Here is a 144,179-nt window from a genome sequence, read left to right as displayed (position 1 = left end):
TACTTCAAAAAAGGGAAAGATAACTAAAAGGGGATTTATATGGAAGAAAGTTTTGTTATTAGGTCAGAAGGAATTTTGTATATTTTATATTTACTCGGATAGCAGGAACCAAAGGGGATGGTTAATAATTTTAGGGACCATGGGCGTCCAGAGCTATATGACTCACGAGAACATAGCAGAGTGCCTTTAATAGAGATATGTAATAGTGTTAATATAGAACACACCAAACGGGGCTCTCTCGCTTGTTTCTCCTAAATAAATTGCCATTACCCAACGAAGTGTCCGAAGGTAAAGAAAGCCGTGCCGAGATTCTAAAGAAAGTTATGCTTGATTTCTTCTTGACCTCAGGCATAAATAAAGCATTAGGTAAAGAAACGACGTAAAGTAAATAGTACTATTAGTTATTGTGAGAAACTTATTAGTAATGTATATTTTGGAAAGAATAACTCTAGTAAATGAATAAAACTGAAACTAACCTATCACAATTTATACGCTCTGTCCTAATGTAACAACGTTAAAGAACGTACTAAATTATTATTTACTAGCAACTATCAGATGAAAAGGAGTAATCTCCATATATTCGGTTGTGAATTACCATAATAGTCATAACAACATTGTCATAAAAGGATTAAATCTATCTAAGAGCAAGGACTTTAGATTACGGAAAATGTGAGACAAATGTATAATATTAACAGTTAAAAATTGTATACAGAAGAAGTTTTATTTTCGGTTAAAACCTGACAAACTGAGCTTGGGGGTGGGGTATGTAGTGGGACGCGAAATTGAATCGTCACCCATCCACCAGTGTCAGCCCAGTTTGCAGGTGAATATAACTTTAATTTAGTGTTTTTTCTTATGTATTTTTGTAATATTTGTAATTGTTGTGAATTGTCTAAAGTTTTGTATTTATTTTTTATGATTCATGTACGGAGAGGGCGGCGCAACGAACGGAGACAGCATCTTCACTGCCGGGGCCAGAGAGAAAATTGCTGGCCACTATACGTCGCGGGTCGACAGCCAAAGAGCAACAGAAGATCCCGAAACCGAATTGTTGCGACGTGCTTCTAAAAAATGGAAAAAAATAAGAATTTGTAATGTTTGTACAACAATGAAGTCATAGAAAGTTAATCATGTTGAAAATGTTCAGTTCTGTCTTGTCAAGGCTCAGGTTCACGTCTATATGTAGTAAGATAATAAATTAGTGGATGCTACTAAAGTTGAAATACGTGTTCCGAGAATTTATTTATGAAGAATTATGTGAATGAATTAATAATATATTTGACAAGATTATTAATTTTTGACAACGTTCATCGCGAATTTGAATCTCGAACGTTTATTCAATGTGGTTCTAATATTTATTAAATCAGATAAAGTGCATTAATATAATTTCTGAGGAGAAACAAACGACATCTAAATTGAAAAAAGTTTGAGCAAACCAATTGGACTGAGTGACGCAATCCTGCGCATACGACTCAAATGATGTTTTACAGTTTCGTTCAAGAACCATTCTGAGACAATTTAAAAAGAATATAAACAATTTTGAAGTGTGTTGTAACTGACGTAGGTGACGAAGTCTACACATGGTCATATGACAAAAGAAAATCATTTATAAAAACTTACACCGTTACACTACAGTCTGTGGACATACTAGAGCATTTTGTGTAACCTCAGATACAAGACGTGCAACCCAACATCATTTTTCAACAAGATTGAGGTCCGTCGCATTGGTCAACGGCTGTTCGCAATTTCCTGGATAGGAAATTTCCCAGTCGTTGAATCGAACGCGAAAGACCCATCGCCTGGCAGCCACATTCACCCGGCATTACGCCGTTTGATTTCTTCATGTGACGATTCGTGAAGGACCGCGTGTATACGATCAAGGAGTACGATATTCTTACGTTGCAATATCGTATCACTAACGCGATTGCAACAATAGCAGAGGATTTTTACAAAGAACTTGGCTAGAAATTGAATATAGACTCGATATTCTTAGTGCTACAAATGGTTCACATGTATAGGTGTATTGATGATAAATAAATAAATTCTTTTAGATGCTCTAAAATGTGGTGCATTTTTCATTGTCGTACCTACTGTGGGTTTTTTCCTGCGTCTTTGAAATCAGGGAGGTCTGAGGGTGTGAGTGGCACATCCCGTAGTATAGTACGGTAATTTATATAGAAAAAGAGGGTGAAATTTCACATGTAGTAAATGTAGGCGATTTAGGCATATGGCACAGAACTGTTCTAAGTCTCTGTGAGGGATGATACACCAGAAAGAATAGCGTGTCGTTATTGTTTATGTGTTGGAGTTAAAGTTCTTCTATTTTTATTTGTTGTTGTTGTAAAACACAGTAGTAAACTATGTACAATGCCAGACACACATTCTGTTGCTACACGCGGGATTGTTCCCAATTTGATGCAACATGTACAAATATTGTCAGAGTTAAATTTCAAACAACAGCAGGAGAAGCATGAGTTACATGGTCAGGAAAAAGTTGGAAAAGCCCTGGTTCAGCAGTCAGAACCTGGTTCTAGGCAAGTCAACCCAATAGTGTGTGTAACCTCCCGTTCCTCTTTCGTTCCTTCAGCAGCTACGTTAACAACATATATCTTTCCTAGCAAGTCAACATAGGACGTAACTGCATTCATTGCCAATGTTGGAGCTAACGTCGCAATGAGCTGTTGGTCCGACGAGATTACTAACTCTGTGGCTAATTTACGATTGATAGCCGAAGAAAGAACATAGGTATTGTACCACAAAGTTCTCTGTAAGACCTAGACAATTCAGGAGACAGCTGATGGGTCATAACAACGTTATCAAAAACAGAACAGCACCTCTGTCTTTCCGGAAAAAATCGAATTTCTTAACACAGAAAAGTAATGAGCCAGTGAAAATATTCTCCTATTGGAGCACAAAAAAGGCGAATGTACTTCTGTTTAATGAGAGACTCTGACTGAATAGTGGGGTGCCAGGAGTCTCATTCTACCTTCTTCTGCACCTTAAAAAATTGCCTCAAAAATTTTGGCATGCGACCATATTCGTCATCTTTTTAAAATGTAATTCTTCTCTCACACCAAAAACCTCCCCTAACTGTAACCCGCTCGCATCCACTAATCCATCACTGTAAGTCGCTCATATCCATCCGCTCACACTTGCCCATTCTCACTCACTCAGCCATTCTCATTGTCATTGTCTCTTTGAGTCATTTGTTTCTGTCTCACAAGCACAGTTTCCTTCAGTCTGCCATACTACCACTGTCTCCTTTCCCTGTCACTGTCTCCCTCTTGCTCTCTCTCTTTGCTACCACCCCATTCATTTCTTCCACTGCTGCTGTCTCTTCTCACTGTTACCATCTGTCTCTTTCTAGCTGTCATTCTCATGGACTCTCACCCATTTCCACTACCTTCCTCTCCCACTGCAACTGTCTGCTGAATTCGTTTCCTATCCAGTTCTGTCACTGTCAACTATGTTCCACAGCCACTGTGTCCCTCTTTTTCTGTCATGCTGCCATTGTCTTCTTCTCTCTTTCTATATTGCAACCACTGTTAACTATCTTCTAGTATTTATTACTGTTCTGTCTCTTTTCCACCGCCACTGTTTTATTCTCTCTCAGAATATAGAAGGGCGAGTATGCTCACATACCGTTACTGTTGGTAAAATTTTTGAAGGTGCTGAGGAAGGTAGAGTGAAGCAACTGGTACTTTTTTGTGCTCTGATAGGATCATTTATACTCTGATCCCCTGTGCAGTCGGCGACTCTGCCGGTTGTGAGACAGGGTCAAGCAACCCTAAGTCACACCCACGCCGCTTATCTTACAGATTCGCCAACTGCAGCCTGGTGAGCGGGGAAGAAGCACGAGAGAAAACCGGCGGTTACGCAGCGCCAGAACACTCCAGTCTGCAGTGTACTGGAGAAGTAATGATTTTAATGCGCTACTGTTAAATGATTCACCACACTGTTCGAAATGTTGCATGATAGATTAGCATGGAGGGCTGCATCAAACCAGTCTCAGGACTGAAGACCACAACAACAACAACAACTTGTAAGTGATTCACCACACTGTTTGGCCTGCCAAGGTACCGTACAGGACAACCTGCATCACTCGCCTTTATACTGAATCGAACTCGTGAACGTATTCTGACATCAAAAATACTTACTTGTCAGATGAAGAAACCACTTTCCCCATGGCAGCCAGATTTCGTTCCGAAGCAACTGTCACATAAAATGACACTCGTGCTTGCGTCCTAAGATGCACCGAGGAGAATAAAAAATGTTATACCATTAAGCACCAGTCCGATATTTATCAAATTTGAAATGTTAATCAAATAACTAGTATTAAACGATTACACTTTCATTCATTTCGGAAAAGGACGTCCGTCTTAAATATCCGTATGAAGTGTGATCCCAACGGACACAATACACGTTTTTTTCGCTGTGCTACGAAAACAAATATCCTCAGAATGTCATCTTAAGGGATTTGTCGTCATGCCTGATATTCATGCTGTATCATTTTGTTATGATTGCTTCCTGGAGGCTGGTATGATAGTATATCTGCGTTATCCTGCTAGAATATGCCATTTGATCCAATGCTCAGGAAGAGTATTACAACAGGGTTGCTTTTCTTGCCACACACTGACTATTATTCAGACTCTATTGAACATAAACATAAACCAAAACAATCCGGATGTCATTTCCTATAACCCTCCATATACATTGTTGTTGGAATTGGAGAGGTATGGGTATGGAGAACAGCCGGTACCTGTAACCTTACACCTTACACCAGGTGCACCAGGACATACTTGCGTCGATCTGACCGCCACAGGCAGATGGGGAGCACAACGCCAAACACACAGAGTGCCATTCAGTTCACAGTTGACTCTGCCTCCACGTGATCTAAGTGTCAGTGATAAACAGTGAATGGACGATTGATGTCTCAGCCTCCAACTTGTTATCTATTCCCAGCGATTCATGGTGACAGTCTTCCAGTAACCGCTGCTATTCCAACAATTTTGTGATGATATCTCTCTGGAAGGACCCGTGCTTATTTTTATTGTTACCCTGTTGTCCCCAACACATTCATTCATCATCATTAAGGTAGTTATTCACTATAGATAAATGGAGAAAAATTAATTTTACAAGTTACAACAGATTATTGTTTTACATTGGACTATATTTTTTCCATTTGGGCCACAAATGTGAGTTGTTAAATTTCAGGTATTTTACAAGCGCTTGCAGCAGGAACACAACGTCTACTCTTCACAAGAGTCTAGTTACGCATTTTAAATATCTAGACGTATTTACTATGGACTAGATACGGCTCGACCCTATATCTTTCTGCTAACAATTATACCCATCATCACCCCAGCAGTTGCTGGAAGGGCACCCTCTTGCCCTGGAAATGAGAAATCATTTCCAAAGGCGGAATAACCAGCTGATGGCCAACGGCATAGGATGTGGAAGGTAACGGCAAACCACTACATCAAAGAACTACGATTATCCGAAGCATCAGCAGTAAACCATGTCAGTATCTTCTGTAAAATTTTCCGAGGATTAAATAGTCCCCCATTCCAGCTCCGGGTGGGGACTGCAAAAGATATAGACAACGTGAAGGAAAAGAATCCCAATTTTAACAAAAGATATAGACAACGTGAAGGAAAAGAATCCCAGTCTTAACCCAACGGCATAGGATGTGGAAGGCAACGGCAAACCACCACATCAAAGAACTACGATTATCCGAAGCATCAGCAGTAAACCATGTCAGTAACTTCTGTAAAATTTTCCGAGGATTAAATAATCCCCCATTCCAACTCCGGGTGGGGACTGCAAAAGATATAGACAACGTGAAGGAAAATAATCCCAATTTTAACATAGCTACTTGTAATGTGAGAATACTGCTTCAGTGTAGCAATCCAGAAATTGTAAAACTTGAAATGGAACGACTGGAAATCGATATCGTAGGCATATCGGAGATGAGATGGCCCCAACCAGGTGCTTTCTGGTCTGCAGTATACAGAGTCATTCACACCGGAACTGACCAAGAAAGACCTGGAATGGGAGGAGTCGGAATAATTTTGAGGAAAAACTATGGCTCACGTGTCAAGGGATATGTGCATTATAGCTCTTTAGTAACACTAGTCAAACTTGAAACTCAACAAAAGGACATTGTGATAACACAAATATACATGCCAACATCCAAAGAAGAAGATGCAGTTATTGACGAAATGTACGAAGAAATAAACAATGTGATGAGAAATGTTAAGGGAGATGAAACCCTGATTGCCATGGAGGACTGGAACGCGATTGTGGATGAAGAACCAGAGGAAGGAATTGTTGGCAAATATGGACTTGGAAGAAGAAATGAAAGAGGAGATCGACTAATCGAGCTCTGCTTGAGGCACCAATTAGTTGTTGTAAACACACATTTCCGACATCACAAACAAAGAAGATACACATGGAAGGCCTCTGAAAGATTGATTACATTCTAGTGAAAGCACGTTTTAGGAACCAGATGTAAGATTGCAGGAGCTATCCATCTGCAGACATAGGCAGTGATCATAACCTGGTCCTGATGAAAAGTTCACTGAGATTAAAACGTTTGAAGAAGAAGCCAGTAAAACTTAAATGGGAACTGGAAAAACTGAAAACTGAGGGACTGGGAAAGCGCTACGCTCATGAAACAGACAAACTAGCTAAAAATTTACAACATGGTGGAGTAAATGAAGACTGGGGTCAAACAAAATCTGGTATATGCAAAGCAGCAGAAAAGATAGTTAGAAGAACTGAACCCAAAAACAAGAGGAAATGGATTACAGCAGATATTATTGAGCTTATAGAAATCGGGAGATTATACAAAAATGCAACTGATGAACAAGAAAAAGGTGAATACAGAAGACTAAGGAATTTAGTTAATAGAGAAGATAGGAAAGCAAAAGAAAATTTTCTAGACGAAATTTGCAGGGAATTGGAAGAAAATATGCAACACGGAAGAACTGATTTAGCCTACAGAACAGCAAATCAGTTTAAAAAAAACTAAAACAGCACTCTCAGGCACAATAGAAAATAAAGAGGGGAAAATTGCTGTTTCGTGAAGCCATGGTGAAAAGATGGAAAGAATACATAGAGGAGTTGTATGCCGGAACACCTCTTTCGGAGGAAGTAATAGGAAGAGAAGAGCAAGTAGACGAAGATGACAAGGGAGATGACATTCTGCAAAAAGAATTTGACAGAGCTCTAAAAAAACTACGGGACAACAAAACAACGGGTATTGATGACATCCCTGCATAACTAATAAAGAACGCTGGTGACAGCATGAAAATTATGCTGCTTAAACTTATTAGATCCATCTGTAACACAGGAGAGATACCGACAGATTTCCAGAAATGTACCATTGTTCCTATACTAAAGAAGGCAGCAGCTACAAAATGTGAACAGTGCCGAACTCTAAGCCTAATATCATATGCATCAAAAATTCTCATAAAAATAGTTCTGAAGAGAACTGAAGAGAAGGTGGAGGATATGCTGAGTGAAGATCAGTTTGGTTTCAGAAGGGGATTAGGAACGAGAGAGGCGATTCTGGCGCTGAGACTCATAATCGAAAAACAATTACAGAAAAATAAGCTAACTTACATTGACTTTGTAGACATGGAAAAGGCATTTGATAACGTTATCTGGCAAGAGATGTTCAGAGTGCTGAGGAAATGTGGAATAAAGTACAACGATATCCGTGTGATACTCAGTTTCTATAAGAACGAGGTGGCAGTGATTAGAAACTGTCAACAGGAACAAGAAGCAAATATCAGAAAAGGGGTAAGACAAGGATGTGCTCTCTCTCCTCTTATAATCAATGCTTACATCAGGAAGCTATAGACCAAGTTTGAGAAACTACTGAGGTGGGGTTCAAAATTAATGGGCAGGAGATATACATACTACGTTATGCAGATGATATTGCTATAGTCACAGAAAGTCCACAGAACAATGGAAAAAATTTATGCAGTCAGTATGGAATGAGAATAAACAAGGAAAAGACTAAAGTGACGGAAGGCAGCACAGGAGCAAAATATGAACTTCTGAGAATGAGAATTGGAAGAGAGGAGCTGGAAGTGATAGAGGAATTTTCTTACATGGAAAGCAAAATCACATGGGATGGTAGAGGCCAGAGAGAAATTGCGTGCAAAATACAAAAGGCCAAAACTGCATTTAATCGGAGAAGGAACTTACTCACTAACAACAACATCAGTCTGAAAATAAGGAAACGTATCGTCAAAGGTTTCGTTTGGAGTGTGGCCCTCTATGGATGCGAAACTTTAACAATTGGAAGATAAGAGAGAAGACGGCTAGAGGCAGTGGAGATGTGGTGCAATAGAAGAATGATCAAGATCAGCTGGAGAGACAAAGCACAAATGAAGAGGTGCTTAGAAAGGTACAGGAAACCAGATCTCTGTGGAGGCACATCCAAACAAGAAGAGACAAACTTGTAGGGCACATTCTACGACACAACAACATCATTGGAACGATAGCAGAAGGAGCTGTTGAGGCAAGCAATCGGCGGGGGCGACCAACGATGTCATACATGCAACACATCATGAATTACGTTGGATGTAACACATAAGTGGAAATGAAGAGGCGGAAGACAGAAGAGAGGAATGGCGCTCTGCTGCAAACCAATCTCAGGGTTGAACACTAAAAGAAAAGAAGAACAATTATACTTGGAGACTCATGTACTAAAACAACTTACGTTGCCTCAACGATACGCAAACAGCTACAGTATTATTTGATGTCATGAAAGCATTAAAGTGAAAATTCGTGTTCAAGCTCCACCTTTTTCGAAAATGCTGAAGACACCGGAGCTTAGTGGCTACTGATATATTTGACAGGGCAAACGAATATAGAAAGTTATCAGTCGGAGCACTTTGGAATAGCTCAAAATCTCCAATGGACACACAGGTAAAAATGAAAAATGGCGAAACTGTGAAGCTGTGATGGCTGTTCGTGGGCTGTGCTTTATCGGATATGAGCACTGCCCGAAAAAACGAAGTTTCGAGTCTGACTACCACCCTGCCATAGAGCTTTTAATCTTCCAGAAAATCAAGAAGAACGTATACTCCGCTGCAGAGTGAAAGATTTAGTCTGAACTAAAGAGCTAATTTCACAACGATTAGCTACACAAGACGGGCTGCATTGTGAAATGATGATCAGGCTGTTTCACATCCGGCCACGCCTTAAACTTAACATGATAAAACAGATTAACCATGGCCGACCCTGCGTAACCGAGGGACGAGGCGCGAGCGATAGATAAATAGATGAAAAGCCTGATTCAGTCAGTAAAAACAAGGTAGAACAACCACATACTGAAAAACATATAACTTATGGTTGCTATTTATTGAGACTGTTGCATAAATCGTGTGCCTGATAGGGAATTCAACAAGCGAAATAAATTTCAAGAGGAAAATGAATGCTTGAAGCGAACAGGTGCCACGTTTTAAGGCTCGTAGATGAGATAGCCCTGCCAGGTAAGAAACAGGATGTTCTACAGTTAATCTGCAGTTCAGATACAGAAGATTCACAGCGTAGAACACTGGTTAATCAACTTTCGGAGTAGTAAAACTGGTGAGAGCAAAGTGGAAGACGCTAATGGGGTGTGCTCGCGAGGTAAACAGTTAACATGAAACAACCCAACTTTCTTCGAGAAAGAAGATCTGCTTGTGCAAAATACCACCTTAGTAATGAGAAACACGACCTTAGCAGATAGTACGTCACGAGCACAGTGTTGTGCAAATGCAGAACTCGGAGAGCCAGGAATTAATCAAGTGGGTAAATAATGTATGGAATGAGTAGTTAGCATGAAGGAAATTCAGGATAAGACAACTGATTAGAAAACTTACTATTAGAAATGAGAGATTATTGGATTGTTCGCGAAGACATGCAGGAATTTTTAACTTACTACTGCAAATGTAAGTAAAGAGAAAGCATTGCAGGGGTACATTAAGAAAGGAATAGCCAGGGACTGGGAAGTCGGACAGTACTCAAGTACTAAATCTGTGGTTAAGTCAACTGTGATAATCCATATAAACAGCCACAGGATACAAAATATCGACAAGCTGCTAATAATACTGTGATGTAACAAAATAAAAGTGATGTTGTTATTCCATGGAAAAGTTGGAATTTGAGATTTCACTTACTGTTTTATCAATCACAATTGGCGTAAGAATCGTGGATTGACCATTGTCATAAAATATTGCATTACGAAATGTGAATAGTTTTTACTTGCAGTTTCGCGTGGCTTGAAGCAGTCACAGCTAGCGTGCTATTGATTAAGAAATTGCATTATCGTCTTTCTAATTACTTCATGATCGTAGGTACGATGTTATTGTTATGACAAAACATTTTCCTAAGGGACCAAAAAGTTCTTAAGGGCGCAAAAACAGCTGTAACATCACACAAAAGGGAAATTCAATATTAAATCTGATGCAAGAAGATAAAACAGTTTTCCTTTTATCAATGTAACACGCACATTGGACTGCTGATCTTGGTGTCTGTAATTTTAGCAAAATGTATAATTAAAATGAAAATACCACTGAGGTGATGGTAGGAATGAGCACTGCTAAATGATTCAGTATTCCCAGAACAAATATTTATTATAAATAAAACATATATCGTTCCTTAAGCTTAGTACTACAATGACAGTAGATTTTTATGTCCGTTTCATGTCCATTGAGCGAACGGTTATATAGCCATTGTCCTCTTGAGTCGCTCGTGCGTCGTCACGATAAGTTATAAAAGTTCTTCTTTTTACACTTCACTCAAACTTAGACGGAACACGTTTTTATTTATTTTGTAAAAAAAATTAGATCAGACCGCCACAAATCTGCGTCCGTCTTACTTAAGCAAAACAGTACAAGTCTTTAACGCTCAAGGCTTCATTTGTTCTCCAGCGAACAAAACAGTGAAGGATCGCATATCTATCCGTATTTTTCTGTTTACATTGCCGCCCAAAGACGACGAATTACATTATTTACGAAATTCCACCGTCACTATGCGACGCCTTATTATACATTAATCATGCTTTATAAACAAGTATTTGCCTTCTGGCTGGAAGTATTATTTTTTGCTGTTTTAATGAAGCCGAAAATAGCGAATATCACACTACCTCGCTAGATGTACAATTATAGTATGTAGTCATATGGTGCTCTGGTTTCGCAACAGGCGTCACATTTGTAGCCTTGGATGGGTTCTTACTAGAAAGCTGGTCATAACAACACAAAAACTTGGCCAAAGGGTTCTCGACTAATATTAGCTGACACAACAGAATTTGAATTAAATAAAATTCACTCCTGTGGAAGATGGTGTTCAGCAATAAACACTCCTCCACTTCCCCCTAATGTGCGTACTTCGTGGAACACAGAGAGGAAAATATCATCAGCAAAACGCGGGAAATCGAGCCGAATAATTTTTAATCTAGATTTCATCTCTGTCAGCGAATAATTCAGCGAAGTGATGCGATGACGTAAATTGTACAGTCTGTATTGTTGACGGATTGCGCTAACATCAACTATGGTCGTATTTGCAGCTGCTGCAATTTTCATGTTTCAGCTGAGGTAAAACTATATGCCATCCTTGCCTCACATCACGAGGCACGACTCCCTACTAACTTGTGAGATGGAAGACTGCCTTTTATGTTCAACCATCCTGTTAGAACGCCGATACAATCATTGGTATATTCACCACTTGTTGCCCGTTAGAGATTGCATTTTCGAAACGTCTGTACACAAACTCTGTTCGATACAACAGATATACTCACCGCTACATTGAAAATGAAGGCCCTGGCTCGTGACAAGAGTGATTGTCGGATGTCATTGAAAAGAATATCTTCCTATGGGCATCCTTGAAGACGTTGGTGTATTAATCCCAAATATGAACTGACGAGAAACTGATTCGTAGAATCTGCTTGTCGTATCAGAGACATTAGAGTGAGGGTGACAAACCGCTGTACTCAATTGTTATAAAAGCATTCAGATTGGGATGTAGTCACTTTCTACACTTGCGACGAGCTTAGGCTGTTGCTGTAAGGTGTAACTTGTTGTAATATCCTCTCACATGTGTATAATTGCGATCCTTAAAAGTTGTCTACTATGCGGTCAACTACCATCATTTAATGGGTACAACGAAAAACAACCATAGAGGAATTTGCCACTTCAGCTTGTTTTTCGTTGTACTGATTGGGAGGAGTTGATGACCTGCGATTGTTTCACTATGCTGGAGGTTCGGTCCATGATTCAAGGTTCACGGAAATGTTACTTACGAGCTGCTGCAATATTTGTGCACACTATTCGATTATGTGTGTAGTCACTCCTGTTCTGTCAGGTATTCTGCGACACTGGTTTATACTACTTATGGTCGTTGAGTCTACCGGGGCTCAATCAATGACACTCCAAGAAGGCTGTGGAAACAGTATAGCCTGCAAGTTTGAAACACACAATGCTTTCCTTGTTCATTGTTGATGGTTCTGTTCTTTGGTCTGTTAAGAAAGAAGCCTGCCACGAAAATACTGAGAAGAAAATAATGATCTATAACTGCAGTCTGGGTTTGTGCCAGTCATGACCATAAGAGAATTCCGAACTGCATTCTCTCTACGGATGCGTGCCTTATAGCAGGTAATCTTGCAGTATCTTGCAGGCTTGGCGAAATACATTTAAAATGTATATTTCGTGTTTTAATCGAGCCACGACGATTGTGCTGTGGAGCTTGCAGTTTTGATTCACTTGGGACAGACTCGTGTTTTCTATTTGGTATAAAGATTCGTAACCGAAATTAGTAGAAAAATTCTCATCCATCCGGAATTTTCTTACTTGCAAGAAGAATCTGAAACGATTGGTCTGGTTAACAGTGGCGTAAGATCCATGTTTTCTGGAAACACTGATTTTGATGTTCTATGTAAAGAATTCGTACCCTTTTCACTGTAATAATATGAGATTATTTTCATATCATCAATCATTCTTTACATTTCATTACTTAAACAAATTAAATTAAATTGTTCTTGCACTGATGCCTCGTATATCAAACATCGTGCCTGCAGCGTAATACTTACTTCGATGAGAGCCATTTCTCATTTCCTTTACAAACTTACAATACTTTATTAAGAGTTTTTACAGCAAAGTATTCTGATTTATAGTGGAGAGCCCAATCATAACACCTTTTTTTTATTAGCAGTAATCTAGAAATTGTTCATAGGAAAAGGAGTAGAGTCAGTGGTGAGAAGTTCACTCACTAAACACTAGTGAATTATTTAAGATGTGAAAATATATCCATTGCATGTAGTATGATTGTAAGTAGAAAGTTGTCCTTCATGGGAAGTATAGATCATGACATTACTTTTTGAGGGCACTACTCATGTTCCAAATTGAGCATCGTTCTTCAGAGCCATCGTGTGTGGAACTGTTATGTCCACTTGTAAGTTTTAACATTCTGACAGCATATACGCCTAAGGTCTGGGACACCCTGTATGTGACATCTCTGATGGCCTCTGGCTTATAATGTGAATTAGGAGAGTGACGTTCTCTACGACAAGTGTGCGGCCAGTAGGTGCACCGCCGGACTTGGCTCTCCAGGGTCCACTGCAAGAACCAAGGCCGGGCGGACGGTCGGCGGGCGTGGCTCTGCAGGTATATAAACCCGGACCCTCCTCTGGTCAGCACAGTCTGCACCGCCGACACAACACACGCAACATGTACAAGCTGGTGAGTCGCCGGGGAGAGTCGTCTCCAGCTGGCTTCATTCGCTTTACTTCACTTCCATGCTACACTTAGACGTATCGGAAGGCGTACATATCATTCGTAGCAAAACTTTCTTACCGAGTAGTGAAATCTTCGTTACCTATTTTGGTCACCGATTATAAAATGTGTTGCTTAAGTTCGCTATCTGCATCTTATTTATGTCGATACAGCCCTTGCAAAGGTGTCAAATAGATAAATGAAAATGAAGAATTTCATCTTGTTTTTTTCTGCTTCAGGAACATAGTTTCTGAGCGATCGTGGGTCCCAACATTCGTTTCGTGTACAATCTAACTTTTACGAGCATGTGTCATAGTTGCCACGTTGTTTTATAACTTAACGCCTCTCCAAATGTTGCTAACTAGGTGCAACAGTTGACTGACGACGTTGTCACACACAGACAAAACATAGACTGAAAATACATCTTGTTCACCCAGAAAAATTCTAACGTACAATCTTTAAATTTACTGATTGCAGAATGCATAAGAACACATCTTGAAGGAACCGCTAAGTAGTCTCACTCTTCATTTTGCAATACTTCTAGGAAATGATAAGAAATGTCTAACAGTAAAGAGCACTGTTAAGTTGATATTGATTCACATTTTTTTCCTTCAAATTCACTGGATCTCTGAATTATTTGTGCATTATTATGTTTCAGTGCTAAAAGTTAACGCCTGCAATGAGAAAAGTGTACACATTGATACAAATCTCTCGGATCAATGAGACAACTGTTTCATTTGCGTTTGCTCATTAGGGTCCTACTTGTCTGTATCATTCCTATAGCAAAATGACTCCTTTGTGTATCACAGACGCGTTAAGCGCCGGCCGGTGTGGCCGAGCGGTTCTAGGCGCTTCAGTCTGGAACCGTGCGACCGCTACGGTCGCAGGTTCGAATCCTGCCTTTTGCATGGATGTGTGTGATGCCCTTGGGTTAGTTAGGTTTAAGTATTTTTAAGTTCTAGGGGACTGATGACCTCAGAAGTTAAGTCCTATACTGCTCAGAGCCATTTGAACACTTTAAGTGATTATATTCCTTGGAGCTAATTTTCGTCGACTCGCCATTATTCTAATAATAGGATCGGTGCCGTCTACAAATAACCATACACTACCCACTACAACTCGATTTTTGTTATTTCCACGGGATTTTCTTTTTGATTTTATTCTTTTTGTCATGGTAGTTGTAAGACTGGAATGAAGCTAGATGCAAATGTTGCTGTAGTTCTTTCTGAATCAGAGCATAGTATTAAGGTTGGTGGCGACTTTTCGAAATTGAGATTCGATGTAGTATGCTTATGTGATGGCGTCAATGTTATAGTTGTATACTGCAGTGCATAATCGTTACTTAGATAGATATTGAGGCTCTTGGTAGTTGTATTAAATACAGTCGATGAAACTTCGTGAATTTTTCACCTAAATAACAGCTGGATGATTTAACCTTCTGGCAGCTTCGAGAAGGCATTATTGTCCAGCATTGGTCTTTGAATACAACGTACTGTGTTGCGAGACGCAAATAGGTTGCCGAATGTGAAGGTACTAAATTTGTTTCACGGGCACGATAACTATACTTGGACAGATGCCACCGCCAAGAAGTTACAAATCAACGCACTCTCCACTGCAGAAATAAGATTCGGTCTTTGGATACGACATAAACTCATTAAAGTTTTCTGCCTGATTCTTGCATTGTCGCTCATATTCGCTCAAGACAAAACATTTGCCCATACAGGACAAGGATTGGAAAGGAAATCTGGCGTGTCCACATCAGGGGAACGATCACCTCTTATGCTTTACACTATTTAGGGAACAGAGGAAATCATAAATCTCACGCATACGAGAGGTGTCTGAATCCACGAGAACGGTGTTGGAACACAGTGACGTGAGACGCGTGCTGTGTGCTTACAGGTGATCCTGCCCCTGCTGTTCGCCGCCGTGTCGGCCGGCTACCTGGGAGGCGTGGCCGTGGCGCCAGCGGCCGTCGCCGCCCCCGTCGCCTACGCCGCCCCCGTGGCCTACGCCGCCGCCCCCGCCTTGGCCGTGGCCCCCGCTCTGCGCGCCGCCCCTCTGGCTGTCGCCGCCCCCGCCATCGCCGCTCCTCTGCCCTACGCAGCTGCGGCTCCGATCCTCAAGATCCACTGATCGACAGGATTACTGCAGACGCAGAACCATTTGTAAATACGTAAATAATACGAAATACATAACCAAACAAATGTAATTTATTTTGTGTTCTTTTTTCTCAATTTCTCCTAAATATCGTCCTTCTGGGACTCAGGAAAATATACACACTCTAATATAATTTTACAACAACAAGATCAGAGCCATCACTTTGAAAACTAATTAACTCTGAAGCTGATTCGCTGACTCAACCCATTTCTCACATTGTAGACGAATGAGTGATAATCATTCAAAAAGCCAGATTAATCCTCTAGCAATATTATTCACACTGGATGTTTACAAATCTGCCTCAGATTACATGACAATCATTACCAAAACTGTAGACTTGCTAAATCACTATCGCACGATGTATCATATACATTCCACAGCTATTACCTTATAGTTCAGTGTGATTTGGTACAGCATATGGAGTTTGCAGTATGGAAATATTTAATCTGTTGAAGCCCCAGTATCATCTAGTACTATAGAAGTGCTGTATAGATGCTATTTTTAAATGATTGTCGCCACTCATAGCCCAACACAAGCGCGGTTCAGAGTGGAAACATACAACACTCGTATATGTAATGCGATTTACCTTCCAGTGCTCTCACCTAAATCTCTAAAAAGCTGTTGCAAATAATAGGAATTCGACTATTACAATAATATCAGAAGCATTTTGCGTCCTAATAATCTAATTAGAGAGTTCGATTGCAGGTCTAGATGCCCTTTTCGTTTTCTAAATTTAACCAGTATCTGGCTCCTTAATCCTTATACATCAATTACTAGAGGTCTTAGACAAAACTCGTATAATTATTTAACACCAACACAAAAACGAATATACTGTATTTTTCACTTTTACAAAGGTATTCTGCCTTTTCAAGTTCGCTCTGTTACCAACCACACACTACGCCCCACCCTTCTTCACCGTCCATTGTCGCTTTTCATCCAGTTTCTTCAGTTATACTTCTTCCCCCACTCCTCCACCCCAACCCCCTCCCCTTACAAGGAGATAAATCACGACACTTCTTCGTTTTCTGTCCCTGTTTCTTTTATTATAGGTAGTTCGCATGCGACAGTGCAAATCACACAGTCAAATCATCCAAGTGTACTGTCGAAACTACATGCTAACACTCCTGTTCTTAGATCCCCCTGCCATTGGTTCTGGTGATTACTACCAAGAATCAGTCTTACCGGTATCCCTGTCATGTGCATTACATTTCTGTACGACACCTCGAAACCTGTAGCCGGCCAGGGTGGCCGAGCGGTTCTAGGCGCTACAGTCTGGAACCGCGCACCGCTACGGTCGCAGGTTCGAATCCTGCCTCGGGCATGGATGTGTGTGATGTCCTTAGGTTAGTTAAGTTTAAGTAGTTCTAAGTTCTAGGGGACTGATGACCTCAGATGTTAAGTGCCATAGTGCTCAGAGCCATTTTTTTTAAACCTGTAGGGATAGCATCCCTACTCACAGGCAATTAGCGCTCTCAGTTACGCTTATTCTACTCTATCGATGACTGTGGATGAACTAAGTACATCCATCTTACTCTCGTAACTCCGGAAACAGCTATGCTGCGAGAAGCATAAATTAGTGAGTCGCAAAATGTTTGCAGATAAAGGGAGGTGTGTTTGACCATCTACTATGAATGTTTTCTGGGAGACTTATTGTCTCTGATAGTCTATTCGAAATATAACAACTAGCTGCTCTTTCTGAATGTATATGAGGTACTGGCTGTGTTTTTTATGAATGATAGCATGGAGTGACCTGATCATCAGCTAGTGATCTTAATCCGTGTCTCTGGTTGAAAATAGGCAAAAGATGGGACGGTAATACGTCGAACTTCTGATCCAGATTATCCTTTTATCACATCCATTGATGCTGGTGTCGTCCCCATACGTTAATGGCCACAATATGGTTAATTAAAGTTAATTAAAGTAGGAGGAATTTCCGCTTTCAAAACAAGTGAAGTAACTTCTTCATCCTAACGCAACGGAAACAATCAGCACCCTGTGGCTTTAAGGAGATGTACATAATGTTTTACTACACTTGTCATACTATTCTTAATCTATTGCCTTATACATCTGAATAAGAAACCTGTATATACACTCCAGCTTTCTAGGCTAGCCCCTTCGCTAAAAACATTTTCACACACCAGATTACACTTACTATTCATCTTTTTATCTATCGCAACATGCAATTTAGAACTAGCATCACCACGTCATGAATTACAAACTTGATTTGTCATTTCTTCCATGACTAGAACTACATCATGATTAACGTCGACAGATTTTTATTATATACTTCTTTATCTCCTTTCTCTACTATCATCTCCAGGCTAACAGTTTTATCTACATGGCCACATGCACTATTTGTCTCTTTCTACTACTACTACTGCTACTACTACTAATTCACAACTATCGTCATCATATGATGAGTTACCCGCATTACTGACTTCTTCTCGTTTTTGTTTTACCACCTCTAGGTCATTTTAAGGTAATTATTATTACCATAATCACTTTTCTCTTCTGATGCTTATCACTAAAACTAAGAATTTCGCACCATCTTCAGCTTACCAGTTAAGGTAGCTGCCTCTTTTCTGGGGAAACCCTCCTAATAAATCACTTGCTTCATTCCATATACAAGGTGATCTTTACCTATTTGTTTGACGTGCTTACTTCATACATGTTTACATTTACACTAATTCTTTTCCTTTGTCTCTTATTTCCCACTCTCCGTCCCCCCCTCCCCCCCGCCCCCCAAACACCAACCCTGCATCCTATGTCTGTGTGTCTTTCGATTTCAGGATTTAACTACCTGAATGATTTACGTGCTTAGGCTGAGGATGACTTGCCCTTAGGTGAACACATACTTGTTCCTTTTGAATGTGTAACATCTCATTGGCTGAGTCTAGCACAATTCCATAGTTCACCAGCATTCCGTTCCTTGTAATATGCAAAAATTAATGTCAGCAGCTACTAACGTGAAATGTATCAGTGGGATATTTTCAGTTGTGAACGTAAAGCAAATCTCCTCTTCAACAGCTCTATTTTTGGTTCCCATGAAACCCACGACCGGCTTATTACACACCGGGAAAGGTGAAGCCTCCGCTTACTTCTATTTCGTTCCCAAATTTCTTTCGATAACGAGCTTACTTGATCACCCGTGTAGAAAATAAATAATTGGTTCCCAGATTACTCTTTTTCAACTGCCTTTGAGATAATTCTTTCCCGTTCTTCTTTCTCCATAAACACTTTGTCCTGTATTGACTGCCACCATTGGTGTTTAAGAAATGCGTTTTTAAAATCATTATAAATTTGAGACATTCTTGGCACAGGCATCGTTTGAGCATTCTATGCGATCTCTATAATACAGCTATGTCTCTTATTGGATTTATAACCTCCTGACTAACACGATCCTGATCCTTGTTTTTCCTCGTCCTGTTATTCCCATCAGTATGGTTCGCTTTATGATAATTATTATGGTTAAAAGTGTTATTATTAATGTTATCATTATTATTAACATTGTGACTATGATATTGGTGATCATTCCATCCAAGTCTTTTTCTCATCTTGGAATAATTTGGATTAATCTACACATTGTAATCTTTCCCATCATCCCTTTATACAGTCTTCCTCCTTTACTGGATTTATTTCCATTCGCGTTATCTTCCATTCAGTTAGAGGTTCTGTTTTCGGGTTTATCTTTGTCTCTAATCAAATAATCTATCTGGACTAACAACTCAAACAGGAGCTGGACCTGCATCCACGCCTCGTAATACTCGTGAGACTCCAACAAAGTTTAAAGATTTTAACTTTGTCACGTTACCAAGTAGCTGGGTGAAATTACCGTATGTATGCAAGGAACCAAACTATGGCGTCTGCTTCACCCTGCGCAGTAACACCTTAGTGGACAGAATTACTTGTAGCCGTCGGTTTTTCAGAGATAATGCTGTTGTCTGAGAACGTTTCAGGAAATCCAAATTGTAGTGAAAATTTGAAGAGCGAAGTCGTTTCCATCTAGTTATGTTAAATCACTTCATATTATAATATCACTAGTTAATTTCAAGCACGTAGTCATTCTCAAGTGCATCATTCCTGTTAAAGAAATACAAAATAAAAAAAAAAACAGAAATCACGATCATGTTCTATCACATACAACTTGCACACGGTCGAAACCAATCAGCAGTGCTTAATAAACTACTCATTTAAAATTACAGGCCACCTGGTAGAAATGAACCGTTCTTCAAATTTATCGACGCTGTGGCACCTGCCAAGGAGTAGTCAATCCAAGCAGAACTTGATAAAGTACCAGCGTACTCGTTGAAACTTCTGCGACTTCCTATTAGTAGAGAGAATTTTAATGGTGGACACATAACGAAATGTCATCATTGTGTGTTTCACGAACAGATTAATGAAGCAAATCACATTAACTGTTGGGTAACAGTATCGGGATATGAAGTGCAAGGATCAAAAAGCCACTGGCGCAGGTGAGGAAAGAGGCGCATGGTACATACGTTCGCCAATGAAAATGATTGTTCGTGGAAAAAAAGGCATCGAGAGTGTACAAAGAAGGGCAGTAGAAATGGTCCCAACTTTGCTTTCAAGAAGTCGCTTTCGGGAATTTTGAATGATCTCGGCTAGTAGATAAACGAACAAAGACGTTCAACACGTTAAACCATTATAACATACACCACTAACTGGTTATCGGGGGAAGCCATACGAATACTATTCTCTATCTCTCACTACATGCCCGTCCAAGGCGTTTGGTGCAACGTTGAAGCCTAATTTAATCTGGGAAGTTGGTCTTGTTGACGTCAAAATGTCTTACTGCTATTAATTTGTCTACTGACATTCATGAGTTAGTGATGAAATAACGACATTATTGTACCTTAGTCCCATCTCTAAGTCAAACGGAAAGTTCTGGCTCTCTTGTGACGTTGAGATTCAAAACACGAGACATTAAGCACTAAATCTTCGTACAACGACTCTTCAATGTACTTATGGGAATTTGACGATGCACAATGGCTCCTGTCACTCACCCAAGCGAAATGATACAGAGAAGTACTCGGTAGAGAATGTGTGAGAGACGCGTGCGAGCGCGTGGCAGCAGCCGACTGGTGCATAGAAATGTCCGTTACAGCACTTTTTGGGTTGGGCAGCTCTCCAGTTCAGGAACGAGGGTCATCTGTGCGTCAGTTTGTGAATATTTTCCCAGACAGTTTAATTTTGACCACACTGCGTCTTTCATTTGTAGCAGCAGTTATCCAAGTAGGCATTCTGTTTTAGATAGGAATCAAGGAGTCAACCAATACATGTCCGCTGATACAGTGAAATTCTTCGATATTGTACGTTTAACATTTATACTCTCTATCATCGTCTGCTTATTCTCAATTAAATAAAAAAAGTTCATTACAGCAGATACACAACTTCACGTTGTAATTTACACCCATCTCCATCAACACCAGTTAAACCATTCTAGGTTAATGGAGAAAATCTCGTTTTACACGCTGCAATTGATTATTAATTTATATATTTCTGACAGTTTCAGTGTGGGGGCCATCTGCAGTGTATGGTAACTGAAGAAAACTTCACAAGCTAATATCGCTACAGAACCTTTTTATTGAATGACTCATTTCGACAGACATACTGTCTGTTGGTGTAGTAAGTCATACCATATCACATAAACATTTCCAGTAACATGACGATCACCCCAGACCGGCATGTCAAATGTAATATTACTATGAACAAACAGAAACATAACTGCTTTACACCGATTACAAGTATTCATGCTCGTCACTATCTGACGACTGACAAAGAAGAGCTGTAAACACAACGACCACCTCGTACGTTCACCAGATGGCACTGTGGCAATTGACTCGTTCATCATCTTGCAGATAGCTCAAAATATGGATATATAATTCGATACAATTATTAATATATTAGTAGCGAACATTTTTATTTGCTTTAATATATAATCCAAATCAGAGAAGTATAGAAATTTTATGAATAATTTGTTGTTGTGGTCTTCAGTCCTGAGACTGGTTTGATGCAGCTCTCCATGCTACTCTATCCTGTGCAAGCTTCTTCATCTCCCAGTACCTACTGCAACCTACATCCTTCTGTATCTGTTTAGTGTATTCATCTCTTGGTCTCCCTCTACGATTTTTACCCTCCACGCTGCCCTCCAATACTAAATTGGTGATCCCTTGATGCCTCAGAACATGTCCCACCAACCGATCCCTTCTTCTGGTCAAGTTGTGCCACAACCTTCTCTTCTCCCCAATCCTATTCAATACTTCCTCATTAGTTATGTGATCTACCCATCTAATCTTCAGCATTCTTTTATAGCACCACATTTCGAAAGCTTCTATTCTCTTCTTGTCTAAGCAATTTATTGTCCATGTTTCACTTCCATACATGGCTACACACCATACAAATACTCTCAGAAACGACTTCCTGACACTGAAATCAACACTCGATGTTAACAAATTTCTCTTCTTCAGAAACGCTTTCCTTGCCATTGCCAGTCTACATTTTATATCCTCTCTACTTCGACCATCATCAGTTATTTTGCTCCCCAAGTAGCAAAACTCCTTGACTACTTTAAGCGTCTCATTTCCTAATCTAATACCCTCAGCATCACCCGACTTAATTCGACTACATTCCATTATCCTTGTTTTGCTTTTGTTGATGTTCATCTTATATCCTCCTTTCATGACACTATACATTCCATTCAACTGCTCTTCCAAGTCCTATGCTGTCTCTGAGAGAATTACAATGTCATCGGCGAACCTCAAAGTTTTTATTTCTTCTCCATGGATTTTAATATCTATTCCGAATTTTTCTTTTGTTTCCTTTACTGATTGCTCAATATACAGATTAAACAACATCGAGGAGAGGCTACAACCCTGTCTCACCCCTTCCCAACCACTGCTTCCCTTTCATGTCCCTCGACTCTTATAACGGCCATCTGGTTTCTGTACAAATTGAAAATAGCTTTTCGCTCCCTGTATTTTACCTCTGCCACCTTCATAATTTGAAAGAGAGTATTCCAGTCAAAAGCTTTCTCTAAGTCTACAAATAGTAGGAACGTAGGTTTGTCTTTCCTTAATCTACATTCTAAGATAAGTCGTAGGGTCAGTATTGCCTCACGTGTTCCGATATTTCTACGGAATCCAAACTGATCTTTCCCAAGTTCGGCTTCTACCAGTTTTTCCATTCGTCTGTAAAGAATTCGTATTAGTATTTTGCAGCTGTGACTTATTAAACTGATAGTTCAGTAATTTTCACATCTGTCAACACCTGCTTTCTTTGGGACTGGAATTATTATATTCTTCTTGAAGTCTGAGGGTATTTCGCCTGTCTCATACATCTTGCTCACCAGATGGTAGAGTTTTGTCAGGACTGGCTCTCCCAAGACTGTCAGTAGTTCTAATGGAATGTTGTCTACTCCCGGAGCTTTTTTGCGACTCAGGTCTTTCAGTGCTCTGTCAAACTCTTCACGCAGTATCATATCTCCCATTTCATCTTCATCTACATTCTCTTCCATTTCCACAATATTGTCCTCAAGAACATCGCCCTTGTATAGACCCTCTATATACTCCTTCCACCTTTCTGCTTTCCCTTCTTTGCTTAGAACTGGGTTTCCATCTGAGCTCTTGATATTCATACAAGTGGCTCTCTTTTCTCCAAAGGTCTCTTTAATTTTCCTGTAGGCAGTATCTATCTTACCCCTAGTGAGATAAGCCTCTACATCCTTACATTTGTCCTCTAGCCATCCCCGCTTAGCCATTTTGCACTTCCTGTCGATCTCATTTTTGAGACGTTTGTATTCATTTTTGCCTGCTTCACTTACTGCATTTTTGTATTTTCTCCTTTCATCAATTAAATTCAGTATCTCTTCTGTTACCTAAGGATTTCTATTAGCCCTCGTCTTTTTACCTACTTGCTCCTCTGCTGCCTTCACCACTTCATCTCTCAAAGTTACCCATTCTTCTTCTACTGTATTTCTTTCCCCCATTCCTGTCAATTGTTCCCTTATTCTCTTCCTGAAACTCTGTACAACCTCTGGTTCTTTCAGTTTATCCAGGTCCCATCTCCTCAAATTCCCGCCTTTCTGCTGTTTCTTCAGTTTTAATCTACAGTTCATAACCAATAGAATGTGGTCAGAGTCCACATCTGCCCCTGGAAATGTCTTACAATTTAAAACCTGGTTCCTAAATCTCTGTCTTACCATTATATAATCTATCTGAAACCTGTCAGTATCTCCAGGCTTCTTCCATGTATACAATCTTCTTTTATGATTCTTGAACCAAGTGTTAGCTATGATTAGGTTGTGCTCTGCGCAAAATTCTACCAGACGGCTTCCTCTTTCGTTTCTTACCCCCAATCCATATTCACCTACTATGTTTCCTTCTCTCCCTTTTCCTACTGACGAATTCCAGTCACCCGTAACTGTTAAATTTTCATCTCCCTTTACTATCTGAATAATTCCTTTTATTTTATCATACGTTTCTTCAATTTCTTCATCATCTGCAGAGCTAGTTGGCATATATACTTGTACTACTGTGGTAGGCGTGGGCTTCGTACCTATCTTGGCCACAATAATGCGTTCACTATGCTGTTTGTAGTAGCTTACCCGCATTCCTATTTTCCTATTCATTATTAAACCTACTCCTGCATTACCCTTATTTGATTTTGTGTTTATGCTGTGCTGTGCTGTGCTGTAGTTTCCCCTTGCTTTCAGCCGTTCGCAGTACCAGCACAGCAAGACCGTTTTGGTTAGTGTTACAAGCCAGATCAGTCAATCATCCAGACTGTTGCCCCTGCAACTACTGAAAAGGCTGCTGCCCCTGTTCAGGAACCACACGTTTGTCTGGCCTCTCAACAGATACCCCTCCGTTGTGGTTGCACCTATGATACGGCTATCTGTATCGCTGAGGCACGCAAGCCTCCCCACCAATGGCAAGGTCCATGGCTCATGGGGGTAGGATGAATAATTTAAGTGTATAAAATTCATATATTTAGTAGGATAAAAATATTTATGTCATATATCAGGCAACAAAGAAATTACTGGGCTCGTAGTATGTTGAATGTAGAAAAGAATTTAAAAAGGAAGATATCTTCAAGGTAGGTGAACAGCAAGAAGGTGGGTGAACAGTAACTTACATTAAATTTCACACAAGTATTTCTTCATTTTGAGTCATAAAACTATTTTGTAAAACTTCAGGTAAACTACTCCACAATACTAAACGCAGTATCGGTTTTTCGCTTGGTGCTAAGTACACATTACAGATCTACAGAGGTGTACACTGTAATAGACTGCCATGCGAGACAGCTGGGCGCCAGGTGTTGCCAGGTCCTGCAGAGCACCCGAGTCGGAGCTCGTTGACTCTGCCTTGGGCGTGCCGTGAAGACACCGGAAGACAGACACCTGAGGGCCACTCTGTCACATGGACGACGCGTCTGCCATCACAAGACGTCTAGGGTCGTCGCCGCTTGAAGTAAATCCACTGTGAGGCGATGCCACATGGGTCACTTAAGACTTGGTTTCGAATCGCGGCTGCAGTCACTAGGAGTACGTTGCATATTCTACCATTATATACCGTACAGTGAAGCGGAAGAATGAAAAGTGACGCAAACTTCAAATTTATTTTGTATGAAAACGATACATTTCTAGACATAGGTTCCTTCCCAAAAATTCGCGTAGGTTACAAAATCCCTCCTAGAGATCCTAGAAGCCTGTAGTACTAATTGCGAACCCTGTATATTTTGAACAGTAAAGGTCGAATAACATTTCTTTGATATACCACGCAAGATACGTTTACGTGTGAAGACATGTCTCCTTTAAGAACGACAGGTTGTCTTCTGCTTAGTAAAAAAGTAGCTGTACAACGCGCGTTTCCAGGACAGCTCAGTTCATCACATACATGCTCGTCCGACTACAACAACATCTGCCAGAAATGGATAGTTTGCAAACATGTATACCAACAGTATTACGATGTAGTATTAAGCCTGTCAGCAGTTATTTACTCGTAGGCAACTAAATACTTATTCATGTTTTTTGTTTTTAATTCATACCTTTCCTTCCTCTTCTGCTTTTTTGGAAATAAACTCGTAAGAATTATACCAATGATTTACGAAAACCTGATTACTGTCTGCAGATCATTTGGCTTTAATATCATTCAAATTATTATTATCTTTGATGATATTTTAAAGTATTTCAAGCACCATCGCCGAGGGGGAGCTAGAAAGTGAATATCAAAGCATTCCTCAAATTTTCTTTCTTTTCTTTCTTTTTATTTCTCCTTATTTCACTTTTTTTTACTTTCAGTTTCGTATGAGTTTATAAAAATACTCCCTTATTTTCGGAAATTAAAGTAACGAGCCGTGACACTACTTATTCCTTTTAAACGTCCTCATCAAATGTGGTTTATTTGAAAAAATACCCACATATAGATAAGGAGTCCCTGCGTACATGAGCCCACGTTCCCCGAAACGTATTACTTAGCTGGCCTACCCAACAAGAGAATAAATAAAAAAGTATCAATTTGCCTATGGCACTTTGACCTGCTATCGTGGTTTAGAACAGGAGATATCAGACGTAAAAGTTACGATGAAGATGCTGTTGGTATGAATTATTTATTTCACAAATTTATTGTCTTGAGAAAGTAGTCAATAACATCTTGTAACAGAGTTTACTTTCTTGACTACACCACCAGAGAAAAAAAAATACGCAAGTCAGGAATAACAGCCTGGTCACTGCATAGACAGTTTTCACATTGTGCACATTTGATGAAAGCAGCTTGGTCACAGTTCTAGCAGAAACACTTTTCCCTTTATATTTCTTCGAAACGGTACTGCAAGAGTGTTGGAAATACAACAGAAAAGTCTTTGGTGCAGCCACAATGAAAAAATGTCACTTTGATGAAGTTGAAGAATCGTGCCGCCGAGAACTGGGAATACACAAACGGTTATAGCGTAATAAGTGGTCTCTACGTTACACGTTAATGAGATACTCAGAAGACACAATGTATGTGTATGTGTGATAAAGTTCACAAAATCTTTTTATGGACCGAGAATGAAAAAGTCAGCAGCTTTCACAATGTCTGCGCAGTCTGTTGGAATCAGCTTCTTGATGAATTCAACGCGTTCGCGATCTGTAGAGTTGTATAGTTTGTCGTCTCTATTGGCTCTCATTGAGTCAACCAAAAGCTTTTCCTCGTAGATCATCGTATATGATTCCTGCTATGGATCCAACCGCAATAAAGACATGCTTTCTTCCCTTCACTGCGAGAGCCCTCCGGATCGGAACCCTTCATCAAATCTTCATTGGTCAGCATTATCTACTTGATCTGGTGACAGACTTCATCCTCAGTAAGAGAACTGATATCTGTCACAAACTGATAAACTCTTTGTTTGATCGGCATCACCTTCAACGACCCACTCGCTAACTTCTTGAGTTATTTTGCGATAGTCGGACCTACTCTTACTTTTAAATTCCTTTCCCCACAAGTTGGGAGCTTTGACGTATGAAGGTCATTTATCTTCTTTGTTTTCACTAAGCGAAGTCTGACTGTATAGTCATTTAGTATTGCGTTTTCCCATCTACTTGCTATAAAGCGATCACGTAATTCGTGATTTATCATATCTTGCAAAATTTTTTTTTGTTTGACAAATGATGTTGCTTTTAGCCTGTCTTCAGAGTATTTTTACACAGTGTTTCTCTTTACCTTCCTTTCCTGCGCTAACACTGTTGTAATTTTCAGGCGCTGTCTCACGTAAATTGCTAATCCAGGACGACATAGAGCCAGAGTAACAACATTCTCATATTTTTCTCTTGGTTGTTTTGTCCACATCTTATTCATATCAGCCATATATCCTTCTGACAACTTCGTTCTTTTCCTTGTAGCTGATGGCTGATAAGATGAACCGTTGCACCCCTGGAAATCCGCCACTGGTGAAATTGCTTCATATGTCACTGCCATCACACTACCATTTCCTTCACTTGGTGCCTGTTCATCTGATGCCTCTTCATCTAATACCTCTTCGTCTATCAAAAGTGTAGTGACCTCTGCTATCACAGCATCATCTTTTGTCAACTTGCTTTATTTGTTCTTAAATTACACGCTCTTCTCCGTAAATACACCTTCTGAATACCAAAGTATTCCGCCAACAGGTTCACAGTTTCTGCCTCTCTAATTGTCTAGCATGAAACACTTACTAACTCTGCAAGCACACTTCCACCAAGCAAAGATATTATGATATACTCTCACACCAAACAAAATCTCTCTGACGTATTGTGAACACGGCGTTGCTTGCAGAGCGATACATAAACGGAGTGATTTAGTAGAGACGAAAAATCGATTACCGCCACACATTTTCCTCCACCTCCTGTCTATACCATTGCAGCATAATAGCTAAGGCTTTACAAATTACAGGCCCGTATCATTAACGGCAATACGCCACAGGATTTTGGAACATATCTTGTGTTCGAACATTATGAATTGCAGCGAAGAGAACGGTCTGTTGATAGTCAACACGGATTTAGGAAATATCGTTCTTGTGAAAACAACTCAACTACATCTTTACTCACACGAAGTGTTGAGTGCTATCGACAAGGAATTTCAAATTGATTCCGTATTCCTGGATTTCCAGAAGGCTTTTGACACTGTACCACACAAGGGGCTTGTAGTTAAATTGTGTGCTTGTGGAATATCGTCTCAGTTATGTGACTGAATTCGTGATTAACTGTCAGAGAGGTCACAATTCGTAGTAAACCATCAAAAAGTAAAAGTGATTTCTGGCGTTCCACAAAGTAGTGTTATGGGCCCTCTGCCGTTCCTCATCTATATAAACGATTTTGGAGACAATTTGAGCACCCGTCTTAGGTTGTTTACAGATGATGCCGTTGTAATGTCATTAGCTGTTCCAAAATTCATCAGAAGATCAAAAAAAATTACAAAACGATTCAGAAAAGATATCTCTATGGAACGAAAATTTGCAATTAAGCCTAAATAATGAAATGTGTGATGTCATCCTAATAAGTGCCAAAAAGAATCCATTAAAATTCGGTTGTACGATAAGTCAGTCAAATCTAAAGGTCGTAGATTTAACTACAGTACTGGCCATTAAAATTCCTACACCACGAACATGACGAGCTACATACTCGAAATTTAACCGACAGGAAGAAGATGCTGTGATATGCAAATGATTAGCTTTTCAGAGCATTCACTCAAGGTTGGCGCCGGTCGCGATACCTACAACGTGCTGACATGAGGAAAGTTTCCAACCGATTTCTCATACACAAATAGCAGCTCACCGGCGTTGCTTGCTGAAACGTTGTTGTGATGCCTCTTGTAAGGAGGACAAATGTTTACCACCACGTTTCCGACTTTGATAAAGTTCGGATTGTAGGCTATCGCGATTGCAGTTTATCGTAGCTCTACATTGCTGCTCGCGTTGGTCGAGATCCAATGACTGTTAGCAGAATATGGAACCGGTGGGTTCAGGAGTGTAATGCGGAACGCCGTGCTGCATCCCAACGGCCCCGTATCACTAGCAGTAGAGATGACAGGCATCTTATCCGCATGGCTGTAACTGTAACGGATCGTGCAGCCACGTCTCGATTCTGAGTCAACCGATGGGGACGTTTGCAAGACAACAACCATCTGCACGAACAGTTCGACGACGTTTGCAGCAGCATGGATTATAAGCTCGGAGACCATGGCTGCGGTTACCCTTGACGCTGCATCACAGGCAGGAGCGCCTGCGATGGTGTACTCAACGACGAACCTGGGTGCACGAATGGCAAAACGTCATTTTTTCGGATGAATCCTGGTTCTGCTTAGAGCATTATGATGGTCGTATCCGTGTTTGGCGACATCGCGGTGAACGCACATTGGAAGCGTGTATTCGTCATCGTCATACTGACGTACCACCCGGCGTGATGGTATGGGGTGCCATTGGTTACATGTCTCGGTCATATCTTGTTCGCAGTGACGGCATTTGGAACAGTGGACGTTACATTTCAGATGTGTTATGATCCGTGGATCTACCTTCATTCGATCCCTGCCAAACCCTACATTTCAGCAGGATAATGCACGACCGCATGCTGCAGGTCCTGTAAGGGCCTTTCTGGATACAGAAAATGTTCGACTGCTGTCCTTGCCAGCACATTCTCCAGATCTCTCACCAATTGATAACGTCTGGTCAATGGTGGCCGAGCAACTGGCTCGTCACAAAACGCCAAGCACTGCTCCTGATGAACTGTGGTATCGTGTTGAAGCTGCTTGAGTAACTGTACCTGTACACGCCATCCAAGATCTGTTTGACTCAATGCCGCTATTACGGCCAGAGGTGGTTGTTCTGGGTACTGATTTCTCAGGATCTATGAACCCAAATTACGTGAAAATGTAATCACATGTCTGTTCTAGTATAATGTATTTGTGAAATGAATACCCGTTTGTCACCTGCATTTCTTCTTGGTGCAGCACTTTTAGTGGCCAGTAGTGTAGATTCGTAGGAATTACAATTCCGAGCAGCTTACATTGGAAAGAACATATAGAAAATGTTGTGGGGAAGGTAAACCAAAGAATGCGTTTTATTACCAGAGCACCTACAAAATGTAACAGATCTACTAAAGAGACTGGCTACAATACGCTTATCTGTGCTCCTTTGGTATAATGCTGCGCTGTCTGGGATCCTTACCATAAGAGATTAACGTAGTACATCGACAAACGTCAAAGAAGAGCAGTATGTTTTGTATTGTTCCAAAATAAGGGAGAGAGTACCACGGACATGATACAATATTTGGGATGAAAATCATTAAAATAAGGCGTTTTTCTTTGCGGCGGATCTTTTCACGAAATTTCAATCACCAACTTTTTCCTCCGAATGCGAAAATATTTTGTTGACGCCGACCTACATATGGAGAAACGATCATCATAATGAAACAAGGGAAATCAGAGTTCGCACGGACAGGTATAGATGTCCCTTTTTTCCTCGTGCTGTTCGAGGTTGGAGTAACAGAGAATTATTGTGAAGGGGGTTCGATGAACCCCATGACAGGCACTTAAGTGTGATTTGGATGTTATCCATGTACATGTAGATGTAGATGAAGAATTTTCCTTTCATGTCAGTAACAAGACAAATACATAGTTTTGCTGTATTCTCCGCGACATCTACCGTGACCTTCCCTTGTGGGCATCTTCAGGCCTTGGTGTCTACCCTGTAATACTTTTGTTAAGTTATTAAGTTTATGTGGATACTCGCCGTGGTTATTTTTAAGTGGGTACGAACACCAAACGTCGTGGTTTCTTTAGGAATAGTATTACGCAGTTAACGAGATAAGATCTCGTTAGTTAGTGGCCTAACAACGAGGTATTGCGAAACCACATGGTTCCAGTACGACTTGCTAAGTGTCTGCCTACCAAATTCAGCACAATGACTCATCTGTCGATTTCACACCTGCGATATACCGCTTTCACCGATAAATCGAAACATTTCTCTCTAAGAGAGTGTTCACAACAGTACACTAGCGTTGAAAACTGCAACAGAATCGGAAACCAAGGCAACCTCAAGGCGACATGTACTCACAGAACTCTCCATAATTGTCTCTGTCCAGAACTGCGCTTCCATTGCAACCATATACTAAGATGCCAAAAATCAGGCGATACTGCCTAACGTCATGTCGCACCTCATTTTTCCCAGTGCAGTGCAGCAGGTCGACGTAGCTTGGACTCCACAAGCCTTGAAAGTCCCTGCAGAAATACTGCGGTAGTGTTTACGGTGCATGATTTTGTGCACTAACTGACTTCCTCATTACGTCCCATAATTGTTTTCTGCGGGAGGCCAAATCATTCGCTGGAACTGCCCAGAATTTTCTTCAAGGTAATCTCGAACAATTTTTACCCGGTATAAGGCGCATAGTCACCATAAAAATTCAAACGTTGTTTATGAACTGAAGCCCATCAGTGCCTGTAAATGACTCCCAAGTAGCCGAACACAACCATTTTCACTCAACAAGCGGTTCCTTCGGACTAGAAGACCCAGTGCTATTCCATGTAAACACTGCCCACACCATTATGGGTTCTCCACCAGCTTGCACAGGTCTTGTTGACAACGTAGGGTCTATGCCAAACTCGAACGATACCATCAGCTCTTACCAACTGAAATTGGGATTAATCTGACCAGTCCACGGTTTTCCAGTCGTCGACGGTCCAAATGATATTGTCACGACCCGAAGAGAGTCGCTGCAGGCAATGTTGTGCTGTTAGCAAAGACACTCGCGTCAGTCGTCTGTTGCCATAGTCCATTAACAACAAATTTCACTACATCGTCCTTCACAGAAACGATCTTCATACGGCCCACTTTGATTTTAGCGGCTATTTCACGCAGTGTTGCTCGGCTGTTGGCACTGACTACTCTACACGAACGCCGCTGCTCTCCATCATTAAGTGAAGGTCTGAAATTTTGTATCCTCACTACTCTATTAACACTATGGATCCGGAATGCTGAGCCGGCCGGTGTGGCCGTGCGGTTAAAGGCGCTTCAGTCCGGAACCGCGTGACCGCTACGGTCGCAGGTTCGAATCCTGCCTCGGGCATGGATGTGTGTGATGTCCTTAGGCTAGTTAGGTTTAAGTAGTTCTAAGTTCTAGGGGACTGATGACCACAGCAGTTAAGTCCCATAGTGCTCAGAGCCATTTGAACCATTTTGAACCGGAATGCTGAATTCCTTAACGATTTCCGAAACAAAATGTTCCATGCGTCTAGCTGCAGGAACCATTCCGCGTTCAAAGTTTCTTAATTTGCATCGTGCCGACATAATCACGTTGGAACCCTTCTCACAGAAATACCCTGAGTGCAAATACAGCTTCGTCAATGCAGTGGCTTTTTATACATTGTGTACACGAAACTACTGGCATCAGTACATGTACATATCGCTGTCCCATGACTTCCGTTACCTCAGTGTATCAAAACATTTTGGAAGCACTAAATATAATAACATTAGGCCACTGTTAAGAATTTACAGATTATTAAATTCAGCCGCGGCGTTATGTGACATCGGGCCCCTTCTACTGCCTGCGGCAGACCACTGTCACTTATTGCGTTGTTATGCGAGCATCTCTTGTTCCACCAAACACTGTGCCTTCTCGCCTCCTCCTGAATCTTTTTTTCCCCCTCTCTAACAATATACATACAACATATACAACATTATGGTACTGTACACTATCGTATCCACACCGTTGAAGCATACCCGTGGCTGTAATTCTACACATAATGAGTTGAGGTGACACGACAAGTAACGTACTATGCAATATTGCTTTGGCTATTTAAAGAGCCTCCTACTCACTTCTATTAGAAATCGGGTATATTTTCTTCTCTCTATTTCTATACATACTACTTTGTGTTGTATTGTATTGTATGGAACTTGGGACCCAGAAACGAGGGAGAGGCTTCGTCCCCGCCGTAGTCCAAGGTGGTACACAACCCCACAACAGGCTACATCAGAACCCTCACCCCACCGCCACCCTACGCCGAACTCAGGATTATTGTGTGGTTTGACCCCCAGCGGTCCCCCCAGGGGACGTCTCACACCAGACGGGTGTAACCCGAGTGGTAGAGTAGTTATGGTGTACGCGAACGTGGAGAAAGTGTTAACTGAGCAATATCCGACATGTGTAACTGACGCGGAATAAGGGGGAACGATGGCCGTTATGGAGGAGCGATTCTAGGCTCTTCAGTCTGGATTGGCGTGACCGCTAAGTTCACAGGTTCGAATCCTGCCTCTGGCATGTATGTGTGTGATATCCTTAGGTTAGTTAGGTTTAAGTAGTTCTAAGTTCTAGAGGACTGATGACCTCTGGTGTTAAGTCACATAGTGCTCAGAGCTATTTGAACCATTTTTAAGGGGAACCAGCTCGCATTCGTCGAGGCAGATGGGAAACCGCCTTAAAACCGTCCACCCACTGGTCGCCACACCGGATTTCAACACTAAGCTGCTGTGCTGTTAACAGGATTGACAACGACAACAAAGGTGCCAGCTTACAGTATGTTGAAATTGCTTAAAGCCGTAATATCACTTGATAATGACCTAAGGCCAAAATTGCAATAGTGTGTAATAAAATCTTATAACAGCCACTGGCGTAAAGATGATGTCCTTCAAAAAGTGTTTTATGACTTTGAATCCCAACTACAGTAAGTGATACGCAAACAGTTACTGTATTATTTGATGTCATCAAACAAATTAAAATGAAAATTCGTCTTCAAGCTCCACCTTTTTCGAAAATGCTGAAGACGTCGGAGATTAGTAGGTACTGATATACGTGACAGGGCAGACGAATGGAGAACGTTATCAGTCGGAGCACTTTGCGATAGCTACAAATCTCTAATAGACACGCAGGTAAAATTGAAAAATGGTGAAACTGTGAAGCTGTGATGGCTGGTCGTGAAGTGTGACTCATCTGATAAGAGCACTGAAAACGATTTTTCGAATCTGACTACCGGCCTGCCATACGCCTTTCAATCTTTCACAAAATCCAGAAGAACGTATACTCCGCTGCTGAGTGAAAGATTTAGTCTGAACTAAAGAGCTAATACCACAACGATTAGCTACACTAGACGAGCTGTAGTGTGAACTAATAATCAGCCTGTTTCGGTCGGTAACAACAAGCTAGAACAACCACAGACTGAGAAATATATAACTCGTGGGTGCAATTTATCGAGACTGCTGCCTAAATCGTATGCCTGATAGGGAATGCAACAAGTGAAAATAAATATCAGGAGGAAAATAAATGAGTGAAACGAATAGATGCCACGTTTTAAGGCTCGTAGATGAGATAGACTTGCGAGGTAAAAAAAAAAAAAAAAAAAGATATACCACAGTTCAGCTGACAACTGAGATACACAAGATTCGCAGTGTAGAACACATTTTAAAGAACAGAAAGGGATAGACGAAAATAATCAACTTACAGAGTAGTAAAACTGGTGAGAGCAAAGTGGAAGACGCATGTAAGATGTGCTCGCGAGGTAGACAGTTAACATTAAATTACCCAACATCCTTAGACAAAGAAGATCTGCTTTGTAAAATACCACCTTAGCTTTTCGGAAACAACCTTGGCAGATAGCATGTCACGTGCACAATGTTGTGCAGATGCAAAACTTGGAGAAAAAAGAATTAAATAAATGCATGAATTATGTACCGAATGAGTAGTTAGTATGAAGAACATTCAGGAGAACACATCTGATTAGAAAACTTACGATCAGAAGTGGATTGTTCGCCAACACATGCAGGGATATTTAGCGTACTACTGCAAATGTAAGTCAACAGGAAGCACTGTAGCCGCGCGGGATTAGCCGATCGGTCTTAGGCGCTGCAGTCATGGACAGTGGGGCTGGGCCCGGCGGAGGTTCGAATCCTCCCTCGGGCATGGGTGTGTCTGTTTGTCCTTTAGATAATTTAGGTTAAGCAGTGTGTAAGCTTAGGGCTGATGACCTTAGCAGTTAAGTCCCATAAGATATCACACACATTTGAACACTTTTGAAGCACTGTAGGGGTACATAAACAACAGAATAGCCAGGGGACTGGGAAGTGGCACAGGGCTCAAGTACTAAATCTGTGGGCAGTCAACTGTGATAATCCTTATAAACAGCCACAGGATTCAGAATATCGACAGGTTGCTAATGATACCTCCCCAGACGTACAATTCGAGCACTTACGCATATGGTGCACATGTTTCGCAAAAGGCATCACATTTGTAGGCTTGGATGGATTCTTGTTAGAAAGTTGGTCATTACAACACAAAAACTTGGCCAAAGGGCTCTCGATTAATAACAGCTGACACAACACAATTTACATTAATTAAAATTCAGTCCTGTGGAAGATGCTATTCAGCAATAAACACCCTTCCACTTCCCCGTGAGATGGAAGACTGCTTTATATTCTACCATCCTGTTTGAACGCTGGTACAATCATTGGAACCTTCACCATTTGTTTCCCGCTAAAAATTGCATTTTCCAAGCCGCGTGGGATTAGCCGAGCGGTCTGAGGCGATGCAGTCATGGACTGTGCAGCTGGTCCCGGCGGAGGTTCGAGTCCTCCCTCGGGCATGGGTGTGTGTGTTTGTCCTTAGGATAATTTAGGTTAAGTAGTGTGTAAGCTTAGGGACTGATGACCTTAGCAGTTAAGTCCCATAAGATTTCACACACATTTGAACATTTTTTTGCATTTTCTAAACGTCTGTACACAAACTCTGTTCGATACAAAAGCCTCTGAATACCTGCACAACAGATATACTCACAGCTACATTGAAAATGAAGGCCCTGGCTCGTAACGGGAGTGACTGTCGGATGTCATTGAAAAGAATATCTTCCTATGGGCGTCCGTGAAGACGTTGGTGTATGAAACCCCAATATGAACTGACGAGAAACTGATTCGTAGAATCTGCTTGTCGTATCAGAGATATTAGAGTAAGGGTGACAAACCATTACACTCAACTGATATAAAAGCATTGAGATTGGGATGTAGTCACTTTCTACACTTGCGACGAGCTTAGGCTGTGGCTGTAAGATGTAACTTGTAATATCCTCTTACATGTGTGTAACTGCGATCCTTAAAAGTTGTCTACTGTACGGTCAACTTCCATCATTTAATGGGTACAACGAAAACCAACCATAGTCAAATTTTCCACTTGGGCTGGTTTCTCGTTGTACTGATTAGCAGAATTTGTTGACTGCGATAGCTCCACTATGCTGGAAGTTCGTTCCATGATTTAGGTCTCATGCATCTGTTACTTACGAGCTGCTGCAATATTTGTGCCCACTAATCGATTATGTGCGTAGTCACTCCTCTTCTGCATGGTATTCTACTGCACTGGTTTATACCACTTAAGGTCTTTAAGTCTAGCGGGGCTCAATCAATGGAACTACAAATAACTGCGGTTAGGGTTTGTGCCAGTGATGACAATAAGAAAGACCGAACTGAATTTTCTCTGCAGATGCGTGCCTTGTAGCAGGTAATCTCGCCGTATCTTGCAGGCTTGGCGAAATACATTTAAAATGCATATTTCGTGTTTTAATCGAGCCACGACAGTTGTGCTGTGGAGCTCGCAGTTTTGATTCACTTGGGACAGACTCGTGTTTTCTATTTGGTATAAAGATTCGTAAGCGAAATTAGTAGAAAAATTCTCATCCATCCGGAATTTTCTTGCTTGCAAGAAGAATCTGAAACGATTTGTCTGGTTGACATTGTCGTAAGCGCCATGTTTTCTGGAAACACTGATTTTGATGTTCTGTGTAAAGAATCCGTACCCTTTGCACTTAAATAATATGAGATTAATTTCATATCACCAATCATTTTTTACATTTCATTATTTAATGAAATTAAATTAAATTGTTCTTGCACTGATGCCTCGTATATCAAACATCGTGCCTGCAGCGTAATACTTACTTCGATGAGAGCCATTTCTCATTTCCTTTACAAACTTACGATACTTGATTAAGAGTTTTTACAGCAAAGTATTCTGATTTATAGTGGAGAGCCCAATCATAGCACATTTGTTATTAGCAGTAATCTAGAAATTGTTGATTGGAAAAGGAGTAGAGTCAGTGGTGAGAAGTTCACTCACTAAACACTACTGAATTATTTCAGATGTGAAAATATATCCATTGCATGTAGTATGATTGTAAGTAGAAAGTTGTCCTTCATGGGAAGGATAGATCAGGTCATGACATTACTTTTTGAGGGCACTACTCATGTTCCAAAGTGGGCATCGTTCTTCAGGGCCATCGTGTGTGGAACTGTTATGTCCACTTGTAAGTTTTAACGTTTAGACACCATATACGCTTAAGGTCTGGGACGCCCTGTATGTGACATCTCTCATGGCCTTTGCCTTATGATATGAATTAGGAGAGTGACGTTCTCTACGACAAGTCTGCGGCCAGTAGGTGCACCGCCGGACTCGGCTGTCCAGGGTCCGCTGCAAGAAGCAAGGCCGGGCGGACGGTCGGCGGCCGTGGCTCTGCAGGTATATAAACCCGGACCGTCCTCTGGTCAGCACAGTCTGCACCGCCGACACAACACACGCAACATGTACAAGCTGGTGAGTCGCCGGGGAGAGTCGTCTCCAGCTGGCTTCCTTCGCTTTACTTTATTTCCATGCTACACTTAGCTATACTGGAAGGTGTACGTATCATTCGTAGCAAAAATTTCTTACCGAGTAGTGAAATCTTCGTTACCTATTTTGGTCACCGATTATAAAATATGTTGCTTAAGTTCCCTGTCTGCATCTTATTTATGACGAAACAGCCCTTGCAAAGGTGTCAAATAGATAAATAAAAATGAAGAATTTCATCTTTAGCGGAGCTCTCGTTTTTCTCTGCTTCAGGAACATAGTTTCTGAGCGATCGTGTGTCCCAAAGTCCCTTTCGTGTACAATCTAACTTTTACAAGTATGTGTCATAGTTGCCACGTTGTTTTATAACTTAACGTCTCTGCAAATGTTGCAAACTAGGTGCTACAGTTGATTGACGACGTTGTCACACACAGACAAAACGTAGACTGAAAATACATCTTGTTCATCCAGAAAAATTCTAACGCACAATCGTTAAATTTACTGATTGCCAGAATGCATCTTGAAGGAACCGCTAACTAGTCTCACTCTTCATTTTGCAATATGGTTTGGAAATGATACGAAAAGTTAAAGAGTAGAGAGCACTGTTAACTTGGTATTGCTTTACATATGTTTTTCAAATTCACTAGGTCTCGCCGCATTTCTCTGAATTATTTGTCTGGTATTATGTTTCAGTGCTAACAGTTACTGCCTAAAATCAGAGAAGTGAACACATTGATACAAATGTCTCGGGATCACTGAGACAACTGTTTCATTTGCGTTTGCTCATTAGGGTCCCACTTGTCTGTAACATCCCTGTAACAAAATTACTCCTTTGTGTGTCACTGGCACGTAATGTGAATATATTCTTCGGAGCTAATTTTCCTGAAATTGCCAGTTACTCTAATTATAGAATCTTCACCGTGTACAAATAAACATACGCTTCCCACTACAACTCTAATTTCTTCATTTCCACGGGATTTTATTCTTTTTGCTATGGCAGTTGTAAGACTGGAATGAGGCTGCATCCGAATGTTGTTATAGTTGTTTGTGAATCAGAGCATAGTATTAAGCTTTGTAGTGATTTTTCGAAATTGAGATTCGAAGTAGTATGCTTATGTGATGTCGTCAATGCGATAGTTGTATACTGCAGTACATATTCGTTACTTAGATAGTTGTTGAGGCTCTTGGTAGTTGTATTAAATACAGTCGATGAAACTTCGTGAATTCTTCACCTAAATAACAGCTGGATGATTTAACCCTCTGGAAGCTTCGAGAGGGCATTATTGTCCAGCATTGGCCCTTGAATACAGCGTACTGTGTTGCGAGACGCAAATAGGTTGCCGAATGTGAAGGTGCAAAATTTGTTTCACGGGCACGATAACTACACTTGGACAGATGCCACTGCCAAGAAGTTACAAATCAACGCACTCTCCAATGCAGAAATAAGATTCGGTCTTTGGATATGACATAAACTCATTAAAGTTTTCTGCCTGATTCTTGCATTTTCGCTCATATTCGCTCAAGACAAAACATTTGCCCATACAGGACAAGGATTGGAAAGGAAATCTGGCGTGTCCACATCAGGGGAACGATCACCTCTTATGCTTTACACTATTTAGGGAACAGAGGAAATCATAAATCTCACGCATACGAGAGGTGTCTGAATCCACGAGAACGGTGTTGGAACACAGTGACGTGAGACGCGTGCTGTGTGCTTACAGGTGATCCTGCCCCTGCTGTTCGCCGCCGTGTCGGCCGGCTACCTGGGAGGCGTGGCCGTGGCGCCAGCGGCCGTCGCCGCCCCCGTCGCCTACGCCGCCCCCGTGGCCTACGCCGCCGCCCCTGCCTTGGCCGTGGCCCCCGCTCTGCGCGCCGCCCCTCTGGCTGTCGCCGCCCCCGCCATCGCCGCTCCTCTGCCCTACGCAGCTGCGGCTTCGATCCTCAAGATCCACTGATCGACAGGATTACTGCAGACGTAGAACCATTTGTAAATACGTAAATAATACGAAATACATAACCAAACAAATCTAATTTATTTTGTGTTCTTTTTTCACCATTTCTCCTAAATATCGTCCTTCTGGGATTCAGGGAAAATATACACACTGTATCTAATGTTAAAACAACAAGATCTGAGCTGTCACTTTCAAAAATAATTAACTGTGATGCTATTCACTGACTCAACCTGTCCCTCACCTTGCCGTAGAACGGGTGATAATCATTCAAATGGCCAGAATAATCCTCTAGCAGTATTATTCAATCTGGATGTTTACGTATCTGGCCTGATTACAGGCCGCGGTGGTCTAGCGGTTCAGGCGCTCAGTCCGGAACCGCGCGACTGCTACGGTCGCAGGTTCGAATCCTGCCTCGGGCATGGATGTGTGTGATGTCCTTAGGTTAGTTAGGTTTAAGTAGTTCTAAGTTCTAGGGGGCTGATGACCACAGATGTTAAGTCCCATAGTGCTCAGAACCATTTTGAGCCTGATTACATGGCAATGACAACCAAAACTGCAGACTTGGTAAATCACTATCGCACGATGTATCATATACTTTTTACAGGTATTGCTTTATAGTTCAGTGTGATCTAGCACAGCACATGGAGTTTGTTGTATGGAAATATTTAATCTGCCTTAGCTCCAGTATATCTAGCACTATAAAAGTGCTGTATAGATGTTCTTCTAAATGATTGTCATTGCTCACAGCCCAACACAAAACTAGGTCCAGAGTACTGTGGAAAAGGTCATTTATAATCACCTCTACCAACACAGATCTACCTTTCCAGTGCTTTCACCTAAATCTCCAAAAAGCCGTTGCAAGTAATAAGAATTCTACTACCACTATAGTATCTGAAGTATTTTGCGTCGTAATAATCTAATTAGAGAGTTCGATTGCATGTCCAGACGTTGTTTTCGTTTCCTACCTACACCCAGTATCTGGCTCCTTTATCGTTATACATCAATTACCAGAAATCTTATACTAAACACGTATAATTATTTGACTCCGACACGGAAATGAAAGTACTGTATTTTTCATTATTCCACTTTTACTAAGGTATTTTGCCTTTAAAAGTTCGCTCTGTTATCTTCCACGCACTACACCCCACCATTCTTCACAATCCATTGTCAGCTTTGATTCCCGTTTCTTCAGCTATACTTCTTCCCCCACCCCACCACCCCAACCCCTGTCCTCAGAGGGAGAAAAATCGCGCCTCTCCTTCTTTTCTATCCCTGTTTCTTTTATCCTGTGTAGTTCTCATAGCACAGTGCAAATCACATACCCATATCGTCCAAAGTGTGCCCCTGGGGCGCTAGAGCCCGCGATTGCCCGCGGCCAGCGCCCCTGGCGAATTCGTGTGTTGTCGCAGTGGCCGAGCCGTATCGCCTAGCTGGCCGTGCGGACCGCCCGCCGCGCCTCGCCATGCCCCCTGTACTCGCGCTTCGTACGTAACTGCCTTCTTTAACAATGTTGGCTGCAACAATTAAAGAGCGTTGTAACCTTAATTCTATTTTCTAATAAGTAGTTAAACTTGGTCGGTTAAAATTATTACGTACAAAACAGCAAACTAAGGATCCGATTTCTAAACTCTGGAAAGGGATACAAAAGGATGTAGCCCGAAGTACAACAAAAAATACTTACTAGTAACTGCTAACATTAAGAACGAGACTCTATATCCCTTACATAAAATTATTTCTAAAATAGAATATTTATGATTCTAGTTCATTTAAGAAACTGATGTATTTTTCAGAAGACGCCTATTGTACATAATGAGTGTGGATGTGCAGTACTAATAGAATGAACATGAGGGTCAGAAAACAACTAAGATGTTCTTCGATTCTTGTTTTGGATATTGTTTTCTAAAGCTTTGCGTAGTAATTCTGCCATTCGAACACTAGTTACCTAAACAGTAAATGGTTTTCTTGATTTACTGCTCATCGACCTCTTTTACGGAGGTGCGCTTCCTCTGTTACTTTGTTTACGTTGGATCTTCCTGCGGGACAGTCCAGCACAGCGCAGTGTCGTGTGGTCTCACTCGCTCCGCAGCTCCTATGCCGACACTGGCGACACTCGGCGCGGACGGGGCACTGAACTACACTGCCTCGCGTCCGCGGGGCGCAGTTCTTGGATGAGCCTGGTCTAAGTGTACTGTCGAAACTACTTCATCAACTGATGCTAACACTGCTGTCATTATATCCCCCTGTTCTGTTGATTACTACCAAGAATCAGACTTACCGGTATTGCTGTCATGCGCATTACATTTCTATAGGACACCTCGAAACCAATTGGCCTAGCATCCACTCACAGGTAATTTGTGCTCTCAGTTACGCTTATTCTACTCTATAGATGACTGTGGGAGAACTAAGTACATCCATCTGACTCTCGTAACTCTGGAAATAGCTATACTGCGAGAAGCTCAGAGAAGCATTATTCAGTGAGTCGCAAACAGAGAAAGGGATGTGTGTTTGACCATGTACTCTCAACACTATTCATGTTTTCTCGAAGACTTATTATCGTTGATAGTCTATTCAAAATATAACAATTAGCTGCCCTTTCTGAATGTGTATGAGGTACTGGCTGTGTTTTTCATGAATGACAACACAGAGTGACCTGATGGTCAACTATGGATCTTAATCCGTGTCTCTGGTTGAAAATAGGCAAAAGATGGGACGGTAATACGTCGAACTACTAAGCCCTATAATCCTTTTATCACATCAAATGATGCTGATGTCTTCCCCATAATTGCAATGGCCACAATATGGTTAAATAAAGTAGGAGGAATTTCTGCCCTGAAAACAAGTAACGTAACTTCTTTATCCTAAAGCAGCGGAAACAAGCAGCACGCTGTGGTTTTAGGAAGACGTACATAATGTTTTACCATACTTCACATATTTTTCTTAATCTATTGCCTGATTCATCTGAATAAGATACCTGTATATCCTCTGCTACTTTCTCGGATGTCCCTTTCCCTACAAATATTTTCACACACTAGGTTACACTTATTACTTATCTTTTGTTCCACCGCGACATGCAATTCAGAACTAGCATCACCACATGCTGAACTACAAACTTGATTTGTCACTACTTCCATTAACAGTACTACTTCATGATTAACGTCGAGATATTTTTATTATATATTTCTTTATTTCTTTTTTCTCTACTACCATCTCCAGGCTAACAGGCCACACGCTCTCAACTGCCTTTGAGATACTTCTTTGCCGTTCTTCTTTTTCCATAAACAGTTCGCCCTGTATTGACTGCCACCTTGCTGTTTAAGAAATGCGTTTTTAAAATCATTATAACTTTGAGAGATCCTTGACATAGGCATGGTGTAAGCATTCTATGTGATCTCTATAATACAATTATGTCCCTTATTGGATTTGAACCCTCCTGTCTACGACGATCCTGACCGTTGTTCTTCTTAATCCTGTTATTCCCATCAGTATGGTTCCCTTTATGATAATTACTAGGGCTAAAAGTATTATTAAATTGTTATTATTATTATTATTAACATTTTGTGACTATGATATTGGTGATCATTCCATCCCAGTCTGTTTCTCATCTAGGAATCATCTGGATTACTATACCCACTGTAATGTCTCCCCTCATCCCTTTATCCAATCTCCCCCTTTACTGGATTTATTTCCATTCCCTTTATTTCCCTTTCAGTTAGAGGTTCTCTTTTCGCGTTACCTTTGTCTTTAATGAAATACTCTATCTGGACTAACAACTCTTATAGGGGTGGACCTGCGTCCAGTTTTCGCCCCACAATCGTTCTCGCACCATATCACAGATATATTTGTGTACAAATATGACAGTATACATGTGATGCGTTACGACAGCGAAAGGAACCTGTGACCACTGAAAACAGTGCCACACGTTCCTCCAAAAAATTGTAACACAACACACACACAAATGTAAATCCACCCGATGATTGAAGTTTAAACCTTTGAAACGCGTCATGGAAATAAATAAAACAGCGACTGGTAACAGTAAACTTGTTTCTTTTAATGTCAATAACAGTCACGGTGAAGCCTAACCAAAAATGTTCGCATTTAAAGTGCCTCCTTTTCATTATATATGTCGTGTCCCCGCAAAAACTGTTATAAGTACTAAAAATTACAGTGCTTGTATTAACAAACTACTGTCAGGGAGACAATTTTGAATGTTTTTCTGTTGTTGAATGCGTATTTCCTCGGGTAATACGACGCATATTTTGTTTTTCGTTGATATATTTCGAATAACCAAACAGAGAAGGAAGTTATATGAGAAGCATAGCTACCTAATCCGTTGAATTCCACTTTTACTGCCGGCCGCGGTGGCCGTGCGGTTCTGGCGCTGCAGTCCGGAACCGCGGGATTGCTACGGTCGCAGGTTCGAATCCTGCCTCGGGCATGGGTGTGTGTAATGACCTTAGGTTAGTTAGGTTTAAGTAGTTCTAAGTTCTAGGGGTCTTATGACCTAAGATGTTGAGTCCCATAGTGCTCAGAGCCATTCCACTTTTACTGTATTTGTATCGACAACAAATGAATCTAGAACTCCGAAACCAATGCTTCTTTGCTTATTTATACCAGTCTACTTCTTTTTCTTTAAATTTCAAGTTTCAACTCGTGTTCATAACATTTTTAACGTTCACATTTGCAGAAACTTGCCTACGTGTTCTTTGCTAGCCTATAAACGTGTGCAGTGAGGAAACAAGCAAGGCAAGCTGTCGTATCTTTCACATATCAACAATGTGAATGATTATTGAAATGTCACTGAAACAGACGTATAACACGTCAGTCTCAGTTACAAATAGAAACCAGTCTTTACCTAGGTTTCAGCCAAAATAATTTGGCCTTCTTCTTCAGAAGCTATTGACACTAAGGCCAAATTATTTTGGCTGAAACCTAGGTAAAGATTGGTTTCTATTTGCAACTGAGGCTGACGTGTTATTTGTTTAATTATCACAGTTGCTGAAGGGGCTACAAGATGTTAAAAATTCTCAAGGAAACAGAACTGCATAGAGGTATATATAAACATGCAGAATAGAGTTCTTGTTTCATTAGACTGTCAGTGTATTAGTTTCACTGTAGTTTACACATATTTTCATTGGAATCTTACTTATGATGCGTCGTTCAGTGTGTGACCAATAACAGCAATTTACAGGGTAAAAAAAACCATATAATTTTTTAAACATTTCTAGCATTGTGCAACTAGAAATGTGATTGAGAGAGTGCTCTCCAACGCTTATACCAAGTAAAATGGATATTTTGCTTTAATATGTGTAAAGTCATTTTAGTAATGGAGCCTAACCTGTATAACGTATAGGCTTACCTTTCCAACAGTAGCCTATTTGCTTCTTTTACCGGAATATTCCTCACCAGTAACTGCCAGTTTTTAAGGAATAAACAGACATATCACGGTAGGAATGCACGTCTACTTTGGTCATCTGCTTTATCTTACCTTTAAATCTCATTTTGAGGTTTTCAAAATACATACAGTAAGTCTACATCATGCATTGTGATATACCAATAGTTACCTAGTTAGTTATATGTTCCACAAATCATTTGCACGAAGCTAATTTCATCACATAGTGTTCTGCGGACACAGCATAGTTACATATTCATTCCGTGACAATATCTAACAAAGCTAAATAATGTCAAAACCTGCTAACATGGAAATCTCCATAAAATGTGAGAAAGTACGAAAAACGGGTGCATACAAAAATAAAGTAGAATAAAACAATACACTTAACATGCATCTAAATCAAGTAGAATCACACACAGATCCGTAAGCAGTAACAAATACACAAAAGTGCACAGAAAAACCAGATGACGATACCAGTTTCTGTTTGGTATGAAACAAAACCCTGTATTACGGGTGCGAGCAGAGTTCATTCAAAACAAAGCAACATACATTCACGGGAAGAAAATCGCAACACCGAGAAGGAGTTGTGCGATATAAACGAAAGTTGGTAGGCGTGTTTCTACATCTGAAAGTTGACGTCAGTTCAAATTTCACGTCGGTCGTATACGATTGGCGCTAGTAGTGCCACTATGACAATGCAAGTCAGGTTTGCTTCAAATACACTTTGTAGCGGTCGTGGTGAGCCGATGTTAGCCGAGCATACCTCTGAGACAATAAAGACGTCATTATCAACATCTCGTGAATTTGAACGGGGTCGAGTAGTAGGGCTACAAAAAGCTGGGTGTTGCTTCTGCGGTGCTGCAGAAAAACTTGGCAGGAATGTGACCACTGTACATGACTGCTGTAAACGGTGGTCACGAGAATGTACAGTCGCAAGATGACCGGGCTCTGGAGGGACACCTGGCTCTACCGAGAGGGAAGACCATCGTGTTTGGAGTATGGCTATGGTGCATCGTACTGCACTGCAGCAGCAATTTGAGCAGCAGTTGACACTACAGTGACATGACGAACTGACACATATCTTTTACTTCAAGGACAGCTCCGAACCAGAAGTCTTGAAGCGTGCATTCCACTGAGCCCAAACCACCGACATTTGCTACTTAGTGGTGTCAAGCGAGAGCTCAACAGAGGGTACGGTGGAGGTCTGTTGTGTTTTCTGATGAAAGATAGTTCCACTCTGGTGCCAGTGACGGACGTGTGTTGGTCAGAAGAAGGTTAGTTTAGGCTCTCTACCCAAACTGCGTGCGAGACACACTGGACCTACACTTAGAGTTACGGTGAAGGGTGCGATGGTTATCCTATGCACCCTCGTCGCAAATTTGTGCACCAGTCCCGTGATTCGACCTGTTGTGCTGCCATTCACGAACACCATTGAGGGGGGCTTCTCCAGCAGAATACAGTTCGCCCACATACTTCTGTTCTAGCCCAACATGCTCTACGGAGTGTCGACATGTTGCCTTGTCCTGCTCGATCACCAGATATGTCTGCGATCGATCACATATGGTACATCATTGAGAGACAACTCCAGCGTCATTCACCAACGTCATTAACTGTCCCTGTGTTGACTGACCAAGTGTAACAGGCGTAGAACTCCCCTCAAACTGACATCCAACACCTATCCAACACAATGCATTCAACATTCTGGTTATTAAGGTACCAGAATTTCACATTTGCAATGGCTTGTCTCGCTATTGCGTTAACCTGTGATGTTGCAGTGTTGATGCCTTAAATATGTTACTTAGACAATATATTCGATAAATTTCATTACTCTATATTAATTATTTTTTGATGTTGCGATTATTTTTCCTATACGCGTATTTACAAAGCAGTTCAAAGAGTGGAATACACACGATAATACGTAATATCGTGAAACAAGCTTCTGTTCAGTGTTAACTATGAAACGAAAACGAAGGTGGAAGACTAAAATGAGCCAATAAGAAAGCACGATGTCAGACTAATAAACTGGCAGCTCTCCAAGTGGTTTAGGAGCGCCCGAAGGCCGTTTTGGTTGGTTCGTTGATTTGGGGAGGGGACAAAACAGTGAGGTCATCGGTCCCATCAGGTGACGGAAGGTTGGGGAAGGCAATCGGCGGTGCCCTTTCAAAGGAACCGTCCCGGTATTTGCCTGAAGAGATTTAAGGAAATCACGAAAACCCTAAATCAGGATGACCGGATGCGGATTTTAACCGTCGTCCTTCCGAATGCGAGTCCAGTGCACTAACCACTGCATTACCTCACTCCGTCCCAAGGTCGTGTGTTACCGGAAGTACGTATATGAGTTTCACCAGCGTGGCAATAACATTCGTACTCTTCCTTAGTGCAAAGTCGACAGCAATTCCTGCAGTTGTCGATACTGCACGTGACAACAAAATGACGTAATGTTTGAAAAAAAGTCCTCCAAGTGGTGAATCACATCCTCTTAATACAGCAATAGTCAACCACGAATTACCACTAACAACCTCTGTAGTAGTACAAGAAAATTGAATCTTGCAACCAACAAAAGTAATCGGTCCTTGAAGTAATTCTTGTTGAGCAGTTTCATTTGGAGTAATGGAGAAGCTGTCAACACTCTTGTATACAGGCATCCTCGACCTCCTTGTGCATCTTCTCCTCCTGTAAGGCATGGCTGTATGCTTAGTGCGGCTGCCTCAAGTCGAATAAGCATGCTGTTGCCTCACGAGAGAGATATACAGTCCCGTGACGTCATACTGATAAGCTTATCTGGGCGTGGCAGGAAGTAAGCCCGCTCAGTAGCGCAATGGCGGCCCCGGAAGTTGAGCTTTCCAGCGGATCACGCATAGTTAAAACTCTGCGCGATCCGCTGAGCCCTAGCGGCGGCCGAGCTAAACTCGTTCAAGGTCACCCGCCAAGATGGCGGCGCACACAGCCAAACATGAATTATGGTACCTGTGTAGTTACCACAGACAAGCTGTTTTCATTGTATACAAGGAACAGGCGGCATGGCTGTGTGCGCCGCCATCTTGGCGGGTGACCTTGAAAGAGTTTCGCTCGGCCGCCACTAGGGCTCGGCGGATCGTGCAGAGTTTTAAATATGTGCGATCCCCTGGAAAGCTCAACTTCAGCGGCCGCCATTGCACTACTGAGCGGGCTTACTTCCTGCCACGCCCAGATACGTTTATCAGTATGATGCCACGGGACTGTATATCTCTCTCGTGAGGCAACAGCATGCTCATTCGACTTCAGGCAGCCGCACTAAGCACACAGCCATGCCTTACAGGAGGAGAGGATACATAAGGAGGTCGAGGATGCCTGTATACAAGAGTGTTGACAGCTTCTCCATTACTCCAAATGAAACTGGTCAACAAGAATTACTTCAAGGACCAATTGCTTTTGTTGGTTGCAAGATTCAATTTTCTTGTACTACTACAGAGGTTGTTAGTGGTAATTTGTGGTTGACTATTGCTGTATTTCTTTCTTATTTCCTTTTTTCTTTTATTTCAGATTATACTAGGATTACTGGCATATTTCTTTATTTTGGGAACTAAAACGATAAGTTAGGATTCTAGTCCTTCTTTCTAAACGTGACCATAAAATATGATTTATTTTAAAAAGTAACCACCTAAACATCATCCGTCGCTGCGTACAAGTGCCCGTGTCTTTGCAGATCTGTTACTCAGCTGGCCTTCTTATCAAGGAAAAAAATTCTACACTACTGACCATTAAAATTGCTACACCACGAAGATGACGTGCTACACAGGCGAAATTTAACCAACAGGAAGAAGATGCTGTGATGTGCAAATGATTAGCTTTTCAGAGCATTCACACAAGGCTGGCGCCAGTGGCGACACCTACAACGTGCTCACATGAGGAAAGTCTCCAACCGATTTCTCATACACAAACAGCAGTTGACCGGCGTTGCTTGGTGAAACGTTGTTGTCATGTCTCATGTAAGGAGGAGAAATGCATACCGTCACGTTTCCAACTTTGATAAAGGTCGGATTTTAGCCTATCGTGATTGCAGTTTATCGTATCGTGACATTGCAGCTTGCGTTGGTCGAGATCCAATGACTGTTAGCAGAATATGGAATCGGTGATTTTAGGAGAGTAATACGGAACGCCGTGCTGGATCCCAATGGCCTCGTATCACTAGCAGTCGAGATGACAGGAATGTTATCAGCATTTCTGTAACGTATCGTGCAGCCACGCCTCGATCCCTGAGTCAACTGCACGAACAGTTCGACGACGTTTGCAGCAGCATGGAGCATCAGCTCGGAGACCATGGCTGCGGTTACCCTTTACGCTGCATCACAGACAGGAGTGCCTGCAATGGTGTGCTCAACGACGAACCTGGGTGCACGAATGGCAAAACGTCATTTTTTCGGATAAATCCAGGTTCTGTTTACAGCATCATGATTGTCGCATAGTGGTGAACGCACATTGGAAGCGTGTATTCGTCATCGCCATACTGGCGTATCACCCGGCGTGATGGTATGGGGTGCCATTGTCTACACGTCTAGGTCACCTCTTGTTCGCATTGACGGCACCTTGAACAGTGGACGTTACATTTCAGATGTGTTACGACTCGTGGCTCTACCTTTCATTCGATCCCTGCGAAACCCTACATTTCAGCAGGATAATGCACGACAGCATGTTGCAAGTCCTGTACGGGCCTTTCTGGATGCAGAAAATGTTCGACTGCTGCCCTGGCCAGCACATTCTCCAGGTCTCTCACCAATTGAAAACGTCTGGTCAATGGTAGCCGAGCAACTGCCGCGTCACAATAAGTCAGTCACTGCTCTTGATGAACTGTGGTATCGTGTTGAAGCTGCATGGGCAGCTGTACCTGTACACGCCATCCAAGCTCTGTTTGACTCTATGCCCAGGAGTATCAAGGCCGTTATTACGGCCAGAGGTGGTTGTTCTGGGTACTGATTTATGAGGATCTATGCACCCAAATTGCGTGAAAATGTAATCACATGTCAGTACTAGTGTAATATATATGTCCAATGAATACCCGTTTATCATCTTCATTTCCTTTTGGTGTAGCAATTTTATGGCCAGTAGTGTAATTTGTCACCGCCACTTTGACTCTAAACGAGAGAGAATTAATCAAGCCTGAGCCTGTTCAGGTGTTGGCGTCTCCTCTACAATAGCTTCCCGCTTGTTAAGTTTATATGGACACTCGATGCAGATAGTTTTAAATTTGTACTAACATTAACGTCCTTTAGGTACAATATTACTTTTCTAACGGATTTAAATTTCGTTCGCTAGTAGGATGGCAACGCCGTATCACGACGTCAAATAGTTCCACTACGACTTATCTAGTGCCTGCCTACCAAATTCAGCACTGTGAGTCCTCTTTCCATTTCACAGCTACCATATACCACCATCACCAATAAATCTGAACAGCGCTCCCTAAGACAGTGTTCGAAACAGGAACCTAGCTTTGAAAACTGGAACAAAATCAGGAACCCAGCCCACTTCAGAGCGACATGTTCTCACGGCTCTGCCCAGAACTCCACTGCTGACACAGCCGTACAAAACCATATTGGCCATTTTTAACAGTGTACAGATTATTACATTCAGTCTCCACATTTTGTGTAATAGCGACCTGCTACTACGGTCTGCGGTGGATCTTTGCTGCTCTTTGCATCGTGGTGCAACCACCTCTGGCTCCAACAGACTAAGCCATCTTCTCACTTCCTCTCCGAATCCTTCTCTCTCTACAACAGTATACATACAACACATATAACACCAGGGTACATTACACTATAATGCCCGCACTTTCTAACCTTACAAGTGACTTTAGTTCTATCCACATCAACCTGTGGCGACACATGACTCGTAACGTACTGTACAATATTATTTTGGCACATTGCGAGCTGTACACTTCGATAATGGACAAGACCTAATCTTGATTTTTAAGGCGTAAGTCATACAGCGAGTACCCACTTTCCTCTAGAGAATCTACGCAGATGAGTGTCGCTGTGAACCGTACACGTCAGTGGCATCGTCAGCTTTGTTACAATGAGGATTCCAGAAGACGACGCTAGACGCGTCTGACGTATCACAGCTTTCAGCGCAAGTGCCTCAGTGCTACCGCGTTGCGTGGCACTAGCTGAAGTCTCCCATCGCCAAAGCAGCTTCCAACTTCTGCGAGACGGTGACTAGTTCCTGCCTTAGACTGCACTATCAGATATACACTTCATACACCAGTAATCACTAGACACAGTCTAAGTACTTTTACCAAGCAGCTTTGGGATATCACTCACTCGTCAAAGACTAGAGCAGTACTGACTATTTGCAACTGTCGTTAATTCATATTCAGTCAGTTACCTGTTGGCTTTGCTAGCGCGAAACTACATTTAAAAGCCAGTAAACACTGCAATTAAATGATATACTACACAAACAGATAGAGAAATGAAAAGCACTATTCAACACAGTCAGACAATAAGTAAGCAGTTTAAGGCCACTTCCAAGTAGAAGCAAATAATAAAAGTAATAAAACGACTAGATTAGGCGCTCTACATAAACTACGAGGGCGTGATGCAAATTAATGGCTCCGAATTTTTTATTCTGTACTCAATATCTATTGAGGCATTACTTGTCATGCATATTAGTCAGCCGACTTTCCCGTTTCGCTGATACAGGTTGCAACCCTCTGGCGCTAGAGAGTTCTGAATTTTAGAGTAAAACATAGCGTTGCGTAACGGAGCTACGTCGGAATGTCAGAAACATGTTTCCACCTGGTGGTAGAAAGTAGAACTATTATTGTTTTCAGCAAACTCCACGAGTGCATTGTGCTGTCACCTACTGCTAGGTACTCCATATCAGCAACCTTAGTGCTCATTAGACATCGTGAGAGCGCAGAATGGGGCGTTCCGCCTAACTCATGGACTTCGGACGTGGTCAGGTGATTGGATGTCACTTGCGTCATACGTCTCTATGCGAGATTTCCACACTCCTAAACATCCCTAGGTCCACTGTTTCCGATGTGATAGTGAAATGGAAACGTGAAGGGACACGCACAGCACAAAAGTGTACAGACCGACACCATCACACAATAATTCCAAACTGCATCAGGATCCACTGCAAGTACTATGAAAGTCAGCCTGGAGGTCAGAGAACTTGGATTTCATAGTCGAGCAGCTGCTCATAAGCCACACATCACGACGGTAAACGCCAAACGACACGTCCCTTGGTGTAAGGAGCGTAAACATTGGACAATTGAACAGTGCAAAAACGTTGTGTGGAGTGACGAATCACGGTACACAATGTGGCGATCCGATGGCAGGGTGTGGGCATGGCGAATGCCCTGTGAACGTCATCTGCTAGCTTGTGTAGTGCCAACAGTAAAATTCGGAGGCGGTAGTGTTATGGTGTGGTGGTGTTTTTCATGGAGGGGCTTGCACCCCTTGTTGTTCTGCGTGGCACTATCACAGCACAGGCCTACATTGATGTTTTAAGCACGTTCTTGGTTCCCACTGTTGAAGAGCAATTCAGGGATGACGACTGCATCTTTCAACACGATTGAGCATCTGTTCATAATGCACGGCCTGTGGCGGAGTGGTTACATGACAATAAAATCCCTGTAATGGACTAGCCTACACAGAGTACTGACCTGAATCCTATAGCATACCTTGTGGGATGTTTTGGAAATCCGGCTTCGTGCCAGGTCTCACCGACCGACATCGTTACCTCTCCTCAGTGCAGCACTCCGTGAAGAATGGGGTGCCATTCCCCAAGAAACCTTCCAGCATCTGAATGAACATAAGCCTGCGAGAGTGGAAGCTGTCATAAAGGCTAAGGGTGGGCCAAAACCGTATTGAATTCCAGCATTACTGATGTAGGGGGCCACGAACTTTTAAGTAATTTTCAGGTGTCCGGATACTTTTGATCACATATAGTGTATCTACTATGTTTCAACATTATGTGATGTACGCAGACCGCACTGCAGCAGTCGCAGCTCTGTCAGTTTAGTTATAACCACCCGGTACTGCACGTCCTATACGTATTAGTTAAGAACTCATGCTCCATAGCACTGCATGTGAAGGAGTTTCGAACCCTGTGCATTTACGTTCAACTTAACTTCAAACGTCTGTGATTATTAATATGTTAGCACCAGTTCAGAGAGTCCTGTATCGGCACACTACGGAATGATACGTACACAGTAGCAGTGGTCGTTCAAGACGTTAAACACCACTTCAGGTGGAAGCCAGCGTCGCAAAGAGATGGAGATTGCTCTACATCTACATACATAATCCGCAGCCGGCCGGTGTGACCGAGTCGTTCTAGCCGCTTCAGTCTGGAACCGCGCGACCGCCACGGTCGCAGGTTCGAATCCTGCCTCGGGCATGGATGTGTGTGATGTCCTTAGGCTAGTTAGGTTTGTAGTTCTAAGTTCTAGGGGAGTGATGACCTCAGATGTTAAGTCCCATAGTGCTGAGAGCCATTTGAACCATAATCCGCAAGTCACTGCATGGTGCGTAGCGGAGGTTACCTTGTACCACTACTAGTCATTGGTTTTCCTTACCCATTCACAAAGAGAGCAAGTGATAAACGACCGTCTATAACCCTAATTTTCCTCATCGTCATGATCCTTACGCGAAATGTACAGTGCAAGCAGCAGAAACGTTCTGCAGTCAGTCTGAAATTCCGACTTTCTAAATTTTCTCAGTAGTGTCCCTCGAAAAGGGCGTCCCTTTCCAAAGAGAGTTTCCCAATTGAGTTCCCGAAGGGTCTGCACAATACTTACATCTGATCGAACCCGCCGGTAACAAGTACAACAGACCTGTCCTCCTTTAATCCACCTTGGTGGGGATCCCAAACACACTTCCAACACTCAACAATGGGTCCCACTAGTGTTCTATACGCTGCCTCCTTCACAAACAAACCACACTTTCCCAAAATTCTACCAGTAAAGCGAAGTCGACCATCTCCTTCCCTACCACCGTCCTTACGTACTCGTTCCATTTCATGTCGCTTGGCGACGTTAGGCCTAGAAATTTAACCGACGTGACTGTGTAAAGCCGAAGATTACTAATGCTGTACTCGAAAATTAAGGCACTGTTTCCCTACTGATGTGCGTTAACTTATATTTTTCTGTATTTACAGCAAACTACCATTCATCTCATCAACTAGAAATTCTGTCCAAGACATCCTGTATCCTCCTACAATCACTCAAAAAATTACACCCACCGTACACCACGGCCTCATCATCAAATAGCCATAAATTGCTGCCCAATCTGTCTGTCAGATCATTTATGTATGTAAAGAATAAGAGTGGTTCTATCACACTTTCATGGGGTACACCTGACGATTCCCTTGTTTCTGCATACTGGATTCTATTACTTAAGCAGCCTTCGAGCTACTCACATATCTACGAACTCATTCTGTATGCTCGTACTTTCGTTAACAGTCTGCAGTAGGGTGCCACGTCAAATGCTTTCCGGAAATCTAGGAATATGGAATCTGCCCTTTTCCTTCACCCACGATTCATGAGGTATCTTCAGATGTCATGTAAGAAAAGGACAAGCTGAGTTTCTCGCGAGCGATACTTTCTAAACCCGTGCTGATTCGTGGACAGAAACTTTTTCGTCTCAAGGAAATTTATGATATTCGAACTCAGAATATGTCCAAAAATTCTGTCTCAAACCGATGTTAACGACGCTGGTGTGGACCCTTCTTATATACAGGAATCGCCTGCTCTTTTTCTCAGTCGCTTGAGACTTTTCGTTGGCGAGAAATTCCAGATAGATGCAAGCTAACTAAGGAGCCAATGTCGCAGAGTTCTCTTTGTAAAACCTAATTTGGATTCCATCCGGACCTGGCGGCTTATTTGTTTTCAACTCTTTCAGTTGTTTCTCTACGCCTGGTGTGCCTATTCTATGCCTTCTACCCGGCAGTATGTGCGATGGTCAAACGACAGTATTTTTGTACGATCCTCCTGCGTGAACGATTTCTTAAACGCGAAATTGAAAACTTCAGCTACCGTTTTACTATCTTCTATTGCCACACCAGACTGTTTAATGATTGACTTGATAGAAACCCCCTTTGCGATTTTACGCAGGGCGAGAATTTTCGTGGGTTCTCGGCGAGATTATTGGCTGACGTTTTACGGTGGTAGTTGTTGTATGCTTAGTGCATTGACCTTTTTACGGACGCAAGAATTTCTACTAACTTTTGCCTGTAGTCATTCGCGCTTTCACTTTTGAACCGAGAATGCAACAGTCTTTTCTTCCTCAGCACTTTTCGAGTTTTGTTATTATATATATATATATTGAACGAGATCTTAGTCACTACTTACGTTACTTCTTCCACAAAATATTTTTAACTCAGGTTGCATAAAATATCACAAACGCAAGAGAAAATCAGTGCATGCATTTCTCTAAAGTCAGCACGGATTCTTAGTACTTCCATGCCGAAGAAAAGACAAATTATTAAAATTCTATGGTGTTACTGAGCGTCAGTTAGTGTGCTTCTCAGTGATCTTGGTAATATTTTATAACGTCTATCGTAAATCGTAGTGACATTAGTGTAACATAGTTGCTTCGCATTGCCGCTTGAAGTCTCGTAGCATCTCGATGAACGTCAACCGTAAAGAATTATGTTTTTTTCGGCATTAGCTAATTTCTCTGCCGGTCAGTTTCCTGTAACTTACCTCGTACATATTTCTTTTTTATTATAAGAGACGGTGTTAAGTTTGCCTCAGATAACTTTTACAAATCGTATCTCAACAGTGTATTCGCACCCTAACGTGTGAATAAAGTTGAAAGATCACACTAGCTTTTATTCATAGGTTATATCTTTAGATGCACTTTACTTAGATTAGGTTGTCATGCGTATGGCTTTCATTAGCAGCCAGAAATCATTTCATCATCACAGCATACAAAAAAGAAATTAATACCGTTTTGCTCGATGTATTCATATATAATGGCTAGTGGTGTGGATACGTCAGAAGAAAAAATATTCTCTCTGCAATATGGCATGTACTTGCGTGACCATATACTTATGTAACTTAGGGAGTCTAATATTTTCTGTAACTTACCCTTTACCTTACAATCTTGATGAACAATCGGCATAAAAAAAACTACAGATACTTTGTGCCGAGGTCTGTGCTAATTGTTCGCTCCAGAATACTTCGTACATAAACTTAAAACTAAAATACCACTGTGATCATAAACTATTCAGTCAAACCTTACAAGTACACTCTGTGCTAACATGGCTAGTCATCAGTGTACGTCTTGGTTTGCTTGTGTATTGTGTCCACAGTCACTGACAACTGTAAACAAAGGTAGTGAAATGCTCTGATTCACGTAGCAGCATAAAATATCCTTACTTTACCCTAATCATATTCCTTCTTTTTTACCATTGGTTACTTATTTCACTCGTGTGTATAGATATATGTGAAGTGTGATACTTAAACATGGTACAATTCCCTCTAAGTCTCTGAGTTCATATAGTCCTTTGATTTTACCATTGTGAGCATACTCAAGTAAATAACATCCGTCATGCGGAATATGTTCGATACTGTACGCACCAGTATACCTTATTTGCCACTTAGCGTTTTTTTCTTGGCTTACAGAGAAGATTTCTCAAGGGCCTTAAGTAAAAAATTTTCTCTAACCGAAAATTTGGTAACACCATGTAGCTGTTTGTTAAAATGTTTCTTACGGCGTTGAGCTTGTTCTGTAATAGAAATCGATACTTGTCTTACCTTTTCATTTAAATCTACAGGTTGTCTTGGAACAGATGGGATGGGGTTCACCCATTCATTGTTTTCTTTCCTATTGCATATTTATTTCGACGGTGTAACTGTCGTATCGTAAATCGGAAGATTATTTACTACCTGTTCAATTACGTTGAAGTATTCAATCCATTTAGACTGTTTGTTTGCTACAAACGTCCTCATAAACCAGTTCAATTCACGAAAAATTCTCACTATCGGGTTGCATTGTGCGCTGTATTTGGATATTAAAATTTGTTGACCTGCTGCTCGTTTAGAAATTGTTTCCAAGCATGGCATGTAAAATTGGTTGCATTATCTGATAAGTTCGCCTGAGGTTTCCCAACAGACGAAAAGTAGTCATTTTGCATAGTCTAATAATAGGCTTAGCTGCGGTTGTTTTTGTGGCAAACAGTTTCACATATTTTGAAAATACATCATATATACCAGTTATGTATTTAACACCTCCTCTTGCAGAGGGTAAAGGTCCCATAGCTTCTATACATACCAGCTCTACGGGGTTTTTAGGTAAAATAGGATGTAACTCTGTCTCGCTGTTCAGAATGACAGGCTTAGCCTTCTGACAAACAATACAAATTTTCAAAATTTGTTGTGTTCGTAGAAGCACGTTGGGAAAATATCAGTACATATTCAACTTCTTACAGTACTTGCGGGCACCGTAGTGTCACCAAGTGAAATGAGTATGCCAAATTAAACTTTTCTCACACGCTTCGGGTATACATACACACCATGTATCGCTGTTCGGGTTTCCTATGTAGAACAATACATCTCATACAACTTGTAATGCTGTCGTACAGGTTCAGATGCGTTATTGTTTAATTGAATTCTGACTTTCTTCCGCTGCTCCTCTCTTTCCTGCCATTTCGCCATACTGTTAATCATACCCAAAAAATATTTTCTAAATTTAGTGTACTTAGCGTAACCTTAATTCTGTGTTTTGTTCTATCAACTCTTCAAACTCAGGCAATCCTTGGGCCAACAGTGACAGTGGATCGGCGTTTGCGTTGTCTTTGTCATTGCCATATATAACTCCAAAGTCATAGGACTGCAAAAACAAATTCCACCGCGCAAGGCGATTATGTAACAGCCTACAAGTGAGGAAAAAGCTTAGCACCTGGTGATCACTGCAGACTCGTACATGCCTACCAAATAGATAATAATTAAATTTCTTAAATGTCCACACAATAGAAAGGGCTTCTAACTCAGTTGTGGAATACCTGATAGTGTGCAGGTAGCAAAACTAATTACTTTAACATTTTCAGTGCCCCCACCTTCGTCCAGCTGAAACAGACAGTCCGCTAATCCTGAAAATGAAGCATCTGCCGTTATACAAAAGTCGTTGCCCATGTCAGGATGTCCTAAAATATTGGAATTTACCAGAGCATGTTTTATATCATCAAAATCAGCTTGGAACTCTTGCGTCCAGAGCCACTGTCTGTTCTTTTTTAATAGACCTAATAATGGAGGCCTGTTGAGTAATTGGTTCCGTATGAACCGACAGAAAAATGAACACAAACCTACGGATGCCTTTACCTGTCGTTTTGAGGACGGTGCTGGAAATTTTTTTATCGCCAACAGTTTCTCAGGGTCAGGTTTTGTGCCTGCGGGCGAAATTATGTGACCGAGGAATGTGATGTTTTTTCTTAGAAATTTAGATATCTTGAGGTTCGCTGTGACACCAGCTGCTGAAAACCTCTGTAGCATCCTATCTAAAAGCTCTAGATGTTCATTCCAAGTAGGTGTTGCTATTAAGATATCGTCTACATATACCGTGAGTTTGTCTAGGAGGTCAGGCCCTAACACAGTGTCGAGTGCAGTAATGAAAACACTAGCAATCACGTGTAACCCGAAGGGTAAAACGCAATAGCGGTAGGACTACCCGCAAAGATGAATGTTGTGTACTTCCTACTTTCAGGTGACGAAGCAATCTGCCAGTATGAACTATGGAGGTCGATACTAGTTAAATATTGTACTCCATGAAATCGCTATAATTGGTCTTCTAGGTTTTCAGGTCGGGTCGTTACTGGGACAATAATTTTATTGATCTCTCTGGCATCGAAGACAAGTCCCACCGAATCATCTGCTTTCTTTCCTGCATGTAGCGAACTGCAATATGACGATAGTGAGGTCTGCATAATATTCCATGCGAGCATCCCTTTTATGTCCTGGACCACCGGCTCTGTTATCCATGCGATATTGATGCATTCTACTAACTCTAGGTTTCTTGTCGAACACGCTTACGTAATGACAATACACTTCTAAGTTCGTCCTTTTGTTGCTGAGAGATTTCTGTGCATTCCAATATTTTATTTTCAAATTCATGTTGCTCTGCTGGTTGACACCACGGTTCGTTCGAGTCATGGCATCGAAATGTACTGACTTTTAATATTTGTATGTGTATAGCTTGACAAGGCTTGCCGTTCCTAATGTTGACTTTTATCAAATCTACAGCACAGCTCTTCCCATTAATAAACAGATGACACTCCCCAATTTCTAGGTCAATTTCGTGCACATTTTCCCGTTAAGAAATCCATGCCGAAAATACACCGTCCCGTCAGCCCTTCTCCTACTAAAAAAATTGACGGAAAAACAATATCTTGAATTTGTATTTCGACAATGGTTTGTACCTTAATTAGTTTAGATTTTCCACCTATGGCTCCTAATATCCAGCAATTCTGCACTGGATTGGTCGGTAAAGCTGTGTGGCTGTCAATGCTTTCAACATCACACTAACTTTTGCACCAGTATCAACAAGGACATGGGTGGATATTTTTCCTACTATAGCCTGTAAACTAGCTTGCACTACACCATCCTCTTTATACAAATATGGTTCTTCCTCATTGGTCAACAAATCACGCATGTCCGCTCCCTCCGCGGCTATCCATGGCCAACATTGGGGAGCATAATGAGGCCACGTTTAATTTAACGTCCCATTAGGACTGTTTGTAGGTGTGTCGTTTGTCACTTCTATAATATTCACTCCCGACGTGTTGTTCGTCTGTTGCGCATTCCGATCATGATTCTGCCCTGAGATTATAGCCCTTGGACTGATAAGGTTCATTTCTAATCGGGTACTGCCAATGCCCATTTCGTGGGTCAGCCGTGTTTTTGTTGCTAAATTGAGGCTGAAAATTACTGTAACCGTTACCCCACCGATTCCCGTTATCGTTTCTATTCCAATTTCGTTTCTGGTTACCAGAGTGGCCACAGTAGTCTCTGTCACCATTTTTTCTTTTCATTTTATACCCTGGGTCAAAATTTTGGTTATAGCTTTTACTAAAATCGCCTCCCCAACTCGGGACTGGTAAGCGCTGCTGCGACGGTATCGACAAAAGCCGGCCGTGACTCAGCCTCGCACGCTCCATTGTTGACGCCGTACTGCGGCTGGCGCTGAGAAGGCTGGTTGCCACCATAGCTGGCTGGCCGTTGTGGCCGAGCGGTTCTAGGCGCTTCAGGCTGGAACCGCGCGACCGCTACGGTCACAGATTCGAATCCTGTCTCGGGCATGGATGCGTGTGATATCCTTAGGTCAGTTAGGTTTAAGTAGTTCTAAGTTCTAGGAAACTGATGACCTCAGGTGTTAAGTCCCATAGTGTTCAGAAGAGCGATTTGAACCATTTTTTGAGCCACCACTGCTACGGAAAATCATTTTGGTTGGTGTGGCTCAGTCTTGCCCTTCATCAATTAAGGCAATAGAGTCCGAGAGAGATAGAAAATACTCCAAATTGTTTTCGGGTACTTGTACTAGCTTTCCCCGAATATTAAGCGGTAGTTTAGGTTTCAGAACGCTTAGGACGTCAGTGCTTGTCACTGTCTCATCCCAGAACCTCGTCTTATTTAAATATTTCTCAAAATACTTTCACAATGATCCAAATTTTGGATTAGATTGTTGAGAGTTGAATAGGGTTTTTCTTAATCTCTCTTGAACTCCATGTGACCAGTACTTCGAAAGGAACGCGCTTTCAAACTGTTCTAATGTCTGACAAGTTTATGACATTTCCATCGCCCATAACGCTCCATCGCCTTGGATATAACTTGTAACATATTGTATCTTTTGCTGTTCCGACCACGTTTTAGGCAGTACATTTTTGAATGACTTCATAAAAATTACCGGATGCACAGACTTCTTTCCAGGGATAAACACTTGTAATTGCTGGTGTTTTATAAGACTCTCTCCTAACAAAACCGATGACAAAGTGGATTCAGCTATCTGCTGTTTCTTTCTTTCGTCAAGGTGTCGTTGGTTACCCTACATTTCATAATTTGGTGAACACACATGTGCATTCGAGGTAGGATAGTCACTAACCGCACTATCGCTCTTACCTGTGGATATGTTGTCATGCTCTTCTTCTGCGTCTTGGTGTCGTTCTTTCATTGTAATATGTTTCCTGTTAAGTTGCTCGACTATTTGATTCTGCCGGCCTGGTAAGTCTTGTGTCAAAGTTTTCAGTAGCTGGCCTATGTCAGTTTGCAGTTTAACTACAGGTGTATTTTGTATAGTGTATACTTGTTCCATTGTGTTACTTATTGCTTTTTGTAGCTCTGTTTCTAGAGTACGGTTTATGTGTGTGTCTTTTTCTTCTAAAAAGTCCTCAAACTGCTGTTTTTGCTGATTTGTCATGTCCTCAAATATATTTACAGCTTTCTGCATTCTTGTATTGAGCTCGGTTTGCTGTACGCTCATAGCATTGAAATTTTCAGTTAACTTACGTATCTGATCTGGCACATCCTTAACTGTGGTTTTCAAATTATCAATATCCTGATTCATGGAATTTAAATCTTCACGTACCACTCCTATTACGTGATCCACTACCTCTCTTTTTTGGTTGTGTCAGTTGTGTTGTCAAGTTATTGTGCATTTCAGTTAGATTTTTTACACCACTGTGTAACTTGTTCATTTGAGTGGTTACATTCCCTATCTGTGTTGTGACATTTCGTATCTACGCATTCATTTGGGTTGTTACATTCCCTGTCTGTGTTGTGACATTGTCTATCTGTATAGCAACATTTCTTACCTGTGCTGTGACATTTCCTATATGTGTATTCATTTGGGCTGTTATCTGAGTTACAAATTGTGACATCAGATCTTTCTGCATTACTCTAAACATCTGCATAATGTCTGGTTCTACTGGACCTTGTACGTATGTGGAATCCGGAACAGTTTCCAAAGCTGAACTATTATCGTCTATCGCTTGCGACTGAGTACCACTAGACGCTGCGACTGTGTTATCAGTATCTGAAATGGTTCAAATGGCTCTGAGCACTATGTGACTTAACTTCTGAGGCCATCAGTCACCTAGAACTTAGAACTACTTAAACCTAAATAACCTAAGGACATCACACACATCCGTGCCCGGGGCCGGATTCGAACCTGCGACCGTAGTGGTCGCGCGGTTCCAGACTGTAGCGTCTAGAACCGCTCGGCCACCCCGGCCGGCCAGTATCTGAAAAGTTTTCTACTTCTGTGTTGAGCAAATGATTCCTCGTCGGATGAACTATCCATCGTTTTGGTTTGTGATCTTAATTTCACCATAGCTGTATATAAGTGTAACTCAGCATGCAGCCAAACTTCACTACTATTGCGGCTCGTACTACACGTAAATAAATCACAGATGACGTCGCGCTCGTTCGTGAAATTCAATGTAGTAAAATATGTCTCTGGTGAAACAGTAGCGTGATTAGTGACTTCTACGCGTGCAATCGATGAAAATGATAGGACACCTTGTGATACATTCACTTATACTGTAAGTAGGCTATTAAATTTTCCGCATACTCAAATCAAAAGAATTTGGAAAAATTAACGCGTTCCAAGCATTGGGTGTCGGAAAAATGCAGTTCAGTCCCACATTTACGACCAACCAAAAGTGTAATAGTGCTGCTGCTCTTGCGTTACGTATTTTCTTTTGCCAGGCAGTTTTCTTGGTAGTCAGTTTACCATATAACGTTTCAAAAGTTTCTTCTTTTCCAAATTTGTTTTTGGATAATATTTGTGAATTTTATGGACTGATTTTGGTAATAATTTTCTTATCTGGTACTCAGTTGGCATAACATGTAACAGATACATTTAGTTATGGTCACAATAAAGGATCGAAAAAATTACTTCAATATTTCAACTTAAAATTTGTACTAATTTTTTTCTGAAACAAAGGTCCTGTCACGGTCGCCATTGCAACTGCCCTGTTAAATTGTTAGAGGCTTTGTCAGTTGGTCTCGTAATTTTGAAAGGAGAGTTATTATGAATGTCATATAATAAGCATTTCGCGTGAAGCGCCTTTGCGACTCAGGCAAAGGTCAAATGGTTCAAACGGCTCTGAGCACTATTGGACTTAACTTCTGAGGTCATCAGTCCCATAGAACTTAGAACTACTTAAACCTAACTAACCTAAGGACATCACACAAATTCATGCCCGAAACAGAAGTCGAACCTCCGACCGTAGCGGTAGAGTGGTTCCAGACTGTAGCGCCTACAACCGCTCGGACACTCCGGCCGGCGGCAAAGGTAAATTGTGGAAACTAAGCCAGTGAATATTAGAAGTAACGTTACGGAACAATAGACCCAACCGACTACACAAAATAAGAGGGCATGTACATTCGCGAGTGAGTGGTTAAAAATGATAATTAATACTGTAAGGGAAATGGGTCACAAGTATAACTATGCCGGTACACACTCAGCTGTACGCGGACTTACGATGGGGACAGAGGCACGAACGTTGTGAGTACTATCATTCCCCATGACCTATGTAAAAAGAATTGTAATTAAAATGCACTTATTCATCTAAGAAAGAATATTATCGGACTTTCTAATCAAATGAAAAGAAAGACTGCAGGTTCTCAATGTCGCGGCAAATAGACCTATGACCTAAATATTGAAACTGACATTGCGGCCACGAAGAGAAAGAGACGAACCCATTCACGTACCTCTGTTGTTGAGCAGCGCCGTCGTGAATATCGTCGCCTCTATCTAAATTCTCCATACAAAATTAAAATAATAATATTCTTCCAGAGTTACAGGAGCTGGGATCCATGGTATCGTAAATCAGGAAATCTTATTGTTCACAAATTGCTTTCATTATATAACACAATTTCACTTTAAAATTAAACAGCACGTCTTATCACCAGGACATGAGAACAACTAATACTGAAACTAATAAACGAAGAGCGTAAATCTTCTTTTCTCCATCAGCGTTAAATACTTTTCACATCAATCTTTGGTATGACAGTCGAATAACTAACTGTCTAAACATTTATCAATAAGAAAAAAACTATTAACTTCCTTTATGTGTCTTAATGTGATGGCCCGAATTTGCAGGATTTTTGTCTTTTATCGTTTCTAAACACATTCTTGACTATGTGACAGTGCTTTATGCGTGTGACATTCACATACTTTCGCTAAAACAACTGTTGAAAACCTCCTTTACTTTCAATTAATGTAATATCGTCAAGTGTAATCTAAAAACGTTCATTCAACTTTACCTCTCGTAAAACTACAGGGGCTACACAGCGTTGTAAGATAAAATAGTCTTATACATTTGTGAATAATAGTATTTTTACACATAGCAGCTCTAGTTGATGTTTTGTGGATTGTCTGTACAGACTAGGAGCCAAACGCCGGTTAACGAGATCTTAATTGTGGATCATCAGTACAGTGTATATCAGTTTTTACTTTTATTTTAATTGTAATGTTATTTCGAATGTTTTGGTGTCGTAAGAATTTCCGCCGATGACGCAGCCCGCCGATGCCAGTTTTCTCGCTATCTCACACTGGCGCCAGGCAGTCGCCTGACGGCCAGCTCTGTGGCTGGGTGGCAGTTTGCCGTGGATGGACGTCGTTAGGCTCCATTATCGCACGGTGAGCGTCAAAGATAAAAAAGGATCAGGACTGAATTCTTGTGTCAAACACTTAATAAAAAGTATAAATAAACCATTCCCTTGTCTTACCGATTGTGGCAGAAGCGAGAAAGTGTGTCTCACTCTTTACGTTTTGTGACACTAAACTTCTTATCGTTATTCCCGCAGTTCCCAGTAATGCTGTGCTCCAAACGTAGATTCTCAGAAATCTGTTCCTCAAATCAAAGCTTATGTTTGTTAGTGATAAACTTTTTATGATCAGGAATGCTCTCCTTGCCTATACTAGTCTACCTTATATGTGCCTCTTGTTTCGTCCGTCATGTGCTATTTTGAATCCAATGTAGCAGGATTCCTTAACTTCGTCTACTTCTTTACTTCCAATTTTGATACGTAGTTTATTGCTAATCCCATTTCGGTTACTCATGATTTTCGTCTTTCTCCTATCTACTCTTAATCCATATTCTGAACTCTTTCGGCGGATAAGTCCATTCATCATGTCCTGTAATGCTTAACTTTCATTGCGGGTAGGAATGTCATCAGGAGATATTATCACTGATATTTTTTGGCAATTAATTTTAGTTTCACTATTGAACCTTTATTTTATTTCCCTCATTATTTCTTTGACGTAGATGTTGAACACTGACTACTAAAGATCTACTCCTGAATTACACCCGTTTTATCCGAGTACTTCGTTGTTAGTCTTCCATTTTGATGGTTTTTTTCTTCTTCTCGTACTCAACTTTCCTTATAAATTACTATTAAAAATGAGAGATTACTGATTGTTGGGCTAAGAAATGCAAGAATTTTTGACTGATAATATAAGAAGAGAGAAAATAGAACAGGTAGCGGACCCATAAGAGGGACAATATTGAAGAACAGAATCGCTCTCATACAACAGATACTACTGCAGAATGACAGTACAAAGGCATGTAGTGCCAACAAAATTTATCTGAGCTGCAGTAATATATCTTAAAATAAACAGAAGGCAAAAAAAATGGTTCAAATGGCTCTGAGCACTATGGGACTTAACGTCTGAGGTCGTCAGTCCCCTAGAGCTTAGAACTACTTAAACCTAACTAACCTAAGGACATCACACACATCCATGCCCGAGGCAGGATTCGAACCTGCGACCGTAGCGGTCGCGCGGTTCCAGACTGAAGCGCCTGCAACCGCTCGGACACTAAGGCCGGCGAACAGGAGGCAGAATACTGGCTAACATTCTATGACCACCTTCTCAGAGGTGTCCTCAAGTTTCGCAGTGGGCGACACCCTGAGTGAAACAAATGTATTGTATTGTATACAATAGTACGAGAAATTTGGTCACTAAACAACTAAGAGCTGGCCAGAGTAGTACTCAACAAAAAATTTCGCACAGATTAATTTGAAGCAGGTAGTATCGCATCGCTCTGGAGCCTATTAAATATTAAACAATCGTCAAATTGTCCATTAAATGAACAGTTCGAAGAATAAAATGTAAAGAACAACGTGAACAACGTGTACAATAAATCAAACCAAATAATTATTAATTCAGAATTTACTTCCGTCATTTCATTAGCCTGAGCTGTGATTCAGTGTCGAAAATTCTGCAGCAAGTATTGTTTTTGGCTTGGGATTATTTCAACAGTGGTGGTTTTTTCAAGAGCAACAATATCCACGGCCGCGCGGGATTAGCCGAGCGGTATAAGACGCTGCAGTCATGAACTGTGCGGCTGATCCCGGCGGAGGTTCGAGTCCTCCCTCGGGCATGGGTGTGTATGTTTGTCCTTAGGATAATTTAGGTTGAGTAGTGTGTAAGCTTAGGCGCTAGCAGTTAAGTCCCATATGATTTCACGCACATTTGAACACTTTTTGAACAATATCCACGTCTCAGATGACGAAAATATATACTACCACCCAATCTCACTGTACTAGTAACGATTCTGTCTTAACCTGGGTGTCGTAATAATACAATGTCACGTTATATGCTGAATGATGCGCATTATTTCGCATTTTCGAGATTTCGCGGCCTACATGTTGGATGTTGAGACAGGATGTGTTTTCAACACGACCATGCACAGTCTCCCGACGACCACTGCGATCACCAGATTTCGCTCATATTGACATCTTCCTGTGGGCTCACATGCCATCATTGGTGTTGAAACCGGTTGTTAAGACCCTTGCAGTCAACACGTCGTACAACTGACAAAAAGACATCTGAGAGAGGCGGCAAAATTTCATAAACTGTCGTAAGACATGGGTAGAGTGAGACAGTCGTCACATTCTACAGTTGCTACCAGCTGTAAGTTGCTATAAGGTACAAGTTGTTACAGGGTCCACTACCGTGTGCATAACTTTGACACTTAAGGTCTGAGACTTCCTGTATATGACATATCTCTTGAACTTTGCCTTGTAATGTGAATAACGAGAGTGACGATGTCTACGGCAGCTGTCCGGACAATGGGAGCACCGCCGGACTCAGCTGTCCAGGGTCCGCTGCAGGAGGCAAGGCCGCACAGAGGGTCGCCGGGCGTGGCTCTGCAGGTATATAAACCCGGGCCTTCCTCTGGTCTGCACAGTCTGCTCCGCCGACACAACACAATCAACATGTACAAGCTGGTGAGTCGCCGGGGAGCCTCGTCTCCTGCTGGCTTCATCAGTTTTATTTCACGTCCACATCACCTACGAAGCGGTGAAAATACTAAGCAACAAAATGGAGGGGGGGGGGGGGGGAGGGGTGGTGATTTATTCTGTAGTGTATCTTCCATTTTGTAAAATGGCAACCGATTTTGTTGCCAGTTACCAACATTAGACTTTCTTAAGAAAAAAATATATCACATTACACAACTAAAGTACTCTTTAGGAAACGCGCAACATATGTTTAGGACATCCGCAGCTTAATTTTGTGATAGAGTCACATAATTAATCACTTCAGTTGTAAATAGTTTCATTGGTTTAAAATCACGATCAACCTAGTGTTCACAGTGTGCGGCGGCTACACACCTCATGGTGAAAGTTATCTTGCGTTGTTCGGTGACGTTCTTTTAACATTTTTCTCTCTTTTTCCTTCCTTTGACGGCTCACATTTCTTAGGTCATGTTGTGGATATCTGGTGCGACATCCGTGCTTTTATTCTGACTAACCTGACTGTATTAACCACATATTTATAGTTGGAATGAGACTCACCACAGTAATCATAAAAAAAGGTGTTTATTGTCACACAGTCGCTTGTTATAGTTTCTTCATTTTCTCTTTTGCAGTCCTGTGCTCCCGAAACTGAACATATAATTTCCCGAAACCGGTCATCATCTTGAATCAATAAAATTATTTAAACTGAAGCGGCTAATTATCTGACTCTACTTCAGGAAACAATTACAAATAATGTTTCTGTATGAAGTATGGTAGAAAGTGCAATATTAAAACATAAGCAGTCTCTTACTCGTCTCTTGCTCGTTTTGCATAGTTGTCAGATTTACGTACCACAGTAAACGGCCCATTATACTGGCAAGTAGAGGTCAAAACTATTCGTTGAATATCATCAGACTGACGTCAGAAATGACGACAAAGCCACGCAGAAACAAAAATTTCTTAAGTCGTGAAGTAAAAGATGTATAAGCAGTATAACTCTTTTTATGATGTTCGTACTAGCTCCTATCGACATTATTTCGGAAATATCTGACATAGTGTCGACAGCTGCCTGTAATTGCCGAGCTGTGAAAATATAATAACATATTTTGGTCCCTGAATGCAAAATATCATTAATTTATTCTGTTTACATCTTACGTGTGACAGAATGACCATTTTACAGTTATAAAATTGGTAAAAGAGAACAGACATTTATTCTTTGGCGTAGTCTTCCGGTTTTGTTCTTCAGGAATTTATTGTTTGTGCGAGCATAGTTTTCAATAAACGTTGTCAGCTTCAATGAAATCTTTCCAAACTCAAGTGAAACACCATTTTTTCTAAATCAACGTTTCATATACTTTTACAATAGAGGCAGAAATATTGATTAATGAGGTAACATGAGGATGCGGTAGCGTACCGAAAGAAACTTTTTTTGACCATCCGTTCTTATAAGCGAGCTTACAGAAAGTACATGCGCAATTTGATATTGCCTTACAAAAGTTCGGTCAGTGGCATTAGATATCCTAAAGATTCTCTAAACATGTTATGCGCGTTATTTCTAAGAAAATGATTTTAAACGGTTCTATCTTGTTCCAATGGCTGCAGGTTACTACCTCATAACAGAAAAAATAAACGCGTTGTTCAACGTTTTCTAAAGAAAATCCAAGTAATTTCCCACTCGTATGTCCATATATATATAATAGAGTCACATAATTAATTGCTTCAGTTGTGAATAGTTTTATTGGTTCAAAAACCGGCTTCAGGCAGCCCAATATATACATAATTCGCGGATCTTAGAAAATGGTTCACGAGTAAACAAAATTATGTCTAGCTATCACTGACCTATACTAATTTATAGAGTAAATAATGCTTTCTGTAATGAATACGACGGAGCTAATCACTCTCACTCGTGTGAGTGCTCCGCTCAAGTAACAAACAAGAATAATATCAGAGTAGTTAGGATCTGCAAATAACCATAAATTTCCACCAGCACGCGAGTTACTCTGTTTTCATTGGGTATTGCCTACAATAGCAGCAGTAAAACCTGAAGGAAGTTGATGAAGTTCTTTCTGAAACAGAGATTATTAATAACGCTCGGTGTGCTTAAGAAAAGAGACAGTATACGCAGTATGATTGCTTTATGTCACCTAAGTGATAGTACAACAATGCAGTACATAATAGTTAGTTCCATATTTTTCTGACGCTACTGTGAATACATTATGTGGAATCACTGGATTCTTCGCACTATTTCAGCCGAATGATTGACATCATCTTGAGCTACTGATACAGAGTCTGACTGTCATGACAGTGAATTTTCAATTTACTTTTCGACAGGTTAGTCTTTAATTGTAACAAATGACCTGAGGACGGGCAGCTGGCGCAAAACTGGACATATGAAAATGAAAAAAAGAGATCTGGACACTGAATTTGGGCAGTCTTGCACAAGTCAGTCACCAAGAACGCTATAGCTAACAAAATATTTTCAGAACAGAATCCAAGATACGAACACTGGACTGGAAGGTTCAGCGCTAATAGTTTACTACATCGTCTTCAAATGGCTACTAGTGATTGGTGCTGATAATCACTATAACAACAAAAAAAGAACACAGTTCAAACTCAATAGGGAGAGAGACACAAAAAATATCACTCTAAAATTAGCATGACGCAGATCAAATTTATTGGTATCAATTAACCCAGTACACGGCCGTGACTTTTACACCACACCATCTACAGCTAGTTAATGTCCAAGTGCTCTGCTCTGAGGTCTTTTTGTGCCTAACAAGTCCGCGCTCACTAATCCGCAACAATCGTCGAAAAAAACCGTAAAGCGTGAAGTGGAATTCCACCCCCGAATTTGCGAATGCACTTCGAATTCTTCCCGCCTTTCGGGTTACACTAACGAAACTGGTTGGTCACGAAGGATCACCTACTCTCGACTTCTGATGTACACAGTGAAGACACCACCTCCGCTCCAGAAGGTTCACAACTTCTTTGCCACACGAGAGATGCCGAACGAATCCTCTATTTCGTGATCTCCAGATCGCTCCACAAAGTAATTCAATATTTATGATTTTCAATCAATCAGAATTAGGGACAGAATGCAGGCGTTCAGTGCCCATTTCCTGCTCCCACTTATCGAGGTGCTCCAAGGTGCTACTCTCTGGGAAGTCCTTTGGGAAATGCTTTGCAAAGAGTGCTGAGCATACTGCACATGCTGGTAAATGCTCACCTTTGAAAACCGACTCTCGGCTCTATCCATCACCTGTTTAGGAGGACTAGGGAAAAATACTTTCCTCCTGGAAACCGACTGGTCCAATTACAGAAGTGAACAGGGCTGGTACACAAGGTTGGCCATAAAATGATATGTCACTGTCTCAATTACATATATTCAAACACATGCGAGTCCTGCTCATTTAAATTATGTCATTATTTTCTGTTTTCCTCCCATATGAGAAAAAAGGAATATTAATACTTAACGTGAAGCCGAGGATGATATCAGTAAAGATGCAGAGCTGACACTAAAAGAAGGGAAAGGAAACTGGCCCTCTTCCATTTAAAGGAACAAACCCGATATTTGCGTTACTTGATTTCGTGAAATTACACAGTCTCTAAATGAAGAAACTACGTAATTGTTTCACGGGCAGTATTGGAACACAGTGATGTGAGACGCGTGCTGTGTGCTTACAGGTGATCCTGCCCCTGCTGTTCGCCGCCGTGTCGGCCGGCTACCTGGGAGGCGTGGCCGTGGCGCCAGCGGCCGTCGCCGCCCCCGTGGCCTACGCCGCCCCCGCCATCGCCGCCGCCCCCGCCTTGGCCGTGGCCCCCGCTCTGCGCGCCGCCCCTCTGGCTGTCGCCGCCCCCGCCATCGCCGCTCCTCTGCCCTACGCAGCTGCGGCTCCGATCCTCAAGATCCACTGATCGACAGGATTACTGCAGACGTACTGCCATCTGTAAATACATAAATAATACGAAATACAAAACAAAACGAACCTAATTTACTTTGAGTTATTTCTTCACCGTTTTTTCTGATGCTATCCTGCTGGGATATACATTGTCCATTGATTTTACAGCAACGCGGTCTGACTCAGTATCGAGAAGTAATGAACTCTGAAGCTGAAGCGTTGTACCGTACCGTGTGTCAACTCACAGTGAAATGGATGTTAAATTATCCGCAAAACAAGAAAAACAGTAATATTACTAACAATGAAAATCTGCACGTCTAGGAATAGTCATGTGTAACAGCAGAATATTAAGAAACAAAAATTAGCCCTGAATTATATTTGTGCTATTATTTTAAGGCAGCGAAAAATTTTGATTTACATCTACATCAAATCGCTTTTACATGCTTACCCATAATTCGGTAAACATTGCTGACAGATTTTCTTTTCTTTTCGTTTTGATAACTGTTGCCCAAAAGAAGTCATCACTTAAAACAAAACAAAAAGCAGGAAATACAACAGAGGCTCAATATATCAGGCCTACTGTACCAAAAACAAGAATCTCTAACATTGCTTCTTAATGGCCTGTTGTTGGCAGTCAGCTATCGTTTTTTTCTTATTCTTTCGATTGCTGGATATTATTTGACGTATTGCGTACCTGCAATCGGTAACCTTATATCATGTGAAAGAACAGATAATACTAGAGTAGCAACAATAATAATAATAACAACACACCGAATTGTTACATGTGATAATACATAGAATTACTCACTCCAAGACATCAAAAAGGTTTCTAGAGTGAAGCCTTACGGTAGACCAAAAATTTCAGTGTGAAATCTAAAAAAATCCCATCATAGAATCAAAATGGTAATAACCCTGTATCTAAATTACATAAATTTAGCATCACTAACTCGTAAAGACAAGTCTGCACACACCCCTAAATTACAATGGGTATAGAACGTAAATCGTCATAAAACATAAATGTAAGTATAATTAACAAAATCCATTATACTTCCTGGCAGATTAAAACTGTGTGCCGGACCGAGACTCGAAATCGGTACCTTTGCCTTTCGCCGGCAAGAGCTCTACCAACTTTTTTTTTTTCGCTGAATCTGATCGGGGCGGACGTCGTATAACACCCTTTTAAGTTCGTTGTTGATCTATTAACTCAGTTTTTTATTACAGAGGGCAGCTAACCCTCTGACCGAACACGCTAAGCTACCGTGCCGGCTAGCAACTGAGCTACCCAAGCACCAGTCAAGCCCCGTCCTCACAGCTTTACTTCTGCCCGTATCTCGTCTCCTACCGTCCAAACTTTCAGGAGTGCTAGTTCTGCAAGGTTCGCAGGAGAGCTTCTGTAAAGTTTGGAAGGTAGGAGACGAGATACTGGCAGAAGTATAGCTTTGAGGACAGGGCGTGAGTCATGCTTTTGCGTTACTTGCGTTACTTGATTTCGTGAAATTACACAGTCTCTAAATGAAGAAACTACCTAATTGTTTCTCTTGCCCGCGAAAGGCAAAGGTACCGAGTTCGAGTCTCGGTCCGGCACACAGTTTTAATCTGCCAGGAAGTTTCATATCAGCGCACACTCCGCTGCAGAGTGAAAATCTCATTCTGGAAACAAAATCCACATTTACACATTTCAACAAGTTTCTTTGTCATTTAAGAAAAATTAATCATAATTACAATTTCAACTATTATGAATAGTGATCTACAGTAAGACATGTAAATTAACATAGACAAGCAGGCAACGTGAACGACTTGCTGACGTGACAGACAAAGGCGGCAAGTACCGTGACTGCCTGCGTTGCCTTTCTAAACACCAGCCTAGGAGGAGGAGTTGCCAGAGAAGCATGATGAACGGGCGGCCAGCTGGCGGCTCGAAGGGCTGCAGGGCGGAGCTTCGGGTAATCGATGGCTGCAGCCTGGCCCGGAGCTTGCGTTGTGTGCCATGCTAGAGTCGCTAAGCGAGCGAGTTGAACTCTGCACACGTGGTACCCACGGGTGACTTCGACAATTGACGGCTGCAGCTAAAGAAAGATCTGGCCATTGTATCCAACGAGAATCAGTTTTTAGTATGATCTATTAATGCTATGAAATATCTGAGTGCTCGTTCTATTAGTATTGATGAAACGAGCTCATTGACGTATCACAATAATTTATACGATAAAAATAGATAAAGCTACAGCGAATAAACTAAATACACTATTATTCGAAATAATAATACTTCAGATTCACTTATATCAATATACGATGAGGTGACAGAAGTAATAGGATACCTCCTAATATCGTGTCGGACATCCTTTTGCCCAGCATAGTGCAGCAACTTGATGTGGCATTGACTTAACAAGTCGTTGGAAGTCCCCTGCAGAAATATTGAGCCATGCTGCCTCCATAGCCGTCCATAACTGCGAAAGTGTTGCCGGTGATGGATTTTGTGCACGAACTGACCTCTCGGTTATGTATCATAAACGTTTGATGGGTTTGCTGTCAGGTGATCTGGGTGCCCATATCATTCGTTCGAAATGTCCAAAATGCTCTTCAAACCAATCACGAACAACTGTGGCCCGATTACATGGCACTCTGTCATACATAAAAATTCTATCATTGTATGGGAACATGAAGTCCACGAATGGTTGAAAATGGTCTCCATGTAGCCGAACAGAACCATCTCCAGTCAACGATAGGTTCATCTGGATCAAAGGACCCAGTCCATTTCATGTAAGCACGTTCCACACCATTATGGAGCGACTACCAGCTTGTACAGTGCCTTGTTGACAACCCTATCATCTTCTCTTGCCAACTGAAATCGGGGCTCATCGTTTCAAACCCACGTCCATCCATCCTGGTTTTGATTTTCCGTGATTTCCCTCAATCGCATAAGCCATAAGGATGGTTCTTTCGAAAGGCCACGGCCGCTTTCCTTCTCATTCTTCTCTAATCCGAGCTTGTGCTTCGTTTCTAATGACTTCGTTGTCGACGGGACGTTAAGCACTACTCTCCTGCTCCTCAGGGCTCATCTGACCTGGCCACGGTTTTCCAGTCGTCTAGGGTCCAAACCGATATGGTCACCAGCCCAGGTGAGGTGCTGCAGGCGATATCACGGTGTTAGCAAAGGTACTCGAGTCTGTCGTCTGTCAAAAAAATGGTTCAAATGGCTCTGAGCACTATGGGACTTAACATCTATGGTCATCAGTCCCCTAGAACTTAGAACTACTTAAACCTAACTAACCTAAGGACATCACACAACACCCAGTCATCACGAGAAAATCCCTGACCCCGCCGGGAATCGAACCCGGAACCCCGTGCTCGGGAAGCGAGAACGCTACCGCGAGACCACGAGCTGCGGACTGTCGTCTGTCCCCATAGCCGATTTACGCCTGATTTCACCGCACTGTCCTAACGGATACGCTCGTCGTACATCCCACATTGATTTTTGTGGTTATTCGTGCAGTTTTGCTTGTCTGTTAGCACTGACAACTCTACGCAAAATCCGCTGCTCACGATAGTTAAGTGAAAGTCATCGGCCGCGGGGTTGTCCGCCGTGAGAGGAATGCCTGAATTTTTATTTTATTGACGGCAGACTCTTGACACTGTGGACTCGGAATACTGAATTCCCAAACGATTTCCGAAATGGAAGGTCCCATGCGCCTAGGTCCAACTACCATTCCGCGTACAAAATCTGTTAATCCCCATCGGACAGCCATAATCACGTCTTACACCTCCTGAAATGAATCAAATGAGTAAAAATGACAGCTTCGCCAATGTACTGTCTTTTACGCGATATTACCGCCATCTGTATACACGCATACCGCTATCCCAAGACTTTTGTCACCTTAGTATAGTAACTCACGTGTACACTGTATCAAATGATAGCTACTGCCAACAGCTACATCTGTCCAAAATATCTCTTTATACATTAACGAGCTCATAAGCCAAAACATAAATTAAAGGTAGGAAACACGTAAATATTGCCAGAATCCCATAACTCATTCCTGTACACATACTAAGGCGACAGCACTATGTAAGCATGCACATTACCTACATTCCTTTGTTGGAAGATTATAGATATAAGAACGTTTTCATGATAAAATTAGCTTTAAGTGAACAGGTGATTAATACAACTGACTATAATTTAAAAGTGCTGCACTGTGTGCCAAATTCGACAGCACTAGTGAGTAGTGTACGAAAAATATTTCGGTATTACACGCTCTGTTAACTAGCAGAAAAGTATTTAGATATCTTTGCCTTCTTCGATGTATTTTCACAGACTGGTAGCTTTACCACTTTTTTTCTTTTTTTGTTAAAGGACAAAATTTTCGCGAGATTGCAGAATCAGCTGCAAGGTCAAAAAGCTGCTGGCATGGAAAGTCATAAAAAGTGTTGTAGTACGGTTTTAGAGTACTGGTTGTCTAAATGAAAGTAAACGACCTTTTCGTGAATATTAAAACTGCTCAACAGAAGAAAATTAGTAATGGAGACACGAGCTTACATAATCTGGCGCGTTCCGCAGCTCGCGCTTGGAACAGCACACCTTGTGTCGCTGGCTGCAAGGGCATTCGACATTAGGATGTAGTAAAATTCATTTAGTGTGAGAGAGACGACATATTGTGTCTGGGTGGATTGCAATATGGTTCAATTTAGAATTTTTTGTGAGAATTGCAATCAGAGCACCGAACTGAAATTTTTCACAGGAGATGAGCGTTATGTAGGCAACAGACACTAATGGTATGCGGCATCTTGTGATGATTTTATTCAGTCACAACTGCAACCATAGTACAAAGACTGAACTTCGTTTTCTGGTGTCACCCGAACTTTTCGTCAGTCTGGATGACTTCGTTGTACAGGTTAACATAGCATAGGGTCGTGCACTGCACTACACACAGCGGTTCGACAAAAAAACAGAAACACGGCGAAAATGCGTGCTTGAACATAAAGGCAGATGCTAGCCAATCCCGCAGGTTGCGGTATTGTATTTCACCACAGCGGCATCTCCGCGATGTTCTCAATACGTTACAAGTACCAGTCGAGCTCACAACAATGTTCCGTGTGGTTTTTAAGTCCATTATGACGGAGCTTAGTGACTTCGAACGGGGAAAAATTGTTGCTACTTGTGTAGTGATCGCTTCTGTCACCAAGGGAGTAGAAGTGTTTGGTGTTTCTAGAAGCACCGTACTGAAGACTTATACCGCTTACAGAAGAAGCCGAAAGACATCAGCTGCTACGTCACAACCGTACAAAGTGTATATCCAGTGATCGAGATGGATGGTCATTGAAATGTACTGTGACGAGAAATAAGAGAACGACAGATGCAAAAGTCACTGCAGAATTCAATGTCGCACTCGTGAACTCAGTCGGCACCAAAACAACACGAGCGGAACTCCACAAGCACGGAATTACAGGCCGAGTTGGAACTCCAAAGCCACTCGTCAGTTATGCAAACGCCCGTAAGAAGAAAACGTCGTACCGAATCCATAAAACCTGCACTATGGAGCAATGGAAGAACGTCATTTGGTCGGATGTGTCTTGTTATACACTGTTGCCAACTCCTGGTCGAGTTTATTTGCTAGGAGTGAAACACGGCAGGGGTCGGTGACAATTTGGCAGCCATATCGTGGTATTTCATGGGTCCCATGGGTACTCTGCAAGGTAGCATTACTCTCACGGATTATGTGACCTTTGTGTTCCAAGACGACCGGCCTCCTATTCAAACAGCTCGCATCATTCAGGACTGGTTTGGCGAGAACGAGGATAAATTGCCACATGTCCCCCTAGCCACCACATTCACCAGATCTCATTATTGAACGTTCGTATTATACTTAGAGGAGAATGGTGAGTAATCACAGTCCATCTGTCATCGTTACCTGAACTTCCCGCTATTTTTCTGGGAGAGTAGTATACGATATCTTAAGCTCTGATCAGAACGTTTTGCAGCGATATGAAACATGTATTTGCTAGGTATTCTAGAATCAGTTTGAGTAGTCGGAACTCGATGTAATTCATCAAACTACTATTTGGAGACTTGAAACCGGCACCGGCCGCGGTGATCTAGCGGTTCTAGGCGCTCAGTCCGGAACCGCGCGACTGCTACGGCCGCAGGTTCGAATCCTGCCTCGGGCATGGATGTTTGTGATGTCCTTAGGTTAGTTAGGTTTGAGTAGTTCTAAGTTCTAGGGGACTGATGACCACAGATGTTAAGTCCCATAGTGCTCAGAGCCATTTGAACCATTTTTTTTTAAACCGACAGTAATTAATAAATTTATGAGGTCAGCATTCTTTGCAGATACACAGTTACTAAATAAATTACGTTATTCGGTGAAGCTACATTCATTCCGTGGTGACTGCACTTATAATTTGTGGGCTAATATTTGTGGAATGGACATTTATGAATCAGTTACATTAACTTACAGACAACAGAGGCCTACTCATAAGACGAGGAATATACGTAAGGGTGCATAGGCCTACCCAGGAGTGACGAACGATTGCTTTTCAGTTGAAGATTACACAAGACAGCCCTGAAGACAAAGGGTGCCCATACATTCGCGGGTGACACCAGGTCGTTCCAAGAAGATATTTAGAATTGGTAGCTCTCTAAACACAAACGGTTTATGTGACAGAGTGAAGTAAAAATCTGTCATAGTTGTGTTAGGAACTTTAAAAAATTATGTTTGAGCACGGAATAACTAATAATATTTAGCACCGCTGTACGTCATATTGAAAAGTCGTAAACAATAGTAAACCACAGAAACAAATAATATCACAAATAAAAATTACGTGTAAGTCCCTCTTGCACCGGTTGTATTGACGTATGGCGGCATTAGACTTGAAAATATCCAGTTTCAACTGGTGGGGGAAGAAATATTCAGCACCAATATTTCGGTACAAGGGAAAGAGAGGTCATGGTGCGAAATTTCTGTACACCAGGCTTTGCGTCAATGTCTTCTATCAGATTCCAAATATTTTCCTGTTGGAAATGTATATGAACTGAGGGCATGTGATGCTATTCATAATGAAGCGTCCGTCGGATGGGGACGTTAAACTCGGCGATCCCATTTTTTCTATTCGCGCTATTCAATAGAATTAGGTTATATGTCCACACCTGGTACGACCCTTACCCTTCTACTCATTATACAATACAAGCTCGACATCAAGCAGTAGTCACACACACTACAGTCACCTAGACTCAAAAGACTGACTTACGACACAATTCTCATATAATTTATGGAAGTGGTCATACTGCACGGTGGAACATTGCATTTTCCCATTATGCGGCAGACAGCCACTCCCAGCCAACAACGCCATACGCCTCTTTCTTTTCCTTTTTCTTTTTTCTTTTCCAAGTGTAAGGGTATACGGCCTTTGTCGCGTGCAGCATTCATGAGTGACAACTATCATCATCCTTCCGAGGTCACTGGCAATCTCCATAGTCAGTAAGGAAAAGGAGGATGCTTTGACAGCTATTTTGCACCCATGGTGTATTGGCGAACTTGGGACTCACAACTGCTGTATAATAACAGACAAATAAAACGAAAGCACGGCGTTTTCCTGACAATAATAAGTTGGGGTCATGAATTGTGGAGGGATTTGCGACATCTAGAAGAAGTTATTATTAATAATAACATCAAGATTGTTTTCAATAGTGAAGAATGAATGGACAAGTTTGGAAATGACTTGGGGCGAAGTTAAGGGGCAGGTTTAGAAGTGTTTTGGAGCAAAGTTACGTGTATTAGAGAGCCAAGATTTATCTTTATTTTGAGTTTTTCGAAAAAGGAGATTATGGCATATATAAAGGCATTCCATTTATGTGACAGTGTCAATCGTCCGTAAATACACAGTTAGTGTTCATCATGTGTTGCAGGCACTCGCCTCTGGAAACCCACCAGACACGTTGTTTGCATATTGTCGCATACTGAATATGAATACTGGGTCATCAAAGAGTGCGTTCAATTAGTTCTTTTATAATTATCGATTTTGGGAGGTTTCCCAAATCATCTACTTACACTATGTGATCAAAAGTATCTGGACACCTCCAAAGACATACGTTTTTCATTTAAGGTGCATTGTGATGCCACCTCCTACCAAGTACTCCATATCAGCAACCTCAATTCCAAACTGCATCAGGATCCAATGCAACTACTATGACAGTTAGGTGGAAGGTGAGAAAAGTTGGATTTCATGGTCGAGCGGCTGCTCAAAGCCACACATAACGCCGGTAAATGCCAAACAACGCCTCGCTTGGTGTAAGGACCGTAAACATTGGACGACTGAACAGAGAAAAATCGTTGTGTTGAGGGATGAACCACGGTACACAATGTGGCGATCCGATGGCGGGGTGTGGGTACAGCGAATTCACGGTAAACGTCATCTGCCAACGTGTGTAATGCGAACAGTAAAATTCGGAGGCGGTGGTGTTCTGGTGTGGTGCTGTTTTTCATGGAGGGGGCTTGCACCCCTTGTTGTTCTGCGTGCGCTTTAACAGCACAGGCCTACACTGATGTTTTAAGCACCTTGTTGCTTCCCACTGTTGAAGAGCAATTCGGGGATGGTGATTGCATCTTTCAAGACGATCGAGCACCTGTTCATAATGCAAGGCCTGTGGCGGAGTGGTTACACAATAACATCCCTGTAACAGACTGGCCTGCACAGAGTCCTGACCTGAATACTATAGAATACCATTGGAATGTTTTGGAACGCTAACTTTGTGCCAGGCCTCACCGACCGACATCGATACCATTCCCCAAGAAAACCCTCCAGCACCTGTTTGAACGCATGCTTGCGACAGTGGAAGCTGTCATCAAGGCTAAGGGTGGGAGAACAAGATACTGAATTCCAGCATTACCAACGGAGGGCGCCACGAACTTGTAAGTCATTTTTAGCCAGGTGTCCGGATACTTTTGATCACATAGTGTACTCTGGGAACCAAGGACTTTGTCGCGGTGGGATGGCTTGCATGCCTCGGCGACAAAGATATGTGTACTGTAGATGCAACAACATGGAAAAGGTATATGCAAAGGTGTCAGCGAACATATGGTTCCTGAAGAGAGGCAACAGCCTTTACTCTAGTTAAAGGAACAACAGTATGGATGACTGGGCAGACTAGGCCTTGTAACATTAAACAATATGGCTTTGCTCTTGTGATACTGGAAGAGTAAACTACAGTCGTTATGTTCCCCAAAGACATTCAGCTCTAGTGTATAATTTAATGAAGATTCATCCTCTTGGGTAAAATGTTCCATAGCAAAAATAATCCCCAGTTTCGATCTCCTGGCAGAGATTTTCTGGAGGGGGTAGTCATCAGTAATAACAAACATGCCGTTCTACAAGCAGGAGACTGGAATCTTAAATCGCATAGGTTGGTGAGAGAATTTAAAAGGGATATTGAAAGGCTGAGGTTACACTACCGGTCAAAATTTTTCGGTCACTCATGATAAAAACTATGTATTTCAATGTACAAACACATCAGTGTAAATAGACCAACCAAATAAGTATTTTCTCTCCCAAAGTACAATCCAATACGGTTTACATTTTAGCCTTTTGAAAGTATCCACCCTTGGCATTCTGAAGATAAAATTTTTTAGTGTATTTGTGAATACTGGAGTCCAACACATCCGTAAATTCTTCCGCAGGTCATCAACAGCCAATTTTCTGACCTCCCTGGCGAGTCCCTCCCAGAAGAGTTCAATGGGATTTAATTCAGGTGACTGATTTAGCCAAAGCATATTCTTCAGTCCACCACATTTCTCCCCACAATATAGAAGTGTGTTTGGGATGATTGCCCTGCTACAGAATAAACCACAACCAATAAGTCTCAACTGCATTCGCTATTTTGTCGAACACTGACATACTGAGACCGTGTCTCTAATACTACACTCCTGGAAATGGAAAAAAGAACACATTGACACCGGTGTGTCAGACCCACCATACTTGCTCCGGACACTGCGAGAGGGCTGTACAAGCAATGATCACACGCACGGCACAGCGGACACACCAGGAACCGCGGTGTTGGCCGTCGAATGGCGCTAGCTGCGCAGCATTTGTGCACCGCCGCCGTCAGTGTCAGCCAGTTTGCCGTGGCATACGGAGCTCCATCGCAGTCTTTAACACTGGTAGCATGCCGCGACAGCGTGGACATGAACCGTATGTGCAGTTGACGGACTTTGAGCGAGGGCGTATAGTGGGCATGCGGGAGGCCGGGTGGACGTACCGCCGAATTGCTCAACACGTGGGGCGTGAGGTCTCCACAGTACATCTACATCTACATCTACATCTATACTCCGCGAGCCACCTTACGGTGTGTGGCGGAGGGTACTTATTGTACCACTATCTGATCCCCCCTTCCCTGTTCCATTCACGAATTGTGCGTGGGAAGAACGACTGCTTGTAAGTCTCCGTATTTGCTCTAATTTCTCGGATCTTTTCGTTGTGATCATTACGCGAGATATATGTGGGCGGTAGTAATATGTTGCCCATCTCTTCCCGGAATGTGCTCTCTCGTAATTTCGATAATAAACCTCTCCGTATTGCGTAACGCCTTTCTTGAAGTGTCCGCCACTGGAGCTTGTTCAGCATCTCCGTAACGCTCTCGCGCTGACTAAATGTCCCCATGACGAATCGCGCTGCTTTTCGCTGGATCATGTCTATCTCTTCTATTAATCCAACCTGGTAAGGGTCCCATACTGATGAGCAATACTCAAGAATCGGACGAACAAGCGTTTTGTAAGCTACTTCTTTCGTCGATGAGTCACATTTTCTTAGAATTCTTCCTATGAATCTCAACCTGGCGCCTGCTTTTCCCACTATTTGTTTTATGTGATCATTCCACTTCAGATCGCTCCGGATAGTAACTCCTAAGTATTTTACGGTCGTTACCGCTTCCAATGATTTACCACCTATGGCATAATCGTACTGGAATGGATTTCTGCCCCTATGTATGCGCATTATATTACATTTATCTACGTTTAGGGAAAGCTGCCAGCTGTCGCACCATGCATTAATCCTCTGCAGGTCCTCCTGGAGTACGTACGAGTCTTCTGATGTTGCTACTTTCTTGTAGACAACCGTGTCATCTGCAAATAGCCTCACGGAGCTACCGATGTTGTCAACTAAGTCATTTATGTATATTGTAAACAATAAAGGTCCTATCACGCTTCCCTGCGGTACTCCCGAAATTACCTCTACATCTGCAGATTTTGAACCGTTAAGAATGACATGTTGTGTTCTTTCTTCTAGGAAATCCTGAATCCAATCACAAACCTGGTCCGATATTCCGTAAGCTCGTATCTTTTTCACTAAACGTAAGTGCGGAACCGTATCAAATGCCTTCCTGAAGTCCAGGAATACGGCATCAATCTGCTCGCCAGTGTCTACGGCACTGTGAATTTCTTGGGCAAATAGGGCGAGCTGAGTTTCACATGATCTCTGTTTGCGGAATCCATGTTGGTTATGATGAAGGAGATTTGTATTATCTAAGAACGTCATAATACGAGAACACAAAACATGTTCCATTATTCTACAACAGATTGACGTAAGCGAAATAGGCCTATAATTATTCGCATCTGATTTATGACCCTTCTTGAAAATGGGAACGACCTGCGCTTTCTTCCAGTCGCTAGGTACTTTACGTTCTTCCAGCGATCTACGATAAATTGCTGACAGAAAGGGGGCAAGTTCTTTAGCATAATCACTGTAGAATCTTAAGGGTATCTCGTCTGGTCCGGATGCTTTTCCGCTACTAAGTGATAGCAGTTGTTTTTCAATTCCGATATCGTTTATTTCAATATTTTCCATTTTGGCGTCCGTGCGACGGCTGAAGTCAGGGACCGTGTTACGATTTTCCGCAGTGAAACAGTTTCGGAACACTGAATTCAGTATTTCTGCCTTTCTTCGGTCGTCCTCTGTTTCGGTGCCATCGTGGTCAACGAGTGACTGAATAGGGGATTTAGATCCGCTTACCGATTTTACATATGACCAAAACTTTTTAGGGTTCTTGTTTAGATTGTTTGCCAATGTTTTATGTTCGAATTCGTTGAATGCTTCTCTCATTGCTCTCTTTACGCTCTTTTTCGCTTCGTTCGGCTTTTCCTTATCAGCTATGATTCGACTACTCTTAAACCTATGATGAAGCTTTCTTTGTTTCCGTAGTACCTTTCGTACATGATTGTTATACCACGGTGGATCTTTCCCCTCGCTTTGGACCTTAGTCGGTACGAACTTATCTAAGGCGTACTGGACGATGTTTCTGAATTTTTTCCATTTTTGTTCCACATCCTCTTCCTCAGAAATGAACGTTTGATGGTGGTCACTCAGATATTCTGCGATTTGTGCCCTATCACTCTTGTTAAGCAAATATATTTTCCTTCCTTTCTTGGCATTTCTTACTACACTTGTAGTCATTGATGCAACCACTGACTTATGATCACTGATACCCTCTTCTACATTCACGGAGTCGAAAAGTTCCGGTCTATTTGTTGCTATGAGGTCTAAAACGTTAGCTTCACGAGTTGGTTCTCTAACTATCTGCTCGAAGTAATTCTCGGACAAGGCAGTCAGGATAATGTGACAAGAGTCTCTGTCCCTGGCTCCAGTTCTGATTGTGTGACTATCCCATTCTATACCTGGTAGATTGAAGTCTCCCCCTATTACAATAGTATGATCACGAAACTTCTTCACGACGTTCTGCAGGTTCTCTCTGAGGCGCTCAACTACTACGGTTGCTGATGCAGGTGGTCTATAGAAGCATCCGACTATCATATCTGACCCACCTTTGATACTTAACTTAACCCAGATTATTTCACATTCGCATTCGCTAATAACTTCACTGGATATTATTGAATTCTTTACTGCTATAAATACTCCTCCACCATTGGCGTTTATCCTATCCTTGCGGTATATATTCCATTCTGTGTCTAGGATTTCGTTACTGTTCACTTCCGGTTTTAACCAACTTTCCGTTCCTAATACTATATGCGCACTATTTCCTTCAATAAGAGATAGTAATTCAGGAACCTTGCCCTGGATACTCCTGCAGTTTACCAATAATACGTTAACTTTTCTTGTTTTTGGTCTCTGAGGACGGACGTTCTTTATCAACGATGATAATGTCCTCTCTGGTAAGCCGTCAGGTATTTTATCGTTTCGCCCAAGGGGGGGTCCCTCTAACCTAAAAAACCCCCGTGTGCACGCCACACGTACTCTGCTACCCTAGTAGCTGCTTCCGGTGTGTAGTGCACGCCTGACCTGTCTAGGGGGGCCCTACAGTTCTCCACCCAATAACGGAGGTCGATGAATTTGCAACCATTATAGTCGCAGAGTCGTCTGAGCCTCTGGTTTAGACCCTCCACACGGCTCCAAACCAGAGGACCGCGATCGACTCTGGGCACTATGCTGCAGATATTAAGCTCGGCTTGCACTCCGCGTGCGATGCTGGATGTCTTCACCAAATCAGCCAGCCGCCGGAAGGAACCAAGGATGGCCTCAGAACCCAAGCGGCAGGCGTCATTCGTTCCGACATGTGCTACTATCTGCAGCCGGTCACACCCAGTGCGTTCAATAGCTGCCGGAAGGGCCTCCTCCACATTACGGACGAGACCCCCCGGCAAGCACACCGAGTGCACACTGGCATTCTTCCCCGACCTACCCGCTATTTTCCTGAGGGGCTCCATAACCCACCTAACGTTGGAGCTCCCTATAACTAATAGGCCCGCCCTCTGTGACTGTCGGGACCTTGCCGGAGAATCGGCCACTGGCCCAACAGGCGAGGCATCCTGTGGTGGCTCGGAAACGATGTCATCACCACTAGGAAGCACCCCGTACCTGTTGGAAAGGGGTAAGGCAGCTGCCACGCGGCCAGATCCCACCTTCGCCTTTCGGCCAGGCACGCGCGAGCCCACCACTGTCCGCCATTCACCCTGGAGTGATGGCTGACCGGTAAGATGCTCACTGCCGGAAGACGCAGCGACATCAGGGGTTCCGTGTGATTCCAAGGCCACCGAAGTAGGCATAGGTCTCACCACAGTTGCCCCAACGCCACTACGAGCCGACTCCTGCGCCTCGAGCTCGATGAGCCTAACAGACAAAGCCTCCACCTGCCCCCGAAGAGTGGCCAATTCTCCTTGCGTCCGCTCACAACAACCACAGTCCCTACACATGACTATGTTTACCCTACTCTATACGGTGACAAATTCCCAAGATAATCTTCTGATGAGCTACTCTGATAATCAAGAAACACTCACTGAAATACGAGACGCGAAAACTACGCTAGGTTTTCCCAGAAAAACTATTTAAAAGCTAAGCGCAGCAAATAAGTACAAAAACGCTTTATACAAACAGTACTCGCTGCTGCTGGTGCTCTCGCTCTGGCTGTCACAAGACAACTGCTGATTCAAGTGACTAGTGGCTAACGGCCGCGAAACAAACAAAAGACGGTTTTAGGGCGCTTTCTGTTCTAAACGATCAAGAAAACACTAAGAAATCTAACACGAAAACTACGTAAAGTTTTATCAAGAACTGTTAGTTACTATGCAGAGCAGATAAACACAAATAGAATCCCTTCCTTAGTGGAAGGTCGTAAACAAAATGCAAAATAAACGCTTTATACAAACAGTACTCGCTGCTGCTGGTGCTCTCGCTCTGGCTGTCACAAGACATCGATGTGGTCGCCAGTGGTCGGCGGAAGGTGCACGTGCCCGTCGACCTGGGACCGGACCGCAGCGACGCACGGATGCACGCCAAGACCGTAGGATCCTACGCAGTGCCGTAGGGGACCGCACCGCCACTTCCCAGCAAATTAGGGACACTGTTGCTCCTGGGGTATCGGCGAGGACCATTCGCAACCGTCTCCATGAAGCTGGGCTACGGTCCCGCACACCGTTAGGCCGTCTTCCGCTCACGTCCCAACATCGTGCAGCCCGCCTCCAGTGGTGTCGCGACAGGCGTGAATGGAGGGACGAATGGAGACGTGTCGTCTTCAGCGATGAGAGTCGCTTCTGCCTTGGTGCCAATGATGGTCGTATGCGTGTTTGGCGCCGTGCAGGTGAGCGCCACAATCAGGACTGCATACGACCGAGGCACACAGGGCCAACACCCGGCATCATGGTGTGGGGAGCGATCTCCTACACTGGCCGTACACCACTGGTGATCGTCGAGGGGACACTGAATAGTGCACGGTACATCCAAACCGTCATCGAACCCATCGTTCTACCATTCCTAGACCGGCAAGGGAACTTGCTGTTCCAACAGGACAACGCACGTCCGCATGTATCCCGTGCCACCCAACGTGCTCTAGAAGGTGTAAGTCAACTACCCTGGCCAGCAAGATCTCCGGATCTGTCCCCCATTGAGCATGTTTGGGACTGGATGAAGCGTCGTCTCACGCGGTCTGCACGTCCAGCACGAACGCTGGTCCAACTGAGGTGCCAGGTGGAAATGGCATGGCAAGCCGTTCCACAGGACTACATCCAGCATCTCTACGATCGTCTCCATGGGAGAATAGCAGCCTGCATTGCTGCGAAAGGTGGATATACACTGTACTAGTGCCGACATTGTGCTTGCTCTGTTGCCTGTGTCTATGTGCCTGTGGTTCTGTCAGTGTGATCATGTGATGTATCTGACCCCAGGCATGTGTCAATAAAGTTTCCCCTTCCTGGGACAATGAATTCACGGTGTTCTTATTTCAATTTCCAGGTGTGTATAAGGTTTAGAGTTAAAACAGCAACCGGCAACCTGTGTGGTTTAATAAGGTTTATTTGGATGAATCCATGACTGGTTCAGGATGATTCAAAGATTCATCTTCAGATGGTTGTTACACGTTCAGTTTTGTTTTCTTCCAGGGACCTCGTTTTATGTCCGTGATTGATCGCCCTGTAAATATTTATCGTGTGCGCTGTTATTAAACAGAGAACTGTGTTGTGTAATGCGTTTTTCAATGAACTAAACAGTGCCCGCATAGTGCAGATCCAAAAATGTGTTTATTTCAAAATTCACAACAAAACATCGGCGATGTCGCCACACAGAAGTATACAGCACCTAAGTTTTCACTCACACTGAAGCGCCAAAGAAACTTGTTTAGGCATGTGTATGCAGATACAGAGATATGTAAACAGGCAGAACACGGCGCTGCTGTCGGCAACGTCTACATAAGTCAACAAGTGTCTGGCGCAGTTGTCAGATCGGTTACTGCTGCTACGATGGCAGCTTATTAAGACTTAAGTGAGTCTGAACGTGGTGTTATAGTCGGCGCACGAGCGATGGGACACAGCATCTCCGAGGTAGCGAAAAAGTGGGAATTTTCCCCTTACGACCATTTCACGAGTATACAGAGAATATCAGGAATCCGGTAAAATATCAAACAAGAACCTGCAAGAAAGGGACCAACGACGACTAAAGATAATCGTTCAACGTGACAGAAGTGCAATCCTTCCGCAAATTGCTGCAGTTTTCAATGCAGGGCCATCAACAAGTGTCAGTGTGCGAACCATTCAACGGAACATCATCGATATGCACTTTCGGAGCTGATGACCCACTGGTGTACCCGTGATGACTGCATGACACAAAGGTTTACTCCTCGCCTGGGCCCGTCAACAACGACATTCGACTTCTGGTGACTGGAAACATGTTGCCTAGTCGGACGAGTCTCAATTGTATCGAGCGGATGGACGTGTACGAGTATGGAGACAACCTCATGAGTCCAAGGATCCTGCATGTCGGCAGAGGACTGTTGAAGCTGGTGGAGACTCTGTAATAGTGTTTGGCGTGTGCAGTTGGAATGATATGGGACCCCTGATACGTCTAGATACGACTCTGACAGGCGACACGTGCGTAAGTATCCTGTTTTATCACCTGCAACCATTCATGTCCATTGTGCATTCCGACAGACTTGGGCAATTCCAGCAGGACAATGCGACACCCCACAGGTCCAGAATTGCTACAGAGGTGCTCCAGGAACACTCATCTGAGCTTAAACATTTCCACTGACCACCAAACTTCCCAGAAATGAACATTATTGAGCATACCTGGGATGCCTTGCAACGTGCTGTTCAGAAGAGATCTCCATCCCCCATGTACTCTTACGGATTTATGGACAGCCCTGTAGGATTCATGGTGTCAGTTTCCTCCAGCACTGCTTCAGACGTTAGTTGAGTCCATGCCACGTCGTGTTGCGGCACTTCTGCGTGCTCGTGGATGGCTTACTCGATATTAGGTAGGTATACAGTATCTTTGGCTCTTCAGTATGGATTCGTCCATGAATAACACCTTGGACTATTGCTGCACGCTCCAATTTTTATGTTGCTGTGCAATCTTTTTACATTGCGTTATTTGTGTAATACAGGTCTTTTGAGCGCTATGCATCCGTCAAACCTTGTTCACGAAGACGGCGTTGTACTGTCGAGATAGAGACTGGAGCTGCTCGTATAATATTTACTTCGTCGCGAATTTCAGGTGCAGTACGAATCCTTTAAAATTAACTTTGTATTCATATGAACTGATCTTCCCTGTATTATCTTACTTGAGGTCTTCCAGACCACCATACACTTGCATTGGCACAAGTCTGCTTGAACCACTGCAGTGTATAGACTACTGTAGATTAGGCTATGCCACCTTTCGTTGCTGCTGTCCCACTAGAACAGCCTTCGTGATGCCGAACTAGAATTACGACATGTTTTTCAATTCCAGCCTCCTGCTACCGTCCCATAGGAAGTAATATGATAATAACTTCATCAGGTATACAAACACTCTGCTAGATACACACTATGTACTGTTAACTACTGCGAACTGATTGCTAGACAGACAGCTGCAAGAAGCCGATTTGAATGGAACCGTCTGAGGTAAACGTACGTCAGTGTTCTGAATATACTCATCAGCGCCAGTCTCTGGGAATAACCAGTCAAATAGACAACAGAGGCGCTTAGATTTTATATGTTTACAGATGTTTTATTATCAGAACGAGATTATCATAGAATAGTCAAAACGAAATCCATATTTTAACCACAAATCCATAGTTGTGATAGGTGATCGGAAACGTTTGTCCAGCAGTGCATGTGTAGCTATAAGAACAGGACTTCTGGTCAGATGACTACAAGCTACCATGAACATCATTGTGGACGTATTCTTGTAGTCAAGATATATATAAAGCCATTATCCCACTACAGTTGTACAAAATTATTTGCCCACTAGCTCCGCAAATGATGAAAGGACTAAAATAATTTATAATGAGATTAAAAAGTTATTCGAGGAAATGAACATTGAATTGTTATGGGCACTGCAAGAGAACGAAAAGTACCAGGAAAACGTGTGTTTGGGGAATGGAGTGAAAGGGTAAGCCAGCAGGTAGAATTTTGCACAGAGCACAATTTAATTATTGATTAAATTTAACTTTAGGATTACGAAAGAACATTTTGTACATAGAAGAGACCTAGAGATTTAGGAAAGTTTCAGATAGATTACGTTGTAACAAGACAGATATTTCTTAAGCAGATTTTAAAAGGCAAAATATTCCTGGGGCTGATGTGGACTCAGACTATAATTCATGGATTTCGACCTGCAGATTAAAACTGAAGAAATTGTAGAAAGTTGAGAAAGTAATGAGATGGGGCCTGGAATATTTGAAATAACCACAGCTTGTGAAGGTTATCACACGGAGTATTAGACAACAACTGGCCATAAAACGGTAAAGAAATACGACATAATATGAATAAGTAAGTTTGGGACATCAAATAGTGAAGGTAGCATATGACAATGTAGGCAAACAGACAAGGTCCAGTAGAATTCTTTGGATAACACGCGATATACTGAATTTAACTAACTAAATTAAGAAAATCCAGACGTATAAAAGTGAAACTGTAAGCGAGTGCAAAATGGCCATGCTGGAATACCTAGAGGAGAAATGCGAGGATGCAGAAGTATGCATAACTAGTCGAAAGGTAGATTTCAGCTACAGCAAAATAAAGAATCTTTGAAGGAAAAACAAGACGCTGTATGAATGTCAAGAGCTCAGGTGACAATGCAGTACTAAGTAAAGAAGAGAATTCAGATAGAAAGAAGGAATATACAGAAGGGCTATATAAGACAAACGAACTTTAAGACACTATTTTGCAATGAAAGAGGATGTAGTTGAAGACGAATTGGAACGGCGAAATGAATTTAACAAGTCAGTGAAAGACACAAGTCAAAACAAGGCCTGTATAGAACATGACAGTCCCTCCAAATTATTGAGACATCTGCGGGAGAAATCAATGACAGAACTACTCCACTTGGCATGGAAGATATATTAGGGAATCAAAATACCCTCAGCCTTCAAGAAGACTGTAATAATTCCAGATCTAAGATGTGAAAATTACCGAAACATCAGATGATGATTCAAGGTCGCAGAACATTAATACGAATTGATTACAGAAAAATGTGAATACTTGTAGAAGCCGTTCGTGATTAGGTTGTAATGGTCTGACTATATTCGCCGTGTATGCGCTTTATTATGCTCTGGCAAAGTGATGGCTAAAAACGTGGTACACTATTGAAATGATGCATCAAAAATGTTTGCTGAGTTGCGGAATGAAGACTGCAAGTACAGATAACCGAGTTATTAATTGTTTTGCAAAATCTGTCACGCACTCAAGATAGTGAGCCGCCACCCAGCTGCACCTACCAGGGACAGAGTAAATGCATGGAGGATGGGTGAGCGGTGGAGCCGACAAAACAGCGACCCAGACAGTGCGGAGACTACAGATGCTGTTCCCAAGCTAAAAAAATATTTGAATTAATTTTTGTTAACAACAGTGTTTGATCTCTATTCACTAGCGGCTTGCGCCAAGCCATCATATTAGTCATTTTTATTAACTGACTTCACTTAAAGAAAGATAGTGGGGTATTACGAGTACTGATCTGGAAGAATCTAAGTGACCATATTTCTTGTTCAACGATTCACTGGTTTTCTTTTGTATGATGAGAGGATGATAACGTGATGATATGATATTCATTTTCAGTTGAATGCAGTGCAAATTTTCTTTTTATTTTATGGATTTTATGAGAAGTCAGGGGAGTGACTTATTTTTCTTTGGCTTTATTCGGATTACTCTTTGCATTGTCATATGCGGAGGAATCTTATTATCGAATCAAATAGGTCAGAATATGCACTCAGGTCGTGAATTTTACTGTAATCGGTGGTTTTTGTATTAGGTCCGTACTACCGACGTGTGTTACATCGCAACATAATTTGCCGCCGCGCTGGCACCAGGAAACGCGACAATGGGTGACCAACGTCATGCGATGGACACGGGTGTGGCCGAGGTACTGTGTGTGTGTGTGTGTGTGTGTGTGTGTGTGTGTGTGTGTGTGTGTGTGCAGTATACCTAAGAGGAGGTGAGCTTCGTTGTTTGCTGAAGTTATGAAAATGTCAGTTTAATGGTATCTGACTCTCCCTCTGTTATAAGGTATTCTCTGACCAGCTGTGCTAGTTTGGCGACATCTCGGGTTATGTGTATCAATGAGAATAAAGTAAGGAGTGTTTGAAATGAATGCGTGTATAGTGTGCCGTCATGAAATCCTGTTTCTTTCTTGTCGTAAATTATGTCATAGCTACTGAACATAGTCTTTCATTTAAAATTAATGTGAGTCTATTCATTTTACTTCTTGTTCAATTATTTTCATAGTACATCTGCTTAACTAAATAATCTCGGGCCTCGCGACAAACAAATGTAACTTTTTAGTGGTTAAATTATAAAAATTTTCGTTTTCAGATATTCTTTATTCGATTGGCTACATTTTATATTTAGAAGCTTATTTATCTATTACCTATGAACGTAGAACTTGTGACTTTTTTCACTCACTATTACGAATGTTACGACAGACAAAATTTGAGTGAAGAATATCAAGTACAGTCAGTCTCCAAAGCAGTGTCACGTGAATTGGTGGGTGCAAAGAAAGGTCATGGATGTGGCAGGGTGGGGAGAGAAGAGTTGGGGAATGTTTTACACTTTATCCTGTATTGGTGCCAACTCAGGCATCAAGCACCGACCAGCTGCTATTGTACTAATGGCACACGGATTTAACATTTCGTGAATGCGTATTACCGGGACGTTCGTGTTCAGTTCTTTCGCTCATTTGTGCCAATGAACACAGATTTAAGCCAATTCAGTAGTAATACAACTCAATGAGTAGATACAAATTACGTTTAAAGTATTTACCAAACATCTAACTCCATGTCTCATGTCACATCGTGTTTTGTTTTTCCTAACTCTTCGTAAAGTCGAAATTTGACCTGACTCTTATGGGCTAACAATAGCTTCATCGTCATTAATGGCTAAATGCCTTGTTAATTAATACTGGACACACGTTCACCGAGCAACTGCATTACTACAGTTTCAACGGTTTGACTTGTAGCAATAGGAAACATGACGTCATAGTGACTAAGAGTACTCACTTGTGCCAATGTACAGGGTGAACATTAATAAAACCGACAAACTGCAGGGACGGATTCCTGGCTGGAAATGCAGGAAAAATGTCCATCAGCTAGTGTCCCGAAATGCATCGTTGCCGTGGCAGACGGCACTGACAAGCGACAGTTCCTCTGAGCGCGTGCCGTGTGTTCCTTGTGCGATGCCGGTTGTGTGATTGACGCAGCGTACTGTAAGCAAGCAAAATGGTCCAGTATTCGTGCCGGAAACAAGCCGTGATGCTTTTTGTGTACGGCCAAGCAGAAGGAAATGGTCGAGCGGCAGCATAGCTATATCAAAAGATGTACCATCACAGGCACCAGCCACATCACACATTTTAAGCCCTTTTAGGGAGTTTGCGTATCATGGGTTGTTTCAGAGAGATGAACGTGCAGGGAGATGGCTGTCTGTGCGCACATCAGATTTTGAGGACTGACTTCTACACGATATTGTTACAAACCCTTGCACAAGCTCCACGCAAGTGCCCCGCCAACATAGTGTAAGTCAAAGTACGATTATGTGTATCCAGCACGACAAACGCTTCTATCCCTGTCACCTACAACACACAAGAAACACATGGCACACGGTCAGTGGAACTTTCATTCGTCAGCGCCGTCTACATCTACATCTACAGCCATACTCCGCAAGCCACCTGATAGTGTGTGGCGGAGGGTACTTTTAGTACCTCTATCGGTTCTCCCTTCTATTCCAGTCTCGTATTGTTCGTGGAAAGAAAGACTGTCGGTATGCCTCTGTGTGGGCTGTAATCTCTGATTTTATCCTCATGGTCTCTCCGCGAGATACACGTAGGAGGGAGCAATATACTGCTTGACTCCTAGGTGAAAGTATGTTCTGGAAACTTCAACAAAAGCCTGTAACGAGCTACTGAGCGTCTCTCCTGCAGAGTCTTCCACTGGAGTTTATCACCTCCGTAACGCTTTCGCGATTACTAAATGATCCAGTAACGAAGCGCTGTGCTTTCCGTTGGATCTTTTCTATCTCTTCTATCAACCCTATCTGGTACGGATACCACAGTGGTGAGCAATATTCAAGCAGTGGGCGAACAAGTGTACTGTAACCTACTTCTTTTGTTTTCGGATTGTATTTACTTAGGATTCTTCCAATGAATCTCAGTCTGGCATCTGCTTTACCGACAATCATCTTTATATGATCATTCCATTTTAAATCACCCCTAATGCCTACTCCCAGATAATTTATGGAATTAACTGTTTCCAGTTTCTGACCTGCTGTATTGTAGCTAAATGATAAAGGATCTTTCTTTCTATGTATTCGCAGCACATTACACTTGTCTACATTGAGATTCAATTGCCATTCGCTGCACCATGCGTGAATTCGTTGCAGATCCTCCTGCATTTCAGTACAATTTTCCATTGTTACAACCTCTCGATATAATACAGCATCGTCCGCAAAAAGCCTCAGTGAACTTGCGATGTTATCCACAAGGTCATTTATGTATGATGTGAATAGCAACGGTCCTACGACACTCCCCTGCGGCACACCTGAAATCACTCTTACTTCGGAAGACTTCTCTCCATTGAGAATGGCATGCTGCGTTCTGTTATCTAGGAACTCCTCAATCCAATCACACAATTGGTCTGATAGTCCATATGCTCTTACTTTGTTCATTAAACCACTGTGGGGAACTGTATCGAACGTCTTGCGGAAGTCAAGAAACACGACATCCATCTGGGAACCCGCGTCTATGGACCTCTGAGTCTCGTGGACGAATAGCGCGAGCTGGTTTCACACGATCGTCTTTTTCTAAATCCATGCTGATTCCTACAGAGTAGATTTTTAGTCTCCACAAAAGTCATTAAACGCGAACATAATATGTGTTCCAAAATTCTACAACTGATCGACGTTAGAGATATAGGTCTGTAGTTCTGCACATCTGTTAGACGTCCCTTCTTGAAAACGGGGATGACCTGTGCCCTTTTCTAATCCTTTGGAACGCTACGCTCTTCTAGAGACCTACGGTACACCGCTGCAAGAAGAGGGGCAAGTTCCTTCGCGTACACTGTGTAAAATCGAACTGGTATCCCATCACGTCCAGCGGCCATTCCTCTTTTGAGCGATTTTAATTGTTTCTCTAGCCCTCTCTCGTCTATTTCGATATCTACCATTTTGTCATCTCGAGAAGGAACTACAGTGCAGTCTTCCTCTGTGAAACAGCTGCCGGCCACGGTGACCGAGCTGTTCTAGGCGCTCAGTCCGGAACCGCGCGACTGCTGCGGTCGCAGGTTCGAATCCTGCCTCGGGCATGGATGTGTGTGATGTCCTTAGGTTAGTTAGGTTTAAGTAGTTCTAAGTTTTAGGGGACTGATGACCACGTATGTTAAGTCCCATAGTACTCAGAGCCATGTTTTTGTGAAATAGCTTTGGAAAAAGACATTTAGTATTTCGGCCTTTAGTCTGTCGTCCTCTGTTTCAGTACCATTGTGGTCACGGAGTGTCTGGACATTTTGTTTTGATCCACCTACCGCTTTGACATAAGACCAAAATTTCTTAGGATTTTCTGCCAAGTCAGTACATAGAACTTTACTTTCGAATTCACTGAACGCCTCTCGCATAGCCCTCCTCACACTACATTTCGCCATCTACGTCGGCAACGATGCATTTCCGGACACACGTTCATAGGACCTTCTTTCCTCCATTCCAGTCAGGAATCTGCCCCTACAGTTTGTCGCTTTTATTAATGTTGATCCTGCATATCGAGCAGAACTAGAGGGCAAAGTGACGCTGGTATGAGGACAGATGGTAACACCAGTTGTTGACATTAAATCCTGTAGTTTTATTGTTTTGATTAAAAGAAATAATGTTCTAAAAACATGAATTTCAGAACAGTATTTTCTTAAAAGTTATTTCTCGTTGTAAGCTATCATAAGTTTCCAAAAAGTCTAAACTTACGATTTTTATGGCTGTGGGTGGGTTTGGAGGGGTGGGTTTGGTGGGTGGTGGGGGGTTTGTATGGTTGAAGAGGTGCGTTCTGGTACCTAAAATTTTAGAAACTAAGCACTGACTTAAATGAAACATGCACTGTATGGACAGTGGTATGGAGCGGCGCCTATGGAGAGGGCGAACTGCGTCAGACTGTGGCCAGCGCGCAACCAACCCTGTACTCACCAGCTGTGGGGCAGGGACAGCCGGTTGCGGCCAGTCGCCGCCTCCCGTCTTAGTCACCCGACACGAGAGTCGGGTAATACTACCGCCGCGGTGAGCGGCTGAGAAATTGGGACACACTGGAACTACAGACACGACTGGCTCAAGAGCAAACCTTTGCCAATGCTGGCTACAGTGCAACATGAAACTCCCAGTGTTCAATGTCTTGGAAAGATATGAAACACGAAGAATTGAAAACTGGATACCTTCTGTTTTTTGGATATATTCCAATCTGTGATTTCCTCTACCGATTTTACCCTTTACAGTTCTCTCTAGTATCGCAGAGGTTATTTTCTGATATCTTAACACGTCTCCTATCATCCTCTCATTTCTTCTTGTGAGTGATTTCCGTATGTTCGTTTCTTCGCCTATTCTGAGGAGAACCTCCTCATTTCTTACCTTATCAATCTATCTAATTTGAAATATTCTTCTGCAGCACCACACGTCAAACGCTTCGATTCTCTTCTGTTCCTGTTTTCTTACAGTCCATAATTCACTACCGTACAATTCAGTGCTCCAATCGCACAGCCTCAGAAATTTCTCCCTCGAATTATCGCCTATGTTTGATGCTAGTAGACATCTTTTGGCCAGAAAAACCGTGTTTTCTTTTGCTAGTCCGCTTTTTATGTGCACCTTGCTTCGTCTCTCATGGGTTGTTTTGCTTCCAAGGTGTCAGAATTCCTTAACTTCATCTAATTTGTGAACACCTATTGTGATGTTAAGTTTCTCACTATTTTTATTTCTGTTATTTCTCATTACTTTCGCCTTTCTTCAGTTTACTCCCAACCTACATTCTACACTCATTTCATTAAACAGATCCTTTAATTCTTCTTCACCTTTACTCAGGATATCAAAGTCACTAGCGAAGCTTATAGTTCACATCCTTTCACCTTGAATTTTAATCCCGTTCTTAACATTTCTTTTATTTCCGTCATTGCTTCTTCGATGTTCCGCTTGAACAGTAGGGGCGAAAGACTGCATCCCAGTCTTACCCCCTTTTTAGTCGTAGCGCTTCGTTGGTGGTCTTCCAATCTTACTATTAACTCTTAGTTCTTGTATATATTGTACATCACTCGTCTCTCCCTGTAGCTTGTTCCTATTTTTCTCAGGACTTCCAACGTCTTCCCCATTTCACATTGTGGAAAGCATTTTCCAGGTCGATTGCCCCCCTGGTGCCTTTGCCTTTCGTAAAGCCAAACTGATCGTCATCTAACAGTTCACGAATTTTCTTTCTTTCAATTTTTCTGTATTTTGTCCTTGTCTGCAACTTGGGTGCATGAGATGTTAAGCTGATTGTGCAATAGTTGTCGCACTTGTCTGCTTCGGAACTGAATTTATGATACTTTTTCGTAAGTCTGTGATATGTCTCCAGTCTCATAGATTGTTCACGCCAACTTGAGTGGTGCTAGTAAAATAACTAGCAGACAGAAAACTCAACTATGTCCGAATATTTTAAAACAAAATAAATCTAGTACAAAGCGCTCTCGGTTTGCTTGCTGCGTCAGACAGTAGTAAAACACAGTTTCGACGCTCATTTGCATCATCTTCATCAGAAGCAAATGAGAATCAGTTGTATGTGGGCTATTATGCTGTATACTGACTACTGTGTACTGACTGTTATACTCTGACTGTTGCATACAATTGTACGCTGAAAGCCACTTGATCCTGACGATGCAGATAATAGTCGAGTGTTAACTGTGATGGGAAGCTGCAAGAGAACATAGAATGTTTCATACGAGAATGTCGTCGTGAAAAATTTCTTTCTGGACTAACAGCTTATAACTACGGTGTGGCGAACTTGTACACTATTTTTATTTTATCCGACATATTAAAAATTTAGTTCTGAAGTCATCTACACTTTGTATTTCTGTAAATCATTTCAGGTTGTATTGTATTACTAATTGCGACAGAGATTGTCATCTTATGGCTAAGCTCTTTCAGCTATAAATACAGGAAGGAATGGTACAGCATCAACTAGTTATCAAAGAATTACTGGCATCAAGCAATTATTTCACCATTTATCAACAGATGTTAAAAGCATATTATGTAATAACGATAAAATAGTTGTAATGCAAGGCTCTTCGCAGCTAACACGGTTGTCTATGAGGAGTAAACCATAAAAATTATAGTAGCAGCTTTTCACATTATGAAATGATATCCGTCTGGTGTGAAGATCGGTAACGAAATCTTCACGTAGAGAAACGTTCAGCAGTTTAAGGAACGTTTGTCTACAATAATTATCAGTCACAGGTAGAGTCACGCATGTTGTACTAAAACTCTACATCCAGTACCGGACATATGATAATAATACATTTGTTGCTTTTTCTATCAGGTATCATCTACTGTAGTTTGTCCTCTTACTTAACATTCACCCTCTATAAGGAAGAAGTTCTAACCGCCGGATGCATTGCCATCACTGAACGACGGCTATGCTCCTCCTTTCATTTCTTTAAAAAAGGCGGTTACCACCAAACTGGCAGACAACGTTTCTAGAATGTCTTCTTTACGAAGCCATAAACCGTGCGTACCACACTTCTAAGTCAGTTCGTACTACGATGCCGTTTAAAATTCACAAATTCCAAACGACGTTCATAATGTTTCCAAATCGTATTTTTATGCATAAAGCGTTACTTCATTATCAAGATAATCTTCCTGAATTCTATCTCTTGCTTTCGTTTCAGGCTAGACATAAAATCTCTGTCAGCCTCAAGCATGTATAGTGCTCCAACAGTTGCGGCAAAATGAAACGTATCCCACAGTGAGCTAATGTTTTAGGCAGATTCAGAGAGGATCTCAAATATTCTGCAAACACGCTTGTGTATCCTTTTGTTTCACATACAGGAGTTTATAGTGTGAGGTAACAGATACTAAGGAGAAAAATGGTTCAATGGCTCTAAGCTCTATGGGACTTAACATCTGAGGTCATCAGTCCTGTAGACTTAGAACTAATTAAACCTACCTAACCTAAGGACACCACACACATCCATGCCCGAGGCAGGATTCGAACCTGCGACCGTAGCATCAGCGCGGTTCCAGACTGAAGCGTGTAGAACCGCTCGGTCACAACGGCTGGCACTAAAGACAAACTTTAATGTATTTGATCGTTATTGTACCCACCTTCGGTACCCTATTGTTCCTGCTGGCTGTCCATTCTGCTTGGGTGAGAACTTCTTCATGCAGCTGCCATAAATTAGTTAATGAGAATTTTGAGGTGCACAGATTACTCCTGAAGACGGAATATTTTCTGTTGTATCGATTACTCTCCCAAAGAAAAAGAACAAGTTCTTAAAACTAGTTCTTAACTCTTTAACAGTGATCTCATAGCTCTGCCATTCAATTATTCTCAGAGCCAAAGTTATGGGTATAGCGTGTACGATATAAAGCTGAGTAGATGGAGTTCAGTGCTTCCTTAAAAGCCAAAACTACAGGAAAATCATTCGTCTAACATAGACTAAGTCAACGTGAAAATCTTTTGCTTTCGTAGTGGATTGGTACAGAGCAAGGTTTCCCAGAATATGCTGTTTAGAACACTGGTGGTCCGAGGTATGTGAATAAGTGCTCCGCGACAAACTACGTGTTAATAACATAGCACTTTTCTTCGGCGTCATGGCGGTACAGTTTTCTTTAATTCTGTTATGATAACTGTGTCATTAGTTGCGATTTAAAACTGATTAATCACTGAATAAAACACACTTCACTCATTTTCTTACAATTTTATAAACCATCAAAACAAATAGTGTGTTCAATCATCAGTGTGTTCAAGTACCAGGATTCTCAAAGTGTTCCGTCATAGGAAGAGTTTGGGAACTCATGCTGTAGACTATGCGCAGTAACGCGAAATAAATAATAAGTGATCAATATTGTTACTAATTCTGCAGCGTCACGTCTCTGGTTTACAAGAAGGAAGCACCGCACTTTTAACGATGCACGTAGGTGAGACTAGCGTTGAAACATAAGGTTATGGAAACTGCTTGCGCCTTTCCAGTTAACAACAGACAGACAGAAAAATCAAACGATAAACAGACAATACTGATATAATTCCTAAAATTGGTACCATTTTCCATGCAGGATCTCTTCGACAAACCTTGAAGCCCTATACTTTACAGGGGGATCATGAGTTTGTTCATGAGCACATTCTTTTTGACCCGCCGTTTACACACACAAGCTAGGTGCATTGGCTATGAGTTGCAGCGTAGTCAACGCATAGTTACTTGTCATGCTAGCTGCAAGACTTCACTGTGACCTACCAGTCATTGTCTAAATGTCCGATTCTCTACCTTACGAGGACTATGAACTACGAGGGCTATCCACAAAGTACATTACGTTTTGGAATTAAAAATAAATAAAGTATTGGAAAACATTTTTATTATATACAGATGAAAGCCACACTTAAGTACTACTTTTCTACATAGTTGCCATTTAAATTAAGGCATTTATCGTAGCGATGGACGAGCTTGGAAATTCCTTCGTCGTAAAATTCGGCCGCCTGCGCCTTCAACCACGTGGTTACCTCTTTTGGGACAGAAAAGGTGTGATTTTTGTGGATTTCCTGAAAAGAGGCACTACAATAAACTCTCAAAGGTATTGCCAAACTCTGCACAACCTCAGAAGAGCAACAAAACAAGCGCAGGAGACAGTTGGGCTCGAAGATCTTGCTGATTCACGACAACGCCCGGGACCACACGGCAAATGCCACTCGTGAAGTTCTCGAATCTTTTAAGTGGGAGTTGTTTCCTCATCCGCCGTACAGTCTCGACCTGGCACCGAGCGACTTCCACTTATTCCCAGCAATGAAGAAGCGGTTGGCTATGCAGCGTTTTGATGACGACGCACAGCTTCAAGAAGAGGTAACCACGTGATTGAAGGCGCAGGCGGCCGAATTTTACGACGAAGGAATTTTCAAGCTCGTCCATCGCTAGGATAAGTGCCTTAATTTAAATGGAAACTATGTAGAAAAGCAGTATTTAAGTGTGGCTTTCATCTGTATATAATAAAAAATGTTTCCAATACTTTATTTATTTTTAATTCCAAAACGTAATGTACTTTGTGGATAGCCCTCGTATTTGAGATGAGCCAAACGTTTAAGCGTTACAGCGCGGTGAGAAATAGTGGAAGAGACGCTCATCTGCATATGGAATCTGTTAGTATCGATTCCCGTACAGGAGACACTGATAACACAGTGTCTTTGCTTCACTTTATATACAACTTCTAGAACTAACTACTGAGTCGCCGTCTTGAGAATGTTGGTGATCGAATACGTGCTGTCAGAGCACCGGATTTTGCAGACGACTTGACAGCACAGGTGTGTATTGCATGTCAGCCTGTGTGAGTTGTTCAGCATTATACGGGCAACAGAGATGACGTTACCGTTTGGACAGTACTGTGAGAGCGTACTACCTTCAGTAGTTGCGAACCTCAACTCGCTTTGTTCTTCTGTGAGATCCAGACAAAGACGCCCTTGTTAATATCTTCTTCCTTGAATTCATGAAGGCATTTCACACTTCCCGGCACTGCCGTTTAATGAAGAAACCAAAAGCTTACCTAGTATCGGACGAGATTTGCCACTGGATTCAGGACTTCCTTGCAGGCAGAACTCCACATGTCGCTCTTGACGGAACAGATTTGACAGATGTAGAGCTAATTTCCGAAGTACCACATAGAAGTGTGATAGGACCGTTACTGTTTACAATGTATGTAAATGATCTAGTAGAAAATACCGGAAGCTTTTTTAATGCTGTTCGCAGATGATGTGGTTGTCTATAAGAAAGCAGCAACCCCAGAAGACAGTTTCTACTTGCAAAATGTCCTAGAGTAGATTGGCGAAAGGTGCACGGACTGGCAGTCGACCCTGAACGTAAATAAATGTAACACTACTGTGCACACACAGGAAAAATAGTTCAAATGGCTCTGAGCACTATGGGACTCAACTGCTGTGGTCATAAGTCCCCTAGAACTTAGAACTACTTAAACCTAACTAACCTAAGGACATCGCACACATCCATGCCCGAGGCAGGATTCGAACCTGCGACCGTAGCGGTCGTGCGGTTCCAGACTGTAGCGCCTTTAACCGCTCGACCCCTCCGGCCGGCACACAGGAAAAGAAAGCCACTTCTGCAGAACTACACTGTTGTTGATAAACTGCTGGAAACGGTTCAAAATGATTCAAATGGCTCTAACCACTAAGGGACTTAACATCTGAGGTCATCAGTCCCCTAGACTTAGAACTACTTAAACCTAACTAACGTAAGGACATCGCACACATCCATGCCCGAGGCAGGATTCGAATCTGCGACCGTAGCAGCAGCGCGGTTCCGGACTGAAGCGCCTAGAACCGCTAGGGCTGCAAACGGTATGTACCGTAAAATATCTAGGAGTAACTATCCAGAGTGACCTTAAATGTAATGACCACATAAAACAAATAGTAGAAAAAGCAGACGCCAGACAGGTTCATAGGAGAAATCTTAAGGAAATGTAACTCGTCCACGGAGGAAGTGGCTTACAGGGCGCTTATTCGACAGATTCCTGAGTATTGTTCATCAGTCTGAAACCCTTACCAGGTAGGACTGATCGAAGAGGCAGAGAAGATCCAGCAAAAGCGGCACGATTCGTCAAGTGTTCGTTTAGTCGCTGCGAGAACTTCGCAGAGATGCTCTAAAAACTCCAGTGGCAGATGTTACAACAGAGGCGTTGTGCATCACGGATAGGTTTACTGTTGAAGTTTCGAGAGAGTAAATACTTTCAGGGAAGAATTGGACAGCATATTACTTCCTCTCACACAGATCTCGCGAAATGACCACGATGAGAAACTTAGATAAATTAGAGCTAATACAGAGGCTTACTGATAATCATTCTTCCCACGCGCCATTCGTGAATGAAGGATCAGTTAGTGGTAGCAGATGTACCCTCCGTTCCACACCATCAGATGATTTCCGGGGTACTGGTGTAGATGTAGATGTAATTTCAAGTTCTAGGTTGGAGATTTTGCAGCAGTTTATTTATATAAATGATAATGATGCACACTTCCATACACACGTCTTATTCACAGTTGAGGCCTACTTTGTGCGTGACGATGGTTTAAATAGTCAAAAGAGTCACATTTCTGGTCTGATGAACACGGCACAGCTTCTTGTGAGCAACAAACTCTGGTACGAGTGTGTTGGAGAGGTAGCATATTTCACTGTCGATGCGTCAACACAATTAACTGTACACTATTAGGAACGGTTATACATTGCATGATCAACGCATCTGTCTCTTTTAAAGACCACCGATCGTTTTTCGAGCGAAGGGGGTAGGGGGGGAGGGAGTTAGCGGTTATGTCACTGGCACCGAAACTGAGCTCGTTGACCATAGCACTTACACGTTCCACAATATACAACAGAATCTTGCCATACTCTGCTTATTCGAATATGCCTTAGCAAAATACAAATTTTGTGTACTCGTAAATTTTGTTAATCATTCTTAGACCATTATATACAGCTCATGTTCATCAATCACTTAATTAACAAAATCAAGGTCCGTACGACTGGCCTATCGTTCCTCAAAGTTTGTCGATTTACCCTACAAAATTCTGTTCATAATACGGCCATGCTTTCTTTGCCGATGTCACTGCAGAATTGTAAACTGCCTGAATGATTTAGCAGAATTGTGGAGAATCATTAGTAGTGTCTCTGAGAGGAACAACAGTATCAATAAGGAGATCTTAGATCTTAGAGATGGAGCTCTAGATCATTTCGATGCGGAAAAGAAACGGGAATGGCCCCAGATGAAGATCCATCCCACGATTCATCTTAAGCTTTTAAGTCGAAGAAGCAGGAGTATGTTTTTAAATTTTTATTTATTTTTATATAATTCGCAATTACAAAATATCGCTAAAATATGCCATACTACACATGTCTTTACGTATGTTAAAGAAGTGTATATATTGAAACTTCCTGGCAGATTAAAACTGTGTGCCTGACCGAGACTCGAACTCGGGACCTTTGCCTTTCGTGGGCAAGTGCTCTACCATCTAGCTAACGAAGCACGACTCATGCCTGGTCCTCACAGCTTTACTTCTGCCAGTATCTCGTCTCCTACCTTCCAAACTTTACAGAAGCTCTCCTGCGAACCTTTCAGAACTAGCACTCCTGAAAGAAAGGATACAGTGGAGACATGGCTTAGCCACAACCTGGGGGATTTTTCCAGAATGAGATTTTCACTCAGCAGTGGAGTGTGCGCTGATATGAAACTTCCTGGCTGACTAAAACTGTGTGCCCGACCGAGACTCGAACTCGGGACCTTTGCCTTTCGCGGGCTAGTGCTCTACCATCTGAGCTACCGAAGCTTCTGTAAAGTTTGGAAGGTAGGAGACGAGATACTGGCTGAAGTAAAGCTGTGAGGAGCGGGCGTGAGTCGTGCTTCGGTAGCTCAGATGGTAGAGCACTTGCCCGCGAAAGGCAAAGGTCCCGAGTTCGAGTCTCGTTCGGGCACACAGTTTTAATCTGCCAGGAAGTTTCATATCAGCGCACACTCCGCTGCAGAGTGAAAATCTCATTCAAGTGTATATATTATCGATTACTTGCAGCTACATACTAATACTACAAGACGCTTTACCAATTATGAGAGTAATATTGTTTATAATACTGCCTTTGTTACTACTGTCACTACACTATCGCTCTGTCCGTTCAAACAAATGCCTCCAATCTACTGAAGTCCGTTTCCGTCACTGGATCGGCCCTGAAATTATGCCGCTCAGTACCTGAAATCCTTGGTAACAAGATGGAAATTCAGTAGCACTTAGACTGCGCCTGTCAACTCCACGACTCACAGTAACAAACCAGAATCCACATTTCCGTACTCACTTCCACCTGTGCAGGCTTGAAGAACGTTTCCCTCAGAAGTTGCCGACCTCACTACTATCTCTCCATCTGTACGGTATGTTGATTGTCAGGGACGCCAGCATACTGCCGGGTGACACATTGCCTCAGTAGCTCTCCTTGCACTCTCCTGACTACTGAAGCTGTACTATAAGGGCCCATAAATTTGGACCATACGTGACAACTGACACTAATATAGGTAGATGTTGAGCCCCGGGTGATATCGAGGGATGCTGGAATTGTCTGTTTCCCATACTTGCAATTTTATAAATCATTTTATCTTTCCTGCTTTCAGTCCCTTTATGATGTACAAAATTATGGTGTTCAGCTGGGAATAAACTAACATATCTCGTTAGCACGCGTCTTCTAATCATTGCATGCTTTAATTTTATTTTAGGTCTTGTTAACAGAGACCATTTCAGCATATTATGTGCAGCTCTCAGAGGTGCTAATGACAATTTTACACATTGTCACAGGCCTTCAAGTTCATGGCACCCTGTATTACATTTGCCTTCTATAGTTTCTTTCCTTAGTCACCGTCTACAGTGAGCAATACGTCATCCGATGCGACCAGTCTGCTACCTTACTGCTGCCGTATAAAGTTTTGCGTACGGGCTCTATTTCTATACTGAGAACTCTGGGCTCCACGCTGACCGCTTTGGAGAGCCTTTCAAGATGGCTTGCGACGTTTCATGGCCGGGACACATTAAAGGTTCTTGTCTCATGTGGCAACATCCTCTTGGTTATTTGTACAGTCCTCCGGACTGCCCAGGCGACCTAACAAGGAAGATCACTATAATCATCTTAGGGTGGAAGTTCTTCGGTCCTCGTTTTCTCGCAAACAAATTTGTTTTTGGAACTGGTCCACCTTGAGCAAAATAGATTTTTTTCTTCTTTTTTTACATTATCCAGACACGTTTCACTGAATTTTCGGCATCGTCAGTGGACTTTTATTTTCTTTCTATATAACAGCATGAAAATGCTCTCTACTACTGGTACATACATGAATGTGTAATTATTAAAAGAAGTCATATTTCTCACTTTTTGTGATAACTACATTTTCACTATCTGTAGGGATTTACACATGTTTGAATGTCGAAAAGTGCCGCAGTCAAGCTTTCTTTCTACATTTTTCAGTCAATATTTTTTCTGAAGTGAGTGTCAAAAGGTACCTAAGTCAGTGATTCTTATCCCTTTCAACGCTTAGCCATTGGTTACACCACAAATTTTGAAGATACATGAACATATAAGCTCATTTCCTGTGTACAAAACGCACTATACATCTGATACAAACGTCACGCAGTTGCCGTCTGAGCTATCCGTCAAAAAAATATTATTTGTATAAATGGTATAAACACCAAGTATGAGTTTTTAATACACATTTTTAAAAAAATTTATCCTTGGAAAACCACCAATTGACCCCTGTTGCTTTTGTGAGGAAAAGAGGTACGAATATGTCGTCCTCACGTACAGGATACTGTGAAAAGAGTCATGACTGCAGAATTAATGGTGCACATGAGACGAGCTAAACAATTCAAATCTGCTCTTAATTTAATGACTAGAAAGAATAAAGAAAATGAAATTGTCTTAGGCCCTGTACTTCACTACATGGAAAATACAGTCTTCGATAAAGACTCTTGTTCAGGAAATTTAGTATTTAAAGCAACTCACATTGAATGTTTTTTGTATTTTCAGTACTAAACCAGATTTAGTCCATTACTCCGTCTGTCATTAATGTCAGGCCCACAAGGGACCCGACGAAGCTGCTTCGTTCCAGTGGACTCCATTAAAACTATTTACCCAAGACAGTTACCTAGTTGTACCTGTTTTCCAGGAAAAACAGGAACCATACTTTGTCAAGAGTTTGTCTTGCCCTAGCCGATATATGCAGTTTTATAACGATTAAACAGTGTTTTTCTTCTACGTGGATATTCATACAGTCCCTGCGACCAAAAATTCAACGTAATAAAGTGACCCCATGAGAAATGCGACCGTGTCTACACATCGGGTGAAGTTTGCATCATTGCAGCTAATGCTGAGAAGAACATCCCGGAACAATTACAAAGGTCAAAACCGACATGATCATTGGGTTTTCTACTTGGTGACTACTTATTATAAGAAGTCGTTAATCTCTCTTGAAAAATCAGACACCTTCCAAGAAATGAAAGAGTGTAATTTAGTATATCGGAGTACCGTTATTGTGGGTACTCTCGTGAACACAAGATTAGGTGTTTTTCAAAGCCTGAATAACTTTATCCTAAACAAAACTAATGAAGTATCTTAACCTAGTAAAGAAGCCTATCAACAAGGAAAATTACCTATAAAAATTGCAAAATTAAAGACTTAAAGGAAGTTATGCTGTATATTGTAGAAAACCACAAAGGCTTTTAGATTAACTTGTACAATAGGCAGTAGCTTCTGTTTATCACAGTGATAATGAACAAGGTTCAGAACAAAAGGTCTTTTTAATGGAATAATTTTCATTAACTATTAAAGATTTATGTTTATTATATGAGTTATCAGATATTGCTCATTATTTGATAAAACCTGCATTTTTTGAAGCAAAATCATTTTCTGAGTGTTAAAATGTCAACAAGATAAAATAATGTTTTCTGGTTTCCTATTAGATACTTTGTCTCAAAAATGTACCTAATTGTAGGCCTATGTATATACTTTAATATGTAATTTTATCAAAGCAATATTTAATAAAATACAAGAAAAAATAAGTTTACATTGTTTTTCTCAAAAGTACGGGAATGTGACTTAGGTACCTTTTAACAATCACCATGAATATTCGTGTGTGTGTGTGTGTGTGTGTGTGTGTGTGTGTGTGTGTGTGTGTATGTGTGTGTGTGTGTGTGTGTGTGTGTGTGCACGTTAGAGAAAAACTGTGTGTGTGTTTATGGGTTGGTATTGTTGATGATTATATATAGACAGAGAACAAAGATTCATTGCAGCGAGCAGCGTATACCTTTTCGCTTTCTGTACTGTACAGTTATTAGCTTTTGTGGGAGACTGTTGCTCCGTTTAAGAATTTTTGTGTCAGTGTCGATGTATGTTGGTTGTGCTACATACCTATAAGATGAGTGTCATATGTAGAATGGCTGCTGTTACTTTTTTATACTCTTCTGTTTTTTTTTTTTAGCTAGTGTTAAAGTTTCAGATTGTCTGTCAAACATAAACTGATTTTCAGTCCTGCCATGTCAGTCGAGAAATATCAGATGTGTAGTGTTTGTATTGGTTGTTCTTAGCTTTCTCTGTATTGAGTTGTTCTGTGGCCTATTTTTAGCCCTTGTCTGTTGAGCATGTTGCCCATCTTGGGGGCTACTGTTGTAAGTAAGAGCGTACCATGTGCCTGTTGTTGTGACATTTTCTTGTTCATGTGTGCGTTGTGCGTGTTCAGTGTGTATATGTTCTGTATGTTTTTGTTCTGAGTGTCTTTGTTATGTTCACCCTACACTTTTGTTTTAATCTTGTAATTCAGCTTGTCGATAATGTTTGTGTCGTACCCATTCTCTACAGCTATTTGTTTGATTATCTGGATTTCGTTTTTTGGTTGTCTTCACTGAGTGGAGTCTAGTTCAGTCTGTGCTACACCGGCTACTTTGTGCCCAAATGGATTATTTGAGGGTTTTTTTTTTTTTTTTTTTTGGTATGGCTGTGCTGGTGGTAGTGAGTTTCCTCAATAAGATGAGTTAGTGTTGATTGTTGTGTTTGTGTGTTGTGTAGTCAAGGAAATTTAATGTTTTGTCATTTTTCGTTTCTATGGTGATGTTAATTTTTGGGTGAACTGTGCTTATGTCATTGTGGAGTTGTTGGATGCGACTGATGTTTCATTTAGAAGGCATGTGATGTCATCTTCCTAGCGATACCAATATACTACCTTGTACTGTTTGGTCTTATACCATGGTGCAAATATTTCTTTCTCATTGTGACTAAGGAAGATGTTAGCTGTGAGTACACTGACTGGTTCCACATGGGAAGCCCATCTTGCTATGAATAGAAACGGTTGTCAGTTGAGAGATACATTGTCTCTGTGATTAGTTTTAGAATTCTTGTTATTTCTTTTGTGTGGAGTTTGGGAATGACTTTCTGTTGTTATAATTGCTGCTTGATGATGGTAGGTTGGTTGATTGATTCAATGTGAGGGGACCAAACAGCGAGGCCATCAGTTCCATCGGGTTAGGGAAGGATGGGGAAGGAAATCCTCCAGGCCCTTTCAAAGGCGCCATCCAGCCATTTGCCTGAAGCGATTTGGGGAAATCATGGAAAACCTAAATCAGGATGGCCAGACGTAAATGCGCTTGATGTTGTTGATGTTACCTGTGATGGTAATATTTGTTTACATGGACGTGATGTCAAAAAAAATTATGTGTGTGTGGCTGTTGTGGTATGTTGATGTGTTTGATTCTTTTTTTTTTTTTTTTGTATTGCCTGTTTGGTATTGTGTATGCATCTGTTGTTTGTGTATTCACAGTGAAGACACACACGCACACACACACACTTCCACATAGAATAATTCATTTATGCCTAAGCACAACATTCCCAGTCGTACAATTTCGAAGTAAGTAATGTTTCTATATTAAGTTCTTTATGGTTGAAGATGACAAACTTTGAAAGGAAAACAGACTATTGAAAACCAAAACATAAAAAACCAGAATGTAGTAAAAAGGTACATATACAAAACTGTTAAAATATGTAAATACTTTCTTAATAACTCGAACTTATAAGTGTACAAGCAGTTGTTTAACAGAAGGAAAATACAAGCCCACTAATGATACTGAAACTTCAACGAAACATGTCTGGGTAATAGAAGGAAACTTGTGTTTTTCTCGAGGTAGGCCCTTTCCAAAAACAAATTTAAGATCACCATGGGTTATCGATAGCGCCAGAAACAATATAACGGCTAGAGCATACATAGAATGAATGCCTGTCAATAGTGAGGTCAACTATTTTATTGCTTCTCTTCTTGACTTTGCTTAATCCACCCTGCTGTGGGCTCGAGTCGTGTAACATTCCCTGATCAAAAATGGCTCTGAGCACTATGGGACTTAAGATCTGAGATCATCAGTCCCCTAGAACTTAGAACTACTTAAACCTAACTAACCTAAGGACATCACACACATCCATGCCCGAGGCAGGATTCGAACCTGCGACCGTAGCGGTCGCGCGGTTCCAGACTGAAGCGCCTTTAACCGCGTGGCCACACTGGCCGGCATTCCCTGATCTTGTATTGTTAGGTTTTCTAATATTTCACGCAGACCAAGAGGCAAAAGAGGACAGTGAGATTTGAGTGTCTTAGGATCATAGTCCTACCCTTTACTGCGAATCTGAAACTAAAGTGCTGAAGTCAATTAATAAAAATTTCAGAATACGAGCAAGGGTGGAAAAGGGACACATGCAGCTGTTAACGTTTGCTAACGAGTTACCCCTCCTGGCTGAAGTATGACTTATAATTGTTCAGCTGGACTCAGAGTCTATAGAGCTCACAACGTAGACTAAGGATAAGCGAATATAAGAACAAAGCAATGAAAGAAAAATGGTGACTAATTAAACATCAAATCTGATGAAGACGCAAGAATAGAAGAAGTGGAAGAATTTTCCTCTGTAGGAAATTATGTTACAGGATTAACTAGATTCTACATCGGTGTTTCACACATACTTGAAAATAATTTTGAAAACAATGGCAAATGCAAAAGTGTTTCGGGAAGTTACAGAGACAGACCAAGCAAACATACTTTGAAAAGAGACCTTTTTGAAGGACAGGTAGTCATAAAAAATAACAGAAGAGATAGCTGAAGGGGACAGACAAAAAATACACTGATGGAAAAAAATCGCAACACCAAGAAGGAGTAGTGCGAGATAAACGAAAGTTGGTAGGTGCGTTTCTACATCTGAAACATGACGACTATTTGCGTTTCGGACCAGTCGCATAAGAATGGCGCGAGTAGCGCCACTATGAGGAGCCAAGTCAGTGATACGAAGAAATGTTGCAGACCGGTTACATCAAGGACAGCTCCGAGACAGACACCCTGTAGCGTGCACTCCACTGACCCCAAACCACCGCCTTTAGCAACTTCAGTGGTGTCAAGCGATAGGTCATCGAAGGGCAGGGTGGAGGTCTGTCGTGTTTCCTGAAAAAAGCTGGTTCTGCCTCGGTGCCAGTGATGGCCGTGTATTGGTTAGACGTAAACCACTTCGGGGCCTGCAACCAGCCTCTCTGCGCACGAACCAAACTGGACCTACACCTGAAATTATGATTTGGGGTTCGATTTGGTGTGACAGAAGGAGCACTGTCCTGATTATCCCACGCACCCTGACTGCAAAATTTGTACGTCAGTCCGGTGATACGACCTGTTGTGTTTCCATTGATGAACAGCATTACTGGAGGTGTTTTCCATCAGGGTAACGCTCTCCCACATACCGCTGTTGTAACCCAAAATGCTCTACGGAATGTCGACATGTTGTCTTGGCCTACTCGATCACCAAATCTGTCTGCAACTGCGAACATGTAGGACATTATATGACGGCAACTCTCGTGTCATCCAAAACCAGTATTAACCATCTGCATATTGACCGAACAAGTGCACAGTCATGGAACTCCATCCGAGAAACTGACATCTGATACCTGTACAACACAATGCATGCTTCTATTCAACTTTCTGGCTGTTACACCGGTTATCAATGTAACAATATTTCACATCTGCAATGGCTTATCTCTCCGTTACGCTAACCCGTGATTTTTTCCGTCAGTGTAGAAATATACTAAAAGTAAGTGGTTTGGCAATGCTAAATAGGTTATGAGCTCTAAAGTTTTGGAAAATCGAAGAGAGAAGCAAATTAACATGTAATAATACAAGCTAAGTGGTGTCGATTGTAACAAAATCTTTTATGTTCGGGAACAGCATATCATCCGGGAAACACTGCATCACTTATTATTGACTACATGATGAAAGCTCACACACCTATGAAGGAGCTTACTGTTAGAAAACTGTTCAACTGTCCAGCGCAAAGAAAGAGGCTTTCTTCCCGAGTAAAACAGCAAAATAGGACGAAGTTCGTGATTTTCGTCCCAGGCTAGTGTGGTTGCCCGTGAGCACATTTGCAAGGATGACAGCACACGGGTGGAGAGCCCAGTGGTCAGTGGGTGCCAGCGGATAAGCAGACCGGGCGCTGGCAGGTGGAGGTCGTCGCGAGGGTCGGCGGGCGTGGCGCGTGAGCCGCTGGCAGCTATATAAACCCGGGACAGCGGACTGTGCGCCAGTCTGCACCGCCGGCACAACACACCTCCAACACGTACAAGCTGGTGAGCTGGACAACAATTCTCATCCTGTTCCTGTAGTACTACTCACTTTTCTGAAGAGTATCTCTTAACCACTTACTGCTGTCGTTCGACGGAAGTTAAAATTTTAGGAACATTGGTCCTGTAACTACATCGACCTTTATAATATTATCTTGTTTCAATACACATAGTCGTGATCACATTTAAATTGTTTGTTTTTAGACTACCGCTTTCTATCATCTAACAGATCATCCTCAGATCTTACATTCCCTGATGACCTTAGCAGCTACTGGCGTGAAGCAGGTCCATTTATGCTGGCGTGGAAAATACGCCAGCACAGATGGACCTGATCCTGCGGTCATCAAAGAATGTAAGATCTGAGGGCGATCACTTAGAAGATCGAAACCAGTTATCTAAAAATAAAAATAAGTACTTTAGAAGCAATCACCACTTTGCGTATTGAGATAAGTGAAGGTAGACTTTAGCCGCTTCAAATCTTTATAATTTAACTTCCTTTCATAGGTCTTAAGGTGGGAGGCTCCAAGAGCTGTCAGTCTGAAATTTCTGCTTAGCGAACAATGGGTTACAATACCGCATTAAATTACAGCCGCTTTAGCAGAGCCTTATGGAATGGTAAGATGATCGATGTTTTGTGCTGCTAAAGAAGCAGACTATAAATGATCTCAGAGATTATTGGTTTCAACAGAAGTTGAATCAAATGACATCTTAAATGTCAGTCTTATTTTTTGACTCACCTCTGACTCATTTGCGTAGTGTGCTTTTTCATTGGACTACAAAAACCTTTGGATGACTTCAGCCGCCAGTATGTTCTAATATGTGTGATGATGCGTTTTGTTGATCAGCAGTCATGTCCGACATTACTATTTTCGAATTCGCTAGGTTAGTGCTCCTGTAAGAACAGTCCCATATCTTCTTATGTTCTTATGGCTAATCTATCTGGTGTCCTAATAGCTTAAAATGGTTCAAATGGCTCTGAACACTATGGGACTTCACATCTGAGGTCATCAGTCCCCTAGACTTAGAACTACTTAAACCTAACTAACCTAAGGACATCACACACATCCATGCCCGAGGCAGGATTCGAACCTGGACCGTAGCGGTCGCGCGGTTCCAGACTGAGTGCCTAGAACGGCTCGGTCACAACGGCCGGCGTCCTAATAGCATACACAAAGAATGGGAAAACGTCTTTCGCTAAACACGAAACATAAGAAAAATTGATGTTAGTAAGGAAATAGAAGAACGTTAAAAATAATTGTTACTTCCGATTATCACTCATGATTGAGGTTTTGTGCAGCGTTAGCAGAAGCACAAGTATGATGTGTTCCAATGAATCCTATGGCATCATTAAGTCGGACAGCTGCTGATACCGTCTATGGAACCATTCTATGTAATAAAAATTAATCAGTGGTGCAGCTATTGGTCCCAGCAATAGTATCAGTCATCCTAGATGAAAATTCAGCAACTCACATGGCACAACGTGTAGAATAATAGCTGAATGAGCGCAAGAACCTAACACATCGGCCTCGGAATGCACACACGCCAGATTTTAATTCTGTTTTGCTAATGTCGCCTGTAGTGGAGACAGCCCTTCCCAGTACCTCTCAAGGGACTGAAACAGTTCCCTTGTGATAAACGGTGTAAAATCCAAAAAATGGTTCAAATGGCTCTGAGCACTATGCGACTTAACTGCTGAGGTCATCAGTCGCCTAGAACTTAGAACTAATTAAACCTAACCTAAGGACATCACACACATCCATGCCCGAGGCAGGATTCGAACCTGCGACCGTAGCGGTCGCTCGGTTCCAGACTGTAGCGCCCAGAACCGCACGGCCACTACGGCCGGCTGTAAAATCCAACTTACCATCGTTGGAAACTTAATACAAGCCGATCACTCGGAAGCTTCAGATGGTTTAGGATGTTTGAGATGACCCTCCACTGTGTTATGTGGGCTTTCAGTAAGCTTTTTACAAGCTTTTTGATTTTAATGATGTTGTACGCGTAAAATCGTTTACTTACAGGTGATCCTGCCCCTGCTGTTCGCCGCCGTGTCGGCCGGCTACCTGGGAGGCGTGGCCGTGGCGCCAGCGGCCGTCGCCGCCCCCGTGGCCTACGCCGCCCCCGTGGCCTACGCCGCCCCCGCCATCGCCGCCGCCCCCGCCTTGGCTGTGGCCCCCGCTCTGCGCGCCGCCCCTCTGGCTGTCGCCGCCCCCGCCATTGCTGCTCCTCTGCCCTACGCTGCCGCGGCGCCGATCCTTAAGATTCACTAAGGAAAGGATCACTGTAGGCCTAGTGCCATTTGTACATAAATAAAGGTCGAGATGTAAAACAGATAAAAATAATCGTTTTCAATCTGTAAACACCCAACACCCGTCTTTTTTCCACGGTTACACTCTTATGTGTACTACTTGACTTCGTGCCTCAATGTCGACTGTTGACGAAAGCACAAGCATACGGAATAACTTCTCAGATATGTCAGTGGCTCGAAGACTTCCTAGGTAACAGAACTCAGTACGTTGTCATCGACGGCGAGTGTTTATTAGAGAAAAGGATATCGTGAAGATTGCCCAGAGAAATGTGATAGATTCACTGTTATTTTCTAAATACATAAATGATCTGGCGGACAGGTTAAGCAGCAGTCTGCGCCTGTTTGCTGATGATGCTGCGCTGTATGGAAAGGTGTCGTCGTTGAGAGTCTGTAGGAGGGTACACGATGACTTAGACAAACATTTCTAGTTGGTGTATTTAATGGCACCTGGCTGTAAATGTAGAAAAAATGTAAGTTAATGCAGCTGAGTGGAAAAACAAACCTGTAATGTTCGAATACGGTATTAGAGGTGTGCTGCTTGACACAGTAACGTCAATTAAATGTCTGGGTATAATGTTGAAAGCAGTTTGAAATGAAATGAGCATGTATGGACTGTAGTAAGAAAGGCGAATGGTCGACTTCGGTTTATTGAGAGAATTTTTGGTTCATCTGTAAAGAAGAACGCACATAGAATTTTAACTTGACCCACTGTCGAGTACTGCTCGAGTGTTTGGGGTCCACACCAGGTCGGATTGAAGGAAGACACCGAGGCAATTCAGAGGCGGGCTGCTAGATTTGTTGCCAGTAGGTTTGGAAAACACGCAAGTATTACGGAGATGCTTCGGGAATTCTGATGGGAAACACTGGAGGGAAGGCGACGTTCCTTTCGAAAAGCACAAATGAGAAAATTTATAGAACCGACTTTTGAGGCTGATCGATTCTACTTCCGGTAACGTACATTTCGCGTAAGAACCATTAACATAAGATTAGACAGATTAGGACTCGTACAGAGGCATATAGACAGTCATTTTCCTCTCGGTCTATTTTCAGTTGGAACAGAAACGTAAAACACCAGTGGTCGCAAAACGTACTCCCTGCCACGCGCCGTTCGGTGGCTTGCGTAGTATGTATGTAGATGTAAATGCTGATCTACTTAATACTCTATCTCATAAAAAAGTTAAATGTGGGACACACACATATGCATTACAGACGATCTCTCATTTCAATGGCAAAACTCACTTCTTCGGCAATAGGTAAACATAGTATATTACCAGTTTATGTTCATAAATCTACAGCCTGATCGTGCTAGTGTTAGCCAGTGAAATAACAAAAACAGCTCAATAGATTGTAAGCTTGGAAGAATGATGTAACGTCTTCTTGTGAATGTTGCAGTTCGCATTTCCGTGCTTGCTAAGAAAATTGGAGAGAAATTCCACTTTATGCAAGACATATCTGTAGCTTTGTTTTCTCTCGGATATATTTCAGCACTTTTTGTGCTATCTTCAGTGGGTTTATTTGTTTAATTTCCTCCTGCAAATACACTCCCTGAGTTAGCACAAAAAGTGCTGAAACTCGTCTGGGTGAAAACAGTTTTACAAAGATGTCTTGTATAATGCGGAATTCCTCTCCAGAGAGGTAGCACCACTTACAAGTACCATAAAAAGATGTTTTCGGGACCAAGTGCAGCTCTTAATGCAATAACATGAAAACAGATTTCCAAATGTATGCTTACACTGATGTTGTTGTTGTTGTTGTGGTCTTCAGTCCTGAGACTGGTTTGATGCAGCTCTCCATGCTACTCTATCCTGTGCAAGCTTTTTCATCTCCCAGTACCTACTGCGACCTACATCCTTCTTAATCTGTTTAGTGTATTCATCTCTTGGTCTCCCTCTACGATTTTTACCCTCCACGCTGCCCTCCAATACTAAATTGGTGATCCCTTGATGCCTCAGAACATGTCCTACCAACCTATCCCTTCTTCTGGTCAAGTTGTGCCACAAACTTCTCTTCTCCCCAATCCTATTCAATACTTCCTCATTAGTTATGTGATCTACCCATCTAATCTTCAGCATTCTTCTGTAGCACCACATTTCGAAAGCTTCTATTCTCTTCAACTATTTATCGTCCATGTTTCACTTCCATACATGGCTACACTCCATACGAATACTTTCAGAAATGACTTCCTGACACTTAAATCAATACTGGATGTTAACAAATTTCTCTTCTTCAGAAACGCTTTCCTTGCCATTGCCAGCCTACATTTTATATCCTCTCTACTTCGACCATCATCAGTTATTTTGCTCCCCAAATAGCAAAACTCCTTTACTACTTTAAGTGTCTCATTTCCTAATCTAATTCCCTCAGCATCACCCGACTTAATTAGACTACATTCCATTATCCTTGTTTTGCTTTTGTTGATGTTCATCTTATATCCTCCCTTCAAGACACTGTCCATTCCATTCAACTGCTCTTCCAAGTCCTTTGCTGTCTCTGACAGAATTACAATGTCATCGGCGAACCTCAAAGTTTTTATTTCTTCTCCATGAATTTTAATACCTACTCCGAATTTTTCTTTTGTTTCCTTTACTGCTTGCTCAATATACAGATTGAACAACATCGGGGAGAGGCTACAACCCTGTCTTACTCCCTTCCCAACCACTGCTTCCCTTTCATGTCCCTCGACTCTTATAACTGCCATCTGGTTTCTGTACAAATTGTAAATAGCCTTTCGCTCCCTGTATTTTACCCCTGCCACCTTTAGAATTTGAAAGAGAGTATTCCAGTCAACATTGTCAAAAGCTTTCTCTAAGTCTACAAATCCTAGAAACGTAGGTTTGCCTTTCCTTAATCTTTCTTCTAAGATAAGTCGTAAGGTCAGTATTGCCTCACGTGTTCCAGTGTTTCTACGGAATCCAAACTGATCTTCCCCGAGGTTGGCTTCTACTAGTTTTTCCATTCGTCTGTAAAGAATTCGTGTTAGTATTTTGCAGCTGTGACTTATTAAGCTGATAGTTCGGTAATTTTCACATCTATCAACACCTGCTTTCTTTGGGATTGGAATTATTATATTCTTCTTGAAGTCTGACTGATAGGAAGCCTGAAATCTTCTTTTTAAAGTACACTGTTTCGTCAATGTATAGTTTACTAACTGTGTGAAAGGCTGTCACAATGCCGCAGTACCGTCATCCGGAAAAGTTCTCCAAGATGATTTAGACCATAGACTCCCCAAGACAAAAACCACTGAAGAGATTTTGTGTGTCGTAAGCAATGAAAAACATCAGTTGCTCAGTTATAGTATTAAAGTTATGACAGATCACTACGATGAATTCAAATCAAGATTTCTGACCAACAATTAGTCAAAATTCTATCAATTTTGACAAGCTGCACTGCTCAAAATCAGTCCTATTTCGTAAAATATCACGTACAATAATAACGTACAACATTCGTACGTGTACCTACAATCTGCATCACAACACAGTAGTTCAATAACTCTTGAATGGAGTCTTACATACATTAACGCATACTTTAGCGCGGCGGATAACTTACAAAATCATGAGCTTTCAGAATGAAGCTGTTTTTGCGCAAGCGTATAGTCGAACATCTTGTGTTCATTGGTGCACTACAATCTGTAAATTTAGTCGCAACCTAAATGATAATAAATGACTGCGCAACGATCTTCATGGAACAACATAAAGAACAACATAAAAGTGTCTTTGTAATGAACCTGAGTGATTACGTTATGCTTTTCCGTAAGACGTGACTGGAAAGAATGATCTAATGACATATGGAGGCATTCAAAACAGTAATATACCTTCAATAGCAATACATATTGACAAATGGTTCAAATGGCTCTGAGCACTATGGAACTTAACATCCGAGGTCATCAGTCCCCTAGAACTTAGAACTCTCTCTCTCTCTCTATTCGTTTAGTCGGTTCCGACTCTTCGTGACCCCATGAACCAAATCACGCCACTTTTTCCTGTCTTGCACTTTCTCCCGTAGACCTTCCAGGCTGGAACACATTGCTTCTGTGATGCCATCGATCCATCTCATCCTCTGACGTCCTCTTCTTCTAGTTCCTTCAATCTTCCCCAGCATTAATGTTTTTTCCAGCGAGGCATGCCTTCGCACTGTGTGTCCAAAGTAGGTCAGCTTTTGTTTTAAGATTAGACCTTCCAGGGAGAAATCTGGTTTAATTTGCTCCAATATTGATCTGTTGGTTCTCTTTGCAGTCCATGGAACTCTAAGAAGTTTCCTCCAACACCACAATTCGAAGGAGTCAAGTCTTCGCCGTTCAGCCTTTCTAATGGTCCAGGTCTCACATCCAAACATCACAACTGGAAAGACCATAGCCCTCACAATACGGATCTTTGTTGCTAGTGTTATATCTCTGGACCTTATAACCGTGTCAAGGTTTGACATCGCCTGTCTACCGAGCAACAGGCGTCTCCGGATTTCATGGCTGCAGTCACCGTCAGCAGAGATCTGGGAACCGAGATAACTGAATGTGGTCACTACCTCCATGGTTTCTCCTGCTATATCCCACGAATTGGTAGGTGTAGTTGCCATAATTTTCGTTTTCTTCACATTCAGCATAAGACCAGCCTTTTCACTTTCGTCTTTCACCTTCAGTAAGAGTGTTCTCAAATCTTCTTCACTTTCTGCCAATAGGATCGTATCATCCGCGTACCTGAGGTTGTTTACATTTATTCCAGCTATTTTAATTCCTGTTTCTCCTTCATCTAGCCTCGCATTCCTCATGACATGTTCTGCATACAGATTGAATAAGTACGGTGACAGTACGCAGCCTTGCCGGACCCCTTTCTGAATCTTTATCCATTTCGTTGTTCCATACATAGTTCTCACCGTGGCTTCTTGGTCAAGGTATAAACTCCGTATCAGATGAATGAGGTGATCTGGTACACCCACGTTTTTCAGTACGTTCCATAATTTGTTGTGATCGACGCAGTCAAAGGCTTTGGCGTAGTCAATAAAGCAGAGGTACACATCTTTCTGGAATTCTCTCGCTTTTTCCATAATCCACCGAATGTTAGCAATTTGATCTCTAGTTCCTCTTCCTTTCCTAAATCCAGCTTGTTCTTCTGGCAGCTCTCGATCTAGATATTGGCGAAGTCTATTTTGTAAGATTTTCAACATAACTTTGCTAGCATGTGAAATAAGTGCGATTGTTCGGTAATCTGAGCATTCTTTAGAACTTTTCTTCTTTGGAATGGGGATGAATACTGATCTTTTCCAGTCTTCTGGCCACTGCTGTGTGATCCATATTTTTTGACATATTGAGTGCAGCACTTTCACTGCATCCTTTCCAGTGACTTTAAACAATTCTGCTGGTATTTCATCATGTCCACTAGTTTTGTTATCAGCCATATTTTCAAGGGCCCACTGGATTTCGCTCTCCAAAATATCTGGCTCTAGTTCTAAATTAACATTAACATCAGCAGTAGGAGCCCTGTCATGATGCAGTTCTTTCTTGTATAGGTCTTCTACGTATTCTGCCCATCTTTCCTTAACATCCTCTGCTTCACTCAGATCTTTCCCGTTTCTATCTTTTATCATTCCAATTTTTGCCTGGAATTTTCCTTCAATTTCTGTAATTTTCTTATAAAGATCTCTTGTCTTCCCCATTACGTTACTATCTTCAGCTTCCTTGCACTGTTCATTAAAGAATATATTTTTATCTCTTCTAGCTAATTTCTGAAAATCTTTATTTAATTCAAACATAGCTGATCTATCTCCCTTGATTTTTGCTTTCCTTCGGTCTTCTGCAACTTGCAGTGCCTCAACTGATAGCCATCTAGCCTTCTTACTGTACCTTTTCTTGGGAATGTGTTTCTCTGCGGCCTCCTTGACAGTATTAGCTACTTCTGTCCACATCTCTTGCGAGCTTTTGTCCTCCAGCTGTAATACATTAAATCTGTTTTGTACCTCTGCAGCATAGTCGGAGGGTATAGAGTTAAGGTCGTATCTGCAAGTTGGGATACTTTTTGGTACATTCTGAAGTTTCAGCCGAAATTTTGCAATCAGGAGCTCATGATCTGATCCGCAGTCAGCCCCAGGTCTTGTTGTAGCTGACTGAACCGCGCTCTTCCACCTCTGATTACAAAGTATGTAATCAATTTGGTTCCGGTGTTGGCCATCTGGCGAAGTCCAGGTATATAGGCGTCATTTTGGTAGTTGAAACAGTGTATTAGTAATTATCAATGAATTTTCTTGGCAGAATTCTAGGAGTCTCTGTCCAGCTTCATTTGTTGTACCAAGACCATATTTCCCTGTTATACCTTCTACAGCTTCATTTCCCACTTTTGCATTCCAATCTCCAACTATGAAGACGATATCCTTTTTTGGTGTTGACAGTAGTAATTCTTGTAAATCTCCATAGAACTGGTCAATAATTTCCTTTTCAGCATCGGTTGTTGGTGCATAAACTTGAATTACTGTGATGTTGAGGGGCTGACCTTGAAGTCTGATGGACATCATTCTATCATTTTTATATTTGCATCCCATCACAGCTTTTCTCACTTTATCACTAACTATGAAGGCTACTCCATTACTTCTGTTGTTATCGTGCCCAGAATAATACACCATATGGCCATCCGAAGCAAATTCTCCCATGCCAGTCCACCTCATTTCACTTATTCCCAATATGTCGATGTTAATTTTCTCCATTTCTCTTTTCACTATGTCTAGTTTTCCTTGATACATGGATCTTACATTCCATGTTCCTATGCAGTGCTTCTCTTTGCACCATCTTACTCTTCGTGAAGCTCCTCTCAACCTGGTTCCCCCCGGAGATCCGATCGGGGAACTTGAAACTCCGGAACATTTTGAGCTGAGCCAAGCCATGGGGTTTTCTTGGGATAGTTCAGTGGTGGTTTCCCGTTGCCTTCCACTGTCCTCCAACTCCTATCTGCTCACCGACTCAGTTTCCCGCTGGGGTTGGTTACCCAACCTTCCGCTGAGTTGCTCGGCTTAACAGGGGCACCACGTGTAGGTAGGAAGTTGGAGAATTGAGGTGACAGAGGCTGTGAGAACTCTCTTGCTGAGTTCTTGTAATCGCGTATCACCCCCATTTTATGCCAGAGTCTCATGATGTCTGCAGAGACCCCCCCAGGTCATTTCCTGGGCCCCTTAGAACTACTTAAACCTAACTAACCTAAGGACATCACACACATCCATCCCCGAGGCAGGATTCGAACCTGCGGCCGTAGCAGTCGCGTGGTTCCGGAACATATTGACACCGCAAGACAGTAGAAGATAAATCATAAAATGCTACCCTTCGTTTGAAGAAGCGAGGATGACTAAGAGAAATTTGAAACAAATGAGACGAGAGTGTCATGTGTGTCATGTACGCCGAAATACAACATGGACTAAATGTTTTTCTTTTGGGCAAACAGCGTTAGCCAACACTATTGAACTGCGAATAAGTTTTTTTAATATCCGTCAAAAGGAATGGTTTTATTATGATTGTGGTACTGATAATGCAACAGCGAACACTGAATATTGAAAGAAGGTCTTTTTTTTACGTTATAGATGACTAGTGATTTATACTGTTTGTTACTGAGAGTTCTTAACGTCGTTGTAGCAGTCGGGCAGTCGGTCCAATTTGTCCAGGAACGCCTTCTGAGGTTATACTGGGTGGCGCACACAGACGCATTTACTACAGTGTGATCCATTAGTGAAGCCTTTAGTTTCGCTATGTCTCCGAGTATTCACTTTTGGTGTAGAATCGAGATCGGTAATGGAAGGTGGTGTCATTGTATTACCGACGGCCAACGTTGAGAATTGCGTAAACTGCTGGAGAGTCGGCACTACAGAACAAATGCTGCTAATTGCTACAGGTTTTGTGCAGCACCGATTGGCATGGACCAATGTTAGTGTTGTTTGAGTCTGTTTCGAAGTGATATCATGAAATGTGGCCGTTTTAGCTGCTTCGTCGTTGTCGTGTTGCTTGCTGCTACTGGTCTGTTTCCCTGAAACTACGGATAGTCATGGTTTGTCCATTTCTTTTTTCTATTCTGTTCACTGTGGTAAGGGCCGGCAGTTTTGCTTTACACCCTTACCTGGGAATGTATTTACAAAGATCTTCCAAATGTGTGTTGTCTGTGCAAAAGGCTATCCCATTTTGCTAAATAACTGAAGCGTCTGCGTCTGGGCCCACGTGGACGATGCAGTGAAAGTCTTCCCTGTAATCATAACATTGTTCAAGGTGTTATACGCCGCAACGATTATAGGGATTCAACATTAAGACTGTGGTAGTGGTGCTCCGCAAGACTCTAATTATAACAGGCTTAAGACGCGGTACGCCAGCGTGATGTTTCACAGTTGGTCACTGTGTATTCAAACTCTAAAAAAGAAAAGATTTAGAATCTCTGGTGCCTCAAAGGACCACCTCTTTAATCTTAAAAGTGGTGCACTACGGAAATTTAAGTTATCATTTGCTTTTTGGCTTAAGATAATTTAACTCAGCAAGAATTCTTTGCCATAACTTTACCTTAAGCTGCGCCCAGTCATCAAGTACCGATGCGCGATTTCTTTCGGTTGTAGTGGTTGGGCAGTAAGGAGTTAAACCGCACAGCTGCATTATACGTCGGTGCAGTGGACATTAGTAATTGTGTTGTACGTGTTTGCTTTTTAGTGGTTGATGTCTAAGATATGTGTGTTTCCATTGTATCTGGTTTTCGTGTTTCGTTATTCTTGTTCACAGGGGCAAAGTAATTAAACATAGATTTCATTTCTGATCCATTTCATTAAATAATATTTTGTTGAGTAAAACTTTTATTAATGAACGGATGTACTTTAAAGATAGTAATGTCAGTCCGTAAGGATAGATGCTTTACAATTTTTTATCTATGTTATTGAGAACTTAAAGTAAATGAAATTCCTTTGATCATTTGAATTAAATTTTAACAATTCGCAGTAGTTTCATAGTGTGCTTGTATCGCTGTTGGATTAACTATTTTCTTTGTGGTTAAAGGTTCTGGGAACACTGTAAGTGGGCCGTCGCCTATTACCTGTCTTAGTCGTAGATTGAGATCAATGCTTGTGGCTGGAGAAACAGTAGTGCCCATCGTCTCCCTCTGAGCTGATGGTCCCGCAAAAGCGAGGCCGGCGTCAAGTAGCCAAGAGTAGTAATGTCATCTAAGGGAGTTTTTTGTTAATAAATGGTATTCACCTTATTCTCGTTAGTTGATTACCCAGCCCGTCACTGCCAACAACAAAAATCCTGCACGTCTTTATTTTTCAGGTCTACATGTCTGCAGTTGTAAGTATGTCGGTCGTGAGAAACAGCGTGCTGTATTCGAGTTTCGAATTCTAAATGTTTGTCCACACGTGGACAATCCCCCCCTTCTGAATGACAATGCCATAAAAGCGCTGCGGCATCTGCAACAATCCGACGCCCTGGTTACGCTGTCAATAATCATCCTCCACAAAGACTTGACTTGGCCCCATCCCATTGTCGACTCTTTCCAGAATTTACAGTACACCTTCGAGGACTTCATTTCGCAAGTGACGAAGTGGTGCAAGCAAAGGTATGGCTGTGGCTCCGGCAGCATACATTCTACAGTGACGGTGTCAACAAGCTGGTCTTTCGTTGGCAGAAATTTATTCGTCGCCAGGGTGACTATGTTAAGAAATAAATATGTAGACATGAAGAATAAAGATGTAGAATGTTAATAACTTCTGTTTTATTTAAAAAGCTTTAAGAGGATTCTCATAAAAAACTTGGAGAAATTACTTTTCAGTACTCGATCGTAATTTCGCTGTCAGCTAGTACTATATTAAATATAGAGGATATGGGAACGAAATGATTAGTCAGGTTTGTTTGCGGAATCTATGAGATTACGTAAATGCAATCGGACTTTTGGAAAAAGATTGTGTACAAAATCCAGAAAACAGAAAAGGCAGATAAGTGCGACACCAACCGCAGATAAATGCGACAACTACCATGAAATCAGCTGGCAGCTCACGCACACAAGCTATCGACCTCTAAAAACCAGAGAAGAATGGCGAATAAAAGTGAGGATCTGTACAAGCTACCGACTAATACACTACTCGCCTTTAAAATTGCTACACCACGAAGATGACGTGCTACACACGCGAAATTTAACCGATCGGAAGAAGATGCTGTGATATGCAAATGATTAGCATTTCAGAGCATTCACACAAGGTTGGCGCCGGTGGCGACACCTACAACGTGCTGACATGAGGAAAGTTTCCAACCGATTTCTCATACACAAACAGCAGTTGACCGACGTTGCCTGGTGAAACGTTGTTGTGATGCCTCGTGTAAGGAGGAGAAATGCGTACCATCACATTTCCGACTTTGATAAAGGTCGGATTGTAGCCTATCGTGATTGCGGTTTATCGTACCGCAACATTGCTGCTCGCGTTGGTCGAGATCCAATGACTGTTAGCAGAATATGGAATCGGTGGGTTCAGGAGGGTAATACGGAACGCCGTGGTGGATCCCAAAGGCCTTGTATCACTAGCAGTAACGGATTGTGCAGCCACGTCTCGATCCCTGAGCCAACAGATGGGGACGTTTCCAAGACAACAACCGTCTGCGAACCAACAGTTCGACAACATTTGCAGCAGCATGAACTATCAGCTCGGAGACCATGGCTCCGGTTACTCTTGATGCTGCATCACAAACAGGAGCGCCTGCGATGGTGTACTCATCGACGAATCTGGGTGCACGAATGGCAAAACGTCATTTTTTCGGATAAATCCAGATTCTGTTTACAGCATCACGATGGTCGCACCCGTCTTTGGCGACATCGCGGTGAATGCACATTGGAAGCGTGTATTCGTCATCGCTATACTGGCGTGTCACCCTCCGTGATGGTGTGGGGTGCCATTGGTTACAAGTCTCGGTCACCTCTTGCTCGCATTGACGGCACTTTGAACAGTGGACGTTACATTTCAGATGTGTTACGACCCATGGCTCTGCCCTTCATTCGATCACTGCGAAGCCCCACATTTCGGCAGGATAATGCACGACCGCATGTTGTATGTCCTGTACGGGCCTTTCTGGATACAGAAAATGTTCGACTGCTGCCCTGGCCAGTGCATTCTCCAGATCTCTCAGCAATTGAAAACGTCTGGTCAATGGTGGCCGAGCAACTGGCTCGTCACAATACGCCAGTCACTACTCTTGATGAACTGTGGTATGTGTTGAAGCTGCATGAGCAGCTGTACCTGTACACGCCATCCACGCTCTGTTTGACTCAATGCCCAGGCGTATCAAGGCCCCTATTACGGCCAGAGGTGGTTGTTCTGGATACTGATTCCTCAGCATCTATGCACCCAATTTGCGTGAAAGTGTAATCACATGTCAGTTATAGTGTAATATATTTGTCCAATGAGTACCTGTTTATCATCTGCATTTCTTCTTGGTGTAGTAATTTTAATGGCCGGTGGTGTATAATACAGAGAACAATGGAGAGTTAAACTGAGGGTCTGTCAGATAATGATCACTTTGAGTTTACAAAAGGTAGTCAACAAAAAGACATTTGTGACGCTACGATTTGTGAGGTAAGAGAGACAAGGAAAATACAGCAACTTCTGTAGGTTTCTTCAATCCAGAAAAGTGGGAATATGTTTGAAATTCTTAGGAAAATGTCTACATCCTATAATCAGATGTGTACAATACGTGCAAGGACCAAAGCGAAGAATAACAAAGGAAGACCAACTGGTAAATGCGAAAATTAAAAATGGCGTAAGACAAGGACACAGCCTTTCCCCTCCTACTATCGATCTGTGTATCGGAGTAACAATGAACGAAATAAAAGAATGGGATTTAAAATTCACTATGAATGGAAACAATTGATTAGTACAATGCAGGTTCCCACGGACAGTATTTGTATGTTATCCTTTGTGCACTAGGCCGTGGTCTAACGCTTTTTGTGTTCGGCAGTATTCACGCTGACACAAGTACAAGGATCATTTATCTGCCTTTTGAAACTTGCATTTGCCTGCAAAAGGCAATGCTTCCGAATTTGAGTCTTGATGCAGCACACAGGACACACAGTTTTAATGTCATGAAGTTCCACATCAGCGTGAACTCTGCTACAGAGTAACCAATTCGTTCCCTGGTTGTCGCTAAGCCATGTCTCCGCAGTATCGTTTCTTCCAGGAGTGCTAGTCTTGCAAGTTCCGCAGGAGTTTGTGAAGTTCGGAAGGTTGCGAGATGAGGTGCTGGTGGAAGTAAAGCTGAGGTGTGCTTGGGTAGCTCAGTCGGTAGAGCACTTGCGCACGAGAAGGAAACGTCCAGAGTTCGAGTCTCGGTGCGGCAGACAGTTTTGATCTGCGACAAAGTTTCATATCAGCACGCACTCCGTCGCAGAGTGAAAAACTCATTCTCCAAACAACAGTCTTTTGAATTTTTGTAGACAGCTAGTATACGAGTCATGACCAACCAGACCATGCAACAGTCCGCCCGACTAGGTAACTAATCTCCCTTATAAGCTTCCACCACATCTCACAAGGCTCTGGTATCAGCAGGTAGGATGCAGTAATTGTTGCCAAGGGAAGTTGAAATGGTCTGTTTGCTATTTTTATAATTTTGTATTTCGTGTCTTCCAGAAAATACGTATTACATCCCACATAGAAGAGCACCTAGTTGGCCGCGACTGGGGCGCATATTACGTAAGGTTAGGCTCCGAGAGAGAGGCACCAACCTGACACCACACAATTAGTTCCCAAATGGAAATCCATCCGTCAAACGCGAATATAAGCAAATCCATGGCTCCACCCAGCCAAACAGTATCAGGGTCTCGGCGGGGGTCAGGACTCATCCTCTGTCGGTGCTAAGAGCAGCTCAACAAGATGTTACACAAGTGATGCTAGTAATCATTCACTAGAGCTAGTGTTACACCAGTTTTTGAAGACATATAAATGCAAGCAAATATTGATCTACTCTGATCAGCCAGAACATTTTGACCACAGACGCACTACCGATATAAACCCATCCAGGCAATAGCAGCCTCACCTGGCTAGGAATGACTGCTAGTGAGAAACAGACACGGTGTTTGTAGGTTCAGTCAGGGTGTTGTCACTGTGTCGACTGGGGAAGGCGCACGATCTATCCGAGTTTGACAGAGGGCATGTTGTGATGGCCCAGAGGCTCGGTACGAGTATTTAGGAAACTGCACGACTTGGCGGATGTTCGAGGAGCGCTGTGCTAAGTGTCTTCAGTGCGTGAAGAAACCAAGGTGAAAGCATGCCCAGTCATGGGGTTGGGCGACCACCCTTCATATAGTTGTTGGATGTCGTGGGCTGGGCAGACTGGTAAAACAGTGTACGTGGCGAACAGTGGTGGAACTAACATCAGATTTTGATGATCTGCAGAGTACAAGTGTGTCTGAACACACAGTTCACCGAACACGTCTAACAATGGGGTTCCGCAACCAACGACCCAGGCGCGTTCCAGTGTTATCGCAGCGACATCGGCAGCTACGAGTGAAATGGGCACGTTAGCGTAGTGCAGAATGTTGTTTGGTCTCATGAATCCCGGTACCTTCTTTTTCGTGACGATGCGAGGGTGCGATTCCATCGTCTTCCAGGGGAACAGCTCCTTGACACCAATATTGCCAGACGGAAACGAGCTGGCGGCGGCTCCATTGTGCTCTGGGGAAGATTCACGTGGGCATCCATTGGTCCACTTGAGCTCGTGCAAGGCGCCATCACGGCCAAGGAGTATCGTATACTGGTTGCAGACCACGTATACCAGTTCATGACGATCGCACTTCCCGACGGCAATGACATTCTTCAGCAAGATAATGCGCTATGTCACAAGGCCAGGAGTGTTATGGATTGGTTCCAGGGACACAGTGGCGAGTTGCAGTTGATGTGCTCGCCTCCCAACTCGCCAGATCTGAACCTGATCGAGCACATGTGGGACGTGAATAAACGTGGCGTCAGAGCTCGTCTGCTCCCTCTCCGGAATTTACTGAAAGCAGGTGACTTGCGTGTGCAGATGTGGCGTCATCTCCCTCCAGCGACCTACCATGTTGTCACTGCTTCGATGCCACGACGCGTCGCCACTGTTAGCGTTCCATAGGTGGCATGCCGTTACGGCTGGCCAGTGTGTATTCATCTACTTAAGTATTGCGAAACTTCTTTCAAACAATCTTGGCCCATTGTTACTAATTTGCGTTACCATTTGTTTTTGCCATTGTTGCTTTCTAGTCCTATTTCGCGCTGTGATATTGAAACGTCCCCTTTGAACAATTATACATGACTGTGCTTATACTGACACACAATATTTTTAGCGCAACGCAATCTGACTTTCAATAATCCCTACAAAAGAATGGCCCTGACTAACATTAAACTATACCTTTCACAAATCACTTACCTCACAAAAATCTTCGTTACTCAAGCTACTGCAATACAGCGAGCGCCACTACTGCCAGCTAAATAAAAGATTCAAACTACTGAAGGCACTAACTACTGATAGGAATAGTCAGCAAATGAAAGATTTTGATAGAGAAAAAACAATGTATTTACCTTAATATTGTTCAAAAGTCATAATATATATAGCAGTTCATGACATCCAGTCTTACAAATTTCAAAACTCCGCCATTTCTCTCCCCACATCCACCACTGCTGGCGGCTCACCTCCAACTGCGCAACGCTACGCGCTGTTAACAGCCAACTGCCCAACACTACAATGGCAGACCACAATGCAAACTAGCCACAGACTGCACACAGCACAGCCAGTGATTTTCATACAGAGCGCTACGTAACGTTGCCAATAAGAAAACATAAACAGCCTACTTACATAGCCCCCATGCTCCCCACAAAAAAATTTTACAAATTGTTTTGGGCAGTGGCCAATAATGATTTGATAAAATTTTTCATGATTACAATAACAAAGATATCAAATGCACACGCTTATTGATACAATGTTGGTCAAAAACTAAAATTTTCTCACTGTCCATAAAGACAGTCCTGATCATTCATCACAGTAAAATTGCAGTGTTTTTCTCAAAGTCTGAGCAGTAAAAGAAAATGCACACGTAAGTAGTGGATTTCCATGCAGTCTTTAAGAAGTAGTGTTGTCCTTCTAACGGAAAGACAGTGCTGACTCTTGACATGCAGGCAGGTAATAGGCCACAACAAAGCAAACCCACAGCAGAGTCAGTCGAAGTTTTGAAGAATATTGGATGGTAGGTAATCACAGAGCCGACCCACTGTAGTCCTGGTAGAGATTACGGTATTGGTGGGCTACCAGAGGTGCAGAACCACTGCAGTCCTTGTAGAAATAATGGTATTGGTGGGCCATCAAAGATGCAGACCCACTGTAGTCCTTGTAGAAATAATGGAATTGATGGATCATCAAAGGTGTAGACCCACTGTAGTCCTTGTAGAGATGGCCAGCAGCCATCTCCTGCGACTGTGCAGGTGCACAATCACCATCAAAGAGTCTTGCGGACAATATCGCAAGTCCATAACCACCACTTGTGCACTCACAAAATTTTTGGAATTTTCCTTAGAACCAGCAATGCTGTTATCCAGTGCCTTGCTGAATTACTAACACACGTTCAAACACTAACAGTACCTACTTCTCACATATTGTCCATATACTATGACCAACAGAAACGTGTGCAGTGAAATGGAACTTACAAGTTAATAATATGATGAACTGGTGTCAATTACAATTTTATAACATAAGAATACAATTACAAAGGTACAAAATACATCATTATATTTGTAGTAAAACAAGCTTTACAAAAGAATAGAACTAAACATGTACATCAGTGTTACAGGAATTATGACATGAGTACATACATAAAAGATCAGAATAACTTTCGAAACATCAACTTCACACATGAGCAATAAAACAAAACGGAATAAATAATGTCTAAACATCTTTACGAAGTAAATAACATATTATTAATGCAAATTATATTTGAGGATAACAGTATTCCTCATCATAGTGAATGTAGCTTAGTATTAGAGGAGAAAAAATTCTATGAAACAGTACACAGACACAGGAAGAAAACAAATACACAAGGGTACACAAACACATAGTGGAATAAAACAAAAGGAAAGGACAGGGTTTGTTTTCAGTGTAACATTTGGTACTGCAGTCCAACCCAAAACTTCATTCCATATATCGTCCCTCATATTTCAACATTTGCCCCAGCCAAAAAAATCCTATCCAAGCATGCTTTCTGTATTCTGTTCACATCCTTTTTCAAAAATAGTTTTTCTCCACTGTACACTACTTTTTTGGCCAAACCATTTTCTTATAGCTTCTCAATGCATTTCTTCCAATCCATCATAGTTAGTTTCTTATATAGTCTACCCCCTCTTAAGCTAACTTAAATCTACTGAGCTCAGATATATATACCAAGGGACGAGGCAATGCAGCAGCACATAACAAATTAACACAAACAGCAAGGACAAAAAAATACAAATTGGCAAAGTAAGCAACAATATTACAACTAATATAAGGCAATGAGCAGCAAACAAGAAAAATAAATCAGTAGTAAACTGGCTTAGCAGAGTAACACAAAGACAAATTCAGTAACACTATGCCTGGCAAACAGCAGCAGCAAATGAAATAACTTATATCTAAACATGACAAAGCTCAAACAGAAAAAATATTACAGTAAAAATGGCCATGTTTAATACCTACGTCACATCTTAACACTAGGGTGATGCATCACCTTAACTTACACTACTAAATAAGTTACCCAGTCATTGACAAAAATTATGTATGCAATTCCTGTGAAGGGAAATGTCTTTCGTGCTCCCTCGTTTTTTTGAAGTAGATTATGAAGTTATTATTTACTGGATCTGTAGGCATAAAATATTTATATTGGTACATCTATAAAATTTTATTTTAACCAATGCTGCAGTGCAGCTAGAAACTAGATATTAAACAAAATGAGCAATTATATGTATATATATATATATATATATATATATATATATATATAAAGCAACATATGAAACATCATTCACTAGGCAAATGGCGTCTCCAAAGGCAAAAAAATTCTCTCAACTAGAAAGACAATAGATGCAAAATGTTTCTCATCATTTCATTAGGCATATTAGTAAATATCACAAATTAAAATCTCCACAGTATAATCATATGTTTTCAAGTTTGAGCGTGTCGTATTTTCGATGCTTTCGACAAAGAAATGTCAATAGCGAGGATAATGGCCTCCTTTTTTTTTTTCTCCACCTAATGGCTTTATTTTGTCAGACGACTATCTCTCAGCTGGGCACTCAAAACCCATTACGTCAGGGTCACTTACTGAAATATTTCTGAAATATTTACGACAGCAGCTTCCGCTACAGTGACAGTCTCATAAAAATATTTTCACAGGTTGAGAATTTGCGTTACAAATGTGTAGAAAATAAAATCCTATAAATATAACAGTGTATAAAAAATTTTCGACATCATTGTAATACATTCACACATGTACACACATTTCATAATTCTTAAAGTACGATTCTTGGTTTCCAACATCCTTTTCCACAAATCAGAGTCCCTAACCACTACTCATTATTCCTTACCTTGTTACACATATCAATATTCATCGACACTTCTTCAATATTTCATCATAATAAATATGTAGCATAATCAAATTCCTCATATAGCATCAGCTTATTGATCATAAACATACCGCAACAGCGTAATACACATCGTCATCATAACATCATAAACCCTCAGCCAAATCTCAAAATCGTCGTAGCTTCCTCCAATAATTTCAAAACCTAAAAAAATTAAATACATTGTTTTTTCTCTATCAAAATCTTTCATTTGCTAACTATGCCTATCAGTAGTTAGTGCCTTCAGTAGTTTGAATCTTTTATTTAGCTGGCGGTAGTGGCGCTCACTGTATTGCAGTGGCTTGAGTAACGAAGATTTTTGTGAGGTAAGTGACTTGTGAAAGGTATAGTTTAATGTTAGTCGTAGCTTCCTCCAATAATTTCAAAACCTAAAAAAAATTCTCTGCTCATGTCAAAAGTTTCATCTACCTCAAACGTACTTTAAAAACCATGATCCCATACCAAATACATCATTCAAAGCTCTCATAGTATCAAAATGGTTCCGAAACATATGAAGGGTTCAAACATTACAGACAAAATACAATTTCATAAGTGTGAAGTTACCCAGCTGAGTATTTGCGTGAACATCTGTCACTGACATAGAAAAAAAAAATGTTTGTCTCTCTCAGTTAAATGATCAGATAGCTGTGTAATTCTGTCTTAGGGAAATATGGTACCGATGTGTAAAGTTGTATAAGCAAATACCATATTAGCTAGGGCTCCTTGTGCTTTCCAAACACATGGTACACAAAGTAGGCGTGTACCCCCCTGAGGATTAATGTAATTATACCCTCAGGTGTTACAGATTACAGCAATGGAATGAAATGTATCACGGAAAACCTTTGTATCATTGTACTTCAAAAATTTTTAAAAATAAATGATTTAAGTGAAATTAATCACTCAAACACGTGTACTGTAGCGCTAAACTGTGCGTCTTGTTGTAAGATAATCTCTGTGGAAGTGTCGTAGTTATCGTCCTCCGAAAGCTAAGTTCTGCAGAAGTCAGTGTACTTACCTCATGATAAACAAAAGTGAAATGCTTTGCGTATAGATATCTTAGTTATTACGCTTATTGCCGTGATGAAGAAAGTACTGTGCTGTAACGTATTGTTGTGCTATGGAAAAGGCAGTCTCATTGCAGCAATACCACAAAATTTACTACTAAAACGTGTTTTACTTTCCAGAATAATTCAGAAAAAGTGTGCAGATATAAAACAGAAACACCGCAAAAGCAACATTGTAAATTGTCACTCATTAGTAGCGTCGTGATAAAATCGTGCAGCTGTCACATAAACTAACCACTGTGTCATCTGGTATCTCACAGAAAGTACTTTAAATCCAGAATGTATTTTCAAGTAAACCAAAACGTTGCATTAAAATCTCATTAGCAGTACTGGTAAATGTTCTAAGTATGTGAGCCTTATAGTCGTTATGTAATCGTGCAATTAACAAGCAAGAATGTACACACACAATAACACTGTGTCATCTGTTCACAATAACAATGCATTCGTAATTTCTGTTTAAATAAGTTCTCTTGGTTCTTGACTGGATATTTAACTTCAAACATTGTTGCATGGTAACAGTTTCTAAGTTCAAAATGGGTCAAATGGCTCTGAGCACTATGGGACTTAACATCTATGGTCATCAGTCCCCTAGAACTTAGAACTACTTAAACCTAACTAACCTAAGGACATCACACAACACCCAGCCATCACGAGGCAGAGAAAATCCCTGACCCCGCCGGGAATCGAACCCGGGAACCCGGGCGTGGGAATCGAGAACGCTACTGCACGACCACGAGATGCGGGCAGTTTCTAACTCTGACAATGCATACTAGAAATGTGAAGTGAAAAGTTTTATGGCAAAGACAAAGTTAAAAAGCAGATTATCTTTCAATAAACGGTTTTACATGTGAAATGTGGTGTAAACCTTTACTATTCCTAGTACGCAGAGTTTCAGCTTCAGTGGAATTATCATGTGGTATATGGTACATCGGTAAAGAATGCTAAAATTTTTCTCAAGATTAGCGTCTATGTAATTTTTCCCTGAGCCAGCCGGCGCACGTGGCTGCCTGCGGTGCGAGTCATTGTCTGTCTCTTTGTTGGCGTGCGTCATTATTGGGATTAGGAGACCTAACTTCTACAAATTCACCTTGTCGAGAGTGCCCTGCTCTGTTTGAATCCCGCCAGTTCTGATGGAATCCAGGTTTGTCGTTTTGTCAGTAGTTTACATAGTTTCTTGTTTGTCGGTCATGTGGTGGAGAATTTCTCCCGGAATCGTAACTGCGCGTTGAACTGTCGCATATGAAGTTATTCTGTCTCCCTTGATAATAATTGTTTTTGTTCCCATATTGTCTGTTTCTATGGTAATCTCCATCATATTCATTACTACGGAAATGCGATCTTTCTCTGTAACTATTATTACTCTGCCAACGGTTGCCACACGGGTGGTGTCTGTTTTGGTCACAATTTGTGTTGTGAGAATAGCCTTGTCGTGTCCGGTTATTATTTCTTTCATCGCGGAATTGCGACGGATGTGACCTGTAATTGATGTGCTCCTGTTTTCGCGTTCCGCGATTGTCAGTGTCAATGTCCAGTTCTTGTAACAGTCCCTGAAAAGCTTCAATGTCGTCTTTGCAACGTCCTGCCAGAATAATATGTCGCAAATGTTCAGGTAATTTGATTAAGCAAATGCGGATGAGTTCTGAGGGGCTGTATGGGTTTGACAGGTACTGATTCCTGTGCAACATGTCTTCAAAATGTTTCACAAGACTGGAGAACTCAGATTGTTCGAAATGTTTCATCATTATGATGCTATGTTTTACTCGGTCTTGTGTAGCTTGAGACCAATATGCTGAGAGGAAGGCTTGATAAAATTCTCCTTCACTGTGACAATCGTGAATGACCGATCGCATTCTTACAGCTGGTTCATTCTCTAAGTAGCCACACATAAATTCTAATCTGTGCTGCAATGACCAGTTGGGAGGAAAACAATGAAAGAATTGATGGAGCCACGCTTGTGGATGAATGTCGTTGCCAGAATTCTTAAATGTTTTGAATTTACGTGTAGTAATGAACAGCTTATAGTCAAAATCATCATGTCTGCGAGTCGCATATCGCTCATTGTTACTTCGTTTCGGCGGTTCCATCTCAAAATTCAATGCGCCTTGCCAATTTCTTTCATAATTTCCGAAGTGTTCTGTGTTATTTTTTTGTGGTTGCTCCATATTTCTATGTCCCTCTTCCCGTACTGGAGTGCGAGTGTCCTCTGAAATATGTGATTCTTGTATTACTTCTGCCAACTGATCTTGTACTTCTCGGATTTCTCTTTTGTACTGTGTATTGATTTTATTTTGATTTTGTTTGAATTTTCAATTTGTTCATACTCTTCAGTGTCCGTGAAGGCTACAGGTCTTGTGTCATTCAGATCATCATCTACCTTTGTAGATAAGTTAGTGAACTGATCTGAAAGTTCGGCTACTTTATCCGTTAGTGAAATTATTTCCTCTGTGTGTTTTTCTGAACCAAGTTTCAGAGTGTCCATTTGTGTTGAAATCGTATCTACTGTGCCCTTTAAGTTTTCCTGAGTTTTTGCAAGTTGTGTAACCGAATCGGTAGATGCAACTGAGTCAATTTTAGCTTGCAAGGTGTCGTGATTTTCATGAACAATAGTTTGCAGTTCTTTTATGGCTGCTTCGTGATTCTGTAATGCATTTTCATGACGCGAAAAAATAGGTTGGAAATGCTCACAAATTTGTTTTTACGTCATTACAGACTTTTTGACATTTCGATTCAATGTTATGTAACTCAGTAGCTAAATTTTCACGTGTTTGTTCAAGTGTGGTGTCTAACTTCCGAAGATTTTGTTCCATTGTGTCTAACTGTTGCTGTGTTTGTCTCTGGTGTTGTTCCATTGTGTCTAACTTTTGAAGCTTTTGCTGTGTTTGTCTCTGATTTTGTTCCATTTGTTGCATTAATTGCAATAATAATGTATTAGTGTCTGGAATGTGTTTCTCTATGCTTTTTGGCAGTGCATTTTCACCGGCAACATTCACGTTTTGACAAGCAGAAAATGTGTCTTGACTCATTTGAGAAAACGGTTAGGACCCAAAACCTGAGTCTACAGTATTTGCAGTATTGTGTTCTGTCATTTCGGATTTCTGAGGCGAGCTGTTGCCGACCAATCGATCGATAATGCTTCCCTGTTCACTAATTGTTTCACTGCCTACACCATTATTTGCAGCCCGCTCCATTTCCCTATGCACAATTACCAAGTTACTACTTTGAACATTAGTTAATTCATTACTCTGCAGTGCTAACACACTGCTTTCGTCTTCACTGTCAATTCTCAGTTTACTTTGAAGCCTAGTATTACGTTTTTCACACGCCATTATTGTCACAATATTTCACACGACAACACAGAAAAGCACAATTTGAAGAGCTAAATAACAAAACACATTAACATAGCATTGAAAATAATATCTAGTTAATTGCAAGCGCAGCTGCGAAATACTTGGTGCAAATCTACATGCATGCCACAATTGTGTACAACAATGAAAAACTACAACTACAAAGGAAATTCTCTCTATAATTACGCGCTAGCAATAAACAAAAGCTACACTAATTACACAAACTACAAGAAAAAATCAGAAGATTCCAGTGAGGTATCCTCGGCTATGGGTCGACATATGAAACGTCCCCTTTGAACAATTATACATGACTGTGCTTATACTGACACACAATATCTTTAGCGCAACACAATCTGACTTTCAATAATCCCTACAAAAGAATGGCCCTGACTAACATTAAACTATACCTTTCACAAATCACTTACCTCACAAAAATCTTCGTTACTCAAGCTACTGCAATACAGCGAGCGCCACTACTGCCAGCTAAATAAAAGATTCAAACTACTGAAGGCACTAACTACTGATAGGCATAGTTAGCAAATGAAAGATTTTGATAGAGAAAAAACAATATATTTACCTTAATATTGTTCAAAAGCATAATATATATAGCAGTTCATGACATCCAGTCTTACAAATTTCAAAACTCCGCCATTTCTCTCCCCACATCCACCACTGCTGGTGGCTCACCTCCAACTGCGCAACGCTACGCGCTGTTAACAGCCATCTGCCCAACACTACAATGGCAGACAACAATGCAAACTAGCCACAGACTGCACACAGCACAGCCAGTGATTTTCATACAGAGCGCTACGTAACGTTGCCAATAAGAAAACATAAACAGCCTACTTACAATATAGCTGTGTAGTTGCTGCGTGCAAACATAGCCACCTAATTCGGTGTTGAGAGTCCTCTTACTGCGATATTTATATGTTTGACGCCAACTGCATTTCATCAACAAAACATCATGCACTTTTATACCTTTCCTGTCCAAGTCCTCTACATGATTTATGAAATTACAGCATTCATATGAGGTTACATCTTGGTATGTCGTTACTACACTACTATTTTAACATGTCGTGACAGGTTCCGTTTTAGATAAAAGTAAGTAAGTTTCTGAGACACTAATGTCAATTTCACACTTAGATATTATTCTTCAAGTTCGTGGACTGAAGCATAACACTTATTTTCAATAGTGCTTCCTTATAAGGAACCCCTTGAGTGTGAGGTCGCTAAAGGCCAATAATTTTTACGGCATTCGACGCCACACATATCCACATCTTGTCTACCGTGCAACCACAATATTTGTTGCTAATGGCAACAGGGGACGGTACTTGAGATATCCAGTGGTGAACGCAGCATAAGGCTACGGAGCGTATCTGAATTGATTAGTCGACGAATAACTCACATCAATGCTGCAGTGCTAATGGTGTTGATGCAAAGCAGAGCAATGACAACAATAAACAAAGCAAACATTGCATTGCACCTGTATTTACAACAAAATTTGCCGAAGTTGACATTTCATCAGAAAGGAACCCAAGAAATTTCGCAGAGTGAGAAAGAAGTGGCAGATGAAATATTAGCATTTCTGCAAATTTGTCAGTAGAAAGTGTGGTGTCGCATGCGCTCGACTGCGCAATGCAAATGATGAGTACAATGATGACGACACGTGCTTAACAAGTGAAAGCGATACTGAAACCGGTGTCGAGTCGTGCACTTCACCGTTCTTGTCTGCAGAGACACAAATCCCGTCGCCAGTGAAACATAGTAAGGGACAGTTGTTTCCAAGGAGCGGGTACTAAATATAATTACATACAAGGAAGATCATCTGCAGCATAGTAAAAACACAATTGTGAACAGATTTAGAGAAAGTACGCAGCAAGTATTCAAGGGAGGACAAGGTGCACTTGTTACAAAAACACATCAAACGGTGCACGACATAGATTACAGTGATTTCAAGAAGCATTGGACTGTTGCTTTACTTCAAACAGTGCTACATAATTCGAAGACGTAAGATAACGACATTTAAAAGGACCGTGACAAGGGGCCCTAGACAGCGCGGCTACCCCGCGCGGCATATCACATGGAACCACTGGGAAAATTCACTCTAAAAATAATATATCTATATTTATAAATACCTAAAAGTAAAAATACTTCCTTAACATCTTCAGTGTAACGCTCTAATTATAAGCTATTTAAGTACACGAAAAACAACATCACTAAAACAAATATTCAAAAAATAAAAGTTAAAAGATAAATCTTGAAATTAGAATCATATCACCGCCACGAATATATTCAATTAAATAAATAAAATCAGTATTTGTAGAGGAAATGCATATGGTAGGAACCCCGGAAATTAAAGATACCAAGAGAGTGGTCTCAAAATCAGCTAACATCAATGCCTTAAAGCATTCGTTAATCTGGATGGTAAATGGATGGAAAAATATTTATAGACCTGCGAGGAATTGGACGTGCTCTACCCCATACGATTCTTTCTATTATGCATAATCTTGCAAGGGCAGAAGATAATATTTTGTAGGAAACAAGAGTGGGGAAATGAGCGTTAAGAGAACTACAACTGTGGCAGGAGCTCTGCTTTGGCCAATAGCTGGTCAAAATAATTTGCCTTTGCTTGATTCCTAGACTGCGTACAAAACTCATACTCCTTTAGAGCAAACTATCCCTCTAGATAAGTGTGTGACATTGCAATTCATACCACCTGGAAATTGGAAATTTCTGGTAAGGTCGTATGGGACCAAACTGCTGAGGCCGATCGGTCCCTAAGCTTACGCACTACTTAATGTAACTTAAACTAACGTACTCTACGGACAACACACACACCCATGCCCGAGGGAGGACTCGAACCTCCGACGGGGGGAGCCGAGCGGACCGTGACAAGGGGCCCCAGACAGCGCGGCTACCCCGCGCGGCATATCACATGGAACCACTGGGCAAATTCAGCATTTGGGTGTTCAATTTTCCCATGCCTATGAATCATATTATCACTCTATCTGCATTTACGCCTTAAATGATAGCCAGTTTCACGATGAGCTCCACGACAGACTGTTTTGCATTCGGTTGCACGCCATCACATTCCATCACTTCCTGTCACCCCGTCATACGCGTATAATTCTATATGCATTCTTTAAGAGTGGACACACAGCTGAACGTCCTGAACGATTTGTGACTCCCAAGTTGTTCGCCTTCGATCTTGATGGTGCGACGCGCCATTTTTCATTCGCTGTTCACGTTGTAAGTTAATAGTTTGTTTTGAACATTTCTTGAATGTCGACGATGTCCATTTTCTGAAGTATAATGCACCAATCCCAGAGATGGTGGATCTCTGCAGCACCCAGACATTCCTTTTCTCTCTCCTTCCTGATGCACATAGTAAGTCATTAGCATCTAATATTTTCACTATCATATTTGTTAACACAACACTTTTGAATGGGCCTTACTATAGACCGAACTTGCGACCTCACACTCAAGAGGTTCGTTGTAAGTCACCGCTTATAATGAACAATACATCTACAAGTAGGAGTAGTCTACTTACGTTACTGCTGACATGTAACTTCTGTAGTACAGTCAAAGCTCGATATATCTCACCTCGATGTACTGACTATGTGTCCATATCGAAGAAAAGGCGGAATATACTGGAACAGCGTTGGAGTATGATACGTTTCGTGCAAATAACGGGTGGTTACAAAATTTCAGGAAAAGGAACGGTACTGCTTTCTGAAAAGTGATTGGGGAAAGTGCCAGTATAGATAACAAAATCTGTGGAGAGTGGAAGTTAGAATTGCAGAGGATCCTTTAAGGTTACAAACCGGGTGGTGCTTTTAATGCAGACAAAATTGGACTTTTTGAGTTATGTTCCAGACAAAACGTTGGCATTCTGAGGAGAAAAATGTCACGGGGGCAAGCTAAACCATGATCGTGTTACCGATCTGTCGGCAGCAAATATGACCGGTACAAAGAAACACAAGCCACTTATGACTGGAAAACCTAAGAAACCGCGATGTTTTTCTGGGTGTAAGTCGTTCACTGTGGAGCACACTGCGAACACGAATGCACAGATGGCCTCAGAAGTGTTTTCCAATTGGTCAAAGCATTCTGATAGGATAATTACTCTTGAAAATCGAAGAGCTGTGTTGTTTGTGGAGAACTGCAGTGCGCACAATGCTATTCCTCCGTTGAAATCCGTGACAGTACAAATTTTATTACCTAACACAACGTCGAAATTGCAGCTCTTAGATTAAGGAATAATCAAAAATGCAAAAGAAAACAATAGGTATGAAGTGGTCCGAAAGTGAATCCACAATATTGACGATGACAACTCTGCATCTACCAACATTTTAGATGCTATAAGAATGCTGGATAAAGCGTGGAGAAACGTGAAGAAGCAAATGATCGTCAATTCTTCCCGAACATGTGGATTTTCGACGATAGATGAAAACGAGCAGAAGGTGGGTTTAAAATTTAAGCATGTAAAATCTTAGTTTGATTCCGACACTGGTTTATGGGAATTTTTATTAAAAGTTTTGATTTTTTGGAACGGTAGTTAGTGGAGACACCTCCTGTCAGTATACTTGAGTCCGAATGGATGAAGGTCGTTACTCTTTTTAACGGTCGTCACGTTCCTTTTAAGGACTTCGTGGATGTGAACAGCAAAGTCGCAGTAGCAGGATCACTAACAGAAACAGAGATTGTTGACTCCGTGAAGACAGCGAACGAGAGATGTGGTAACCGTGACGAAGACGAAGGGGAAGACGGGGAGATCAAAGAAGCACCGCCAGTAACTGCCAGGCAGGCCAAAGCGCCTCGCGACACAACCAGAATGCACGTGGAGAAGTTGACGACGTAGAGGATAATGTGTCCCCAACCATCGTAATCGTAGACAATGAAATTAACTCACAGGTGATCAGATATTTAAAGCAAGCCAAAGTTACGTATTACTTTTAAGGCCAATAATTTCTGGAAATTTGTATGTATGTACTGTCATTTTTTACTTAATTTAATTTTTTTGTGATGAAAGTATTTTATTTTAAACTTATTTCACAAGAAATAAAATAATACGCATAACTGTCTATCATGATTTCTTTTTATACTGTATTACCAGAACCAAACATAGGCTATATCATATACAAACGCGAAAAAATCACGGTACAGTAATAACAAATTGTGGGTTGTAAGCTTTTTTTCGGAAACCTCATTATATCGAACCCTCGACATATCGAATTTTATCTTCCCTAGACATTTGATATATAGAGGTTTGACTGTATGGGCCCGATACAGTAAACCAATAAAATATGAGAAGAGATCTTTAAATTCTAAGAAAGACTTTCGTATTTTTCCGGTGATTAAGGGCAATTACACAGTTGTAATGAGGAAGAAAGTCTACCGCAGTAAAATCGTGAGTATATGGAACTAGGAAGATACAGGGAGGTTAAGGAAAGTCTACAACTTCTTTTCTTATGCTACCGGACAAGGTAATAATAGCCTCTTCGATTTATTCCAACGATAAGAAGTGTCAAATCAGAAACGTTGCCACCAAGACAGTATGGTTTATCAAAAATTCATATACCTGGTGTTCCCTCAAGATCTATTGTTAGTGCTATTGGTTGTCCTGCCTGTGGGATTGTGAAGCTCTTGGCACATTGCTACAGCAGTTGTAGGAAAAACTGGCACTTGCATTAAAATATCTAGTCACTTTATCGAAAAAGTAAAAACATTCAGGTTATTTCCAAGAGGTACCGTATTTTGATGAGTTGTGTCATACTACTTTTTACCATGATTCCTCTTAATGAAATGATGTAGGTGTTGGAATACGGTTTCTCAAAGATTATGGCAGATTTCTTTAAACAATGTATCACATCAGCTTACTTTCAATGTGACGATAAAGTCTATGAGCAAACTAATGGTGCAGCTATGGGCAATACACTGATGGTAGTAGTAGCCAATTATTATGGGGATATTCTGAAGAAGTAGCTTTCTAGAGGATCGAGAAGAAACTCACTTGTTGCTTTTGGTATGTTGATGACACTATCGTTATAAGGCCCCAAGAAGAAAACGAACTCTCAGAATTTCTAAATTTTCCAAATGCTGATAAATGCTGGAAACGTTAATGAGCCTATAATTGTACATAAACGCAGATCTAATGTTCAAATACGTAGACTGCAGATACCAGGGAAGGTAAGTGTTACACGCACATCTCAAGACAGCAGTTCTGGATATTTTATGAGCAATATCGTCTCGTAAGACGCAGTTCTTCTCTAGAAGCAATGTCTGCAGTACTGACTAATAATGATGACCTGAACTGATTTCACAGAACTGGTCAGTTGCTCTTCTGGGATCCCCTCAGGACTCTTGATTCCGAGGTTGCACAGTGCTGGAGTCATCTGCTATGGGAGATCGTACTGACTTCTGAACTGCTTCGATCCACCCAGAGTCAAATGATCTGGGCTTCAGGATAAAAATTATTTCAACTGGCATACAGGGTGTTACAAAAAGGTACGGCCAAACGTTCAGGAAACATTCCTCACACACAACTAAACAAAAGATGTTACGTGGACATGTGTCCGGAAACGCTTAATTTCCATGTTAGAGCTCATTTTAGTTTCGTCAGTATGTACTGTACTTCCTCGATTCACCGCCAGTTGGACCAATTGAAGGAAGGTAATGTTGACTTCGATGCTTGCGTTGACATGCGACTCATTGCTCTACAGTACTAGCATCAAGCACATCAGTACTTAGCATCAACAGGTTAATGTTCATCACGAACATGGTTTTGCAGTCAGTGCAATGTTTACAAATGCGGATTTGGCAGATGCTCATTTGATGTATGGATTAGCACGGGACAATAGCCGTGGCACAGTACGTTTGTATCGAGACAGATTTCCAGAACGAAGGTGTCCCAACAGGAAGACGTTCGAAGCAATTGATCTGCGCCTTAGGGAGCACGGAACATTCCAGCCTATGACTCGCGACTGGGGACGACCTAAAACGACGAGGACACCTGCAATGGACGAGGCAATTCTTCGTGCAGTTGTCAATAACCCTAATGTCAGTGTCAGAGAAGTTGCTGCTGTACAAGGTAACGTTGACGACGTCACTTTATGGAGAGTGCTGCGGGAGAACCAGTTGTTTCCGCACCATGTACAGCGTGTGCAGGCACTATCAGCAGCTGATTAGCGTCCACGGGTACAATTCTGCGAATGGTTCATCCAACAATGTGTCATTCCTCATTTCAGTGCAAATGTTCTCTTTACGGATGAGGCTTCATTCCAACGTGATCAAATTATAAATTTTCACAATCAACATGTGTGGGCTGACGAGAATCCACACGCAGTTGTGCAATCACGTCATCAACACAGATTTTCTGTGAACGTTTGGGCAGGCATTGTTGGTGATGTCTTGATTGGCCCCATGTTCTTCCACCTACGCTCAATGGAGCACGTTATCATGATTTCATACAGGATACTCTACCTGTGCTGCTAGAACGTGCCTTTACAAGTACGACACAACATGTGGTTCATGCACGATGGAGCTCCTGCACATTTCAATCGAAGTGTTCGTACGCTTCTCAACAACAGATTCGGTG

The 144,179-nt window shown here is 41.8% G+C and overlaps 3 protein-coding genes across 5 annotated transcripts; all 3 read left to right on the top strand.

Annotated features, from left to right (window-relative positions):
- The first annotated feature begins 13,696 nt into the window (after positions 1-13,696).
- Positions 13,697-15,971, top strand: LOC124607375 (cuticle protein 38-like). Its single transcript, XM_047139690.1, has 2 exons — positions 13,697-13,733; positions 15,666-15,971. The coding sequence occupies exons 1-2, from the start codon at positions 13,722-13,724 to the stop codon at positions 15,897-15,899; spliced, it is 246 nt and encodes an 81-aa protein (XP_046995646.1). The 5' UTR covers positions 13,697-13,721; the 3' UTR covers positions 15,900-15,971.
- Positions 15,972-37,973: 22,002 nt separating this feature from the next.
- Positions 37,974-40,053, top strand: LOC124607374 (cuticle protein 38-like). The gene is made up of 2 exons (XM_047139689.1): positions 37,974-38,010; positions 39,744-40,053. The coding sequence occupies exons 1-2, from the start codon at positions 37,999-38,001 to the stop codon at positions 39,975-39,977; spliced, it is 246 nt and encodes an 81-aa protein (XP_046995645.1). The 5' UTR covers positions 37,974-37,998; the 3' UTR covers positions 39,978-40,053.
- Positions 40,054-67,546: 27,493 nt separating this feature from the next.
- LOC124607373 (cuticle protein 16.5-like) lies at positions 67,547-114,616 on the top strand. 3 transcript variants are annotated; one of them, XM_047139687.1, is made up of 2 exons: positions 67,547-67,573; positions 71,267-71,573. In XM_047139687.1, the coding sequence occupies exons 1-2, from the start codon at positions 67,562-67,564 to the stop codon at positions 71,495-71,497; spliced, it is 243 nt and encodes an 80-aa protein (XP_046995643.1). In that variant the 5' UTR covers positions 67,547-67,561; the 3' UTR covers positions 71,498-71,573. The 3 variants fall into 3 exon arrangements, 2 of the variants coding, with proteins under 2 accessions (XP_046995643.1, XP_046995642.1); XM_047139686.1 differs by lacking the exon at positions 71,267-71,573 and adding an exon at positions 114,299-114,616 and having other exon boundaries at positions 67,550-67,573; XR_006978821.1 differs by lacking the exons at positions 67,547-67,573; positions 71,267-71,573 and adding exons at positions 112,136-112,283; positions 114,299-114,436.
- The last annotated feature ends 29,563 nt before the right edge of the window (positions 114,617-144,179 follow it).

This window comes from Schistocerca americana, chromosome 3, assembly GCF_021461395.2.
Source record: "Schistocerca americana isolate TAMUIC-IGC-003095 chromosome 3, iqSchAmer2.1, whole genome shotgun sequence".
Lineage (NCBI taxonomy): Eukaryota > Metazoa > Arthropoda > Insecta > Orthoptera > Acrididae > Schistocerca > Schistocerca americana.
The sequence above is the reverse complement of the archived record's forward strand: the minus strand, read 5'-3'. Positions and strand labels throughout refer to the sequence as shown.